The 144,179-nt window shown below is 43.8% G+C and overlaps 2 protein-coding genes and 1 pseudogene across 9 annotated transcripts; 2 read left to right on the top strand and 1 right to left on the bottom strand.

The window, feature by feature from the left end:
• The first annotated feature begins 7,956 nt into the window (after window positions 1–7,956).
• Window positions 7,957–68,114, top strand: PHF19 (PHD finger protein 19). Of its 3 annotated transcripts, none has more exons than XM_073599554.1 (15): window positions 7,957–8,051; window positions 13,211–13,418; window positions 14,051–14,132; window positions 16,587–16,682; window positions 23,745–23,845; window positions 34,926–35,074; window positions 35,975–36,070; window positions 39,499–39,567; window positions 44,821–44,941; window positions 48,315–48,382; window positions 51,262–51,435; window positions 51,762–51,849; window positions 58,996–59,081; window positions 59,510–59,605; window positions 63,394–68,114. In XM_073599554.1, the coding sequence occupies exons 1-15, from the start codon at window positions 8,035–8,037 to the stop codon at window positions 63,740–63,742; spliced, it is 1,800 nt and encodes a 599-aa protein (XP_073455655.1). In that variant the 5' UTR covers window positions 7,957–8,034; the 3' UTR covers window positions 63,743–68,114. The 3 variants fall into 3 exon arrangements, with proteins under 3 accessions (XP_073455655.1, XP_073455656.1, XP_073455654.1); XM_073599553.1 differs by lacking the exon at window positions 7,957–8,051 and adding an exon at window positions 10,506–10,969; XM_073599555.1 differs by lacking the exons at window positions 7,957–8,051; window positions 63,394–68,114 and adding an exon at window positions 10,496–10,969 and having other exon boundaries at window positions 59,510–59,609.
• LOC141109170 (5S ribosomal RNA) lies at window positions 56,215–56,333 on the top strand (annotated as a pseudogene).
• An 8,810-nt stretch (window positions 68,115–76,924) lies between the features above and the next one.
• LOC141108202 (protein CutA homolog) lies at window positions 76,925–129,028 on the bottom strand. 6 transcript variants are annotated; one of them, XM_073599559.1, is made up of 7 exons: window positions 128,424–129,028; window positions 115,785–115,933; window positions 106,482–106,541; window positions 91,841–91,877; window positions 85,814–85,863; window positions 80,700–80,736; window positions 76,925–77,263 (listed from the first exon to the last, which is right to left on the bottom strand). In XM_073599559.1, exons 1-7 carry the CDS (start codon window positions 128,484–128,486, stop codon window positions 77,246–77,248), a joined length of 414 nt encoding a protein of 137 aa, XP_073455660.1. In that variant the 5' UTR covers window positions 128,487–129,028; the 3' UTR covers window positions 76,925–77,245. The 6 variants fall into 6 exon arrangements, with proteins under 6 accessions (XP_073455660.1, XP_073455659.1, XP_073455658.1 ...); XM_073599558.1 differs by having other exon boundaries at window positions 91,832–91,877; window positions 128,424–129,013; XM_073599557.1 differs by lacking the exon at window positions 80,700–80,736 and having other exon boundaries at window positions 128,424–129,010.
• Window positions 129,029–144,179: the final 15,151 nt, after the last annotated feature.

Consider the following 144,179-nt stretch of genomic DNA (forward strand, 5'->3'; position numbering starts at 1 on the left):
TGATCTTGGCCTTTCTGACATGCCTTAAATCTTCTCCTCTGGGATCGTGACGTTTCTAGCTCCGGGCTTTCCTCCTCCTCGTTGCTGTAATTATCACGCACCTGCTCTGTCTCTGCCATGTGCTCTTCCCCCACTTCGCCGAACGAGAAGGGGCGGGGAATAGACTAGAAAGAACGTCAGGGGCGGGCGGAGTTTTACGCATGCGCAGTGTATATAAAGCGTAACACGCATGCATCGTACGTACGATCTGTGAGCGGAGGAAGGAGTAGAGAAAGTGCAATGGGCCGATAGTTTCAGCGTGGTAATCTCGTTGTGGAACGCATGCCGATGTGTTTGCGTTCTAGGCAGGAGGAAGGGGGCGGAATCCACATCACTTCCTCCGCATTCTACCTAGCTCGTTGATGACGTGAGCGGCGAGGGACAGCCTGGCGCCATATTGCTGGGGGCGGGATTAAAACGTCAGAGGCCAGCCGCTCATTAGCGCTATCCTGACGTCAGTCTGAGATTACAGCTGCCTTACAGGCAGCGGCCTACACGGACTGGAGGACCACAGGGCCCCTAGAAGGAGACCAGAATGCCCCTGCAAAATAATGAATGATACCAAAGGCTCTGCAAACGTGAGGCCTATTGGATCTTCACCCTCAGTAGCATGACCCCCGGGGGGTTGAATGAGGATCCTGAGGTTCACAAAATTGTTTGACTGTTTAGAGCCCGTCAGTGGCTCTCCTGCCTTTCCCTCCCCCTATTTTCCTCCTCTCTCCCGTCCATTTCTGCTCCTCTCTCCACGTGGGTAGACTGTGTCTTTATGTGCATTTTAAAGAAGAAGAGAGTGCGCTGCATTAAACAATTTAAAACATTGCAGCATGACGAAAGTGCTATATCCATTCCAAACGCTAATTTTACCAGACCGAGCAGTTCCGTCTCTGAATTTATTCTGAGCATGTGTGGCACTTTGTACGTCGGAATTGTCTACACATGGTCGGAATTGACGCGATCGGATTTTGTTGTCGGAAAATTTTATAGCCTGCTCTCAAACTTTGTGTGTCAGAAAATCCGATGGAAAAAGTCCGATGGAGCCCACACACGGTCGGAATTTCTGACAACAAGCTCCGATTGCACATTTTCCGTCGAAAAATCCGACCGTGTGTACAGGGCATTACAGTAAAGAACCCTCTACACAGTTTAAGTTTAAACCACTTCTCTTCTATTTTTTGTGTGTGTTTTTAAATTCCCTTTCGTGGAAAAGTTTTATCCCTATTGTGGGGTCATCAGTATGGTATTTGTACATTGAATTTATATCCCTCTCAAGCGTCTCTTCTTCAGAGAGAATAAGTTCAGTGCTCGCAACCTTTCCTCATAACTTATATCCTCCATACCCTTTATTAGTTTTGTTGCCCTTCTCTGGACTCTCTCCGGTTCCAGTACATCCTTCCTGAGGACTGGTGCCCAGAACTGGACAGCATACTCTAGGTGCAGCCAGACCAGAGTCTTGTAGAGTGGGAGAATTATCGTTTAATCTTTGGAGTTGATCCCCTTTTTAATGCATGCCAATATTCTGTTTGCTTTGCTTGCAGCAGCTTGGCATTGCATGCCATTGCTGAGCCTGTCATCTACTAGAACCCCCAGGTCCTTTTCCATCCTAGATTCCCCCAGAGGTTCTCCAGCTAGTGAGTAGCATGCATTATTTTTCTACATTAAGCACTGGTTCACATTGGTACGATTTGAAATGTCAAATCGGTGGCAATTGTCGGCAATGGCACTATCCTAATAGGTGCGATACTGCATTTTTGCGGCACCTCACCGATTTCAAAAAGTAGTTCCTGTACTACTTTTTGCGATTTCGTGCTGCGATTTACATTGACATTTGCACAGATATCTCTGAAATCACGGCCGGAAAATCGGGACTGGCATGCAGGACTGAAATTGCACGACTTCATTTCCACAGCTCAGTGTGAACCTGGGCTCAACCTCATTTGCCATATAGTTGCCCACCACATTAATTTGTTCAGATCTTCTTGCAAGGTTTCCACATCCTGCGGAGAAGTTATTGCCCTGCTTAGCTTAGTATCATTCGCAAATACTGAGATTGAGCTGTTTACCCCATCCTCCAGGTCGTTTATGAATAAATTAAATAGGATTGGTCCCAGGACAGAACCCTGGGGAACCCCACTACCCACCCCTGACCATTCCGAGTACTCCCCATTTATCACCACCCTCTGAACTCGCCCTTGTAGCCAGTTTTCAATCCACATACTCACCCCATGGTCCATGCAGACAGACCTTAGTTTGTACAGTAAAGGTTTATGGGAAACTGTGTTAAATGCTTTTGCAAAATCCAGATACACCACGTCTACGGGTCTTCCTTTATCTAGATGGCAGCTCCCCTCCTCATAGAAGGTTAATAGATTGGTTTGGCAAGAACGATTCTTCATGAATCCATGCTGATTACTGCTAATGATACAGTTTTCGTTACTAAAATCTTGTATATAGTCCCTTATCATCCTCTCTAAGAGCTTGCATACTATTGATGTTAGGCTAACTGGTCTGTAATTCCCAGGGATTTATCTTGGCCCTTTTTTAACCGCTTCAGCCCTGGAAGATTTTAACCCTTCCTGACCAGAGCACTTTTTGCGATTCGGCACTGCGTCGCTTTAACTGACAATTGCGTGGTCGTGCGACGTTGCACTCAAACAAAATTGATGTCTTTTTTTCCCCACAAATAGAGCTTTCTTTTGATGGTATTTGATCACCTCTGCGGTTTTTATTTTTTGCGCTATAAAAAAAAAAGTGCGACAATTTTGAAAAAAACTCATTTATCCCCCAAAAATATATAAAAAAAACATTTTTTTTTTCTCAGTTTAGGCCGATATGTATTCTTCTACATATTTACATATCTACATACAATAAGTTTTTCAAGTCTATTTCTAATTCTGTCCTCTGTTAGCCATGAGGGTGCTTCCTCTGACGTGTCATGAGGATAAACATTGCAGTTTTTGTTACAAAAGCCCTCCGATTCCCTCGTGAAGACTGAGGAGAAGAATAAATTCAATACCTTCGCCATCTCTCCATCCTTTGTAACCAGATTCCCTTCATCATTCTTTATGGGTCCAATATGATCTGACCTCCCTTTCTTACTATTTATATACTTAACCACTTCAATTCCAGGCACTTTCCACCGTTCCCGCCCAGGCCAATTTTTGGCTTTGATTGCGTGATCATGCTACACTGTACCCAAACAAAATTTTTATCATTTTGTTCCCACAAATAGAGATTTCTTATGGTGGTATTTGATCACCTCTGCATTTTTTGTTTTTTTGCTAAACAAATAAAGACCTAAAATTTAGAAAAAATTGTTTTTCTTTGTTTCTGTTATAAAATGTTGTAAATAAATACGTTTTCTCCTTCACTAACAGGCACTGATGAGGCTGCACTGACAGGCACTGATGATGCTGCACTGACGGGCGCTGATGAGGCTACTCTGATGGGAACTGATAGATGGCACTGATGGGCATTGATAGGCGTCACTGTTGGGCACTCATAGATGGCACTGATAGGTGACACTGATGGGCACTAAAAGGCTGCACTGATGGGTACTTATGGGTGGCACTGATGGGCGGCACTGATAGACGGCACTGATGGACACTGATAGATGGCACTGATAGGCATCACTGATGGCACTGGCAGGCATGATTGGCATCATGTCTGGGCACTGATTGGCTCCATATCTGGGCACTGACTGGCATCTCTGGTGGTCCAGGGTGGCATACCTGGTGGCCATCTATGATCAGCATCCCTGGTGGTCCTGGCAGCATCCCTGGTGGTCCTGGGCGGGCATCCACGGGGGCTGCGCTGATAATCAATCATCGCAGACCCCCCCGTCAGGAGAGCAGCCGATCGGCTCTCCTCTGCTCGCCTCTGTCAGACATGAGTGAGGAAAAGCCGATAAACGGCTTTTCGTGTTTACACTGTGATCAGTCGTGATTGGATATGGCTGATCACGTGGTAAAGAGCCTCCGTCAGAGGCTATTTACCGAGATCGTTTCTGGCGGTGTGTCAGACTGACATGCCGCACCACCTGTTATCCTGAAAGACGTCATATGACGCCCAGTCAGGATAACTGAACCACGGCCGTCATTTTGCTATAGGCCCGGGCGGGAAGTGGTTAAAGAATTTCTTGGCATTTTTTTACTCCTCCACTATGTGCCTTTCCTAATCTATTTTAGCCGCCCTGATTGCACCCTTACATTTCTTGTTGCATTCTTTGTAAAGTTGGAATGCTGATGATGAACCCTCAGCCTTGTATTTTTTGAAGGCCTTCTCCTTTCCTTTTATATGCATTTTTATGTTGGAGTTAAGCCACCCAGTACTTTTATTAGCTCTTTTAAATTTATTTCCCATTGGGATGCACTGGCTAATGGCCTTATTTAATATGCTCTTAAAGCATACCCATTTTTCCTCCGTGTTTATTGTTCCTAAGATTTTATCCCATTTAGTATCTTCTGGCAAGGATGGTAGTTTAGGGAAAATGGCTCTTTTGAAATTCAGTGTCTTTGTATTCCCCTTATGTTTCCTAATTGTGTGATTTATACTGAAACAAATTCACATGAGATCGCTGTTTCCTAAATTGCCCCGTATTTCCATATCCGTGATCAGGTCTGTATTGTTGGTAATCAATAGGTCTAATAACGCTTTGTTTCTTGTTGGTGCATTTACCATCTGACCCATGAAATTGTCCTGCAAGACATTTAGGAAATGGCGAGCTTTAGATGAATTTGTAGTTCCTTCTGCCCAGTCTATGTCTGGATAATTAAAATCCCCAATTATAATGACACTTCCCATCCTTGCCGCTAATCCAAACTGTGATAGGAGGTCCGCCTCCCCCTTCTCCCTATGGTTAGGGGGCCTGTAGCATAACTCCCAGTATTACTTTCCCCTTAGTTTCCTCCCTTTGGAGCTCTACCAATAAGGATTCCATCTCCTCCCATGCTCCATTAGTGATGTCGTCCCTCACATTCACTTGTAATTCATTTTTGATATACAGGCATACCTCTCCCCCTTTTTTACCCTCCCCATCCCTGCAATATAGGGAATACCCTTGAATGGTTGCCAGCCAATCATGAGAGCTGTTGAACCAAGTCTCTGAAATTCCCACAAAATCGAAATCCTCCTTGTACAACAGTAGCACTAGTTCTCCCATCTTGTCCGCCAAACTCCTGGCATTGGTGAACATGCCACATAGTTTAGTCTGGACACATACTATATCCTTATTGGATGTTCTGAGGTTGCAAATAGGATTTGTTACTGTACTTACCTCGGGTTTAGGTGCTTTAGTCAACCTACCACTAATGTCCCAATACAACCCTCTGGAATTTGTTCTGCACTGACTATCTCTACCTCTGGACCCTCCCCCCCGTCGCCTAGTTTAAAATCCCCTATAACTTCTTGGCAATCGTCTCTAGCAGCCGATCTGCACTTCTACCTATTTAGGTGCAGTCCATCCCTTCTATAGAGCTGGTAACCGACTTAGAAGTCGGCCCTCCTTTCTACACCAGCTCCTCAGCCACTTGTTTACTTCCCTAATCTCCAGCTGCCTTTCTGGTGTGTAGGGGGCAAGTCTTTTTAACTGTGTTGTCACATCTCACAAACATGCAAAATGCACAAGACGAAGGGGAGACAGCGGAATGCACAGCGATAAATGCTCATAGCATGAAAGTTACTACCGCCTGACAAGTGTATGCGCAATCACCTGTACAGGAAGAAACACACCACTGCTGACCTTTGCTACTTGTCTGGTTGTCATGCTGATCCACTGACTTCAATACTTTGAGTATAAAGAAGTAATGAGCAGGGCCCTCTGATTCATACTGAATTTAATTGTATTGTAACTGTACTGTGTGCCCTCATCTTGTAAAGAGCCATGCAAACTGTTGGTCCTATATAAATCCTGTATTATAATAATAATAATAATTAGTATTCACTATTTCTAGTGAAATCAGGACTTTCTTATTTGCATTCTTATCGTGGGATGATGACTCAGGGCTTATTCACACAGAGCTTAAAAATGCCACTTTTACTGCCTGTAAAAGCACCCCTATTGAAGCCTATATGTCCATGCACACATAGGCGATCACAGGCATATTAGAAGAGGAGAGTTTACAGGCTGAAAACAAAAAAAAAAAAAAAAAAAGCAAAAATGCTTCTAACCTTGCACAATTGTGCCTAAATGCTGGACATGTCTAGCATTTGAGAGTTAATGCATTCCAATAGCCAGAATAAACGAATATTCTAGCCAGTAGAATGCATTAATACTCAGACACTAGAAGTGCCTAAGGCTCCATTTACACCTGAGCGTAGCGCAGTGACAGCTGCTGCAGCGTGTTTTTTTTTAATAGCCTTTTTTGTTTTTATGGGCCCATTCACACCAGAAACTGCACATCACTGTGCGTTTTTTATTGCATGTTTACATGAATTTGAAACCCATTTGAGGCGCACTTGATATGCGCTTGGTGCGCTCTTAAATGAAATTTGCATGCATTTTGCACTGTGTTTGCATGCATTTTTCTATACATTTTATAGGCTTGGCTTAAGGGCCCTTTCACACAGAACGCAGTTGGCTGCAGTTTGATGCATTTTGAAGTGCACTCCAACCGCATAGACAGCCCAAATTCAAAGTAATCCTATGGGCATAGTTCAAATCATTGCGGTGCAGTTCAGCTCAGTTAAAAAAAAGTAGAACATGCTGCATTTTTCTGCACCACAAATGCAGGGAATGTGCTACAAACGCAGTTCAAATGTACTGCACTGTGCCCCTTTAAGCCAAAAAAGCCAAGCCCAAAAACATATAGAAAAATGCACTACAAACTGCGTTCAGATCACACTTCAGAGGCGGTGAGGAAGCAATACAATGCCCCTTCTCTGCCTGTTTTAGCCCAATTTTGCTGATGGAGAATTTATAGATGTAGTGGAGATGACAGGAGTGATAGAGAAGAGTATGAAGGAAGGCGTTCTGTCTAGTAGTAGTATAGGATGGGGATGACTGGACAGGGTTAGCAAAGGATAAGGATGATGGCTGGAGAATATATAGATGTAGTGGAGATGACAGGAGTGATAGAACTCCTTCCTTCATACTCTTCTCTATGCTCTTCTCAATCACTCCTGTCATCTTCGCTACATCTAGATATTCTTCATCCATCATCCTTATCCTCTGCTAACCCTGTCCAGTCCCAACGTTTGGGATCTTTTTTTTTATAACCTAACTCTGCTTTAAACTTCTCCACAACTTTATCCCTGACCTGTCTGGTGTGTTCCTTGGCCTTCTTGATGCTGTTTGTTCACTAAGGTTCTCTAACAAACCTCTGAGGGCTTTACAGAACAGCTGTATTTATAGTGAGATTAAATTACACACAGGTGTACCTAATTAGGTGACTTCCGAAGGCAATTGGTTCCACTAGATTTTAGTTAGGGGTATCAGAGTAAAGGGGGCTGAATACAAATGCACGCCACACTTTTCAGATATTTATTTGTAAAAAAATGTTGAAAACCATTTATGATTTTCCTTCAATGTCACAATTATGTGCCACTTTGTGTTGGTCTATCACATAAAATCCCAATAAAATACATTTACGTTTTTGGTTGTAACATGACAAAGTGTGGAACATTTCAAGGGGTGTGAATACTTTTTCAAGGCACTGTAGATGTAGTGGAGATGACAGGAGTGATAGAGAAGAATATGAAGGAAGGCGTTCTGTCTGGTGATAGTATAGGATGGGGATGTCACAGTAGCGGTCCCCACCGCTGGGCGCTGATTGGAGAAGTTCTGGAATCGCTCACATTCAGCGTACGGGGAAGAAGCTGATAGCAGGGGGCGGGGCCGAATGACAGGAGGGGCGGAGTACGATGACAGCAGAGGCGGGAAACCGGTGGGCGGGCGGCCAATAGCGGTTCGGGGCGGGTGTGGTGGGCGGAGCGATGACAGAAGTGAAACGTCTGTAATTCGCGGGAAACTCTGGAGAAGATGGCGAGACAGACCGAGGGATGACCGCACGGCGCAGGTACTGACCCTCCTTCGCCACCCAATATTACCTTCCCGGCCTGATACCCTCATACAGACCTCACCTGCCCACACACCGTCTTTTAGGAGTTAATAGTGAAATCAAAGGGAACCTGTCATGGAAGACTCATGGGGCTGTCATCGCTGACCTGTCTGGCTGCCAGGCTGATCTGTGGCTTGGATACTTTTAGTGACTGGAAAGGGAGTGCAGATCCGGAGTTCTGGCTCTGCTAGATGCATGCTCTGCACCACGTACCTAGAAAGTGTCAAAGCCAGAGGATCAGCATGACAGCCAGGCACATAGCATTACCGTAAGGTAGTCTAGGCACTACCATTCAAAGCCTTATTCCAGTCCATCGTCAGGTGCACTCTTGCCCTACTCACTAAGGGGTTAATCACGAGGCTGGGCAGCACTCTGACATCTGAGAGTTAATAATACCAGATGCTTACTCTGGTCATCCATGGGTTCGCTGGCTGGTCTATTCTTTTGGCCATGCAGGAGTTAATGGTGTGGCTGGGCTCAGACTTTGGTCATGCAGAGGTTAATGGTAAGCTAGGGGTTAATGGTGGGGCTAGGTTCTGCCTTCAGTCATGCATGAGTTAATAGTGGGGCTGGGCTCTGACTCCATTATACAGGGGTTAATGAGGGGTCTCATCCCTGACTCTAGTCAGCTAGGGGTTAATGGCAAGGCTGTGCCTTTGGCCATGCATAGGGTTAATGGCAGGGCTAGACACTGAATCCAGTCATGCAAGAGTTAATGGCAGGGTTGGGCTCTGACTCTAATCATGCAGGGGATACTGGCATGGCTGGGATCAGTCTATTCATCCTGGGGTTGATGGCGGGGCTAGGCTCTGCCTCTGGTTACCTAGGGGTTAATAGCAAGGTTGGGCTCTACCTGTGGGCACTTAATGGTAATGGGCAAGGATCTAACTCTGGTCACACATGGGTTAATGATGAGGCTGGGATCTGACGCTGGTCACCCAAGGGTTAATGGCAAAGCTGAGGTCTCTCTGGTCACTTAATTGTTAATGGATGGGGCTAGGATCTGACTGGTCACTGCAGGTGATAATAGTAGGGATGGGCTCTGACTCTGGTCATTCAGGGGTTAATGGTGAGGCTGGGATTTGACTCTGGTCACCTTGGGGTTTATGGTGAGACTGAGCTTTAACTCCAGTCATGTAGGTTAATTGTGGGCTGGGGTCATCTGACTCTGGTCATTTTTTGAGGTTAATGGTGAAGCTGGGAACTGAATCTGGTCACCTTGGGGTTAACTCATGGTGAACCTGGGAACTGACTGACTTGGGGTTAATGGTGAGGCTGGGCTTTGACTCTGTTCATGCAGGGGTTAATGACAGAGTTGAACTTTTTACCTCTAGCTAAGCAAGGGTTAATGGCAAGGCTGGGCTTTGCCTTCAGTCATCTGGGGGTTAATGACAAGGCAAGACTCTGCCCTGGTCATGCAGAGGTTAATGGTAAGGTTGGGCTCCTGTGGGGTTACTGGGTCTTCTTGCCCATTGGTATAATGCATTGGGGGGTGGGGGGCATACAGTAGGTTAGGGGCCAATACATGCACCCAGTATTTAGTGGGTAATATATTGGGGTGCAATCACTTGCAGCCTTGTGCACTGCCATGGGGTGTCCTCTCTCGCAGTTGTAGCACAGTGTCCAGGTGACATCAGAGGGTGGTTGCACGCCAAAATAAAATGTAATTGAAAAATATGAGGGAGCTTCTGATGCCCCCTGTATGCATTCCCTGGGATAAGGAGAGGGATCATTCTGATTGCATCTTCAGATTTACTAGCGTGTGATTGGATATGAATGGGATTTTCCAGGCAGGTCCTCGGGCTACATATCTGTATACTCATAGGGACTTTACAGTCAGATTGTAACATATGTAACCAGCCTGGGCTTTCATTTCACATATCCTCAGTTCAGATGATCTCCCTGAATGTCGTGTACATTATCTGGGTGTGCTGGCTCTTTAATTCCCTGTGTGTCTACACAGTAGGATGACTCAGGTGTCACATTTGGGGTGTCAGGCTGAGTTTGACGGTTTAATGTTCTCTCCTGTCAAATGATGCACAAGGATTTTTTTTTTTTTTTTGTGCATTTTGAAGCAGCCAATCGCCTTCAAGCCGGCTTGTGTGTATTTTTGGCTGACCTGCTGGACGTTTCCTGTAACGGACGAGAGAAGGCGCCGGGGCACTCCAGGCAGGAGAGAGAGGGGGGTGGGGGGGTGTATCAGCGGATCTGCAGCCCAATGACTTGAGATCAGGATGTCAGTGAAGCACTGACAGGCGGGTGAACTCCAGATGCCTTCTATGACTGCAACTTAGGAGAATTTGGGAAAGTTTCCTTACATACTCATTTTCACTCCAGCTTTCTCTCCCCCCTCCCCCCCTCCCAAGTGATATATTTTTTTTTTTTTTTCCTGTGCTACCCTTTCATCAGTAAAACTTTCTGATGATTGGCCAGAGAGTAGTGACTGAGGAATGATGAGATGCTGCATGCTTCGCTCCTTGACGCTGTCACTAGTTCTGGCTCTTTGACAGATGGGAGGTTTTGCACAGCAGCCGTTGTGGTTGGTGAGTAATGCTGACTCGTCAATATAATGGTTGTGCATGGAGGGCTCATTAGAATCATCTGCCTGCAGAGTTCCTCTGTGGGTCACCTGGGGGGCCACTGTGCACCTGCCAGTGTATGCTGAGACAGCAGGGTGTCAGGGAGAATTTTATTAGAAAACAGGAAACGCAGAGCACAGAGAGCTTCCCGTGGCCATCACCTATGCTCTGGTTTGTGGAGAGAAGCAGAATCAATATACGAGCAACGAGCAAACGCATCTGCTGCAGAGCCAATATACACACAGTCGTATCTACTGCAGGTGGATTGAATGACATCTGGAAGGGCTGTCCATTCAGGTGAGTGCTGTGATGCCCTGCAGTTTCCACAAGGGGGGGACACTGACTAGTAAAGGCCAGTAGGGGTCCAGCTCCTGTCATACTGGCTGGACTACAGTGGATTATAGCACTGTATATAGTTGGGCACCATTTTATGCAAATCTGCCCTTTTGCAGTATATTTTTTTTTTTTTTTTATGGATACTTGTAAAGGAAATTTGTAAGTTCTGTATATAATTGTATTCTATTTTATATGTGTTGCACACTGCCCCCACTGTGCACACGGCGCTAATAATGTTTTTTCAGTACATGTTTACATTCTTTCGAGTCCTGATTAGAATTGGCCTGCCTATGTTGCGCCCCTTGTTACCATAAAAGTACAATTTTAATATTAATGTGATACCTACGTAATCATGTGTATAAAAACCTTAACTTGCGACATAATAAAGCAGAACAGTTATTTGGAAAGATTTGGAGTGTATCTTTTGTGTCTGTTTCCTGCTGCAGTAGTTATTCATTTGGAACCACTAATCAATATGAGGATGTGAGTTGCCCATCTATAAATAACCATGCATTCCTATTCCTGTGAACTACAGATTGTGTCATCCCTGCACAACCCCCAGATTCCGGCACCCCAGTTCTGTGTGGTCTGCTCATTTTCAACATAGGAGAAGCTTTGTATTTATGGTTTTGTGCATCTCCACATTTCCCAGCATGCCTCAGTCATATGGTTTTGACACAGGAAGACTTTGCTGGCTACTGACTCATATCCAGAACGGCAGCACCGCATCTCACATCTAGCAGCCAACAGACATTTTACCCTTTACATGTAAAACTTTATAGATTGCCTGTAAACCATTTTCTCTGTTCATTACAGCAATATCCTGAAAAAACTGACCTTACTTGGACTCCCAATAGATGTATGAAATGGGATTAGTAGTGTTCAGCAACAAGAACAAACATTTACAGATTTCAGATAGTTACACCCCTGCTGTCCTATCAGACCAGGAACCTTCTATAGTCAACATATTGGTGGCTTTTTACATCTTTTTGCTGTTTCCTACGCAGTTACTTTTTATTGCATTTTCAGTTCGTTGTTTGTTTTGCCATTTATTTAAAAGACTTGATGCATTTAAGGATAGTCTACTTTTTGGCCAAATGACTACAAATTCATACTGACTCAAAGTATTGAAGCCAATGAGTCAGTGAAACAGGGCAACTAACTTTTTTTTTAGAAGGTGCTCAGCAATATAGACCCTAGTATATCCAGATTCTGCACTGTATTCTGGACCTATACTAGGATCTTAGGCGTGCGCAAGGATTGTGTCAGGTGTGCCTGGGCACACCCCCTAATCACTCTGTGCCGATTGCCCCTACTTGGCCGTGTTGCACCCTCCGCAGTGCAGCTCTTTTCCATCCTCTCCTCTTCCCCCTGGCTGCGGGGGAAGTTTCAGGAAGGAGGACAGGGGAAGAGGGTTGTCAATATGTCATTTTCCTTTTCTAAATGTGTTAATTCATAGCTAAAGGATAGTAAAGTGTTGTGTTTACTATGCTTCAGTTTGTGAATGAACAGGAAGCCGCTTGGCGCAGAGCACTATTCATTCACTGTGCAGTGCAGCTGAGGCTGCAGATAAAAGCATGTGTGTTTTGGGGTGCACACCCTAATGCAATAGTCTGCTCACACCTATGAATGGGATGCAATATGAGGAGCCCGTGTCCAGACTCTGTACTTGAGCCTGTAATGGGACATGCTGTGAGGGGCCCGTGTCCAGACTCTGTACTTGAGCCTGTAATGGGACATGCTATGAGGGACCCATGTCCTGGTTCTGCACTTGAACCTGCAGTGGGATGTGACATGAGGGGCCCTTGTCCAGATTCGTACTTGAGCCTTTAAGTGGGATGTGCTGTAAGGGGCCAGTGTCCAGATTCTACACTGGTATTTGATAGGTTATGCGAGAGATCCGTGTCCAGAAACTGTAACTGGATCTGTAGTGGAATGTTATATGAGGGGCCCACATCTGTATTCTGCATTGGGATCTGTATGGGGCCTGGCTTGTAGCACTGTTACAGTATACTTTGCTTGATGGGTTTAGAATTATATTATATTATATTATATTATATTATATTATATTATATTATATTATATTATATTATATTATATTATATTATATTATATTATATTATATTATATTATATTATATTATATTATATTATATTATATTATATTATAATATAATATAATTTTTTTTTTTTTATTTTGCAGGGACCTATCTCTGGCGATGGAGAATCGCAGCTTGGAGCTGGCACTGAGGGATGTCTACCCTACCTGTAGCAGGTTGCGCCGTTCTGCCATGGAAAACTCTGTGAAAAGCGGGCAGGACTGCCCAGAATTGTTGGTCAGTCAAGCAGAAGGCCAGTATGTACTTTGCAGGTGGACGGACGGACTCTATTATCTGGGGAAGATAAAAAGGGTGAGCTGCTGGGAAGTCTTCAGCCATCAATTCATAGAGATATTGGATATTTTGGAACTTTTTTTTTTTTTTTTTTTTTTCTAACTTCTAGGCACTTAACATAAATAACCAGTTCCAAGATAATGATTCGCTATATCGCAAACAAATGTTTCATGTCTGAAATGTCAGCATCATTGTATATAAGCCTTTCTGCTTCAGAAAGGCTCATTCTACTTCCTGTAGTGGAACTGGTCGCTGTAAGCACTAATTATTGATCACCTATCTGCCCCCTTGTGGTTTCCAACAATGGGCATTGAAGTCATCATGAGACAGCTGCTGTGGGCATTTCCTATAGTGTAGGAATCCAGTGCCTGGCCAAACTATGGCCTCCTATTATGACTGATGGCCTCAGTGTTGCAGCTCCGAATTGCCCTTAGAGCTACCCTGCGTAAAGCGAGAACAAAAAAAGCAATAAGGAAACTGTAGTCCACTGGATGCCTATGTCACCTGGATGTGAAAAAGGTGCTGCATTCCCTGCTCTGCTCCCATTGAATTCTCTTCTCCATTAGTGTGGCATTGTGCAGTTACATGATTTGTTCTACATACTGATATCTGAATGTACTTTTTTTTTTTTTTCTTTTTCTTCCTTGCAGGTCAGCAGTTCAAAGCAAAGTTGTCTTGTGACATTTGAAGATAACTCTAAGTACTGGGTCCTTTGGAAAGACATTCAACATGGTATGTATGCCAGGGCGCTCTGCACTGGACTATGAGAATCTGCCATACACTTTACTTCATTCTACAGCCAGCCAGAGTTTTATGCTACTAACAAGATTCAGTTTCTTCTCTTTGCAATGAAGACAGTTACTTATTCATGTTTGAAAAAAGACACAAGTCCACATCTAGTTCAACCAACAGATAAAACAAAGTACATAGAGAACCTCCTTACAAAAAAATCTTAACTCCACAGTTGATCCAAAGGAAGGCAAAAACCCTATAAATCATAATCCAATTCACCCTGGGGTGGGGGTTGATCATTTTCTTCCTGATCCTCCTATTTCCCTCGCCCCCCCCCCCCCCAGAAGCCAATTGGATATTCCCTGGGATAATCAATCGCTGGTGGTATTACCTATAAATATTGTAAATTTGGATTTAAAATGTGAAGTAAACATCCAGTTGTATTTTGAGCATGTAAATAATGCATCAACTCTCCCCTCCTTCCTATTATTATTATTATTATTATTATTATTTACAAATCATTTCAGTTTTAACTAATATTTCTTCATAGCTGAGCTTGCACAGTTTGGGGTCATCTGCAAATACTTGACTGGTACAATTTAATCCCAAATTTTATATCATTTATACCTGTGTTAAAAAGTAAGAGTCCCAACACAGAACCTTGGGGTACACCACTGTTAACATTGGAACATTCTGAGTGTGAATCATTCATCACTATTCTCTAAATACAGGGGGTCCCCTACTTACAAACATCCGATTTACAAACGACTCCTACTTACAAACGGAAGGAGACAACAGGAAGTGAGAGGAAATCTACCCCTAGGAAGGGAAATTCTCTCCTGTAAGAGTTAATATGGGAAAAAGGTGTCTCCACTGATGCTTTATCACCTATCCTTATTTTCCTAATAACCCCAAATTTTCAAAATCCAATTGTCATTGGGACAGAAAGTGAGGTGAAATCTTCTGAACAGGGGCACAGACAGCAAAACAAATGTTACAGGGGTGATAACCCTTCCCTATGCTATCTACAAAACTTAAAAATCGATTTTTTTTTTTTTGGCTGGAGCTACACTTAAAAAATTTACCTGTTCCGACTTACAAACAGATTCAACTTAAGAACAAACCTAAAGTTCCTATCTTGTTTGTAACCCGGGGACCCCCTGTATGCCCCTTTTTAGCCATTTAGCCAGTTTTCTATCTATTTACAAACTAGATTCTCTAAGCCTATGTACTATACCTTACACATAAGCCATGTCAGGCAACTGTCAAATGCTTTTGCAAAGTCAAGTATACTAAATCCACAGCGACTCTTTTTTTTTTTTTTTTTTTTTTTTTTTTTAAATCTAAGTTTGCTTCTCATAAAAAAGCATATTTGTTTGACAACTTAAGTATTTAGTAAATCCATGCTGTCTATTGTCTAAAATATTGTTTTCTAGCAACAACTCTTTGTGTTTTGTGATCTTTTAGCAAACTCTCAAGTATATTCCTAACTATAGAAGTTAAACAGGACAGTACTAAGGCTGTCCATATGGATGGGAAGATGACCAAATATGAGGGGAATTAAGCGAATGTTCCTTATTACATTGAGGGGATGAAAGACATTGTTCCTTATTACACTGATTTAGGACTGAAGCCCAAAAAAATTAGAGTAAAAGTGATAATGATAGCAGATTCTTCATATCCGTTTCTCAGGAAAAAAAAAACAAAAACAGATTGATTGGGAATATCTCAACTATCATTCTAAAAATAGAATTAGGGCAGAACAAAAACTGACAGTATCATGAGCATAGTGCCCTCATGGCATGGTACAGAGTATAAAGTCAGAGCATATACACAGTAGAAATGCTGTCATCATGCATTCACCACAAAATATACGAGATTAAGACCGCAGCCATATCATGGCCCCACCGAGAGTAGAGGAATAGAAAGTAGTACCCTCTCACTGGGCCGTTCATAGCTGCCATACCCCATCTAATTTTCCAGGACAATTCCTACATATTGAAGTCAATTTATACATAGGAAGGACTTCGTTTAATAGCTTTCACCCAGGAAGCCACAGAGGGAGGGGAGGAAGCGTTCCACTTAAGTATAATTTTTCTCTTGGCCTAGTAGAGCAAGTAAGAAATTAGCAGTTTAATACACTGGGGCCTCTGTGCGTCATCTGGAATGCCCAACAACACCAGCTCAGAGGAAACTTGAAGGGTCAGCTGAAGACTGAGGTTGATAAACTCAAACACATCCGCCAAAAACTGTGCTACTCCTGGACAGCTCCAAAACATCTGAAAATATGTTCACTGCAGCCCCACAACAAGGGCAGCCCGGTGACCTTTGGGGGTAAATCCTGTGTAAGCTGAGGAGTATAGTACACTTTTTGTAAGAATTTCATTTGAATTAATTTGCCACATTTGTTTTTAGTGTCCATTAGTAACCATTAACCTGATGTATCTCCTTCAGCTGGCGTACCCGGAGAGGAACCCAAGTGTAATGTTTGTAGCGGGAAGAGTTCTGCGACCCACAATCAGATCCTCATCTGTGGAAAGTGTGGACTTGGTAGGTAGACTTCTCCTTTTAAATTGTCTGAAAGAATTAGAGATTTGCAGCTACTCTGAATAAACATGAAAAGCAAAAATCTTCTAAATATTGTTTGCTTGTAAACTGACCACATAAAGTAACTCAAATGTAATTTCAGAAAGACCCCAACCCTTTTTGTGCATTGAGTCTGGTTATGGGGCAAAACTTCAATATGGCATGCCTCCCATTGATTGCCAATAATCCTAATGTAGGGAGGATATAGATGGAATATGGCTCCCGTTGATCGTCAGTAATTCTAACCTAGGGCAGGTATAGAAATACAGTAACTATGTGAAATCCCTGAAATGTGTGTGTGTGTGTGTGTGTGTGTGTGTGTGTGTGTGTGGTTAAAGCATATCTAAACTTAAAACAAAACCTTATTGCAGCTTATCGGTCCTTAGATGTGGTGGCGGCATGAGTTTTGTTTTCAGGCTTTGTGTCAGGGCAACAGAACCAAGATATAACTGTAGAACTGTATCCTTCTCTTTTTGTCCATAATATAGAGACATGGTTCTGTAAAGCTAAGAATAGTGTCGTTGATAACAGTCAGCAGGAGCAAAGACAACAACATAATCTATTGTTTCACTAGATATCTGGCATGAATAACATGTATTATTTTGCACTTCTTGGTACAGATATTTAACGTACCAAAAGGGACCAAATAAGAGACATTCATTGTTGGCATTTACATACCCTATGTCCTGCTATGTAGGATAAAGAAATGTATCTTGATCTCCATTACAATAGGGTTATGCTGTCACGTTCATGTGATTGGACACTGGCAAAAAAGTCCCCTTCCCAGGCATAACCCCTCCCCGTTAGGAAAGGCTTCAGTTCTTTTTGCTAGTATCTTGCTGGTGATCATATCTGTGTAGTTTCTGCACGAAAACCTAGCTTCTAAATGGTTGCATCTGGAATTGGAAGACTGTCTTTTTGCAGATCAATTTCCTGCAGCTTTTCTATGCTTAGAAGAATGGTACCCAAACCACTTTCTGAACATGCAGGGATGGCCTGTAATGTTGCTGGTTGGCACTGTACCCTGCATAATTGTACACCATATTATCAGAAGTATTGGGACGCCTGCCTTTACACGCACATGAACTTTAATGGCATCCCAGTCTTGGTCCGTAGTGTTCAATATCAAGTTGGCCCACCCTTCAACTCTTCTGAGAAGGATGTCCACAAGGTTTAGGAGTGTGTCTATGGGAATGTTTGACTATTCTCGCAGAAGCGCTTTTGTGAGGTCAGGTACTGATGTTGACAAGAAGGCCTGAATCATCCCAAAGGTTTTCTATCAGGTTGAGGTCAGGACACTGTGCATGCCAGTCAAGTTCCTCCACCCCAAACTCTCTTATCCATGTCTTTATGGACCTTGCTTTGCACACTGGTGCACAGTCATGTTGGAACAGGAAGGGGCAATCCCCTAACCATTCTCACAAAGTTGGGAGTATGAAATTGTCCAATATGTCTTGGTATGCTGACACCTTAGGCATTCCCTTCACTAGAATTAAGGGGCCAAGTCCAACACCTGAAAAAAAACCCCATGCCATACCCCCCCCCCCCCCCCCCCCACCACCACCACCACCAAATGATTTGGACCAGTGCACAAAGCAAGGTCCATAAAGACAGATGACGAGTTTGGGGTGAAGGAATTTGACTGGCCTGCAACCCGATAGAACACCTTTTGGGATAAATTAGAGCAGAGACTGCGAGCCAGGCCTTCTCGTCCACATCAGTGCCTGACCTCACAAATGCGCTAAAGTTGGCAAAGCCAGTGTAAATCCGTGCTAGACAAGAACTAATAAATATATATATATCTGCTGGCACAGGTCAACAGATACAACACAATCAATATAATACAAACAGTGCAATACAAAACGGTTGAAAAATAGTGATAAAAACAGTCCATATAAAAATAATTAGGTGTTTTATGTAAGTAAAAATTAAGTCCAAAAGTGTGCAACAAAGAAGGTGATGCTTCCCAAAATTATTCTGATAGAGAAGACCTGCAGACCCAAAGGCTCCCAAAATGTCCTGTGAAGTGGCTGCTTACCAGAAATTGTTGGCTTTCAAATGAATGATAAGCCAAACATTCTGTAGGGGATAAACCCCAAACAAATCCACACTCGGAGCAGCTCCTGATATCCTCAGCTCCTCGACGCCACACTCATTGTAGGGGATTATATATGACAAAAACTCTGTGTAATACTGTATAACGGCAAGTTTATTTTGTGATCAAACTATATTGCACTCACATTACTGTAGTTAAAAACACGCATTTAATGTTGTATTAGCTGCAGCTTGGCAAACTCTGGGCAACACAGTCCTTCAAGCTGGCGGCTGCTGTATGTGGTGATGGCACGCTAGGTACCTTCCAACGCGTTTCCTCATACTGTTGCCACCAGGGGCGTGGCTGACCTCAGCCATATGTCGAAACGCGTTATACAGTACATAACGTGACATCACCACATACAGAGGCGTCGTCTGGAAGGACTGTTGCCAAGAATTTGCTGATCTGCAGCTTATACAACATTGAATGCATGGTTTTTAACTACAGAAATGTGCAATATATGGTTTGATTTTAAAATAAACTCTTACCAATTTAAAGTTGCCACTTCCCAAGTCCTCTGCTCCAAAGGTTACATAATTGGGATCATGGCAACCTACCAGAACATCCCCAGTCCTTTCCTGTACACCCTGGACTCACCCTTACAAGGTGTGTACAGCCAAAAAAAGGTTTGCTTAGCAATACCCCATGGAGAGGGAGTTCACTAAAAAAATGGAGAATGGCTTCAGTGAAGCCATCAGTTCTGATCTCGGTAAGACCCTAACATGTCCAGTGAATGAGGTCCCAGTATTTAAAGATCCCTTGGACAAAAAGCCTAATTGGTTCTGGTGGGGGTTTACAGCCAGCAATTTCTACTGTAGGCATGGGCCGAATCCTTGTAGTCTGGTCTTGCTTGAAGGACCAGGATCCTACTAGTGGTGATACTGAAATGAGCAGATACCTGTAGAATTTCCTATGCACCTCTTAGGTTCTATGTGGATGCCTTAAAGGACTCCATATAGCAACTTCCTTGGCTGGTTGTCTTGTCTGAACACTTGCAGTTATGGGAGAAGTGTTGGGCAGCATATAATGTTTTACCTTTTCTTTGGGAACGTTTGTTTGGTCCTGCTTGGGATGATTCCATCCAAAAGGTGACTGGGTAAGAGTACTCTTACCACTTAAAAAGAAGGTTAAAGAGTAACTTCACTCTTGTGAGAAAAAGCATTCCCCCTCAGGGTGAGCTGTGTAAATTGCAAGGATTTTAAAGATTTCCAACCTCTTTCTGCGCTGAAGAAAAAGCTGTATGTGCAACTATGTCCTTGGCATACTGATTCCTGAATGGGAGTGTCTATAGAGATTCTAATCAGCTGGTGCACTTATAGAACATGGGGGGAGGGGGGAACATGCAAGTATACCACTAGTACATTAGATGATCAGTGTTAGATCCTTCACCCGTTAAGGTATTGTTGCTGTAACCATTAGCATATAAACAAAAGGAGGGAAGGGGGAGGAGGATTTGGCCCAATAGAGGTGGGCCAAGGAGGAAAAGGGGTTACTATTAGCAACGAATGTCAATCATGAAGGATAGGTGCCAAAATAATAGCTTTATTTAAATAGTAATTTATCAAATTGGATAGTATAATGTGCAGTCGATTAAAAATGATTGAGTACAAAATTTGTACTCAATCATTTTTAATCGACTGCACTTTATACTATCCAATTTGATCAATTACTATTTAAATACAGCTGGTGCACTTGCACCGTTCTAACAAGGAAAATTTGCAGTATCTGCATCCCTTTAGAGGTAATTAATCCTTTTGGGAGTATGTCACCAAAAGTGAAATTTTTGTTTCAGAGGATGCCTAAGATCTGACTTGTATCTTAGTGCAGACTTCTGGGAAAATCAGTGAGCCAATCGAGTAAGTTCTGTACACTGTGTACAGAAGCCTCCTGGTTGCCATATTGCATTGAATTTTACAGAAAATTACAGTGCTGCAGATTGAAAAGGAAGGTTCATTTTTAATACCCTTAAATTACAATATGGTTTGCGTAGGTATTGTATATGTTGTTTGTTGTTATTAGCTTGCCGACCAGTGCACGACTATATACGTCGGCACAATGGCACAGCTGTGCAAATGGGCGTACTTGTACGTCCACTTTAAGACGCGGCATTGTGGGCACGCGCCCGCCGCGTACTCTGTGCCTGCGGGTCTGCGGTCTCTGTCCGCCGGTGTCGAGGAGCAGCAGAACGGGGAGATTCCTATGTAAACAAGGCATTTCCCTGTTCTGCCTAGTGACATGACTGGGATCTACTGCTCCCTGTCATCGGCAGCAGTGATAGCTGTCCTGTCAGTGCTAGCCCCCCTCCCCCACACAGTTAGAATCACTTCCTAGGATGTACTTATCCCCTTGATCGCCCCTAGTGTGTAACCCCTTCCCTGCCAGTGTCATTTATACAGTAATCAGTGCATTTTTATAGCACTGATCGCTGTATCAATGACAATGGTCCCAAAATAGTGTCAAGTGTCCGCCATAATGTCGCAGTCACGATAAAAATTGCAGATCGCCGCCATTACACTGTTCACGAAGGTCCTGGCTCTGATCCTGGGACTCCTGATTTCTCTGGGTGTTCTATTATAGGTTACTGGGCCACCTGCTTCACTTCTTGACACCAATGTGCCCCAATTGTTGCACACTTTGGAAATGTTTGGATGGGTTCTGTATTTAAAGAAGTCAGCATTAATCTCAGCTCTAAGGTTGAGCTGTTTGAGTCTGACCCGAGATAACGATCCTCTCTTTAAGTGTCTTGTTCTGGGAGCTTAGGTGGACTTGCCGAAGATGCTGATAAATCCCTTTGATTTGTGGGATGGTAAGATGGCGGTTTCCTTCCAGGCCCCTCCAATGGCATGTCTTGATGGCTTGGGAAAGGAGGACACAGTCCTTGGATTCCCGGTGCTGTTACTCCAGAGATTTTCTCTGCTCTGGTGGATATCCTCACACATGCTGGAAATATGAAAATGGTTTCTTCCTTTTTACCCTGGAGGGTCTTGACAATGGAAGTCAGCCTGCTGGGCTGGGGTGGTGTTTTGGATAACCTCAGGCCAGAGGATTTGGTCACCGGAGGGGTTGATGCCCATCAACATGCTGGAATTGAGGGTGATTCGCCTTGCCCCACGTCATTGGTCAGTGTAGCTGCAGGGCGTTCATATAAGACTTGTAGGAGTTCAGTCAGACAATGCCATGGCGGTGGCATACATAAATCAAGGAGGCACCAGAAGTAGCCAGGAGGGAGTGGACTTCATGCTGTTTCTTCAGCGGAAATCTATGTTCTCTCACTGTCCGCAGTCCACATTCCAGGCTTGGAAAATTTGGAAGGTGGATTTTCTCAGCAGTCAGCAGGTTTCTCCAAGGAAGTGGGCTCTTTTCTCCCAGAGGTGTATGAGGAGCTTTGGTCACGACGAGGTACCCCGGATGTGGCTCTTCTGACATCCAGATTCAGTGTGACTTCCAAGGATTCACCACGGGACTTTGAAATCTTATTTTGCTTGATGTAAAGCTAGGAGATTTCAGATCTATATTTCCCCAGATAAATTTTAGCATGGTATTTGTGCCAGTCTTGCAATGCAGGAAGTAAAATTTCAGTATCGCCTGGTATAATGACATGTACTCACAGTTGTAGATTTAATTGTTGATGGGGAAGGTCAATAGCTCTTCTAAAACACAGGCAACTGCTAATATGGTTGAGGAATTGTAGATGTTCCATTTTGTGCATAGCCACACGTGGCAGATTTCACTTTCCCCTTCTCTTTTTTTTTTTTTTTTTTTGACCTGCACTGCTGTATCTATGGAGACTGTCATTGCTGACTTCTTCTAAAGTTGCTAGTTGGCTAATTGTCTCCAGCTTTAACATACTATGAGCCACTGACCTAGAACAAGCATAACAGTCAGGAAAATTGGAAGGATGTCAGTACTCCTGATCTGCATATGTATTCTGGGCCAGAGAGTCAGTCCTGAAGCCAAAGGGTTATTGTGACAGCCTGCCAGCTAGCATTTTCAGAAGGGAAGGTCAGCAATGCCAGGCTTCTGTTAATCCCGCTTCACCCCTGTGGGAGGTACGCTGGGAGTTGAGATTCCTTATTGTCTGTGCTCAGCAGCTAAGCAGTGTAGAACATTGTTAGGAATGTATTGGGAACATGGGCAAGTCTGTAGGAACATCTCACCTTTTCCCATTCCATCTCTTTCCTAAAATATCTGAACATAGGCCACACAGGAAAGCAGGGGGTTAATAGAAAAAACTCTCCTAAACACCAGCTTTGGTATCTCCAGCTGCCAGAGACATGCACATATTTAATATTTTGGTGTGTGTGTGTGTGTCCATAACTCTTCCTTCCTGGTATGTTGGTTTCTGCTAATAAGGACATGGATGAGGATCAAAATTTGACATAACCCTTTTTTCTAAATAAACCCCTATAGAACTGTTTTTTAGAACATAAGACTCCTACGCTTGCTTATCTCGGCACTAAAAACTAATGATCAGTCGTGCTAAGCATGTTTACATTTGAACATGTTGGAACCTAGGAAAAAGGCTGTTCCGATGCAGTGCAGGCTTATAATGCCCTGCGCCAACTATGCTGTCAGCCAATATATTGTGAGATTCTGCATATACACCTAATTCTGAAGCTGTTGGTATAGTTTGCGCATTAGCTGCTTTGCATTTTAGGAGAAATGAAAGGAGAGCTGTTGTAATTCGGGGAAAAAAATGGCTACAATTGCATGTCTTGTTTTTAGCAGCTCCTCTAACTATAGTGCTTTTACAGTTTTTAGAAGCACTCCAGTATAACTAACAAAAAGGTTGAAAAAATTGTGAAACTGCTAAAATCATTGAAGAGGCAGAATCTAATCGCATAGGTTTTTCTATGTGGAGGGGTTCCTTGGAGGCTTGGTAGTTATAGTAGCGTTTTGTGAGTTGATGTAAAATATTTTATGTATTTCAGGGTACCATCAAAAGTGCCACATACCTGCTGTGGAGAATGGGGAGCAAACCATTCTAGAGCCTTGGTTCTGCAGGCGCTGCATCTTCGTGCTGGCTGTCCGGGTAAGAAACAAATTCCCCCATTATCCTGCTATTACCAGCTTAATGAAAGATCTGTTTAAGCAGACCTTCAGGATGGTGAGGCACGAGATGTTCTGGTGTGAAGTCTCTGTCCTCTGGTGTTCTGTTGACAGAAAAAATGTTCAGAAGACAACCAGTCTTCTTTTTTAGTGTATGGCCTTACCAATATTAACACCTAAAGATATCTGCCACTGGGACAAGGAGCTAAAAGTAATTCACATTACACCTACTCACCTCCGTCTGAAACTCTGCATCCTAGAGTTCTTTAAGTCTAAGTTCACACCTATGCACCTATTTTAAATTGGCGTGTGTGTGGGGGGGCGCAGGGAAGCCGGCCGCTGTGTCCCTAACAACCTGCTTAGCAACCAGCTATATACGGTGGTAAAATAAGAACCACAAAACCCATCAAATTGCATCACAAATGCACCACTTGCGTTTTTGGTGCAGCTCCATTGAAACCTATTAGCCGCAAATCGTGGGGGGGGGGGGGGGGGGAGTCCCTAATCCTTTCCAAAAATGCACAAAATGGTCACAAAATGCATAGATGTGAACTAGTACCATAGGAAACCATTTTAAGTGGACTGTAGTGCGTTTCTGCAAACTGCAAAACGCACTAAAAAATGCATATGTGTGAACGTAGGGTAAAGCAGAGCTGAAGGCAAAACTTTGTATCCATTTTGTAGTAGTGGAGGGTCATAATTCCTGTCATGTGGTGTGTATTTGTTATTAGCCGTCTGTGTCCTTCCTTTTGCTGTCCCATAGCCACAGCAGGAATTGAGGAAAATCCATGGTAGTCACCAGAACTAGTGTCCCCATTGGAAGATTTCCCTTTTTTTTTTTTTTTTTTTTTTTTTTTTTATTCTGGTAATCACTCAAAATGTACATGGGCCGTAGACAGCGGCGCGCAGGCGCACTGAGCATGCCGCTGCTAACGGCGATATGCCATTAGTGGCGGGTCCCATGCGCATGTGCGGGAGTGACGTCATCGCGGTTCTGACCAATCACAGCGCCGGAGCCACGATACCCAGAAAGAAGATGGACGCTCCGTAGCAGAGGGGACAGCGGTGACTTCGCAGGCTCCTGTGTCATGTAAGTGACACATAATGGGCTACTATGCGATGCATAGTAGCCCATTATGCTTTACCTTTGCAGGAAAACAAAGAGGAAGTAAACCCATTAGGGTTTACTTCCTCTTTAAGGAGTCTGGTGCTCACCTATTTAAAGCCACTATGTATACTGTATGTAGAGTAAAGCCACTGGTGTACGCAGCTCTGTATGTGGCCAGAGGTTGGTGCTCATCTATTTAAAGCCTCTCTGTATACAGCACTGTATGTTCAGTAAAGCTGCTGGTGTACAGTACAATGCTGTATGTGGCCACAGGGTTCAGCTCACAGCGCTTCCTAGAGTACTCGGGAACTGTTGACATCACTTCCAGGTGTGTGAGTGTCTCCAGGAAGCGCTGAGAGCCACCATCACCTACAAATCTCTGGCCACATACAAAGCTGTACTGTATGCTGTACACCAGCGAATTCACAGTACATACCTGTATATACAGTGGCTTTACATGGATGAGCAGCAGACTCCTTTACATTGTGAGTGTAATTCTTTCTTCTGCACAAATCCCTGTTCTGTTCTGAGAGACGTGACAGATCGTGACTTCCTATTAGTTAGGAACCACGATCCGTCACTTCCTCTAGGTCAGTCCCCTCCCCCTTCAGTTAGAAACACAAACAGGGAACACAGTTAACCCCTTGATCGCCCTCTAGTGTTAACCCCTTCCCCACCAGTGACATTTTTATAGTAATCGGTGCATTTTTATAACACTGATCGCTGTATAAATGCCAATGGTCCCAAAAATGTGTCAAAAGTGTCCGATGTGTCCGCCATAATGTCGCAGTACTGATTAAAAATCGCAGTTTGCTGCCATTACTAGTAAAAATTAATAATAAAAAAGCCATAAAACTATCCCCTATTTTGTAGACGCTATAACTTTTGCGCAAACCAATCAATATACGCTTACTGCGTTTTTTACCAAAAATATGTAGAATACATATCGGCCTAAACTGAGGAAAAAAAAAAAAATTTTGTTTTTTATATATTTTTGGGGGATATTTTATTATAGTAAAAAAAAATTGTGGGTGTGTTTTTTGTTTTTTTTTTTTTTTTCAAAATTGTCACTTTTTTTTTTTTTTTGTTTTTATAGTGCAAAAAATAAACCGCAGAGGCGATCAAATACCACCTATTTGTGGGAAAAAAAAGATGACATTTTTTGTTTGGATACAAGGTCGCACAATCGCGCAATTGTCAGTTAAAGCGAAGCAGTGCTGATTCGCAAAAAATGGCTGGTTATTCAGTAGCCAAATCTTCCGGGGCTGAAGTGGTTAAGACAGCGCTCGCAGATCAAGGCAAATTTTTTTTTTTTTTTTTGTAGAAAAAAGTTGCTTGTCTTTCAAAACGCTCATAAACCAAGGTTTCACTGTAGTTACATCTACTTGGTTACATAGTTTGAACTGAATCGCCTTTGCTAAGATCGGCCCACTCTCCATGGAAGCAATTTTCTTCACCAGCCAGTTATGGCAGGTTTGTAGTTACACACACACACACACACACACACACACACACACACACACACACACACACACACACACACACACACACACACAAAGTCTAATGGTCTCTTCTTTAGCTGGATATTCCTTATAATAAAGTGCACCAGGTTTAGTTAGCAGAATGGTTGGAGAACAAGCTTGGTGTGAGCAAGTTCACAAAACGGTGTGCTTGCGGATGCTGTCATCCAGGCTGGGCTTTGGCAGGAGCTGTGTAGTATCGTAGTAAATTAATTGTCATTACGTGGTTGTGCACAACGCTTGTATGTTGTGACCCCACAGTCAGTATTAAGTCGTGTCTGGAAATATTAAACTTATGCAGCCCTTTTAAAAGCTCCAGACACAATTGGCTTACTAGAAGCAGATTCACTAATGCTGGCCAGAGACCCGAGGTTTGTAAGTTATGCAGCAGTCCCTAGGCCCATGTGGTCAGAAGGCCCACATATTCTATGACAGCAGTGTGCTTGTTGTATGCGTTGTACAGTATAAAGCAGAATTTATAACCTTGTTTCTTTCCCTTCTCTGCTGGCCCTCATCTTTCCTCCTCTGTACTTCATTTATATAAACAAGGCAAGGTGAGCATGTTTATGCGACAGCCGGCAGACATAAGATCATTCTCATGTTTTTATGAAAAATATATATATATATATATATATATATATATATATATATATATATATATATATATATATATATATATATATATATTACAGGTCCTAATTTATTTTAGGCCATGCACTTTCCCAGTGCGGTTGAGCCACATTTTTACTTTTTGGTTCATTTTGCAGAAGCAGCTAACTGGGTGTATGCATGCCATGATGCTTTGCAGTGTGGCAAAAATCCCCCCTCCCCCTTTTCATGTTTGTCAGGCAGTACTGCCCACCAAATGCCACACATTCAACTGAATGGTGTTGCACCACATGTACCCCCAAACCATGTGAAATGCCCTCAGAGGGCTAACTCAAATGTACACTAGATCTAAGGTTATCTTACTTTTCCCAGAATGGGCTTCCTGATGGTGACAACAGTGGGCCGTGCCTGCATAATGTGTGGTGTGTTTTTTTGTTTTTTTATAGTAGTCCCCTTCAAAAGCTTGTGTGACAGGTTGACAAAGCAGCAGTACAACTGAGAAAAAGGGACAGGATGTTTTCACCCCACTAATGATTTTTGGAAGTGAAAAGTTAACGCGTATATGAGCTTTTTGTGGTTGACATTACATCTACGTAAGAGGGACTTTTGGTTTGCCCATGTAGGGCAAAGCAAGAGGTTTAATGGCAGACCTGCCAGTTTCTTATTCTAGGCTTTCATTCCACTGCTGAAAGGCAAGTAGCATACATATTTTTTGGGTATGGGCAAGCCTTTAATGCGCTCTTCTACCTTCCATGTGTAGGATACCCAGTTCTGTCACCTGGGAGCATGCAGAGAGTCCTCAGCCCTTTGTAAGCTCCAAGTTGTAACCGTTCTATGGCTGTTTCTCCTTACATTGGTGAGAGAGGGAGAAGCAGGAAGGTAAGTATTAACAGCTGCTGAGGCTGACGTTAAAGCAAACCTGTTACTTTGCCCTGCATAGGAAAAGTACAGGTTCACCTTGGAGAGTAACTCCACTTTTGTTGAGAAGAAAACCATACCCTTTGGGTAATTGCATTGCAGGGGTTTTAACAAATTTTGAAGAAGCTTTTTCTTACTCCTGAAGAAATGTCTGTTTCTTATGTCCTGTGCAGAGTGTATCTGAATGAAAGGGTCCAGTTAATTATCACGTTTTTGCACTCTGAGAAGTTGCAGTGTCTGCATCCCTTTTTAGAAGTGTTTTAACCCTTGGGGGAGTATCTGACTGACACTAAAATTTGATTTGTATCTTGGTGGTATGTATTCTAAGAAAATCAGTGAGCCAATCACACAAGCAGGGAATTATATTTCTGGGGGCATTCTATACACCAAGGCTGTACAGAATGCCTCAAGGTTGCAGTATTGTATTGAATTTTAAAGAAAATAACAGTAGCTCAGATTTGAAAAGGAATGGAAATTTTAAGCATTTAATTACAACATGGCTTGTATATGCTATATACACTGCTAAAAAGAATGAAGGGAACACTTTTTTTAAGCAGAGTATAGCCAATGATTGAGCTGCTTAAACTATAGCAAGTCAATTAAACTCCTGGGATATTGATCTGGTCAGTTAAGTAGCAAAGGGGGTTGTTAATCAGGTTTCAGCTGCTTTTGGTGTTAATGAAAATAACAGGTGCACTAGATGGGCTACAAAGAGAACAACCTCCAAAACAGAAGTTGTTTTATAGGTGGAGGCCACTGACATTGTTTTCCCTACTCATCTTTTCTGAATGTTTTTCACTAGTTTTGCATTTGGCTAGGCTCGGTGTCACTACTGGTAGCACAAGGCGATACTTGGACCCTATAGAGGTTGCACAGGCAGTCCAACTCCTCAAGGATGGCACATCAATACGTACCATTGCCAGGTTTGCTGTGTCTCCCAGTACAGTCTCAAGAACATGGAGGAGATTCCAGGAGACAAGCAGTTACTCTAGGAGAGCTGGACAGGGCTGTACAAGGTCTTTAACACATCAGCAGGACCAGTATCTGCTCCATTGTGCAAGGAGGAACCAGATGAGCAATGCCAGAGCTCTACAAAATGATCTCCAGTGGGCCACTGGTGTGAATGTCTCTGATCAAACTTCATGAGGGTGGCCTGAGGGCCCGGCATCCTCTAGTGGACCCTGTGCTCACTGCCCGGCACCGTGAAGCTCGATTGGCATTTTGCCATTAACCACCAGAATTGGCAGGTCCTCCACTGGCGCCTATGCTTTTCACAAATGAGAGCAGGTTCGCCCTGAGGACATGTAAAATTGTCTGGAGGAAGCCGTGGAGAATGGTATGCTGCCTGTTACATCATTCAGTATGATTGGTTTGGTGGTGGGTCAGTGATGGTCTGGGGAGGCATATCCATGGAGGGATATACAGACCTCTACAGGCTAGACAATGGCACCCTGACTGCCATTAGGTATCGGGATGAAATCCTTGGACTCAGTGTCAAACTCTACGCTGGTGCAGTGGGTCCTGGTGCACAACAATGCCCAGGCCTCATGTGGCAACAGTACGCAGTCAGTTCCTGGAGGATGGAGGAATTGATACCATTGGCCCGCACGCTCCTCTGACCTAAATCCAATAGAACACCTGTGGGAATTTATGTTTCGGTCTATTTGGCACCACCGGGTTGCACCTCAATTTGTGCAGGAGCTCAGTGATGCCCTGGTCCAGATCTGGGAGGAAATACCCCAGGACACCATTTCCTCTCATTAGGAGCATGCCCCGAGGTTGTCGGGCATGCATACAAGCATGTGGGGCCATACAAACTATGGTGTACCCTTTGAAGTTGCTGCAATGAAATTTCAGCAAAATGGACTAGCCTGCTGCGTCATTTTTTCACTTTGATTTTTGGGGTGTCTTTGAATTCAGCCCTCTGTAGGTTGATGAATTTAATTTCCATCAAAAGACGTGGCATCCTTTCGTTCCTAACACATTACCCAGTCCATATCAGCATAGCTATCCAGCATGACATTTTCCCCTTTAAGATATGATGTTTTTTCAAAGTGTTCCTTTTAATTTTTTGGAGCATAGTATTATTATTATATCATATTTTTATTTTTTTTTTATTTTTTTTTTAACATTAAATTGTAAACTTTCTCTTTTATCGGTATTGTATGTCCAGTCCTTGGAGTTAACTGCATTTCTGCAGTAATTTGACATAAAATGTGATTTTTATCCTCCTAGGTCACAAAAACAGACAAACACAATGAAAAGAATTCAATAATGCTGCTGTGCCAATTTTTTGGCATTAATTGCTTTTGTTAATGTGTAACTCCTGATTCAAAAAACATCTGCAAAAGTTTTGGTTCTGACTAGAGGTTGACCGATATGGGTTTTTCTCTGGCCGATGCCGATATTTAGAAATCGGGCCGGCCGATATATGATGCCGTTGTTGTGTGGTTGTTTTTTTTTTTTTTTTTTTTTTTTTTTTTGGGTAGGTGACACTGGTTGCCACTGATTGGCACTGGTAGGTTTCACACTGAGCCAATTTGTCAGTCTCAGTTACACTATATGTAACTGAATGAGAGACCAGCTGTCAGAATTCAGTGTGATGGGGGTGGGCGGGGCACTGCAGCTATCAAACACCAGCCAATGATTGAGCTGCTTAAGGAAGTGGACGGGGCAACATACACTTAGCGGCCCGCCCAGATCTCATCCCATTGGCTAGTCTTTGATATCTGGGTCCCCCCCACCCCGGACATCACGCTGAATGCTGACAGCTCCTCTCTCTGCATTCAGTTGCAAATCAGTTTCACACAGAGGCGCTCAGTGTGTGAAACTGTCAGTGGAGTGTGGGGAAGGGAGGTAATCGATGACGATGACGATTTTCTTAAAGGCCAAATATCTGCCGATTTCATATCGTTCAACCTCTAGTTCTGACAGGAACTTGTGCACCAAATTCAGGTAGTTCTAATTTGCTCCTCTTCTACATTGTGGCGCAACATCTGCACCAAATATAAAATACAGACCGTTTGTATTTTACAAAAGTGCAGCTAATTAAGACCAACTTCATTTTTTGTCGTGCATTGACAGATTTAACGACTTATTGAACACGCCCATTAAACATTCACAGCACCGTCGGAAAAATGTAAGTAAACCCATAGACTAAATACTTCAACGAAAGCCATTAGGAATCAGTAGTTTGCACACCTGGAATCCAATTAATAAAATGGGTTTAGAGCTACTTTGATAAGGCAATCAAACATTTTAGATGGTTGTTCATAAGAAGACTAGCTAATGTTAATCATGCATCGCAAAAAGGAGCTCCCTGAAGACATGCGATCAAGAGTTGTTAATCCTGTATAAGGCTGGAAAGGGAAACAAGGCAATCTCAAAGTGTCCAGGCATCCATCGGTTGACCGTTAGACAAATTGTCTATAAATGGAGACAGTTTAATACTGTGGCTACTCTTCCCAGAAGTGGGCGCCCCAGCCAGGATGACTTCCAAGGCACAATGCAGAATCCTCAGTGAGGTAAAGAAGAACCCACCAGTAAGACTTGAAGACATCAGTGGAACTGCCAGATATCTCTGTTCATTAGTCCACCATACGCAAGTCTTTGAACAGGAGAACACACCAGAGCAAGCCACTGCACTGCAAAAAAAAAAATTTGATGCGCGCCTGGCGTTTGGCAAACACGGATGCTACTGGGAAAATGTTTTGTAGACTGATAAAGCAAATGTTAAATTGTTCAGGAAGAATGCGTTGCACTATGTATGGCGCAAAAAGGCCACAGCTTACCAACGTCAAAACGTCATCCCAGCGGTGAATTACGGTGGAGGGAACAACATGATTTAGGCTTGCTTTGCTACTTTAGGGCCTGGACTGCTTACAATCATCAAATGGAGAATGAACTCCAAAGGTAACCCAAGTATCCTACAGGATAATGTCGGGGTAGCTGTCCGTCTTCGGAAGCTTAGTAGAAGTTGGATGATGCAGCAGGACAATGATTCTAAGCACCGACGTAAATCCACTACAGACTGGCTTCAAAAGAAAAAAATGCACCTTTTAACTCTAGGCTGTGACTGAGCCACTCCAAAACTCCATAGAGCTGCTATGGAATGAGCTCCACAGAGAGGTTCACACCAGACCTCCTACAAATGTGTCTGAGCTGAAGCAGTTTTTTAAAAAGAAATGGTAAAAAAAAAACTGCCTCCTGAATGTTGTTCAGGTCTGATCCAGAGCTACCGAAAGCATTTGCCTAAGTCATTGCTGCCAAAGGAGGTTCGACCAGCTATTAAATCAAGGGGTTAACTTGCTTTTTCCTCCAGCACTGTGAATGTTTAATGGGTGTGTTCAATAAAGACACAAGAAGTTAGAATTGTATTTGTGTGTTATCAACTTAAGCACACATTGAGGTTGATCTACTAAAACTGGAGAGTACAAATTTTGGTACAGCTGTGCATGGTAGCCAGTTGGCTTCTAACTTCAGCTTGTTCAGTTAGGCTCCGTTCACAACAAGACAAATCCCATTCATTTCAATGACCCATGTTCATATCTGAGCGTTCTGTCACTTGAAGCAAAATGCCTGTTGCTCAAAGTACAGGAGCTTCTTTTTTGGCAGATTACAGGCGTTTTACTGCTTTTACATTGACCTTTTAACCTTAAACGCCTATACAAAAAAGCTGCAAAAACGCCCGAAAAATGGCAACGCCTAGTTGTGAACAGATAGGTTTAACAAAAAATGTCAGCTGATATTATTTTTTTAGCCATTTTCCCTTCCCGGTGTCAAGTTATTTGTTAGTGTTACAAGGTCTCAGGTGTTAAATTTGGTGTTATCGCTCTCGTACTGGTCACTGTAGGTTCAACATGGCACTTCATGACAAAGAACTGAGGATCTGAAAAAAAGAATTGTTGCTCTGCATAAAGATGGCCTAGGTCAGTGATGGCAAACCTTGGCACCCCAGATGTTTTGAAACTACCTTTCCCATGATGCTCATGCACTCTGCAGTGTAGTTGAGCGTTGTGGGAAATGTAATTCCAAAACATCTTGGGTGCCAAGGCTTGCCATCGCTGGCCTAGGCTATAAGAAGATTGCCAAGACCCTGAAACTGAGCTGCACCACGGTGGCCAAGACCATATAGTGGTTTAACAGGACAGGTTCCTCTCAGAACAGGCCTCACCTTGGTCGACCAGAGAAGTTGAGTGCACGTGCTCGGCGTCATATCCAGAGGTTGTCTTTGGGAAATGGACATATGAATGTTGCCAGCATTGCTGCAGAGATTGAAGGGGTGGGGGATCGGCCTGTCAGTGCTTGGACCATACGCTGCACACTGCATCAAATTGGTCTGCATGGCTGTCGCCCCAGAAGGTGATACCCAAGAAAGCCCTCATACATCGATTTCCCACAGACCACCTCTGAATATGACGCTGAGCATATGCACCCAACTTCTTTGGTTGACCAAGGCGAGGCCTGTTCTGAGTGGAATCTGACCTGTCAAACCTCCTATATGGTCTTGGCCACCGTGCTGCAGCTCAGTTTCATGGTCTTGACAATCTTCTTATAGCCTAGGCCATCTTTATGTAGAGAAACAATTATTTTTTTCCAGATCCTCAGATCTTTGCCATGAGGTGCCATGTTGAACTTCCAGTGACCAGTATGAGAGAGAGAGAGAGCGATAACACCAAATTTAACACACCTGCTCCCCATTCACACCTGAGACCTTGTAACACTAACGAGTCACATGACATCGGGGAGGGAAAATGGCTAGTTGGGCCCAATTTAGACATTTTCACTTGGAGGTGTACTCACTTTTGTTGCCAACGTTTTAGACATTAATGGCTGTGTTGAGTTATTTTGAGGGGACAGCAAATTTACACTGTTATACAAGCTGTACACTCACTATTTTACATTGTAGCAAAGTGTAATTTCTTCAGTGTTGTCACATGAAAAGATATAATAGAGTATTTACAAAAATGTGAGGGGTGTACTCACTTTTGTGAGATGCTGTACGTACGTGTGTGTGTGTGTGTGTGTGTGTGTGTGTGTGTATGTCTATATGTTAGTGAGATTCTGCACTTACGCCTAGGGGGCACACACCGCTTCTGTTCTTCACAGCAGATGACAGGGATGTCCACTGGCACCTGCCAATCGTCGGGCGGAGACACAGGTAATGTAAACAAAGCAGAGCTCCTTTCTGATTGGGGGGGGTGTCATGGTATAAAATCGCATCACTTTCCTTAGTAAAAGTGGCACATACAGAACACACAAACACTGGCTAGTCAGTTAACCTTTTGATTGCCCTAGGTATTTAACTTCTTTCCAGCCAGTGTCAGTACAGTGAGTGCATAATTTTTAACACTGATTTTAGTGTGAAAGTGCCACTTAGTGTCCGATTGTCTGCCTCAATATCGCAGTCCTGCTAAGTCGCTGATCACTACCATTACTGGTATAAAAAAACCAAGAGAAATTCCAGTGTATATATCCCATAGTTTGTAGATCCATGTCCTTTGCGAAAACAAATCTCTATACACTTATTGTTTTTTTTTTTTTTTTTTTTTTTTTACCAAAAATATGTAACCAATTATATTGGCCTAAATTTGATGAAAACGGCTTTATTTTTTTTTCTTTGGATATTTCTCTCTATTTGTGAGTTAAAATTCCATGCATTTTATTTGGGTACAGCATAGGAAGTGTGTGTGTGTGTGTAATATTTATATACTGGTGTGCCACATTCTCTGTTGAAAGGTTCTTGTTTATCCATCCTGGAACTAACAGAACCATCCTGACCGTGTATCTGCAATGGCATGGTTACAGAGGCTAACGTTGACTGTGGCTTAATGGCAGAAATTCTCCATCGAGCTGACAATATAGACAATGTATTGTGGATAGCACTAATGCGGTTCTCTTCTCTGCAGAAAGGGGGCGCTCTGAAGAAAGGCCCCATTGCCAAAGCATTGCAGACAGTGAAGATGTTGCTCACATACAATCCGGAGGAGCTGGACTGGGATTCTCCACATAGAACCAATCAGCAGCAGTGTTACTGTTACTGCGGAGGGCCTGGAGAGTAAGACAAACATGATGTGTGTGTGTGTGTGGGGGGGAGATATTCCAAATACTGTTACTTCTTTAATTTTACCAGACCACAAGATTAGGAGCCAGTCTCCTTTTTAGAGGTAGGTAGTAACACGTAGAGGTAGAATACGTTCACACTAGTGTGTGCAAAACACATCACATGCGATGCATTGTGGTGTGATTTGAGCCATACATTTTGTATGGCTCAAGTCGCATCTTATCTGCACCAAAATGTGCAGGACCCTTTTTTTTTTTTTTTTTTTTTTTTTTTCTTCTCTTTTTTTTTTTTCCTTCCCCCGCACCTGAATCGCATTGCATGGGTGTTCATACTCATGATCTGATTTTGGCAATCACACTGCGTTTTTTAGATCTGTTCCGTGGTGTTAATCTAATATTGGAACCCGCAGCAGATCGCATGGACGCCGTGTGATTGCCAAGCGATGCGGGGAAACCAATCTTATGCCTTTCCTGCATTGCATCAGTGTGAACCAGGGCTTAAAAGTACATGACGCTAATTCGGCCTCCTCTCCCCACCAGAGGTATGCGTCTTCAGAGCTCGTTTTCCCATAGATGTCTCTAGAGGTCTTGCCAACAACCAAGTATTGAGTAAAAGTGTAATTCCTTCTTATGAAAAGTTGATTACTACACAAAACCCAGGACCTCTTCGTTATTGCACAGAAAAGCAAAAACTGGGATTATTGCTGTAACAAATGTAATCTAACTCTTCTCTGTATGCAGAATCTGCAGCAGCTGGAAGATGTATTAAGCTTTGTGAATAGAGGAGGGGAGATGTAAATGGCCTCTAAATAAAACACAGGTCATTGTAGAGGGTAAAGGTGCAACTATAATTTTCTGTAAAACAATTAGAATTTTTTTCTGGTCTCTTCAATAGGTGGTACCTGAAGATGATCCAGTGTTACCGATGTCGGCAGTGGTTCCATGAAGCATGTATCCAGTGTCTGAATGAGCCCATGCTGTTTGGTGACAGGTAGAGCCTCAGTTCTGAGTTATTTTATGAAGCCCCCCCACATGGTGTGGGGAAATCTGTGGGTATTTATATGGTCTCCTGACTGTTGACACTTTGCGCAGAGCTGTTAACAGGCATTAAATGCTTCACTGCTGACAGCTTATTACCTTTTTTAAATTGTACTGAAGGGGGCTGTTACAACAGCTTGTTTTCATTCTGCGTGTCATACAGACACAACGTTAGGAATGTGAGCTGTGTAGTAAAACAGAGGGCCTTTCTTTACCAAATAGCCAGAAAACCTTAACATGTTGGCGCAGGAATTTCTGTTGGGAGATCCTTATCAAAGCTGTACACGTTCAAATGAAGCTATACCTAAAATGTTTGCTAGAATATATAGACTAACAATACTCGTCTCTCCTGAAGTAAGGGCTCATACGTGCATGAAAAATGATGGGAAAACAACGCAGATTTCACTTGCAGAGACATCAGTTTTCGTGTGCGTTTCAGTGAGTTTCTATGTTCACTGACATCAGTTTTCATGCACATAGCTTATGTACCCTGTAACACCAATGTTGATTTTGTCAGTATTTTTTCCTGTGCAGAAAACTGCAAATACTCGTTGCAGATTCCTGCGCAGAAAAAAAGCTGCACATTGTGGTGTGAACAGGGCAGCACATAGAGAACCATTGTTTTCTTTGAGCTCTTGCAGAACGTGTGCAGAAAAGCTGACGTCTGTACCAAAGTGTGAATGGAGGCCTTAAAGCAGAGCTCCACCCAAAGGGTGAAGCTCCGCTTGTTTGCCTCCTCCCCTCCACTGCCACATTTTGGCACCTTTTCGGGGGCGGGTACCTGGTTTTGAAAGGTACTCACTCCCACTTCTGGCTGATCTCACCACGGCAAAGTCAGCTGGAAGTTCAGCCCCCCCCCTCCTTCCCCTGCCACCGGGCCATTAACAAAGCACATCGCGCTATGTGCAGTGGGGGACCGGCTGTGAATATGGGTAGATCTCAGCAGGAGGTGAGTCCTCAGTTTATCATTGGGTATTTTACTGAACCTCTGGGACACGCCTCAGTATTAGAAGTGAATTGATGCACACAGTTAGTGTTCTTTTATTGGGCAGATCCTGCACAACCTGATCTTTGCCTGATTGCTGTGAGTACTAACTGATTGTGGTGTTTCATCAGCAAATAGCACCCATCACATGCCTCCTCCCAGTTATTGGCACTAATGATGTGACATACACTATATTACCAAAAGTATTGGGATGCCTGCCTTTACACGTACATGAACTTTAACCACTTTTAATACCAGGCACTTTCACTCCTCCTTGCCCAGGACAATTTTGAGCTTTCAGTGCTGTCGCACTTTGAATTACAATTGCACGGTCATACAACACTGCGCCCAAACTACATTTTTATCCTTTTCTTCCCACAACTAGAGCTTTCTTTTGGTGGTATTTGATCACCGCTGCGGTTTTTATTTTTTGCTAAACAAACTAAAAAAAAACAACATTTTTGAAAGAAAAAAGTTTTTTTTTTTTCGTTTGTTATAAAAATTTTGTTTTCTCCTCCTTCACTGATGAGGTGGCACTGTTGGGCGCTGACATGTGGCACTGATTGGGCAGGTACTGACAGGTATTAATGCTGGGCACTGATTAGCACTGTGGTGGACACTGGCAAACTTTATTATTGGGGCACTGATTGGCCCATCTGATGGGGCTTTGCTGATAATCAATGTGCAGATTATCAGCACAGACCCCCCCCCCGTCTGACAGGGAGAGCCGCCGATCTGCTCTCCCTGTCAGCGCAAACCGAGGAATGCCATTTTCCGGCACTTCCTGGTTCTCGCGATGATCAGCTGTGATTGGTCTTAGCTCATCACGTGGTAAGAAGCCTCTGTCAGCAGTTATAGCTGCAAATGGTGGGCCAGCTCAATATTGAACCTTACGGACTAAGACTGGGATGCCATTAGTTAACGTACATGAAAAGGAGGGTGTCCCAATACTTTTGGTAATAGTGTAGCTTCCAATCAAAAATCCTATTTTCACTGACCTGCCTACAGAAAAAATAGACAGCTGATTGGTTGCTATGAATTGGGACATGGGTGTTTTAAAAAAATTAAAATGTAATAAAAACAAACTAAATATGAAAACTGCATTTTAATGAGTGAAATAAGTACTTGACCCCTTCGCAAAGCATGACTTGGTGGCAAAACCCTTGTTGGCAATCAGAGGTCACACATTTTCTTGTAGTTGGCCACCAGGTTTGCACACATCTCAGGGATTTTGACTTTTCCCTCACAGTATATTCACTTTGGGCAGTAACTGTGCAGAGATTGCTGGGGTCTTTGGTTCCATAACATCTGCCTGATCTCCTAGGAAACGTCCATCTGTTACCTTTTTGGTTTTTATATTCCTAGCTAGATTCTTTCAGGCTGCATTGAGTACATTTTAGTTTTTTGTTGGATTTTACTTTTGAGCATCCAGGCCACTGCCCAGTGATTGTTGGCGGTCTTTGGCAGAGGGTGGCCAGGCTCTGCGCTCAGTCACTTTGAAGCAATGTTTCTCAGAGTGAGTTCAGTGTGGTTTCCTCATCTCAATGGCATTCTGTACATTCTTCCACATTCCTAAGAGACCCGGCAGAGGGCCTTTCATAGCAGATGAGACTTTTCCGCCTTTCCAGGGAGCTGGATATTCTCCACGTTAACCCGTTCCGTTCAGAACATGATGGCCGCCCTCTGGCTTAGTGTGCTGTGGATGCCTGCTGGCTGGTAACAGATCTGAACTGACCCTGTGAGGGGCCACTTGGATCCCCATAAAACACAGAAATGTAAAAACCTGTCCTGCTTCTGACAGCCTCTGTTCAGACAGTATATCTCTTTAATCCCTTCTACTTCCATCTGTGTGTGGGTGACAGTAGAGAGAAGCAGAGTTGTGCTATGACTTGCCTACCTCAAACAATTGCATGCATGTCTGTCTACAAACCTACATGAACTGTGTCCCATCACACTGTGTTCTCTGGCTATGGACGGGCATGGTGATAATGCTGCATTAGGGTAACATAATCGAAAAAAAAAATGTTTACATTTTAATAGTAGAAATTGTTTACACAGCCTGCAGTTGGTCTCTTCTCAATCTACTCTTACAGCTTGTGGTGAAACGTTTCTCAGTAAGTATAGCATATCCCCTAAATGCCTTTCTCTCACTTATAACTATTTATTTATAGTGCAGTGAAGCTGCATTAAGTTAGTTGTTTGCACCCCCAGACATGGAAATAAGTGCCAACAAAGACTGAATGCAGGCAGGTCAAATTAATATGTTTTTTTGTAAAGCTGAGTTGTGATTCTACATATCGCCCAGATGTTACTTTTGCAACATTAGCCCCACTGTAATCATGTTCTTAGCATCTACATAGCTTTTACTGTTTTTTTTTTTTTTTTTTTCCTGCCAGATTTTTTATGTTTTTCTGTTCCGTTTGCAATCAAGGTACGGAGTTTATAAAGCGGCTTCCTCTGAGATGGTGAGTCCTGATATATAATTATTATTATTATTTATTTATTTTTTCAACTGAAAGTTTGTGTCCTTTTTCTGAGTACTAATCTACAGCATCTAAATCTGTGCAGTTTGAAATTTCAATCTCAAAACTGGCGATTTTTACTCTTTGTTCAGCAGTGCTAAATGTATGCAATGTTTTTGATAATGATCTACTACACTGTGATCTGGTTTCACGTGAAACTGGATAGATTTTATTTAATCTAGTGGCGGAGAGGAGAGTCAAGAAATGAGATGTTCAATAAGCAGAAGTTTTGTACTCCTGTGCTGTAGTTAACCATAGCAGTAGGTGTGAAGTGGGTTGTTTCCACCTGCAAACATGCACCAGTAATTTGTCTTGGAGCAGAAGTGGTGTAAGCACAGATTGTTCTGCCTCGGGGGTCCGCAGAGTACTTGCTGCCAAATCAGTTTGTGTAAAGTGTTATTATTTGACATGTGACAGGGTGGCGGGTCTATTTAGTTCTGGGATGAAAGTGATTATTGTTAACACGCCAAATTCTCCACTTGGTGCTGTGGTTACTTACTGTTTTCAAAAAAGCAGGTCTTTATTCGGAATGACTGCTGTTCTGCACACATTTCTGCTTTCCTATTATATGGAACTTCTAGATCTGGCATTCTAAGTCCCAACATACCTACTTCCCTCTGCTAAAACTGAATAAGGTACCAACAAAGCTTGGGGAATGCCCAGGAAAAAAATCCAAGCCTACTTGCCACCAGCTCGCAGACAACCAAATTAACCTGTCTAACATTATGCGTTAAAAACAGGGGTTTAGTCTGCACGCATTTGCAAACGCATGCCTAAGCCACAGAGCCTCGTCACGGCACCCTGATATCTGTGGTCCTAACACTAAAAAATGAGTGTCCCCACAGTGGAGGCACATGCATTCTGATGGATAAATGTGGGCAGGTGGACTGAAGGAGAGCCCACCCCTTCTTAAAGGTACAGGAGCACACCAAACACCCAGCAGATAGCACTATGGCTGCAAAGGCGCTAGTGCGTTGCTGGACCAATACACACACCAACGTGAACACAAAAAAACTTGCCACCACCCTCATTTATAGCTGGCTATCGCAGTAAGCGGCATTGGAGGGCTACAAACGGATACCAACAAAGCCTGGGGAATGCCCAGGAAAAAATCCAAGCCTACTTGCCACAGCTCGCAGACAGCCAAATTTAACCTGTCTAACAGTATGCGTTAAAAACGGGTTTAGTCTGCACACATTTGCAGACGCATGTGTAAGCCACAGAGCCTCGTCACGGCACCCTGATATCTGTGGTCCTAACAACTGAATAAGGGTCTATGTCCATGGGTTATGCATTCACATACAAGGCTCTGCAAATGCAACCCTCTAGAAGGAGGTTAACTGCAGGTCCAATGCACCCATCAATGAATTTTGAGTGATCCAAGAAGAGTCTCAAACTGATGCTATTGACACAAGCCCTAATAATGACAATGGGATTTTTGCACTCCCCGTAAAATAATTTTCTTGGAGTTCAATGAGTAACAAAGGAAGTATTAAACCGTAGGGGTTATACTGTCCACAGGAGGATTGGACATTGCCAAGCAAAGATTGTAGGCCAGCTTAATATAGGTGTTTTCCTACTACAAACATGCCTTAGTTTGTAAGAAAGCGGCACCAAAGGCATGATCATAAACAGAAGTGGGACCTGTGCCCCTCAATGAACCCTAAAATGTTTTCCTAGGAGCAGGATTTTACGAATGAGCACAAAAATCCTATTTTCTTTCTTGTCCATTGAGGGACACAGGATGTCTTAAACTTTATGGAAGTCCAAATGCAGAACTACAGCAGGGTGGGTCACACAGCAAACAATCGCTAACAGGCCCAAGAAAACAAAAACAAAAGCTAAGAGCTCAAAAAAGCTCAAAGTGACACGTGGAGGATCTGACACTTGAAGCTGGCATCGGATACAGCAGCAACGTCCACCTGGTTGAAAAGATTAGGTGGCAACCTTTCAAATCCAGGAAACCGACACTTGATTCTGAAAAGACCAAGAAGTACTCACTGATGTAGTGGAGTGTGACTTGACAGGAAAGTGTGGATTCCAATGCTTGAATGATGATATGTCTAAGCCACCTAGAGATGGTGGAACAAGAATCTGGAGCATCCTTTCAAGGGTCTATTCAGGATAGCAAAAAAGAAATTGGTTCTTCTGAAATAAGCAGTGGTTGAGAGACTTTTGGTTATAGCCGAACAATGGAGAGAAATTTCCCTTTGAACTGGATCTGTACAGAGGGACTGAAGAACAATGCCCTAGCTGAGATGAAAGGCAGGAAGAAAGTCCTGGGATTCAACACAGCATTGCAAAACCAAAGAGAGTTGCTTGGAGGATAAGGCTTTCAGTTCAGATACTCTGTGCCAAGGTGATGGCTACAAGAAACAACCCTGTGGGTGAAATTTCTCTGATGGGCTTAAACAGTAGTTTGGAATCTGAATACGATTCTCTCTGCGATTCAGAGTATCAGGGAAACGGACAGGGGGAGCTACATGGGAGACCCCCTTAAAAACAGTATTATTCACAGCGTGAGAGTCCAGTGGTCTCTAACATAGAAGGCGAAGAAACTTGAGCCAGTCGCTGATCAAAACTTGGCTGTAAGAAGACGAAAATGAATACTCTAAGGAAATTCCAGGTTTGAAAGCCCTGAGACTCAACACCAAGTGATGTATGCCTTCTATGTCTCATAAAAGACCTTGCGAGAAGTTGACCTGCTTTTAGCATTACAGAAATTGTAGACTCTGAGGTGCCCTTGTCCCTCAGAGCCTGGGCTTCATCTGCCATGCCAGTAAAACTAGTGTCTATGAAGCAGGATAGAAAATTAGTCCTTGAGACAGAAGATGCTGCTGATTTGATACAGAGCATCTGCAAGGAGTCTTGGCAGGTCCGTGTACAACATCCACTTGGGCCAGTCTGGAGCAATGAGGGTCACTAGTATGCCCTCTATATTGATATTGGGAGAAGGCGAGGAAGAAGTTTTCACAGGAGTGCTCGATTGGAGATCTGAGGAACTGTGCAGTGACATAGGTAGATTGGAGATGGGAAACTGAAGGGGGGTGCAGGGAGCGAAACCTGTTTGTAGCCCAGCGACACAACCTCCTACACCCAAGCGTCTGAGATGCAAGCTGTACAAGTGCATGAAGGTTAAAAAAAAATGTCCACCTACTCTGAGAATAGAGATGTATCTTCATGCAGTGGAAGGTCCTTCTGAGGATTTGGCAGACATATAAAATAACAGGACTTGCAGGTGGACAGGGAGCCAGGCTTGGGGTAGTCACAACATGGGGGTTGAGGGAGTGAAGTAATGGGACATTTGTTAACATACAGGCAGCAGATTTTGCAGTCTGTCCTGTAGACTTCTTCCACTGGAGAAGATGGGAAGCTCTTGCCACCAGTAGCATTTTTACACTGGTTCTGTAGTCCCCTTATGCATATGCACTGACATGAAACCCATGTAAGAAAGAAGATGGGAGTCTTCCAGGAACTAGACGCAGCTAAAATTCAACACTGCAGTCATCAGCTCTGCACACAAGCAAAAAATCAACCTCAGCAGCAGTTAGATTTTGAGCTGTCAGACAGACATGGTCTGGCAAAGTAAGACCACAGCTCAGATCAAATGAGGAGTCTGGCCCAGCAGTGAGAATGGAGCCTTTTAAAAGGACTTCTAACTGCTAACTAATTGGGTCCTCCTAAAGACAGGTGCATCTTCTACCAGAATAGTAAGCGCCTTGTTAAGGTAAAACACTGGATCCACAGTGGAAATGGGACCACCTTGGCACAAAATGGATACAAGGCTAATAAATGTTAAGGGGATCAAAGAGCTTGTCAGGATGTTTCCAATCTATATGGAAAAAGAATTGGGGAAAAATGGGTGCAAAGCGGAAAACCTCCTAAGCTGCAAAGATTTTAACAACCTGAGGCTGGAAATGGCACTAGTAAAAAACGGGCTGTTCTGCTAGTTTTCAGAGTATTGCACCTTGCATCAATAAGAGCCAACAGTTTACTTTTTTAAATTCGGGAGTAATAACAGTAGATTGCTCTTGCAACAAAAGGGAAAGGCTCATCCGTCAAGGACTGGAACGACTCTGAAACAGACAGTTAGGCAAAGGCTCAGAAACCACGAAGGCCATGGGAAAATCAGATACAGAAACTGCTGAAGAGAGAGCAGGAGTGTAACCAGTGGTGGTAAGGCAACATAGCCCCAGGGTAAGAGACAAGGCCTCAGGTACTCACAAATCCTGGACAGCTGAAGTAACCAAGTCAATATAGTAGGACAGAAGGAATGGAACGAAGTTCCACACTCCCCTCTTTCAAACAGCTATATGGCAAGAAACTGAGTGTGGAGCATGACACTAGACCCCACCACCGCATGTCTGTGCTCCCTACCCCAGCTTTAACTCCTTCTTCTGCATTAAAACCTACAGGAACTTGAGAAAAAAAAAAGGTGCCCAGTGACCCTAGTAATTGAGCTGATCCTTGTGCTTGGCCTGACCACCCTCCTCACTAAGTGGGTTTCAGGGGCAGGGCAAATGTTGAGGCACTGGCTCTGGACCTGGAAAGTGCTCTGCAGCTAAATGGAGTCTGAAAAGCACTCTACATTAGACTCTGTGCCCAAAGGTCACTTCCAAGTCTATCATTACATGATGTGGAACTCCAAAGTCAGGCAAAAGATGGCTGCCCCAAAGAAGCTGCTTTAGAAGAGCTGAAACTCCAGCTGCGATGTAGAGTCTTCATTAAAGGTGGTAGCAAAAACTCATTGAACTTTAACACGGCAGAACTGTAGAAAAATCTATCCTCCTAGAACACCAACAAAAAACAGAGGCATGCTGGTAGCAAGATGGTTATTCTGCATTAGCCCTATGTTTGCGTTTGTTTTGCCAGTATCCAATTCTCCCATAGGTGGCACTATAACCAGAAGGTTTAAGACTTCCCGCCTTCCTGTATTACAGAGAACTTGTGATTGGGTTGCATGTTATTTCATTCCAACTATTTTTGACACATGTCTATGGGAGAAGAGAAATATATTCCTTGTCTCTGGAGGATTAGAGACAGGTCCTTGATGATTTTTTTTTTTTTTTTTTTTTTTTTTTTTTTTAGAATGGTTGCAAAAGTCCTCCAATTTGTCAGTATAGTCATAGGGAGAGGTGGGATGTGCTCTCTGATGCCTCCTGATGGTGATGCCATGAATTTGTGCCTTTTTTACAGGGTGGACATTGTGCATCTCACCCTTTATAATCTGGGGGTACTGAGTAAGAAGAAATACTTTGATTTTGAGGAGATTGTGAACTTTGTGAACGAAAAGTGGGACCATCTGCAGCTTGGAAAGGTATGTTCGTGGCACAAAATGTATGGGTAGTGGTAAACAGGTAAAGCAGTAAGAATACTCACTCAAGACATGCTAGTAAGGTAAATTTGGCCCTAGTATGTATTCATGTGAGGTGGGGACCATAGATTGTAAGCTCCTTGAGGGCATGGACTGATGTGAGTGCTTAAATTGAAGGCTCATATGCAGTATCTCACAAGTGAGTACACTCCTCATTTTTTGTAAATATTTTATTATCTTTTTCATGTGACAACACTGAAGAAATTACACTTTGCTACAATGTAAAGTATTGAGTGTACAGCTTGTATAACAGTGTAAATTTGCTGTCCCTTCAAAATAACTCGACACACAGCCATTAATGTCTAAATCGCTGGCAACAACAGTGAGTACACCCCTAAGTGAAAATGTTCAAATTGGGCCCAAAGTGTCAATATTTTGTGTGGCCACCATTTATCTTCCAGCACTGCTTTAACTCTCTTGTTCATGGAGTTCACCAGAGCTTCACAGGTTGCCACTGGAGTCCTCTTCCACTCCTCAATAATGACATCACAGAGCTGGTGGATGTTGGAGACCTTGCGTGACTCTGCCTTTTGAGGATGCCCCACAGATGCGCAATAGGGTTCAGGTCTGGAGAAATGCTTGGCCAGTCCATCACCTTTTACCCTCTGCTTCTTTAGCAAGGCAGTGGTTATCTTGGAGGTGTGTTTTGGGTTTGTTATGTTGGAATACTGCCCTGCGGCCCAATCCCCAAAGGGAGGGGGATCATGCTCTGATTCAGTATGTCGCAGTACATGTTGGCATTCGTGGTACCCTTAATGAACTGTAGCTCCCCAGTGCCAGCAGCACTCATGCAGCCCCAGACCATGACACTCCTACCACCATGCCTGATTGTAGGCAAGACGCACTTGTCTTTTTGTACTCCTTACCTGGTTGCCGCCAAACACGCTTGACACCATCTGAACCAAATATGTTTATCTTGGTCTCATCAGACCACAGGACATGGTTCCAGTAATCCATGTCCTTAGTCTGCTTGTCTTCAGCAAACTGTTTGCGGGCTTTCTTGTGCATTGTCTTTAGAAGAGGCTTTCTTCTGGGACCACAGCCATGCAGACCAATTTGATGCAGTGTGCGGCGTATGGTCTAAGCACTGACAGGCTGACACCCCCCCCCAACCCCTGCAGCAATGCTGGCAGCACTCATACATAGATTTCCCACAGACCACCTCTGGATATGACGCTGAGCATATGCACCCAACTTCTTTGGTTGACCAAGGCGAGGCCTGTTCTGAGTGGAATCTGACCTGTTAAACCTCCTATATGGTCTTGGCCACCGTGCTGCAGATAAGTTTCATAGTCTTGACAATCTTCTTATAGCCTAGGCCATCTTTATGTAGAGCAACAATTTATTTTTTTCCAGATCCTCAGATCTTTGCCATGAGGTGCCATGTTGAACTTCCAGTGACCAGTATGAGGGAGAGAGAGCGATAACACCAAATTTAACACACCTGCTCCCCATTCACACCTGAGACCTTGTAACACTAACGAGTCACATGACATCGGGGAGGGAAAATGGCTAATTGGGCCCAATTTAGACATTTTCACTTAGGGGTGTACTCACTTTTGTTGCCAGCGGTTTAGACCTTAATGGATGTGTGTTGAGTTATTTTGAGGGGACAGCAAATTTACACTGTTATACAAGCTGTACATCACTACTTTACATTGTAGTAAAGTGTCATTTCTTCAGTGTTGTCACATGAAAAGATATATATTTCCAAAAATGTGAGGGGTGTACGCACTTTTGTGAGATACTGTAAATACCTGTAATTAATAAGGGAGGGCCCAAAAACTGGATGTCTGTTTAGGCACCTCCTTGTTTTGGCTTTTGAAAAAAGTATTGAGATATTTTGGTCTCTGTTATACTGTAGAGGGAATTTAGGATTTTTTTTTTTTTTCTCCTCTCAGACAAAAAGCAAGATGCCGGTAAATCTGGTTTTGTGAGCTTGCTTTGTGGCCATAGTCATTATAAATTTGGAAGTCAGGAGTTCTCAAACGGTAACTCCACTTTAGTGGGAAAAAAGCAACAAAAATAAAACAAAGGTGCTGTACAAAACGCCCCCCAGAAATGTAATTTCCTGCTTGTGTGATTGGCTTACTGATTTGCCCAGAAGTCTGTACTAAAGTCATATTTTGGGCATCCCCTGCAATAAAAAGGTAATTTTGGTGAGATACACCCAAAGGAAAATGTCTAAAGGGATGCTGACCTTGTCACTTGGAACCTAGCAAGTGCAGCAACTGATTGATTATAAAATCCCTCACCCTCACATTCGTTTTGCACATGCACAAACTGGCTATTTCTTCAGAATAACAAAAGGTAGAAGTCTAAAGGGATTTTAACAAACTTTGTTGCAATGTACATAGATCACCCAGAGGGAATGTTGTGGGGGTTTTTGTTTCTCAACAAAAGTTACTCTTTAGACTAGAGCATCTCTTCCAGGCTGTGACTTACAAGTATTCCTGTCAGACAACTCCAGACTGCCACCTTGTGTTTTAAATCCATACAACGCCTCTTACAAATGCCTCCAACTAAAGCACTTTCATGAAAGAAACCTAGAACTATCATTGTTGACTACCTTCTAAAAATGCTAGTTTCTTGACTGTCACATTAACCCCCATGGCTTCAGTACTTTGAATCGGTGACCCAGAACATTTCTGCAGATCAGAGAAACTATGATGGAATTCTTTTTCAGGGTTCATGACGGCCAGGCAACTGGCATTTTTTAGATGTCACAGGTCAGCAGTGGTTTATATATCTTTTGACAAGTTCCCTTATTAGATGGATATACAGTATGCTCCTAGGTGGGTGGTTTTAATCTGTCATAAAAATGGGGACTATGCTGACAAAGATCTGGCTTTTTAATTTTCTCATGCGGTTTCCAGTCATTCAGCATTGGAGTCTCAGTTGCTCTTTCACTTTCAGTTCTTTTAGTTCTTGTCCCACTGCTCAAAGAATATACACAGGAGGGAGGTGGTTATGTGAATTTTCATCTGTGTCTATTTACTACAATGTGGAAAAACGCACAGCAGGAAAAGAACCTGCTAGTTTATACTTATGAGCAATAAATGGCATAGGAAGGAGAAGGTAATCCCAGCATTCCAATGTGGAGGATGGGACAGTAAAGGGACTATTCTGGTTTTCCTCCCACTAAGTTTACAAAGAAAAATGTTAATGGGTGCCCATGTCCCAGTGACCTGTGACGCCCAAAAACAATCTGCTTCATCATCCTCATTTCTCAAAGGGGGAAAAAAAGGAAAAAAAAGCATAACGCTGTTTTGGCTGACCACACCTGAGTTGACTCATCATACATCTGTATTTCTAGCTCTCTGTCACTCCACCTGAAGACCGAGGACAACACCTACTGGAGGCATTAAACAGCTATAAAAGCCGGTGAGCCGTCTGTATAATCTTCCTTACCAAGAGCTAAGCTACATGGGCTATGTTAATTTCTTGTCACTTATGCCCGGTACACACGATCCGATTATCGGACGAATGATCGTCCATTTTTTTTTTTTTTGCATGCTAATCTCGCGTTGAATCTGAGTTTACTAAAGTCACAAAAATTCCCTTACGACAGATTAAAAATTCAGAAGTGATGCCATGTGTTGTAATGCATTTTTATTGCATTTTCGAACGATAGCTGTGCTGATTAAACGAAAATCGTAGGATCTGGCATCGTACGAAAAAATTTTCTGTGCATGTCCAATAGAATAATATCGGATGAACTGTCCTGATCGGTTCTCTAAAGCTCGGTACTAACGATCCGATTATCGTACGACCGATTCGAATGCAGCATTTTCCGCACTATTTTCGGATCGTATGTACGGGGCTTGGGATTAAACTGCTGATTTGCAGTCTCCTGTATGAGTTATGCCGGCCATACACTGTTCGAATTTCGAAAGAATTTTCTTTCGAAAATCGTATCTAAGAATTTTCGTACGAATTTCACACCATTAGTGGGCCGCAGCAATGGCCGATTTTTCGTGCAGCAATCAAATTTGAGGAATCGGACATGTTTGAAATTTTTAGACAAACGATTTTCTAATCAATGATGGGAGAATTGTGCGAGAAATGTAATAAGAAAGGAAAATTTACGGAGAGAAAAGATTCCCGGGCCACAAATTCTTTTCTGTAGCAACATGAGGTGAAATTGAAGGTTTGGTTGGCCGAATTTTGAAAATCAATGGTGGCACCATCGGATCACAAACGAACTTTCTGATTTTGAGAAGAAAATTCATTCTAAATTTGACCATGTATGGCCTGCTTAAGATCTACACAGATGATATTTGGTAGCTCAGTCCTAAAGCTGCTAGTGATTAATCTTTACGTGTAGCAAATGATCGCTGATGGCTCCCGTGGAATTAGCTGCATGTACAACGTAGTATGTGGTAGCGATCAATCTCGCATGATTACATAATGCCCCATTCAGGTGTAATTGAGCTGTACAGACTGCTACTTGTGTTAATTTCTAGAGACACTAGTAGCAGGATTGAGCTGCTAAAATATCTTGTACTTTTCTCACCAATGCAGGTTACTGCCAGTAAGTGGTTCAATCCTTCTTTTTTTTTCTTTTTTTTTTTTTTTTTTTTTTTTCTTGCTATTTAGAGTCAGTTTGCTATTGTGTTTTAGAAATCTTCACTAAATTTAAGTTAATATTTATTTGTAGGCTAGGCTGGAGAGGTTTCAGAATTTGGAGCACATATGAGGTGCACATGTAAAGGGATGCAGTGGAGTGTGTATGCCAGAAGTTGCTGGGTTATACCCCCAAATCTTTGGACTGCGAGTTCAGCTGCTGTTATCCCTCCTTGGAGACAGTCAAATTTTTAAAAATTCTTGCAGTGGGGCCAATACTTTTCTTGTAGGTCACAGGACTGCACTTTGTTCTGTGCTCCTGCTACCTGTATTTAGCCAGCAGCGGCCCAAAGCCCTCTGTTAACTGACGTCACCCAGCCCTTCTTGACTCTGAAGAGATGCCAAATTTAATGTCAGGATTCACCCAGATGCTTGGACTGCCAGCTGGCACAGCCTCTCAGAGCACAGATGATAGCCTGAGCCAGCCACTCCCTCCACAGTCCAGCCCTCCAGTAAGCGTGGGGCAGAGCAGAGAGCGGTAATTTACAGTCATCGGCGCTCTGCTCACTGATGATCAAGAACCAAGTGACCAGTGGTCTTTTATCGCTTAGTTCTCGGTCTTGGAGGCGATGGGGGACAGATGCAGTATTAGAGCGATGCTGCATCCACCTAGGTAAATGTACAAGTTTTTTTTTTTTTTTAATTCCATACTTCTCTCTTTCATTTCCAATCATTTTTATTCTTTTACGAAGGTATGTGATGCAAATTTGAACTTTCATTCAAATGAGAAAGTGGATATCACCATTATGCCGTGTACACACGATTAGACTTCTCGTCGGAAAAAGATATGATGGCTTTTCCAACGGGATTCCACTCAAGCTTGCCTTGCATACACACGGTCACACAAAACTTCGCTGAACTTTTGACCGTCACGAACGCGGTGACGTACAACACTACGTCGAGCCGAGAAAATTAAGTTCATTGTTTCTGAGCATGCGTAGGAATTTTGCGCGTTGGAATTGCTACAGACGATCAATCCCATTTTCGGATAGGAACTTTTTCCGACTGAAAATTTGAGAACATGCTCTCTTTTGCTGGCTGGATTTCGGCCAGCAAAAGTCCGATGGAGCATACACACGGTCGTATTTTCCGACCCAAAAGCTCTCATCAGTCTTTTGCTGGCCAAATTTGCGATCGTGTGTACGCTGCATAACAGTACAAAGGAATTGTTGCCAGTATAAAAATGTGCAATATTACAGGATACACATGAGGTACATCCACAAAACGGGGAACAGATTAGATAGGTGGATCCCAGAATATGGCATCTTGTGCGGACCACTGGCTAAAAGGCCCTATAGAAAGCTTCATACTTCTAATGTAAAAAGTCCAAAAGTGGGCAAGACAGAAAAATGTGTGAAGACCATAACGGTGGCAATGCTCTTCCTTGTGCAGTCCTGTGAGGAGCATTGCTACATATATAGGTGATATGTTCTAAAGTCTGTCTGGGCACTCTTCCCTTCTTCTTCTATTCTATCGAGATATAGATATTCAAATTCATTCTCTAGGTTTAACCTTTTGAAATGTGGAAGGTTGTGAAGGATAGATGCTTTAGCTGGTCTGGAGGTGTGGGGCTCCTTATTTTTTATTGTGAAGTGATTAACGGCCTTTGTGACCTTCATATCAAACCTATATTTCAGGTTTCTCTGTGGCAAAGAGATCAAGAGGAAAAAGTGCATCTTCAGATTGAGGATAAGAGTGCCACCCAGCCCGCCTGGAAAACTCCTACCAGACAAACTTTTGGGCCAGGCAGACCGCAGACCTGGAGGTGAAGTTAAAAAGAAGGGAAGGAGCAAGTATACCCTCAAAGACAGGTATTCTTTCTGTTCTAGTAGTGTTCTCCTCTCGAATAAAATAATCCTGCCAAAGCCCTCCTATTAAAGAACACTGGTCTAAGTAAAAAAGATGATTTTTTTTTTTTTTTGTGTAAAAACAATTGATAAAAACCATAGAGCACAGCTAGAACAGGTTTTCTGGTATTTGGGTGAAAGGAGGACATAAAATAAAATAAAAGTAATTGTTTTACAAGTGAGTTATGGAATTTCTGTACTAATGTTGTCATGTGATCCATAAGCATGCAAATGGCAATTATCAGAGTGTTTTGTACACAATCACTGAGTGAGTCTTGTTCTTATTACAGCTTGCTGCCTCATGACTGCCAGCAACAGAAGAGGAGAGGCGTTCAGCGGAAGCAGTCGGGGTTCCTCCTTGAGGACGCCATCCCCAGTGTCAGTACTTTTTCACATAAACCTAATGTAGAGCTAGCTGCATCTGGGATCTTTCTCAGAGAATGATGCTAAATGATTCTGAACATGGAGGCCAGTTTATAAAAACCTAGAAAAAAAAGTTTGTTTGTGCTGCATCCCACAATGCAATGGGTTGCTAAGACATTTGTATTGCCTGGTGGCATGCAGGAGATGGAGCATGCATTAAAGTGTTACTAAACCCAGGACCCTGCATTCACTATATCGAGTCGTACACAGAACATGGAAATGCAATTGTTTTAGTAAATCTAAATTGCCAAATACCTTTTTTCACCAGCAGTTAAAGCAGTCTTGTGACCTCTATCAGTGTCTGGCAGAGCACTGGTTAAAGTTTGTAGGAGGCGTTTTAATTTTCTTATGACTGTCCTATGAGGCTTCATGACTCCTGACCCTCTGTCTGGACAGTTCTGATTGGATCTGTGCTGATCACATGTACCCTCCCAAAAAACAAAAACAAAAAACTCTGCACATGCACAGTTTGGTGTGTATTGCTAGAGTGCCTTCTATCAGCAGATGGATTGGGGACAGTAAAAGAAGGTGAGGATCAGAGAAGACAGAGTCAAACAGCCTTTTTACACCATGTGTATTAATACCTTAGGTTCCACAGTGAGTATAACCAGAATGCTTTACTGCATATACAGACTGATTTGATTGTTGTGGGTTTAGTAACACTAACTTTATAGATGGGTCAAAAATCAACTGATTCAGCAAGGACTGGATACGTTTCAATCCATCTATGCTCAAGATACACAAGATTTACAATTTTTCTTTAGGTTTACCAAAACCATATAATATGAGGTCAAACTAAAACACTTTCAATTTGTATACAATAAGGCAGACCCTTACACTATATGTAGTTGAAGGTAAATCTAAAGGAAATTGAACAAGAAAGTTGTACAAAATATCGCCAGTTTTAGTTGATGAGTCTCCGTTGTCAGAATACAATAGCACAGCGGGGAAGATTCCTTTATCCACCTCACTTGTGTGGCTGGGGGAATCCATTTTGTGTGTGGTGTGGTGTGGTTTCTTTTTCTTTAATCGTACATCACGGGACACAGAGCCATAGTAATTACTATGTGGGTTATAGTCCACCTTCAGGTGCTGGACACTGGCACACCTTAAACAGGAAGTTGCCTACCTACATAACCCCTCCCACTACTGGGAGTATCTAATTTTTTTTTCTCCAGTGTCTAAGGTGTTGGTCACGAGTAAAGATGTGCTGTGCTGAGCTCCACTGGAGCATTCCTTGCTGGGGCTAGCCATGCAGCCGGATTCATTCAAAGTGTCTTTTTGGCCCAATTGAATGCTACCTGGGCCTCGTCCAAATAAACAAGGTTTTGCCTGTAAACGCTTCTTCTCTTGTTAGAGCTGGACCCCCAGGATCCAGTACTTTTGGTATTAAGGCCATAATGTTTTACTGGCGGTGGTGCTATTACAGGTCCAGGTTTGTGGGTTTCCCTGAGGGTCCCCAGCTCCTGAAGGTTTGTTAATGGAACCCACCGTGAAGGGTCAAAATTGGGTCTGTTTGGTTTTAACACAGAAAACCCTGCGGCAGGAAAGATAAGTGGAGTTTTCTAAGAAAATTTTGAATTTTCTTATGAATGTCTCCTTTAATTTAGTGAATGTTGTCATGTCTATGTCACCACTGGGGGCTGTATAGAGCACATACCTTCTCACGCTTCGTCAGAGCTCACGTTGTGTCCGGAACAGCTTCCTTTCCTCCAGCCAGCAGCAGACCTCCGGTAAGTCTGGGGGGGTTTCACTCCCTACCAGACGCCCCCACCTGTGCTGTTTTCTCCCCCTCTTCAAGAGAAAGAAGTGCCAGGAGAAAAACAATTTAAAAAAATGAACGGCACGCCGCCCTACTCTGCGGCTTCCAGGCTTCTTCCTCGCCATTTCCCCCCCTCACTGTACGATCCCTTAGGATCAGAGGCCCGGAGAGAGGAGGGGGGGCCTTAGGCGATGGAGGGGGGGGGTGGGGCACAGCGCATCGTTGGCGTCCTCCAACATCCAGCGCAAGAGTTTTTTTTAAAAGCCCCATGGTTACTGCTGCAAGCTGCGGAGGGGCATGAAAGGGGTTTGGTGACACAGGCATTCCTTTTGACACATTTACTATCAGGCTGAGCATTAATAGCGGCGGCAGTGGCTGACTATTGCTCAAGCAATGGATGCGATTTCTTCTGGTTGTACCTCTGCTTTGTGCATCGGGCTATGTTCAGAAGGGGGGTTGAAACATTCCCCAAAAAAGGAGCTAAAAGCGTCTCCCTCAAGCTCTGGAGAGAAGACTACTCTACAAATGGCATCTTCCCCTGAGAGGGGGTGGCTGATCAGAATGAGCATCGGGGCCATGAAATATTTTCAACACTGCAGCCCCTGTTCATTTTACTCTTTTTCCTCAGCCATGGTAGGTTTTTAAAAAAAAAAAAAAAAAAAGTTTAGCGACTTTAATCACCTTCCCAGTGTGGTCAAGATGCGACAGGTTCTCTGCCGTTTTCCTAGGACCCTCAGACTGAGGAACTAGGGTCAGGAGAAGACCAATTCCCTCAGGGGACCGTGATGAAGCTGATGACTCCTCTTCTGAGGTGTCAAATGCGGGAGAGTCAGCTTTCACAATCTATAAGATCGATGGTACAATTTCTTGCTGAATGATCCGCTCCACATTTATGTACCCTTAACTGAGTGTTTGGGTTCGCTAAAGCCTTCTCAAAGCTGTGCATGCTTTTTCCTGTCCATTCTTTGTTGGAAAAGTTTTTTTGTATCTGGAGGATCACCCAGATGAGCATTATTTTCCTTCTTAAAAGTTTTCACACTTTATCCTATGGTAGAGAAATTTCACTAAGTAGGGTATACCAGCAATTAATGCTACTATATCCTTTGTGAGTAAGTTTGACTTGTCCGGTAGACAATACTCAAGTACTTAGGGATCCAATGGATAAAAGGTTGGAATTCCTTTTTAAAAAAACAAAAACACTTTTTTATTCTCTGGCAGGTTGAGTGTCTCAGCCTGTGCTGACAGTAATTGGTTAATCATTGAAAGACCAGTTTAAACAGGTGTTCAAGGTTATCCTGCTCAGCAGGTCCAGGAGGCAGCTTTATGTTTGCAATAGTTGCTATGACAAATTCTATCCTTTAGGCCTTGCACCCTTCGCTAAGCGTCATGCAAGAAGCTCCTGGCTAGTCTTCCTTTTTGCAGTGAAACAGCTAACAGCTATGGGGATAGTTTGGATAATATGTCCAAAGAATTTCTAGTAAAAGAAAGATACCCCTTTTGCCAATTAAGTGAAGGAGTAAATGTATTTTTATTTCAAAGCTCCTTCTTCTGTGCCAGGGGCATCAGCCTCCAGGCAGTCACGATGGCTTCTGCCGCCAGGTTCAAAGGGTAATCCTCAGGGTTAACCCCAGGGACAAAAGAGGTCTTGGGGGAGGAAGCCTACAAGATACTGTAGCCTCCTTATGAGGAGGTGCCCCCACTTGCTCAATAGGGAGAATTCTTCTGCAGTTCTCAAGGATCTGGCAGAAGGAGTGTCAAGACGAATGGGGGACTTCCTCAATAGCTCCAAGGTACAAACTGGAGTTCCAAATAGTTTTCGTCTCCTTGTTTTCTCAGATCATACGTGCATAAGGATCCAGAGAAAAAAATCCTTCGCCCCCAAGCAGAGGCTGAGGTTTGGTTAAATCCAAATGGACATTCTGGATCTCAAAAATCTAAAATTCAATTCCTAAATATAGGAGGAGAATTTCTGGCGTCAATCGATGTCAGAGATGCATATCTCCATATTTCCTCGCTCACTAGTAATATTCAAAGTGGGAAATCTTAATTTTCAGTGTCTAGCTCTGCTTTCCAATCTAGCTGCTGCACCTCGAGTACAAAGATTCTGGCTCCTCCGCTTCTAGCCAGATTGAGGGCCCAAGGTATAACTATTATGGTTTACCTAGTCGAACTGTTCTTGATAGACCAGTCGGTAGCCCACTTAGACAAAAGTATGGTCACCACATTCGACTACCTGGAATATCTAGGTCGGATTCTCAACCTAGGAGGAATCTTCTTTAAAACCATGAAGAAAATACTTGGGTCTGATCATAGGTACACCCAGAAAAGGGTATTCGTACCCCAGGCAAAGATCAGCGCCATAAAGGAACTGATTTAGGTAGTTGAAGAAAGATGAATTTCTCTTCTTCAACTTTTGCATGAGGTTGTTGGGAAAGATGGTGGCTTCATTCAAGGCTGTTCCTTATGCTCAGTTTCATTCTAGACTGCTGCAAAACCGTATCCTATCAGTTTGAAACAAAGGGTTCAAGCTCTACATTCCCAATGAGTATGACTCCAAAGCCTACGGCCACATCACTCTGATAACGCCCGATCTCGTCTGATCTTGGTGGCTAAGCAGGGTCGGGCCTGGTTAGTAGCAGGATGAAAGACCACCTAGAAATACCAGGTGCTGTAGGCAGGGTGTGCCGGAGCCTCAGTTTATGGTTAAACATCCCAAATTCTGCAAAGGGGAAAATCCTTCCTTCAGTTAACTGGGAAATAGTAACCACATATGCCAACCTTTTTTTGTTTATGTTGGGGGACAGTCCTGAAAGAGGCAGCTGTCCAAGAGACGTGGCCCAGATCAGAAATGGCCTTGCCCATTAACATTTTAGAAATTCAGGCAGAGCACTTGGTCCCGAGGGCCTGAACGTTCAGTTTAAGGTATTGTCCTGCCAGGATTCAATCAGTCTATGCCACAGCAATGGCCTGTATTAATCACCAAGGGGGCACAAGAATTTGTGCAGCCCAGAGAAAGGTGAATCATATCTTATCTTGGGCAGAAAACAATGTACTTTGCCTATCGGCAGTCTTCATTCTAGGAATAGAAAATTGGCGGGCGGACTACTTGAGTCGCCAGCAGTTGTTCCCAGGAGAATGGTTCCTTCACCCCGATATCTTCCTGTCAATATGTCAAGGATGGGGGATCCCAGACAGATCTGTTTGCATCCAGGTTCAACAAGGAAATCAACAACTTTGTGTCAAGAACAAAGGATCTGCTAGCATGCGGAACAGATGCCTTGCTATTCCTGTGGAATCGGTTCTCACTGATTTGTGCATTCCCTTCTATTCTGCCTGCGTCCACGACTTCTTCACAGGATCAAGCAAGAAGGGAAGCTGTTGATTCTTGTGACCCCCCCCCCCTCCCCCCAGCGGGGTCCAGGAAATCTTGGTATGCAGAGATTGTAGAGATGGCAGTAGGGGACCCATGGACCCTACCTTCACGGCCAGACCTTCTTTAGCAAGGTCCGGAGTTTCATCCTACTTTACAAATGCTAAATTTAATGGTTTGGCTATTGAGACCCACACTCTGAAGAAGCGTGGGCTGTCAGGTGCGGTAGTTTTCTACCTTTGGTTAATGCAAGGGAGCCGGCCTCCATGGTTATATATTATATTATGGAGTCTGGGAAACATATGTCTCCTGGTGTGTACTGAGCTTCCTGAGTTTCCTGAGCTGCACCTCAGGAAATAAGTCAAGGTAGAGTCCTTGACTTTTCTGCAGATGGGGTGAGAAATTAAGCTGGCCTTGAGTGCTTTCTAAGGACAGGTCTCGGCCTTATCGGTATTATTTCAACTACCACTTGCTTCACATTCTTTGGTTCATAACTTTATTCAGGGGGTAACACAGCTTAATCTCCGGTTAGGTAAACTCTGAACCCTTGGGACTTGAATTTAGTTTTGTCGGCATTACAAAACAGCCTTTTTTTGGGCCGATGCGACATATTCCCTTGGTCGTTTTTTGACAACTTTTTTCTGGTAACCATATCTGCTGCAAGAAGGGTATCAGTATTGGCTGCTCTTTCTTGTAAAGAGCCATATTTTTATTGTTCAAGGATAAGGTAGTATTGCGTCCTCATCCTAATCAGGTTTTTATCTAAACCAGGATATTATTCTACCTTCATTTTTCCAGAACTCTGTTCTTTGGAAGAAAAATCACTACATTCTCTTGATGTGGTGAGAGCAGTCAATGTCTATTTAAAGGCGATTGCTCAGATTTGGAAAACTGATGTTTTATTTGTATTGCCTGAAGGTCCTAAAAGAGGACAGGCAGCATCGAAATCTACTATTTCTAAATGGATTTGACAAGTAATCGTTCAAGCCTGTGGTTTAAAGAGGTAGTTCTACCCTCTCAAATCAACACGCACTGCTCTAGGGCTGTTAGTGCCTCATGGGCAGTGCATCACCAAGCCTGCATGGCTCAATTCTGCAAGGCCGCAACTTGGTCTTCAATCCATACATTTACCAGATTCTATCTGGTGGATGTAAAAAGACATAAGGATGTCGCCTTAGGGCGCAGTGTACTGCAGGCAGCAGTATAAATCCTCTGATCTCATGGTGCCCTACTTGGTTGTGTCTCCCTCCCCTCAGTTGGCATTGCTCTGGGACATCCCACGTAGTAATTACCATGGCTCTGTGTCCCATGATGTACGATTAAAGAAAATAGGATTTTTATAACAGCTTATCTGTAAAATCCTTCTTTTCTTTTGAAGTACATCACGGGACACAGGTCCTGCCCCTCTTTCTAGTATACACGTGTATTGCTTTGCTACAAAACTGAGATACTCCCAGTAGTGGGAGGGGTTATATAGGGAGGCAACTTCCTGTTTAGGGTGTGCCGGTGTCCAGCACCTGAAGGTGGACTATAACCCACATAGTAATTACTATGGCTCTGTGTCCCGTGTTGTACTTCAAAAGAAAAGTATTTTACAGGTAAACTGTTTATAAGAATCCCTATGGTGGTGTGTGTTTTTTTTTTTTTTTTTTTTTTTTTTTTTTTTTAAATGTATGGCCATCCTTGCTTTCAGGGGATGGGGACTGACAGATGCTGTACATGTACCGCCACATTATGGTCTCTGCTCTGAGATATTACTTTGTGCTCCCTTTTCAAACTGATAGGTTTAATTTAAACATACCATTTCAAAATACAGTAAAATCTTTGTAGTAGAACCAGGCTCTCTCTACTTCCCTCTGCATTTCTTCTCCTTGTTACTAATCTATTGTTACTGCTGCTACCTAATAGTACAAAGTGAATGCTGCTCTCATGTATGGTGTACTCACCCCTTACCCTCTCTATATTGCAGAGTGATTTCACCTCAGCATGGAGCACCAACCACCACCTGGCCAGCATCTTTGATTTCACGTTGGATGAGATTCAAAGCCTGAAAAGGTGAGTTAAACTAGACCAGTCAAATTATTATTGTTATAAGAGATTTATATAGCGCCAACAGTTTACGCAGCGCTTTACAATCTATTGTGCCCTCCCAGTGCAGGGAGCCGTTCGCTATAATGGCATGTAAAATGTAACAGGCTGGTAGTACCCCAGTTGATCGCTCAACTAGGGTACATTCAGCCTGCCCACACATGGTTTGACTCTTGGCTGGTCCCTGCTGTACCGTCTGAGATTCAAACAGCCTGAACAGTCTGTGGGCGGCTTTAGATAACAAAGTAACTGACCTGTGCCCTGCATTGAATGTTTGGGTGATGTTTGTAAAGTTTTTTTTAATTTATAAATATGTATAACATTTTTATTTTTCTCTACATCCTAAATATTTTATAGTACTCTCTCCTATTCATTTTTTTTTTTTTTCCCCCCAGTGCGAGTTCTGGGCAAAATTTCACCTCTGATTTGGACTCAAATGATGGGGCCAGCACGTCTGGCTCTGCCTCCACCTGCCTATCATACGAGTCACGGTAAGTGATGTGGATGTCTGTAGAAACCCCTACCAGCTAAGGAAAAGCAGATTGTGTTACTAACCAAGTTGTAGAAGTCGTCTACATATTAGTAAAAGGACAATTTGTTTCCTTCGTCAATGGCTTCACTATCTGTTTTTATTGCATTTTGTCTATGGATTCCAGATTTCCTTGTCTTTACTAATGCACTTTGCCTGCCATGCACACAAGACCTTGTGTAATATATTTTGGCCAGCTCCTATTTTAATCTGTTCCTTGATAACTGAATAGAAGTAGCTGGTGACTTCCCAAGGCCTGTAGGACCTATGATTTGCTGTAAATACATGAATCATTATGATATAGAAATAAATCTTGGCGCAGGTAAATGTAGAAAAGTAAAGTGCAGAGACTCCAAGTGGAGGAGTGGGTGGGAACACTCTCTAGTGGAGAAGGCAGGAACTTTGACAAAGATCTAGCCGCTACTATCCCCAGGAGAGATGGGGAATCCCCATGTAACTAAAAAATGACTTGGGTAGACTGATGGCTTTAAAGAGCACATGGGTAGCACAACTTTTTATTTATATTTTGTATGCTAGAAAAATGGCAAAACAATTTTGGCTAAGGAAAAGTAATGTTTGAACTAAATAAAAAAACTTGTCAGTGCAGAAACATGACTCGCTAAGACCCCATACACCCGATTTAGATTTTCTGCAGATTTTGTCTTAAGATTTACCAAACCATGTAGTGCAGGGGCCTGTCTGATTGCATACAAATTGAAACTCTTAAAGGGGTTGTAAACCCTCATGGTATTTCACCTTAATGCATTCTATGCATTAAGGTGAAAAACCTTCTGTGGTGCTGCAGCCCCCCCGAGCCCCCATTTTACTTACCTGACCCCGACCCTTCTCCGGCTGGGAATGAACACACCAGCTCTACCTGGTGTCTCATGTCCTGATTGGATAGATTGATAGCAGCGCAGCCATTGGCTCCGGCTGCTGTCAATCAAATCCAATGACGCGGCACGGAGTCCTGCATTCTGTGTGAGTGGACATAGATGGTTGTTCACCATGGAGAGCACTTCTCCAACATGGCCAGTCGATGCGGGGAGGAGCAACCAGCGCCGCTGAGGGACCCCGGAAGAGGATGATCGGGGTCACTTTGTGCAAATCTAACTGCACAGTGGAGGTAAGTATGGCATGTTTGTTTACAAAAAAAAAAATGAAAAAAAAAAATGAGGGTTTACAACCCCTTTAAGGTTTGACTTCATATTTTATGGTTTTGGTAATCTGAAGACACAAATCTACAGAATATCTAATAGTGTGTATGTGGTCTAAAGCCTTGTACACACGATCCGATTGTTGGCAGGGGATTGTCTGACAGACTGTTGTCCTAAAATCTGACCGTTTTGTATGCTCCATCTGAATTGTTGTCCAACTTTCGGCCAACAAATGGGTGGCAGGCTAGTAAATTTTCGGCGGACATCGGTCTGTTGTCTGATTTTTGTATCGTCAGTACACAAGTCCGTCACACAAAATTTGAAAGTACAAACCTGCATGCTCGGAATCCATGCTCACCAAACATGAAATTATCAAAAGGGGCCCAAAGGGTGGTGCTCAAGAGCTGAAATTCCTCAGTACGTCACTATGTTCGTGTTTGTTGGCCAACAATTGTGTGCCATTAGTATGCAAGAAAAGATCCTGGCACACGCCCTGAAGACAAATCAGACCCTCGGTTGGCCAGCAATCGCATCGTGTGTACGAGGCTTTAGAGTAGCCAAGTAAGGATGAGCAGGACAGCCCCAGAGTCTGCATCTTTAAAGGCAAGGTACAGCTTGTTTTGCTTGCGTCTCTCTAGCAAGGTTACTTTGTAGTATAAGCAAGGAAGCTGAGACCTCTGCAGTGTGTAAATGTGCTTTTACTATACAAAAATGCTGTACATACAAAACTATTACAATATTAGGAATACAAGACTGACAGATATCCATAACAAGCAAAATGCCTAGCAAATAAACAGCCTATGGTCTGTAACAGTAGAAATACACTTAAAAGTTACTTGACTCTGGTTACTGTGTAATCGTGATCTCTGTTGCTCCTGGAGACCAGGCACCTTCTTAGCTTATTACAGATTCTTCCTCCTGCTCTGGTGTTAATCCATGATGGGTGGCCTCCAGCTTATGCCTGGCAACCTTTTAAATAGCTCAGGCTGTTTGCTATAACAACCGACTAACAGTCATTCTTTCAGTTTGAGATGCCCTCTTACCTGTTTTACTGTAGCTTTAGAGACAATAGCCTATTCAAACTGTCAATTGGCTACAACAATGGTATCTACGTTCCCATTGTATCCAACAGCATTTGTTTGAGAAATTCTGTGTCTGAATGCTGTTCCAGTGTTATAATAAAAATAATCGTATTTTAACAAACTCAACACACAGCTGTGTAGGCTCCAGATTTCTGTCCTGATTGGTCACTGTAGGGTTCAAAGCAGCAGATGAATTTTTTTGGAGAATCGATTATTCCTGAACTCCCATAAACATTTTCCAGTTTTTTACTTGCAGAGCTACGGTTGGATTGTGCAGCTTACCATTCAAAAGCGTGCAGAATATAGCAGATAGTTGCAGGTTTATGAGATGCAAAATCTTGTGACTCCTGCAGCTCTCACCTTCAGCTCTTTGGCAGGAAAACATATACCAATGTCCAGACAAATAAGGGTAAATTAAAGGCAACACTTCCCTGGGGGAACACTTCTGGGGGATCAGATGAACATGGACCGTCTGTCCGTGTTCATCTGATCTGCTCTGCAGACGGATAGAAAAGTAGGATTTTCCTCAGTCTGCAGAATCGGACAATAGCGGGGCCGGATGATATCGGGTGTCAGTGGATGTTAATCCGCTGACACCCGCTATCCCATAGGGATGCATGTATGTCCGTATTTCATCTGAAAACGGAGGGATGAAATACGGACATACGGTCCGCACGTGTGAAAGGGGCCTTACTGTTTCCGCTATAGGACATTAAGGCCTCATCTACACTGCTGCTGGTAAATGGACGTTTAGGAGCAGTTGGGCATTTTTTTTCAGCTGCTCCTGAACTCTCCTCTGTTATCTTATCAGTACATGTACACAGGTTCGTTTATAGTCCTTTCTAGGTGTTTAGAGGCTTTTTTTGGAACCCAAAAAATGCGTTCAGAAGCTGTGTTTAGAAGCGTTTTTAAACGCGGTAACTCGTGTTTAGCCACGTTTCGTTTTACAGGCGTTTTTAATTTTTGGCTATTTTGGGGGGGGGTTAAATTTTTTTTTTTTTTTCAAACGCTTCTAAACGCTAAACAAGGCAAAACGGATGTTTTAAACGTGGGTTACTATCTGTCAAGTTAAATCGTTCAGGAGAGGTTGTAAAATCATCCCGTGTACATTAAGCCTAAGTGAGAGGAAATTCCTCTAATGTGAGGCAATCCAACTGTCACCAGAATTGCTGTCCCCACTGGAAGATTTAATCTCTGTTAGTGTTCTGATGTCAACCAAAATTTGGTACTTTCTTCTAATTTTACTTTTGATGATAACCGTAAACAGGACAAAGGATGAATCTCCTCCTCCCTAACTGGGCAAAGACGGCAATAAATACTGACAAAGGTGTTCTAATCCCTCTCCACTCTATCCAAAACCTAAGTTTTATCTTTAGTTGGACTTTAAAAGAATACATTGTAAACTCTGCTTCAGTGCCTTCCTCTCTCTCGCTTTGCTGCATACAATTTCATTTTGGTAAATGCTACCCTGCCTCTATTTCACATTTTGATTTATGTTTCTTTGGTAACAGTGGAAATGTTGGAAGCCGCAAGCGGAAGCTGGCCTCTAAGTCATACACTGCTTTTGAATCGAAGAGGAGGACCTTGTACCACTCAGACAGACAGAACAGCTGTGCTGCAGAATCCGTGGAGTACACCCCGTTGTCTGACTTCCAAGATAATGCTGCTGATAGCCACACTTTCGAGAGCCTCAGCGAGGATGACTCCTCAATGCCGCACCTCAAACACTCCATCACAACTTATTTCGGTGCTGCAGGAAGGTTGGCTTGTGGGGAGAAATACCAAGTATTGGCACGGAGGATAACCCCCGAAGGAAAAGTCCAGTACTTGGTAGAGTGGGATGGAACCACCCCGTACTGACCTGGAGATAAAAATATATACATATATTTTGTAACCAAAGTAAGGAAGTGCACGCCGAAGCAAACCTTTTCAGCCATATTGCCAGTCATGGTGTGCCTACTGAAGGTAATAAGGCGGACTTTTGACTCTGTTAGTAACATTTTGATGCAAATATAATTATAGCACTTATGCAGGGTACAAATATCGAACAGCCATTGGGGCAACAGTATGGACTTTCCCCTGATATACTGGGACTGTGAGCAGGAAAGTAGAAATACTTTGCTTCTAGATCTAGAGGTAGCTTTCAAGATTGTAGACCCAAAGATGTCACTTTGCTAATTTCAACTCCATGCTGGAGGCTAAATCAATAAGAAAGCTGTGGGCAGGACCACAGGTTAAAAAAAAAAAAAAAAAAAAAAAAAAAAAAAAAGGAATTACATAATGGATGTAACTTCAGCTGTAATTTTTATTTCTCACAATCTCATTTTATTTGCTTTCTTTGCCTTGGCAGAAATCTTACAATCTAACTTTAAGCCACATAACCTATTCACCGACTGTTGGGTGTGCATCCCATGTCAGACTAAACGTGCAATACTAAAGGAAGGGCTGGAGGTACAGGAAAAGTGTAGTCACGTTCTTTATATGCACAGTTGATGGAAGATTTGTCTACAGTTAATCCATAAACTGAAGACAGCCCTAATGGACAATTATCATCATTTTTTGCTTTAAAGATGTTTCGGTGGCTTGTTTGGTTGACTAAGGTCTGCTTAGCTGGGTAATGATTTACCTATGTAATGATAGCACTTACAAAATGTGGATGAAAGGGATATGTACACAGTTCAAACTTCAACTTTTTTTGTTCCTGAAGCAACAGCAAAATCTGGGAAATGGAATGATGAAATTTTGTCCAGTGTCAAATTACTATTTTTAGCCATAGTATGTGACTTTGTTGATTTCAGCATCACAGATTTCAGAGACAGGATTGTCTTTTAAACATCACTTTTTGAGAGAGGGGAGCCAAGGAGATTTTTTTTTTTTTTTTTTTTTTTTTTTTTGGGACCACATCAAACTGAGTTCAGAAAGCGCTCTGCCTGTAGGTGGCGTTTTTCTCTCTGGACGCTTATTACAGTATATGGAAAGAATATGTTCTATATAGAGAACTCTTTTTAAAGCACTTATTTGTTATCATGACTGCAATGAGGGGCAAATTTATATTGTTTTATATGAGCTGCTTTTTAGAACTGCAAGGAAAAAAAAGTAAAATTCTGAAATATTTTTATGTAAGAATGTAATGAGAACTGACATACGAGATTTTAAAACTATTTTGATAGCTAGGAATACCTTTTTATAACTTCAACCAGTGCCTTCCACAGAATGGGGTGGTGTCCAACACACCCAGATTCCAGTAAAATGGTCAGTGTGCTTCTACGTAATTGTCACACCTGTACCATCACCTGGAGGTCTAGAAATCTTTTGAATGATTGACTGGAAGACTCCCCAATCCGTTATTATAAGCACAAGATACAATGCAGTTAAAAGTGATTGGATTGTAACGTGTGTGTGTGTGTGTGTGTGTGTGTATGTATGTGCCTGGTTTTGTGTGCCTTGAGGAAAAGTTTGAGAGATGCTGACATTGGTGATTAGGTACATATGGGGGGCGTTTTTACAACTTGCACAGACTGAAAACCACCCAGTTTTTTACCCATTGTGTATCTTTTTAACATTATGTTTCATAATGAGTAATTGTGCGCTTTAAGTTTATGTGATTGTGTATTATTTTTTTTTTTTTTTTGCATGTGCACCTGGGCATATCAAAATAAGGCAACCACTATGCAGGATCTTGCTGCTGGCAAGATCCTGCATAAAAAGTGCTCTGTACCCATGTAATATTTTGCTTGCAGCGTTGCAGCATAAATGGCTTTTTTGTTTCTAGATTGAAAATATCTAGCTAGGATACAGACAGCTTCTGTTGCCTAGGGTCCTTTTTGTTGCTAGGATGCAGGTGGCGCCAAAAAAGTGCATTTGTGTTGTATGCATGTAAACCTTATCACAGACGTTTACATGCATGCGGTGCAAAATATGGTCTGTATACAGGACCTCAGATGGCAATTTTTTTTTTTTTTTACTCTTATACAGCCCTGGCCAAAAGTTTTGAGAAAAATATGAAATATTTTCACAAAGTCTGCTGCTTCAGTGATTTTTTTTTTTTTTTTTTTTTTTTTGGTCAGATGTTACTATGGTAAACTGAAATATAATTACAAGCATTTCATAAGTGTCAAAGGCTTTTATTGACCATTACAGTAAGTTTATGCAAAGAGTCAATATTTGCAGCATTAATCCTTCCTTTTCAAGATCTCTGCAATTCACCCTGGCATGCTGTCAATCAACTTCTGGGCCATATTCTGACTGATGGCAACCCATTCTTGTATAATCAATGCTTGGAGTTTGTCAGAATTTGTGGGGGTTTTTTGTTCACCCGCTGCCTGAGAATTGACCACAAGTTCTCAATGAGTTTAAGGTCTGGGGAGCTTCCTGTCCATATTCCCCAAGCCACTTGGTTATCACTTTTGCCTTATGGCAAGGTGCTCCATCATGCTGGAGAAGGCATTGTTCATCACCAAACTGTTCTTGGATGGTTGGGAGAAGTTGCTCTCGGAGGATGTTTTTGTACAACTCTTTATTCGTGGCTGTGTTCTTAGGCAAATTTGTGAGCGAGCTCACACATAATGGTCTCAGGATGCTTTACTGTTAGCATGACACAGGACTGATTGTAGCGCTCACTTTTTCTTCTCCAGACAAGTTTTTTTCCGAATGCTCCAAACAATTGGAAAGGGGATTCATTCGAGAAAATGACTTTACCCCAGTTCTCAGCAGTCCAATCCCTGTGCCTTTTGCAGCAAATCAGTCTAACTGATGTTTTTCCTGGAGATAAGTGGCTTCTTCTACCCTTCTTGATACCCAAGCCATCCTCCAAAAGTCTTCGCCTCACTGTGCATGCAGATGCACTCATAACCTGCCTGCTGCCATTCCTGAGCAAGCTCTGCACTGGTGGTGCCCAGATCCTGCAGCTAAATCCAACTGTAGGAGACTGTCCTAGCGCTTGCTGGACTTTCTTTGGTATTCTGAAGCCTTCTTCACAACAATTGAACCCTCTCTCCTTAAAGTTCTAGATAATCCGATAAATGGTTAATTTAGGTGCAATCTTAGTAGCAGCAATATCCTTGCATTTGAATCCCTTTTTCTGCAAAGCAATGATGACTGCATGTGTTTCCTTGCAGGTAACCATGGTTAACAGAGGAAGAACAATGATTTCAAGCACCACCCTCCTTTTTTAAAGGGGATGTAAAGGTTCAATTTTTTTTTTTTTGTAATAACAATAAACATGCTATACTTACCTGCTCTGTGCAAGGGTTTTGCACAGAGCAGCCCGGATCCTCCTCTTCTGGGATGCCCTCCTGGTGCTCCTGGCTCCTCCCCTTCATCGTGTGCCCCCATGGAGAGCCACTTTCCATGGGGGCACCCGTGCAGGCACGTTCTCGAGTCCCGCTGTTGCATCCATTGGCACAAAGCGTTACTCTGCCTCGCCCCCTGCTCCCATGTCACAGGATTTGATTGGCTGCCGCTGCTATCAGTCTGTCCAGTAAGGACAGACAGTAGCTGGAGCCGCTGGGTTCGTGCACATCACTGGAAAGGATGTGCTGGGGTAAGAAAAAAAAAAGGAGGGGGCGGCTCTGGGGGCAGCTGCAGCAAAGAAGGTTTTTCACCTTAATGAAAGCTTCCAATCTGTTATTCTAACTCATTCGGCATTACGGAATGATTTCCAACCTCGTCAACACTGACACCTGTGTTAATGAGGGAATCCCTGACATAATGTCAGCTGGTCCTTTTGTGGCAGGGCTGAAATGCAGTGGAATTTTTTTTTTTCTTCATTTCATTTTTGTTCATTTTCATGGCAAAGAAGGACTTTGCAATTCATCTGATCACTCTTCATAACATTCTGGAGTATATGTGGGGCGGCACAGTGGTGCAGTGGGTAGCACTTTCGCCTAGCAGTAAGAAGGGTCGCTGGTTTGAATCCCAACCACGACACTACCTGCCTGGAGTTTGCATGTTCTCCCTGTGCCTGCGTGGGTTTCCTCCGGGTACTCCGGTTTCCTCCCACACTCTAAAGACATGCTGGTAGGTTAATTGGATCCTGTCTAAATTGTCCCTAGTATGTATGAATGTGAGTTAGGGACCTTAGATTGTAAGCTCCTTGAGGGTAGGGACTGATGTGAATGTACAATGTATATGTAAAGCGCTGCGTAAATTGACGGCGCTATATAAGTACCTGAAATAAATAAAATAAAAAAATAAAATATGTAAATTGCCATCTTAAACGACTTTGTGAAAATGTAATATTGGTGTCATTCTCAAAACTTTTTGCCACGGCTTTTTTTTTTTTTTTTTTATCTCCATTTTAAAACCTGTCAAATGCCTAGTATATGACTGAATGGCACCATCTTGTGGTGACCCATTATCTGGCACATGATTTGCATGTACTGAGAAAAGCCAGTTGAAAGAAGGCTGAGCCTTCCCCCACCAATGATTTGTGCCTATGTATGTATTAATGCATGTAGCCCAGAGAATCTAGTTTGGACAGAGGAAAATGTATGGGGGTTTAGGAATTGTGCTTACAAGCAGGTACTACATTTATTATAGTGGGGTGGGGGATTCTTTTTGGACAACAGTACAACTTGCCTGTGGTCTGAGACTTTTATAGCTGACCCTGCAGCACAGAAAATTCACTGACCTGAAGATGAAAGAAAGAAGCCAGTCTGTGCAGCAGTAAGTTGTGCATTTGGATACATAATGTAATGTGCCATTCAGTAGCAGAATCTAATGCTGCACAATGTTTTGTACCTATAGCACATTTTTCATATAAAGTATATGTAAACCCAATCGATAAAAGCCTTTTATATTGATGTTTCAAACAAATCATTTTTTCAAATTTTCAATACTTTTTTAATACAGGCTGCAGATTTAAAAAGAAAACCTGGCAGTTCTACTGTGAAGCTCATTGTTGGGGCACTTCCTGTTCTAGAGGGACAACACTCCCCATTCCCCCCTTTGTCACATGGACACTACATGTCTCTGTTCCAACAAATTTGTGCAGGCATGGTCCACTGTTGTCACCATCAGGAATCCTGCCCTAAGAAATACCACATAGCCACTGCTGGAGTACGTGCATGTAGATTGGTAGTACAGAGACGCAACTAAGTATAAAAAAGATGGCAATTGTTTACCGTATGCTGTGCTTTAGTAAACAAAATGTTTAGTTGGAGTTTACGGCTACTTTAACTGCCTTCTCCAGTATGTTTTGTTGGTCCTGTAGATTGTGTGCATTAATTTGTTTATTTTCTGGTTACATCTTTAATTACCTTGCAGGCTGAACTGGATTCATATCCAAACTATTTAGCTGTGCATCCAACCATCAATCGCCAGCTATTGATGGCACATCTCTGCTATCAGTTGCAAAAAATTGAGGCACAGATGTTTTGTGATTGGTAGAGCTGACTATATAAGGCTGCTGTTCTTTGCATAATAATGACGTAACTGATCACTATAATAGTGGTCACATGATCGCCAATCCTTCCCGCCCTCTGAACTGTTTAAAAAATAAGTTCACCTTTTTGTACAAAAAAATAATAAAAGCACATCTTTTTGCAGGTAAAAAATGTGCATTTTTTTATTTTTTGTATTAGGAGCCTGTAAAGCGTTGCACCAGCGATCAGGAGATCGCTGATGCTATGCAGGTCTCCTGCAGACTGTCAGTGTATACCTGTACACCCCATACGGGTACACACTGAGCATTTTCAGGATTGGTCAGCAATGGCAGCCTCTGTATTTGGTTCAGTACAGGTTTCCTTTTTTAAAGCATTTATTTACCTCCAAAGTACCGGTATATCTAAAGCCCACTTTTTTTTGTTTTGAATAGAGTAGGGAATGGTTAAATCCCTTTATCGGGTTTTTCTTTTTTTGTCCCTTTTTGGGAAGAACTATCTTTACTTCCTGTCCCATAGACACAACAGAAAGCAGGAGCTGATCTCCAAAAAAAAATTAAAAAATATTACAGATGTCACCAGAACAAGTATCCCCATGGGAAGATGTTTTTTATCTTGCCATAAATGTAGGCCTATTTCTAAGCCAGGATATGCAGCTACCATGTACAGCCATCCAAAGTAATGAATAGCTATAGGTGGCTACACAGGTTTACACAAGTAGCGGCATATAGACTCTCCTACAGCCATTCAGTACGATAAATGGTTGTATGTGGCAGATATGTATCCCAGGCATAGAAATACTCCTGCAATTTACATGATATGGCCTTCATACCTGTTTTGGTGCTTCAGCTAAAGATACACTTTAAAGAAGGGTCAAATATTTGTAGGCATGTTCAATTCTAAATCCTTCTAACATGGTCATTGAACGATCGAACTATAGAATGTAATATAATATATATATATTTTTATATAATATTTACTAAAAAATTTTATCCAGGGGCATGTGTGGGTTATAAGTATAGCTGTGTATGAGAAAATGCACGTGCGTCACCCAAATAATCAGCAGCTGTTCTGGCTGCATTTCCGAATGTAGAAGTGCTCCGTAATATGTGACGGTGGCAGAGATGCTAGTAATTGGCTGCTTTGGAATATATTCCCTTAGCAGCGTAACTGTATATCACATTATTTTTTTTCAGAATTGCTATACTGATTTGGGTAGGAGGGGGGGGGGAGTGGTCCTCTATACTGATGCAAGGAAATAACCAGACAGGTGTGTACACTGTTATATAATTATTTTGCTGTTTTACATTTGCAAAGTAGTAGAAATTAAACGTATGCTTTTTTTGAATGTTTTCACAAATTTAAAGTGGATGTAAACCCAATGTCATCCTTTCTAAACTACTGCCATAGGGGTTATCTATAAGGATATACATGCCTCCTGCATGTATCTTTACCTGTCAAATGTCTCCCCTCTGTCTGTTATGAGAGCTGAAAAACTGCATATTCTGTGGGCGGGTCTGTTGTCTGGAGCTCGGTGGGTGGAGTTGTGATGTCAGTAGACTCCCCGCCCACCTCTACACTCCCCTTGTCAATATGCATTTCTCCTGTGTATTTCTTACACTGAACTTCTGCTATGATCTCTAACATCCAGTGAAAAGACAGGAAAGTAACCACATGACTTCAGCATGCCAAATCGTGCTGAGGTGTGGAACAGCCAATCCCTACAGAGCTGCTGAAGAAAGGAGTGGGGGAAGGAATTAAAAAAATAATGCATGTCTTAGGCTAGTGCACGAGATATGTAAATCACCTGTCACTCACAGCAAGGGGGAGGATTTGACAAAGTTTTTCTCTGTCAAGTTTTATCTCACTGAACAATAAAAGAGGATTGCTCAGAGCTGGATTAACTCTTTGTGGCAAGACTGGGCTCAAATGATAGGAAATCTTATACTCTACATTATGACATAAAAAAAAAAAATTCGGGTTTACATCCACTTTAAGGAAAAACATTTTTTTTTTTTTGTTTGCATAAATATTCTGAATGTCAGCAAAAGTTTATTGTAAGTGTTGTGTATATACACAGTCCATGAAAAACTGATATTTGATATGACTGATATGATTCTTTGGGGCACTACCTCCTCTCAAACGCGAATTTGGGAGGGGGGGGGGTTGTTTTCTGCCTGTAGGAGCATATGCCTGAAAAAGCCATAGTGTGCATTGACACATTGGCTAATATGGAGGGGAGTTTCTAGGCAGAAAAAATAGGAGCTCAAATCCGCTCAAAAGCCTGTAGGAGCCACTTTTTTTAGCTCATCTGAGCTGCGCCCTTAGACTCCTTTTCTAAGGGCCATGGTGGATGGGTGGAGTTGGGAACTCGGGCACCTGAACAGCGCTTGCATCCAATTAAATGCAGGGACTGTTTGTGTATTCTGACAGCTGCAGGTGCTGGATGACTGGCACTGCAGATTCATCCATTTATGCCATTTAGGCTGGATGGGGGAATTGCGTGATTTCTCTTGTTTAGTTTGCAAGGCTGAATGAGAGACCTCCTGCATGGTCAGCTTTAGGCTGCTAATATCCACCCAAACCTGGAATATAGTTTTGTTGGCTCTATTGACACTTCAAGATTTAAAATTGCTGCTAAATTTAATTTTAGGACTGTAAGGCTTGTACACACAGGTGATTTTTACTTCCTTTTTTGTTTTTTTTTGTTTTTTTTTTGTTGTTATTTTGATCCTTTGAAAACAGTAAGAAATGTTGCTTTTTTTTCCTGTTAACGTGATTGTTTGCATTACACTTTCATTCTTTTGTCAGTTTTTCAGATCAGATCCTATAGGGTAGCGGATGTTGGCGGTGACATGCCCACTGCTATCTGATCTGATCCTGTCTGTGAAATCAAGGCAGATGGTGACCCTATTATATGATCTCCCCATAGAGGACAGTGGGGCTCTGACAGTTCCGTCTCAGCACAGTGAGCTGAGACGGACCTGTCATCCTCGGGGATCAGCAGAGTGATCCCCCGCTGAGCAAGGCAGAGTCCGCCGGGCGGACCGCCCGTGTGAAAGGTTTCTTGCATAGTAGGGAAGAGATTCAAAATACTATGCCTGGTGTCATTCAATTTTTTTGTTTAATGTTCAATCCTTCAGTGAAAAACAAGTAAATGGAAGGATGTAATGCAGACTTAACTGAGCATCAGGTTGAACAAAAGGGTGAAACCTGCAGCAAAATCTGCATTTTTCTTTTAAGCCGCGTACACACGAGTTGAATGCAGATTGTCCGACGGAAGCTTTTCATCGTATATTCCGATCATGTGTATGCCTCATCGGACTTTTTTTTTCGAAAAGTCTGACGGACCTAGAAATAGAACACGTTCTAAATATTTCCTGACGGAACCGATTCCTATCGGGAAAACCGCTCGTCTGTATGCTGTTCCGACGGACCAAAAACGGCGCTTGCTCTGAAGCAAGTATGAGACGGAAGCTACTGGCTATTGAACTTCCTTTTTCTAGTCCCGTTGTACGTCACTGTGTTCTGGACGGTCAGACTTTGGGTTGGCCGTGTGTGGGCAAGACCGCTTGAATGGAATTCCGTTGGAGTAACCTTTGGAGTTTATTCCGACGGCAAAACCGGTTGTGTGTACGCGGCATTAGACTTTTAGTGGTGTGTGTGTGTGTGTGTGTGTGTGTGTGTGCGTTTCCTCCTGTACATTTATCATGGTGGATTTTTTTGTAGCCCACTGCAGATGAGAAGGTGAAACTGACTGTAGCAACTCACATTAATGAATGTTTTTATAATATATTTTTTTTTTTTTTTTTTACCATATGGCTTGGGAATGCGCGTGAATGACAATCTGCATTGGTTCTAGATGTCAGTGTGCCCTGAAGGGCCCAGGAAGACCATCTGGATTCTTGTACAATTAGCTGATACAGCACAGATCCCTGTTTCATATCAAGAGTATCAATCAGATTTAACCTTTTTTTTTATTGCGCTAAGCTGATTACAGAAGAATGCTGATTATATGCAGTGGGTTACGCCACATTGAATTTTGTCCTTTCATTTGAATACAAATGACAAATGTGTCAGACTTACAGAAAGTCATGTTGGACATTTTTGCACTGTTCCTATGCTTTATTCTTCTTTTTAGTGTGAAATTCACATTTTACATCTGTGTGTGTGTGTATAATGTTCAACAGCAACTGTATAGTTATTGTAACTCTTCTGCTCTGTGAAACAAATTGCATGTTGTAAGGGGAATACAGTGGAACCACGCATTACGAGCATAATCTGTTCCAGGAGTATGCTCGTAATCCAATGTACTCGCATATCAAAGCGAGTTTTTTCCCATTTGAAGTCAATGGAAACGAAAATAATTAGTTCCGCATTAACTTCAATGGGATGCAATACTGCATGCGGCCAGAAGCGGGGGGGGCGCCGGAGAGCCTCAGAAACGGCTGAAAAGGCCCAAGGGACGCTTCGGGTGACCTCGGAAAGACTCCGTTCACGAGCCTTTCTGAGGTTTGCTGAGGTCAGCCGAACTGTCCTCTGGCCTTTCCGTGCATTTCCGAATGGCGACTTTTGGCTCGGCTCGGGCTCCGGCACCCCCCACTTCAGGTCAAAAGCGGTACTGCACGCCGCTTTTGGCCTGAATCTTGCTCGTTTTGCAAGACAACATTCGCAAACTGAGTTAGGATTTTTAGAAATACAGTGCTCGGTTTGCGAAACGCTCGTTAACCGCGTTACTCGCAAACCGAGGTTCATTTTCAAAGCTTAACTGAGCAAGCTGAAGGTAGAAGCTGATTGGTTTCCATGCGCAGCTGCTCCAGTTTTCATAAATGTTCCTCACTGTTTTACCAGCGGTCCCTACGTGGCTTTTTTTTTTTTTTTTTAAGCCCCCCCCCTTTTCCAACACTCAAAACAGGGCCGCAGCACCAATTTTTAAATTATATATTTTAAAGCTGTCTGTTTTTATGCTGGAGGAAATAGCATTTTGTTTCATGAAGGGGACAGTTTATGACAATACAGCTTTGTAAGAAACTCCAGAGTTCATTAATAAAAAATATGATATATTTTACAAAGCAAAGAAGGATTCCGATTGTCTTATTTTCCATTAAATATTTCAAGTATACCCAATGATATACAATGTAAAAATAAAATGATTAATTATGACTTTGGGCGCATAGCCTATCTGCTGAGTGATTCCAATTTTCACTCTGAATGTCATGTGCTGCACCTTCATGTCCTATCTTAATTAATACACAGCTGCTGATATCCTCATCTTCTGTAGAGCCCTGAATCTGAGCCTGGGAGACTGCAGCAAGCATGTGGATGCACACCAATCACATATCAAGACACTGCTGCGCTGAACATATGAACAGTAATATGCCTGCTTAAAGTGGTTGTAAAAGGCAAAAGGGTTTTGTTTTTTTGGTTTTTTTTTTTGTTTTTTTTTTATATATAGCATTCTCTGTATTAGGCTTCATGTACACTACAGCTCCTAAACTTGAGTTTAGTAGCTTTTGACATTTTTTTTTTGCCAAAGCTCCTAAACGCAACTGTGTCAATGTACATATAGGCCTTTACCAGAGTTTAGGATCTGCTGCGGTTAGGGGAGCTTTAACTCCAGCTCTGTGCCTGAGAGCAGCAGCTTTGCTCCCACTTTCTCCTCGCAGGAGATGTGGTGGCAGCAATGGGAGCCATTGGCTCCTGCTGCTGTCAATCAAATCCTGTAAGGAGGGAGTGGGGTGGGGTGGGGTGGGGTGTGGTGCTGCGCTGTGTCAATAGATGCATGCAGCCAGGCTCTGTATTGAGCCTGCATGTGTGCACACATAGCAAGCAACCTGCTATGGGGGCACTTGGTATGGAGGAAAAGCGGAGTGTCAGCAGTAGACCCCAAAAGTTTGTCGATGTGAAAAAATCACCCCAAAAGTCATGTTGAAGTGTGACTATTTTAGTGGGGCTCACAAGAGTCAGCAGTCTTTCAGCTAGCCTATGGCTCTCTACTCCTGAGTGTCCCAGAACAACTGCATACCAAAACTTGAGGTCTGGTATTTACAAGTGTCCTAAAACTATGCTTAAGGATGGACAAATTAACATAGATTAATCAAGACACGCAAGAGGCTGGCAGGCTGGTAATGGCTGAGAGATATGTGCCTCTATTGATATAATTGAAAAAGGCTGAAAAAAAAAAAGTTCCGGCTGCAATTTATAGTCTTTTACCACTTCCCTACCCGGCCATAGTAATATGACGTCCACAGATGGGATCTCCCATCCTGGGTGGACGTCATATGACAGCCTGGGCTTCCCGGCCCTTTAGGGGGTGTGCGCGCCCGCCGCGTTGCTCAGGGCCCGGTGCGCGTGCCAGGTGGCCGCGACGTCCGAGCACCCGCGATTGCCCGTTAACCGGGCCGGACCGTGGATCTGTGTGTGTAAACACACAGATCCACGTCCTGTCAGTTGAGAGACCGATCTGTGTTCCCAGTACAGAGGAACACAGATCGGTCTCCTCCCCTTGTGCGTCCCCTCCCCCTATAGTTGGAAACGCTCCCCTAGGAAACATTTAACCCCTCGTCTCCCCCTAGTTGTTAACCCCTTCCCTGCCTGTTACATTTATACAGTAATCAATGCAATTTTATAGCATTGATCGCTGTATAAATGTAAACGGTCCCAAAAACTGTGTCAAAAGTGTCCAATGTGTCTGCCATAATGTCAGTCACGAAAAAAAATTGCGATCGCCGCCATTACTAGTAAAAAAAAAATAATTTTTTTAAAAATGCCATAAATCTATCCTGTATTTTGTAGACGCTATAACTTTTGTGCAAACCAATCAATATATGCTTATTGCAATATTATTATTTTTTTTTTTTTTTAATTGGGATATTTATTATAGCAACAAGTAAAAAATATTGTGTGGTGTTTTTTGTTTTTTTTTTTTTTTTTCCAAAATTGTCGCTCTTCTTTTGTTTATAGTGCAAAAAATAAAAACCACAGAGGTGATCAAATACCACCAAAAGAAAGCTCTATTTGTGGGGAAAAAAGGACGTCAATTTTGTTTGGGTACAACGTCGCAGGACCGCGCAATTGTCGTTTAAAGTACGACAGCGTTGAAAACTAAAAATTGGTCTGGGAAGGAAGGGGGTGAAAATGCCCTGTATTGAACCGGTTAAAGCTGACCTATTACAAACCACTTTATAGGCCTTATTGCTAACCACTTGGCCATGGATATTTTAGGTACTCTGGCTCCCAGAACTAGCATGTTTAAAATTTATAACAGACCGGCAAGATTTATAAGAAATTCTTCTCTGTTGCAGCAATGCATGTTAGAGGTGTTGCTTTGCCATTCATTTTGTATGCCACTCAAAAGCACTAACAGACCACAAAAATGCACACAGTCCCTTTTTTATAATATATTTTTTTTATATATATTTTATTTCCACATGGTATAAGGCATACCTTTACCAACCATGTTTAGGGCTCCCTGCTGTCGTCATCCTGGTTACGCGCTTTGTTTTATTCTGCTTGTTCTTTGTCTTTTCAGACTTCTATTGTAAGCTTTTGTATCCAAGTTGTTTTCTTGTTTTTCTTACATCCTTTCCATTTTGTCCTGCTTGTTTAGACCTTGAATTTTCTGTGTACTCAAACTGCATCTCTGCGATTTACTGGATCATTTTCTCTTCTTCTCCACTTTGATCCACTTGACCTAGTCCCAGCTGTATAGGTTGTCCTGTTTTCTGAATATTTGGATTATCTTTTTGGTCTTAACTATTCATAGAGTTGACTATCTGAAGACATCCAGAGCTGACATTTGAATATAGCTAACAATACTAACATTTACGCAGAAACTGAAAAGTCATAATGCTTCTTGAGGAGACCATTATGAATGTCCAGACACACAATCCTTGATCATTTCTCTGACATGACGTCTTCAAGCCATCTGAAATAATCTGGGTTTCCATCACCAATTGGCACTGTCAGGATATCTGGTGTTTCAAAGGGATGAACATATCTAAAAACAAAACATAACATGCCTCAATTTTGTTTTGTTTATCTTTTTATGAATGGTAAACTGCAAGCAGAGAAACTTGCCCAGATCTTCATCTTTGGAATGACTGATCTGATCCTATCGAATATAATATGCTGATAAGGATCCTTTCACACTAGTCAACTGCATCGCAGTGTGGTACTGAACCCATTTTAATGTAGGCTGCAGCCCCTTTCATTTTATATAAGTTGTCAATACACCACCACGAAAGTTTAACAGACCAGCAGCATTCTATAACATGCAGATGGTTTGTTGCAGTGAGCTACAACATAAGTGTGCTGCAGTGAACAGCCACAGCATTTACACCATTTAAGGGGTGTTATGGGAACACACAATAAAACGCATATTAACACTAAGCTTATGTGTGACTGGGCCTTAAAACTTGTCCAAAAAGGTAATTGGCTACACATATTTTAAAGCTGAATTCCAGAGAAAGGAAAAACTCTCCCTTGCAGTTGGGCTACTGCTGCACCGCAGGGCTTCAGTCCATGTTTAGGTCTAGATGGCAACAAAAAGAGGACTTGCCTGTAAATTTTTTCTTAGAGTACAAGATGCAAGAATTGATTTATAGGCTACTACACTGCATCTGGAAAGTATTCACAGCGCTTCACTTTTTCCACAATTTATGTTACAGCCTTATTCCAAAATGGATTAAATACATTCGTTTCCTCAAAATTCTACAAACAATACCCCATAATGACAACGTGAAAGAAGTTTGAAATCTTTGCAAATTTATTAAAAAGAAAAAATGAAAAAAATTACATCTACAGCCTTTGCTCGATACTTTGTTGAAGCACCTTTTGGAACCAATTACAGCCGCAAGTCTTTTTGAGTATGATGCTACAAGCTTGGCACACCTACTTTTGGGCAGTGTCTCCCATTCTTCCTTGCGGGACCTCTCGAGCTCCATTAGGTTGGATGGGGAGAGTCGGTACACAACCATTTTCAGATCTCTCCAGAGATGTTCAATCGGATTCAAGTCTGGGCTCTGGCTGGGCCACTCAAGGACATTTACAGAGTGGGCCCGTAGCCACTCCTTTTGTTATCTTGGCTGTGTGCTTAGTGGTGTTGTCCTGTTGAAAGATGAACTTTCGCCCCAGAGGTCCAGAGCGCTCTGGAGCAGGTTTTCATCAAGGATGTCTCTGTACATTGCTGCATTAATCTTTCCCTCGATCCTGACTAGTCTCCCAGTTCCTGCCGCTGAAGAAACATCTCTACAGCATGATGCTGCCGCCACCATGCTTCACTGTAGGGATGGTATTGGCCAGATGATGAGTGGTGCTGGTTTTCTCCAGACATGACGCACGCCACTCAGGCCAAAGAGTTCATTCCTTGTTTCATCAGACCAGAGAATTGTTTCTCATGGTCTGAGAGTATTTCAGTGGCTGTCATGTGCTTTTTACTGAGGAGTTGCTTTTGTCTGGCCACTCTATCATACAGGCCTGATTGGTGGAGTGCTGCAGAGATGGTGGTTCTTCTGAAAGATTCTCATTTCTCCACAGAGAATAGCTTGAGCTCTGTCAGAGGGACCATCCAGTTCTTGGTCACCTCCCTGGCTAATAGAGCTGCACAATTAATCGTTAAAAAATCGTGATCTCGATTTGCCCCCTCTGATGATCTGTCCTGCTGAGTTTGCCGATTCTTTCATATAAATGAGTGGAGAGATTATCTGCTCACTCAGCTGTCAAAAGAAAGCATCAGGGCAGTCTGCCAAGTTTAGATCTTGAAACATTGTAACTAACTTCCTTCTTAGATCAAAGGGATAAACTTCTCTGTGTAAACTAATAACCCAGGCAATCTGCCAAGCTTTAAACAAAACAACTGTAAATGCAGAAAGTTTAACCACCTAAAGTCTAAATCTTTTTCTGACACTTCTTTCCTAAGTTAAAATCAATATTTTTTGCTAAAAAAAATTACTTGGGACCCCCCAAATTATAAATAAATATATATAATTTTAGCACTGACCCTAGGGAATAAAATGGCAATTGGTGCAATATTTTATGTCACACTGTATTTGCCCAGCGGTCTTTCAAATGCAATTTTTTTGGGAAAAAATACACTTCAATAAAAAAAAAAAAAAAAAAAAAAAAAAAAAGGAAACCGTAAAGTTAGCACAATTTTTTTTGTTTTAATGTGAAAGATGGAAAGATGTTACGCTGCAAGAATCGTGATCTATCCTCTAAGCAAAAAAAATCATGATTCTCATTTTAGCCAGAATCGTGCAGCTCTACTGGCTAAGGCCCTTCTCCCCGGATCGCTCAGTTTGGTTGGGCGGCCAGCTCTAGGAAGAGTCCTGGTGGTTCCAAACTTTTTTTCCATTTATGCTGCAGACATTTTTCTATACCCTTCCCCAGAGTTGTGCCTCGATACAATCCTGTCTAAGAGGTCTACAGACAATTCCTTGGACTTCATGGCTTTGTTTGCTCTCTGACATGCACTGTTAACTGTGGGACCTTTTATATAGACAGGTGTGTGCCTTTCCAAATCCTGTACAATCAACTGAATTTACCACAGATGGACTCCAATCAAGTTGTAGAAACATCTCAAGGATGATCAGTGGAAACCAGATGCACCTGAGCTCAATTTTGAGTGTGATAGCAAAGGCTGTTAATACTTATTTACATGTGATATATATATTAAATAAATTTGCAGATTTTACAAACTAACTTTTCACATTGTCATTATGGTGTATTGTTTGTTGTGAGGCTCCGATTTTGCTAGCAAGCCATGGAGACATCCCATAGAAGGGGGAGGGGCTGTGTTCTGTACAGTACTCCAAAATATAGAATTTACAGGTAGGCCAAAATTCCTCTTGTCTTCATTATGCAGTACAGGACACAGCAATCGACTGACCTACCATGAGAGGCCCCCAGGCAATAATCAAGGTGAGGACAGCTAAATAACCGCAACAGGCCCACAGGAAGAAGACAAGACTTTCAATGTGCTTTTAAGCAGTATTAAACCCAAAACTGTAATACATTGCAGCTTACCAATCATTAGATGTGGTGGCTGCACCTGTTTTCTTTTCTTATGTTTTTTTCCCCCCCCTCTGTTTTCAACTGGTGATCTGGCCAGTAACACACCTCTTGTAGTACAGGGCCCCCATTCTGGATGAATGAGCGCAAGCGCCATCTTTGGACATCAGCATTTTCAGACTGGAGGGAGGGGCGTGTTATATGTACTAGCAAACATAAATACAGTAACAAATTCAAGCCCAACTCCAAATAATACCTTGTAAGCAGTTACAGTAAATAGTTTTTTTTTCCCTCTGGGTTAAAGTTTTTACATAAATAAAACTGATCATTGTAAGCACCCCTGCTAGTGTTGAATGGTTTGTCCCATCTCTGTGACTAATACATTTGGCTGAAGAGCTAGTTCTTTTGAAAAACAACACACTTACTGGCTGGATCACCAGGTGAAAATAGAAGAAAGAAAGCCTAAAAAAGAAAATGAATGCAGCCATCACATTAAAAAATTGGTAAGCTACAATATAATAAACATTTACTTTTAGGTTTATTACCACTTTAAACCAGACTGTTAACTGTTAGTAGGTGACTCCACTTACCTTTAGATTAAAGCGGAGTTCTAGGCAAAAATACAATTAGGTCTTGCACAATAGACCACCCCACCCTCGTTTTTGGATATAGTTTTTTTTCTATTTGTTTTGTACCTTTTCTAGTGTTTTGAAGGTGTACTTCTGTCCTAACCTTACCGCGAGGTACGTCATTTCTGCATCAGCCCCCCCCCCCCCCGCTACTTTCTGGGACCTGTGTATGCCCCAGAAGATGATGGGGGGCCATTCAAAAAGTGCAGCACGACTCGTTCATGCGCAGTAGGAAGCCAGCTGTAAAGCCTGAAGGCTTTACTGCCGGCTTCCCTTAGTTGCAACGCCGGCGCCTGCACCCGAACCCATGGACGAATTTGTTTTGGGGGGGCCAACATTGCAGGATTCCTGGACAGGTAAGTGTCCTTATATTAAAAGTTAGCAGTTACATTATTTGTAGCTGCTGACTTTAAAAAAAAAAAAAAAAATGTAAAAGGCTGGAACTCCTCTTTTTTAGTAGGGAGTGAGAGACAGAAATCCTATGAAAGATAGAAAGTGGGGTAATTGACCATGCAGGTGTGAGAATGGGAGGAGGATCCATAAGACCCCTTTCACACTGGGGTGCTTTGCAGGTGCTACAGCGCTAAAAATAGCGCCCTGAAACAGCCGCTGCTGTGTCTCCAGTGTGAAAGGCCCGTGGGCTTTCACATTGGAGCGGTACGCTTGCAGGATGTTAAACTCCAGCAAGTAGCATCTTTGGAGCGGTGTATACACCGCTCCTGCCCATTGAAATCAATGGGGCAGCGCGGCTATACTGCCGGCAAAGCGCCGCTGCAGTGGCACTTTGCTGGCAGTTTTAACCCTTTTTCTGCTGCTAGCGGGGGGGTTAAAACCGCCCCACTAGTGGCCGAATAGCGCCGCTAAAAATAGGGATGATTGGAACTTAACCACTTGACAACTGGGCACTTAAACCCCCCTCCTGCCCAGACCAATTGTGCAGCTCGTTTTGCACAGTGTGGCCCCGAACCTAGTCTTCTGGGGTCCCTCGGCTGTCTCAGCTCCTTCCCGCAAGAACTAACAACCTTCATGCAAGCTCTCTCGCATGGTGGTTAGTTCTTTCGGGCACGCTCCCGTGATACAGCTGGCGGCTATAGCTGCTCACTGTATCACTCGGCCCCGCCCCCCGGTACGCCACGTCATTGGATGTGATTGACAGCAGCGCAAGCTAATGGCTGCGCTGCTTTCAATCCATCCACTCTAGCCAATAAATGGCCAGGCTGAGCGGCGAAGAGGACATCAGGGGCGAGCGCAGCAGGTGAACGGCCTCAGGTAAGTAAAACAGGGCTGGGGGGGGTGGTATTGTCGGATGATTTTTCACCTTAATGCATAGGGTGCATTAAGGTGAAAAAATGCGGACCTTTACAACCCCTTTAAAAAGGTTCCCTCAGGATGTAATCGCTCTATTTACAAGGAAAGCTAGGGATGGCTCTGAGGTCATGTAGGAGTCCCATCAGGTGATAAGGAAGAACCCTATTTAGTAGAAAGTTGTATAAGAAGTGCAAGGTGGCAAAAGAAAGGAAAAGCATGGATGTAGTCTACCAGGATCTATAGGATTCTAAAAGAATCACCAGAAGTGTGGACAGATCAAGTATATATAGAATGAGGGAGGGGCAAGGAACTGAAGCTGAGCTTTTTTTTTTTTTTTTTTTTTATTAGCCAATGAGGCAGAACTGTATTTTCAAAGATTACTAAGCAGAAAAAAAACATTTTGTGCCCAAATGGGGATGTAAAAGGCGGCATATAATGTAAAGATGGAATGTGGTTACATCCTGTCCAGGCTGGCACACAACCATAGGCTAGAGAGGATGGCTGAGAATAGTAGACAAGTGCCAAGCTCAGGCAACCCAGGCTGCACTGAGCATATCTATATAGGGAATCAGACTGGGAGGTGGGCCAGGAAGTAATAGAAGGGAAATAAATCCACAGTAGAGCAGGTGATGCCCATAAGTGAGCACAGAAGCCAGCAGTACATGTGAATGGAATCACAGATATAGCAGAGCCACTGCAGCAAGGAGGAAATAATTTCATAAACCGAAAATTGCAGACTAGACGTAGGGTTGCCACCTCATCCCTTTAAACCCGAACACATATGAATTACACAGGTTCTGAGGCTAATTTAATGCAGATAAGGCACCAATTGAGTTTAATTACCACCTTAATCAGCCACAGAACCTGTGTAATTAATATGTGTTCGGGTTTAAAGGGATGAGGTGGCAACCCTAACTAGACCTAGATAATGGGTTTGTATACCACATTCCACAGGATGCACTGGTTTGATTATTTGGTAGTGAGGTTTCCACAAAGTGCCCCCTAAGCCTGGGTTCACACATGTGCGGTGCGAACTGAAGCTCAGGTTTCACTGGGAAGATAAAAATCAGTTGTTCAAAGGTTTCACTGCGTTGTAGCTGCGGATCAGTTAACAGGGAGAGGGGGAGGGAGGGGGAGGTGTAGTGAGGAGAAGGAGAAAATCCTTGTTCAGAACGCAATGCATCTGCGAATCAGATGCGTTCCCATAGGAGATAATAGGCTTGTAGTTCGCACCGCAATGCCTAAAAAACGCACATGTTTTTTGGGCAATGCGCAGTGCGAATGCAACGCACATATGTGAACCAGATACATTCAAATGAATGTATTTTAAAATGTCCTGCGAATTGGATGCGGTGTAAGGTGTGAACGGGGGCTTACACAGCCATGTGTCTAATCTCTAGACTTCCAAAGACTCTTGTACATCTGTGCTGCCAGAGAAATTCTTCCCCTAATTTTGCCAGTTAATTTGTTTACTGTCCGCCTTTCTTTGTAAACCCTTTTTTACTGACATGATCCCAGGGTTTCTTTGGTGGTTCTCATTCCTCTTTAGCTACATCAGCAAACTCATCTTGAGATATCTCCCAAATTGTTCACCCTGCTCCTCCCAAGACATCTTGCTCTCTAGCTCTCTCGTCACCTCCTCCCATGCTCGCCTTCAGGACTTCTCCAGAACCCCGCTTGTCCTCTGGAATGCCCTACCCCTTCATGTTTGGTTAGCTCATACTCTGTCCTCCTTTAGACGATCCTTGAAAATTAATTTATTCAGGGAAGTCTACCCCACCTCCACCTAAAAACTGTACTTCAGCCACCTCCATCAGATCATCCCCTGCAGCTATTATCTTTTGTAACACCTCTCTCTCCCTTTAGATCAGGGATATGCAATTAGTGGACCTCCAGCTGTTGCAGAACTACAAGTCCCATGAGGCATAGCAAGACTCTGACAGCCACAAGCATGATACCCAGAGGCAGAAGCATGATGGGACTTGTAGTTTTGCAACAGCTGGAGGTCCGCTAATTGCATATCTCCGCTTTAGATTGTAGCTCCATGAGCAGGGCCCTCCTATTTCTTTTGTATTGAACTATATTGTAATTGTACTGTCTCCCTTTATATTGTAAAATGCTGTGCAAATTGTTGGTGCTATATAAATCCTGTATAATAATAATATTACCCTTTAGGCCCAACAGTGAAATATTAAAGTTGAAGAAAAACATTAGGAAAAACATTAGGAGTGCAAGTCCCCTTACACTTTTGCCTATTAACCACTTGTTTACATTGCACTGGGGTATGTTTTCTAGAATAAGTATGTAGTGTATATTACAGATCTATAAAGATGTGCAGCAGACAGAACTAGACCTGTATAACAGTCTGCGGCTATTCACACTTGTTGCACCATGTAACAAGGTGAGTGCCGAACACAGAATCAAGTGTGCGAAGCAAGCATTACAGGCTGGGCCTGTGACGGTTCCCAAGATGTGCTCAAAAGTCACCAATCTGGAAATGGCTAGAGAGGCCTGAGGCCAGTAAGCAGCCAGACCCTGATAGAAGTGTCAATCGAGAAAGTAGTTAAACCTGTTATAGGTAAAACAGCTCTAAGGGGAAAAGGCACCATTAAGCTAAGGACACTAGCAAACAAAATGGAGCCTCACATAGTTGCTGGGATTATATGGCAACCCCAATCACCTGATGTAGTGACGTAACTCATGGTCTATGAACTGGTTCTGGTGTCCTGTACTGTACAATAAAGATAAACCATTTTACTTTCCCAATTTCCACTCCCACACACCCCTCCAGGCTGCTAAATGGTCCCATAGCCTCTTCTCCCCTATGCTCTGGCTGTTGCATGCCCACTGACGTCATCAAGTCTAATGAAAAACCAATACTCTTGAATTGGATGTGAGGACGCTGAGAGAAAGCTGTTTTTTCCTAGTTCCCTAGACCTGAATGAGCCTTTGATCCTTGCAGTGTGGGGTCAGTCTCACTACAAGAGAGCATTTTTCCTTTTACCGGAGATGGGCTTTAAAGGCAACCTGTGTTCAAAAACCATCTTCCAGTACTGCCCACAGGACCAAAAGCCTAAGTATTTGGTCTCATGTCCTCTACTGAATGGGAGGAGCAGACAGGAAACATGGCGAAATGCCCCATATCCAGTACCTATTGATTTTGACAAAATGGATATTATTTCTGAACTCAAATAAATACAAACTTCTAACGAAGACCAGATGAGAACTCTTTAAACTATCAATCAGACCAATTTTTACACTTCAACCACACATTGTCTCTGAAGATTAGATCTATTTTTACTTTCATATAAATGAGTATGGAGTCTTATCAGATGAGGAGGAATGTGGGGTGCGGGAGGGGGATATTTGAGGTGGAATGTAGATATAGTGACTTAGGAGTGAGTGGTGCATGGCACAGAGGTAGTAAAATTAAATAGATAGGGGAGATGAGTAGGAGGGAAGTTATGGAGGGGGGTAAAAATGGGTAGATTTGGAGGTATGAAGGTGGTATGAGGAGGAGGGGTTTGAGTTCAGAGCTATTGTGATCTGGGAGGTAAGGCCTTTTCAGACCAGGAGCAGAGTAATATTTAGTGCATTCATACCTGACATATCCTGATAATTCGTTTATCTTTGCTGTCCTGGTTTTCACTATCTGCACAAAAGAAAAATAGAACTTATTGGGATATTAACAAAGAAGTCTAAGTTTTAATGTTTTAAAGGTGATGACAGTTTGATGTCCAATCAGAAAGTTCTGTTCAGTGCACTCTACATACATTGCTCTCTAACGAAGAATATGCAACCGGCTGGCTGCTGCTGCCCATTTGCCAAATGTGCAACAAGTGGTACTCCAGCAGTTTTGAATAGAGAGGGAAATGGTTAGAACTTCATTCAGATTTGTATTGTTGTCTGTTTGTCTGCTGGGCAAAATTATACTCACTTTCTGTCCAGGTGTCATTTGTTGTTGGTAAAATATAGGAAAAATCCAACTTTTTACAGTTGTCATTGGAACAGGAGGTGATGGGAAATCTTCCAATGAGGACACCTATTCCAGTGACAACTGACAAAGGTGAGATTTCCTCTAATTTTCCTCAGATAGTGGCAAATTCTCCCCAATGGGGACAGAAACAGCAATAAAAATCTGACAAGGAATTTAAACCCTTCCCCATGTCAAACATAAAAAAGAAAAAAGTTTTGGTTGCTATTACACTTTTAGGGGGTTTTAAGGAAGCCGTGTTCACCCTATTCACCTGGATATTTGTCAGCTGATTAGCCTGACCTTATTCCACATTCTCATTATTGTTTTGAGAACTGGAAATTCTGCATTGTATAATTCATGGCCTTTTAATGATGTAGCACCCTCCTAGGCAGGGCCGCTGTTAGAAATCATGGGGCCACCCAACCTCGATTACACCCCACCCACCAAGTCCCTCCTCTGCTCCCACCTCCTGGGCCCCTCTGTTGACCTGATGGGACCCAGGGAAATGTAATTTAAGCCCTGGTAAGCAAGTAGGAGTGGGGGCATGGTCTAGTAAAAATATTTAGGCAGAAATGAACAATTAAGCTGATGGTGCCTGGGCCCAGTACAACAGGACTGGTTGTACTGTCTTATCAGCAGCCCTGCTCCTAGGTAGGTGCTAGGATTAGATAAGTTAGAATTTGTTGTGTTTTTGATAGGTAAATTTAGTTGCTGCACTGTAGTCAGTGTGGCTGCATTTATTTGGCAGGCAAAAGTATTCAGTGAAGCTGTAATCTGCTAGTACTGTAAGGTCTTCTCAGTGTGTTCAGTTGCTGACAGTCTGACCTATAACTTGAGAAGTCTCTGGATAATAGGTGTTAAGCTATGCAGATGGCAGCATGAATATCCCAGAGAGGCAGGCTCTGATGGCATGCTGGGTAACTGTATATATTCTGTGAGCACACTGAGCTCAGGGTCTTTTCCCAGGAGGGGATTAGTCCAGTCTGGGGGGCACGCTGCCCTCCCAGGCGGAAGCTGCTGTTGGAGATACCTTAGGTAGAGTATCCCACCACTACCCTCAACCCTATCCAAAAATAAAAACCACAAAGCAACATCCCCCTAGGCTGGTTATTGAAGAATTGTGCAAATGAGCGGGGCAAAGCCTGTGGGAAAGACCTGGACAGTAATCCTGTGGCTCCTAGTAGATTTTCAGGAAAGACAAAATCATCGGTAATGTTGGGTTTATAAGTATCAATACAATTGTTCCATATAATAACCACTTCAGTGACACTGATTGTATCTTTAGTTACTGATTCTACTGATTTTTGGGGGGATCAACTAACAAAAAGGAATAATCTATGTTCATAGATAATCCAATCCAAATCTGTGTTTTGTTGTATCACATGGTCGGTTTAAAGCAAAAAAATATTCACAACTGTTAAATGTTGGGCTGGCCCATTTACTGCAATAAAATACTGTAGGAAGTGATTATTTCAGAAAAACAAGGGTACACTACACAAGAACATGATTGCTTGCTCCTATTAGATTTAAAGTGTATGTACAGCTAAAACTATTTTTTCCTACTTTGTAGATAGAGTGGGGAAGGATTAGAATCCCCAAGTTTTTACTGCTATTCAGTGTTCCATTAAAGGGATTAACTTCCTGTCCCACTGACATCCCGCCAAGAAGTAGTGGAGGGATAGAACCTTACCTTTTGTCAGACTTTTATTTCTGTTTGTATCTATATTGCAGGTTTTTCCTCCCTTCCTGTCTGATGAAACTGATGTCCACAGGACACATCACTTTAACGGAACCTCTGATAGCAGTAAAAACCAAATTGAAATCCTTCCCCACTCTATCCAAGGATAAGAAAAAAACGTTTTCACCAATCTGCCAGGAAACTGTCACCTGCCATCTATCCTTGGCTAACTATAAGCATCTGAGGCATTCCCTGCCTGTCAGCCACATATACAGTGGGGACTGAAAGTATTCAGACCCGCTTACATTTTTCACTCTTTGTTACAGTATATTGCAGCCATTTGCTAAAATCATTTTCAATCATTTCCTCATTAATGTACACACAGCACCCCATATTGACAGAAAAACAGAATTGTTGAAATTTTTGCAGATTTATTAGAAAAGAAAAACTGAAATATCACATGGTCCTAAGTATTCAGACCCTTTGCTCAGTATTAGTAGAAGCACCCTTTTGATCTAATACAGCCATGAGTCTTTTTGGGAAAGATGCAACAAGTTTTTCACAGCTGGATTTGGGGATCCTCTGCCATTCCTCCTTGCAGATCCTCTCCAGTTCTGTCAAGTTGGATGGTAAACGTTGGTGGACAGCCATTTTTAGGTCTCTCCAGAGATGCTCAATTGGGTTTAAGTCAGGGCTCTGGCTGGGCCAATCAGGAACAGTCACGGAGTTGTTGTGAAGCCACTCCTTCGTTATTTTAGCTGTGTGCTTAGGGTCATTGTCTTGTTCGAAGGTAATCCTTCGGCCCAGTCTGAGGTCCTGAGCACTCTGGAGAAGGTTTTCGTCCAGGATATCCCTGTACTTGGCTGCATTCATCTTTCCCTCCATTGCAACCAGTCGTCCTGTCCCTGCAGCTGAAAAACACCCCCACAACATGATGCTGCCACCACCATGCTTCATTGTTGGGACTGTATTGGACAGGTGATGAGCAGTGCCTGGTTTTCTCCACACATACTGCTTAGAATTAAGGCCAAAAAGTTTTATCTTGGTCTCATCAGACCAGAGAATCTTATTTCTCACCATCTTGGAGTCCTTCAGGTGTTTTTTTTTTTTTTTTTAGCAAACTCCATGCGGGCTTTCATGTGTCTTGCACTGAGGAGAGGCTTCCGTCGGGCCACTCTGCCATAAAGCCCCGACTGGTGGAGGGCTGCAGTGATGGTTGACTTTCTACAACTTTCTCCCATCTCCCAACTGCATCTCTGGAGCTCAGCCACAGTGATCTTTTGGTTCTTCTTTACCTCTCTCACCAAGGCTCTTCTCCCCCGATAGCTCAGTTTGGCCATGCGGCCAGCTCTAGGAAGGGTTCTGGTCGTCCCAAACATCTTCCATTTAAGGATTATGGAGGCCACTATGCTCTTAGGAACCTTAAGTGCAGCAGAAATTTTTTTGTAACCTGGGCCAGATCTGTGCCTTGCCACAATTCTGTCTCTGAGCTCTTCAGACAGTTCCTTTGACCTAATGATTCTCATTTGATCTGACATGCACTGTGAGCTGTAAGGTCTTATATAGACAGGTGTGTGGCTTTGAAAATCTAGTCCAATCAGTATAATCAAACACAGCTGGACTCAAATGAAGGCGTAGAACCATCTCAAGGATGATCAGAAGAAATGGACAGCACCTGAGTTAAATATGAGTGTCACAGCAAAGGGTCTGAATACTTAGGACCATGTGATATTTCAGTTTTTCTTTTTTTAATTAATCTGCAAAAATGTCAACAATTCTGTCTTTTTCTGTTTTTCTGTTTTTCTGTGTACATTAATGAGGAAAAAAATGAACTTAAATGATTTTAGCAAATGGCTGCAATATAACAAAGAGTGAAAAATTTAAGGGGGTCTGAATACTTTCCGTCCCCACTGTATGCAAGGTGGGGAATGCCTCAGATGGTTATGACTGGCCAACTACAGTGATTAACCACTTCAGCACCGGAAGAATTTGCCCCCTTAATGACCAGGCCATTTTTTTGCGATACGACACTTCGTTGCTTTAACTGATATTTGCGCGGTCGTGCAATGTTGTACCCAAACAACATTGATGTCCTTTTTTTCCCCACAAATAGAGCTTTCTTTTGGTGGTATTTGCTCATCTCTGTGGTTTTTATTTTTTGCACTATAAACAAAAAAAGAGCGACAATTTTGAAAAAAAAAACAATATTTTTTAATTTTTGCTATAATAAATATCCAAAAAACGAATTTCTTCATCACTTTAGGCCAATATGTATTCTTCTACATATTTTTTGTATAGCGTCTATCAAAATAGATTTATGGCATTTTTATTATTATTTTTTTTTTTTACTAGTAATGGCGGCGATCTGCGATTTTTAGCGGCACTGCGACATTGCGGCTGACAGATTGGACACTTTTGACATTATTTTGTGACCACTGACAGTTCTACAGCGATCAGTGCTATAAAAATGCACTGCTTACTGTATAAATGTCACTGGTAGGGAAGGGGTTAACACTAGGGGGCGATCAAAGGGTTAAGTGTGTTCCCTAGGTGTGTTTCTAACTGTGAGGGGATGGGACTGACTAGAGGAGGAGCCAGATTGCTGTTCCTACTTAGTAGGAACACACAATCTGTCTCTTCTCCCCTGTCAGAACAGGGATTTGTGTGTTTACACACACAAATCCCCGTTCTGGCTCTCGTGACGGTGATCGTGGGTGGTCGGCGGCGATCACGCCCCCCGGCCACACGCATCGGGCGCACTATGGCTCTTAAAGGAGCCGCCGTACAGGTACGGCGATTCGCGCAGCGGTGCCACTCTGCCGCCGTATATCGGTGGTTAAAGTATAAGTTAAACTTTTGTAAAATAATAATAATAAATGCACATGATTTTGCAGGTAAAAAAATTAGCATTTATTATTTTTTTACAGTGCAGCCTGTAAAGTATTGCACCTGCAATCCACTGAAAATGGCAGGCTCCTGCAGACACTCAGTACAGCTGTATGCCCATACCTCCTGTATAGGTAGACAGTTACTGAAGTGAAGGAAAAATCAATGAACTGTGAGGACACACAGTGATGTCACCACTGTGCAGCTCACTAATCTTCTTTATGCAAGCTCTGGCATGAGGAAGCAAAACCATACTTTTAGACCCCTTTCACACTGGGGCGCTTTGCAGGCGCTACAGCACTAAAAATAGCGCCAGCAAAGCGCCCTGAAAGAGCCGCTGCTGTCTCTCCAGTGTGAAAGCCCCGAGGGCTTTCACACTGGAGCGGTGCGCTGGCTGGACAGTAAAAAAAGTCCTGCTAGCAGCATCTTTGGAGCAGTGAAGGAGCAGTGTGTATACCGCTCCTCCACCACTCCTGCCCATTGAAATCAATGGGCCAGTGCGGCTATACCACTGGCAAAGCGCTGCCGTAGCAGCGCTTTGCGGGTGGTTTTAACCCTTTTTTGGCCGCTAGCGGGGGTTAAAATCGCCCCACTAGTGGCTGAATACTTCCGCAAATACGATGGTAAAGCACCGCTAAAAATAGTGGCGCTTTACTGCTGACGCTGCCCCAGTGTGAAAGGGGCCTTACCTATGTCTACACAGAAACATAGTACAAAACAAGGCATGGTAAGTCAAAATTGTGGAAGAAATCAATTGCAGGAAAATGCAGCTAATACTGGTGACTAGCCCTTTCCTTTCCCTCTGCCTGCCTTTTTGGGCACAATTTCTTTTTCACTTTAAGGGGCTGATTTACTAAGTGTGAATTTTCAGTTTTGATGGAGTCAGCTTTGGTTCTCTTTAAATGTCCAATCATGCGCAGATGTTATTCATCTTTTAGGTACATTTTTGTGCACCTGAATGGGCTTTTGAAGAGAACACAGACTTAACCCACTAAAGAGAAAAAAAAAAAAAAGAGCGAAACACAAACTATGTCAGAGATCATTATCACTAATATCTGTAAATGACTGAGAAACACTTACTAAAAGTACCTCAGTAGACTCCTCTATTTCTCCTTTCCAGATGTACCTGTGAAATATCAATGAAATATATAGTATATATAACAGTATATATGTTTAAAACCACCAGGCTGTATGGAACACAGTAACTGTTTAATAGAGGCGCCTGGTCTGTTATGATTCTTATTCATTTATTTTCTATCTTTGGGTGGATTGCGAAGGGTTAGACCATGGGTGTCCAACATGCGGCCCTCCAGTTGTTGTGGAACTACAAGTCCTATCATGCCTCTGCCTTTGAGAGTCATGCCTGCAAGTGTTAGCCTTGCCATGCCTCATGGGACTTTCCTTGCAATGCCTCATGGGTCCACAACCCTCTGTCAGATTGCTATAGCTGTCCATGTCTGAGCTCTGCACTTCCTTTCCCAATGATCATACAAAAAAGAAAGGGGAATTCCTCCTATAAAAAATAAAATATAAAAATAAAAAAAGCAATAAAATCCTTAAAACAGAACTCCTGGCTAAAGCTACTATCTTTAGGGCACTTTCACACTGAGCAGCGCTGGGCGTTGGTGTTAAAGCGGCGATTTACCGTCGTTTTTGCGGCGCTTTTTGGACACTAGTGGGGCGCTTTTAACCCCCGCTAACGGATGATAAAAGGGTTAAAAGCGCCGCTGCAGTGCCGCTTTGCTGGCGCTGCCCATTAATTTCAATGGGCAGGGGCGCTGTAGGAGCGGTGTATACACCGCTCCTACAGCGCCTCAAAGATGCTGCTTGCAGGACTTTTTTGAGCGTCTTGTCAGCACACCACTCCAGTGTGAAACCCTCTGGGCTTTCACACTGGAGTGACAGGAGAGGCGCTATTTTTAGCGCTATATCGCTTGTAGAGCGCCTCAGTGTGAAAGGGGTCCTAATGTTCCTTTTTTCCCATTTTACCTGTTGATCCTGCCTGTCCTTTTGTTGTGTCCTCATATTTACTCTTTGGCTAGCAATGCTACAGCCCTATTGCTGAATTTGCAGCACTGTCAGACCATCACATTTGTGTCTCCCTATGTGATTCAGCAGTGATATCATCACATCGCCGTATACCCCATTACACATGTGTTGTTGGTCAAGATTCTGTGTATTGCTAACAATGACCACAGGGGAGGTATTGTGGGATGTCACTGCCTTCTCCAACTGATCGGAAAGGAAGTATAGGATGTTAGGAATCTGAGGTCATGTGACTGGAAATGATAAAATAAATATATTTATGAGAAATTTTAATCATGGGGTGATGGATTGATGAATAGAGCTAACAATTAAGGACCTATGAATATGCTTATTGTTAGAGGTTGGGCTTTAACAAGGTTTCCCCACATCCAATTCGCATAACAGGAGACTGTGACTGGCTCTCAATGGAGCCGGTTTACACAGCTCCGGGGCGACCGTGGTCTGTACCGGAAAAGGGTCCTGTGCGTCTTTGGCCCCGTTTCAGGTCTGAATTCAGGCAGAAATTCGGACTTGATTCGCCCCTGAAACTGAGAACAGGCACACACCGGACCCCCTGCTGCGAGCCACGGCCGCAGCTCGTTTGAACCCGGCCTTATAGACTACTGTGCCCTCCCAATAAAAAAAAAAAAAAGTTCTGCAGCCCTTACGTGTACAGCTTCTCTATCTCTGAAAAGGCCCATAAATACCTGTTGAACCTGCCAGTGAAGTCAACCTAATGCAGCTTCCTGTGATGGTGCCCTGCTCCTGAATTCACTTCAGAGATGCCACTCTTTAGTCTGTGCCTGCCTAAACTGAAGCTGGATGAAAAAAATATTGCTGGGACATAGCTATCAGTGTTCCCGCTATACATTGTCAATTAGCACCACACCAAGTCTGAATTGACAACACTGCCTCTGTTGCTGAAACCTCCCCCACATTGAGCTGCAGTGTCTGTGAAGAGGAGCATGTGAGGCACAAATAAGGGAGAATTTGCCTTTTTTGTTTACTTTATGGGGCTTGTGCATTACATAGTAACTGGATTAAGGGCCAGTTCACACCACATACAGTCCAGTGCGTTTTTGTTCTGCATCAAAAATGAATGGAAAGTAGGTTATATGGTTTCAAATAACATAGTTCACACCAGTGCAGTTAGTTCCAGGGCTTTTCAGTTCAGGAAAAAAAAAGTAGAACTGGAATGCAGTAAATCACATCAAAAACGCACTGGAACGCATCAAATTGCATCAAAAACGCACTGGACCCTAGTATAGTGAAAAAAAAACAGGAAAAAATAAGAAAAAAAGCACCTGGAATGCATCCGTAAACGCATAAAAAACGCACCGAACGCGTTACAAACACACATGCAAGGCCTGCTTATCCTTGAATCTTCCCTTCATTAAAAAAAGAGTACATTTGAAAAAATTAGATGGAGTCGCAGGCCTTCCAGCGTGATCCCAGTAAAGCGGTGCATCCCTGCCGGGGTGGGGGATTGGGGGTTTACTTATATTTTCTTTGTTACATGCCTATATATGTCAGTATGTTTTCTGTATTACATGTCCGCTGTTCTGTCTTGGGGTTGCTAAATGTTATGATTGTGTGGTATTGGGGTGGGTAACCAGCCCTGGACCTCCGCTGCGAGGGCTAATGAGGCTGCTCTTTAATTAGGCAAATTAGGCAGTCGCTTTAGGCCTCTCTTCACAAGGGCCTCGTAGCCGCCTAATTTGCCTGACAGGACAGCGTGGGACTCGGGAGTGGACGGAAATATCCCCCGGTCACGGTCATTGTGTGCCCAAACAAGCTGGCGGGGTGAGCAGGCAGGCGCTGCACACAGACTGATGCTGCCAGTCTGAGCTGAGCTTTACACCACGGTCTGCGGATGAGGGCGAGCTAATCTCGGCGAGCCGTCTGCATCCAATAGTAGGCTCCACCGTGCGGCGCTGTCCTCCTAGCCTTTCCCCCAAAGTTGGCGGCCCCAGTGCATGGCGGGAGTTGTAGTTCTCCACAGCACAGACACACTAGACTTGGCCCTCTTGTGCCTGTGCTCTGCAGAGACTACAACTCCCAGATTGCACTGCAGGGCACTGAAAGAGAACATCACGTGTGGGCTTCTCCTGCTGCCTTTAGTAGGAGATCAAGGAACAGAGTCATCTTACTGCATGCTGTCTGTACCCACTCTGTCTATGGTCTCATGGTCTGTACTCTGTCTGTCTATGGTCTGTACCCTGTTCAGTGCTGTCTTTTGGCCTAGGCCAACAAGGCCCAAGCCTAGGGCGGCACTTTGCGTGGGGTGGCAAAAAAGCTGCACCCGCACAAAAAAGCCCCCCCGACCCATCCTCCCAAGTCCCAGCTCCCGCGGCCGCCTCCTGCACAAATACAGGCCCGGGCGGGCGGACGGCTTGCTGTATGCAGCGTCGCATTTATAAATATTATGGGCGTGCTTGGCTGGGGGACTGGCGCCACCATAAGCGGCCGGTGACTGGCCAGACCGGCTGCGTGTAATTTGACTCCGCCTACCCTCCTCCACACGGCTTTCTTACACTGCATCATCTCCCTGGCTCAGGGCGGGGTCTGGCTGTGATGATAGGAGGAGGGAGAGGAGCATGAGGGAAACCCCCAGGCGATAGCCAGGACATCAGGTAAAATGAATTAAAGTAATGTGCTTGTGCCAAGCTCACTGACTTTTGCAGGTGTTGTTGGTATACAGTTTTAAGGCAGAAAGGATAGTTACTGGCTGCATGCACCTGCAGGCCATGGCTATTGCATTACAGCTGATGACATGTACATGATGACAGAACCCAAAGCTAAGCGCTATGCAGATACAAAAAGACAACATTCATGAATTTCTGTATGTTTTAAAACATCATTCATGTAGATTTTTGAAAAAGGTGAACTCGGAGTGCAAAGCATTGCGCTCAGAGTCCACTCAGGTGTGTTAGAAAAGCAAATTAATATTCGCTTTTCTAACACTGAACCGCCTCTCCACCAATCAGGTAGCATGGGTCTGATACCCATCAGATTGGCTGTAAGGACAAGCGCTGCAATTGGACACCTATCGGGAGGAGGGGAGAAGACGCATGGAGGACACAGCTCGCTGCTCTCTGACCTGCTGCAAGGTCCCACAGCTTACCGCCGTCACCCGCTGCCTGACCCGCCACTGAGATAGAGTAAGTGCCTGGGCAGACGGCGAGCGGGCATCTTTCGATGGGCACAGTGGCAGCATTTGATGGGCACAGTGACTGGGTTTGATGGGCACAGTGGCTACATTTGATGGCATAGTGGCTGCATTCGATGGGCACAGTAAGGCTGCAATTGATGTTTTTTTTTTCCAAACTTTTCAGTTTGTTTGCGCCCCCCCAAAAAAATTTTGAGCACCAGCCACTACTGGATGGGATCATCATTGTGCCGCTTCTCCTTACTTGTTGAATGACAAGGCTGACAGGCATAATTGTATGATTATGGGCATGAATGGAGCCTCATGACTAAGTTTTGCCTAAGGCCTCACAAAGTCTAGAGCCGCTTCTGCTAAACATGACTATTCCTGTTGTAGATTTGATGTTAGGACCTTATGTCCATATGTAAAATAGTATCCTGAAACACTAGGGTTCTGAACTACAAGGTTAAGAGATCATTGATGTTTCAATTTTTGCAGCATCACACGCCTCACATCTGTGTTCTCCAGAAGACTCATTAAACTGGTGGTAAACTCCTGAGCCTTAGGAGGCCCTGGGTTGGTCATTTATACCATTCCACTTATTCTAATCTCTCATGTGGCGTTAGTGTACTGAAATGCAAATCTCTGCCCTTCCGCCTTCTGGCATTAGACGTTGACCCAGGGGGTAGGTATGTTACTGTATATTGCATGCAATTATAACTACCTTGGAAGTTGTCATAGTGGGATTGTATCTGCCCCCTCCAGCCTCTATGCATTTACTTTACCAATTGGCATCTAAACTGTTGGTTTATGCTACTGATAACATTATGATATTTGGGGACTTTAATATGGTGCCGGATCCTGGGATGGACAAATTATCACAGACATCTGGCTCGGCCACGGACCTGGCATATTGGGCGGAAGCCTCCAATTTTACAGATGTCTGGAGGTGAAGACACCCTAACTTGCAGGCGTATACCTGTCATTCTGCCTCTTACAGAACCTTCTCCAGAATTTACCTGGTGTATGCTGGGGGGTCTGTCCTTTCCAGGGTTCGGGATGTCACCATTCTACCCAGGGGTATATCTGATCACACTTCTATTTCCCTGTGGCTCAGTTTCGGCAGAAGGCTTGTGGCGTTTGTCCAGGTTCTGGCTATCTGACTCGAGGGTTGCCATCCCTTGCAAAACTGATATGATACATTTTTGGAACTCCCAGCATCACACTGTTTCTATCCCTATTACTTGGGGTGCATTTAAGGCCTGCACAAGGTGTAGCTTTCAGGACTATATTGGAAGGGTTGCGTAGGGGTGCCCGTAAGGAATTGCAGGAGGCGGAAAATAAAGCTATGGCCCTGGAGACTATTTATGCTAGGGATAGGGACCCTCTGGTGTATTCCTCTCTACAGGCAGCTCTGCGGGATGTCTCCCTTATCCGTATATCTGCTACGAAAATTCACCTGCTCCATCAGAGCCAAAGGATCTTTAAACAAGGGGAGAGGAGTGGTCGACTGCTGGCCTGGTTGTCACAGCAACACTCCACCCCAGTGTCCATATCCCATATTCAGTCCCCTACTGGGGAAGTTATGGTAGATCCCTCGCAGATTAATGCATGGTTTGCCTCACATTATCAGGAGCTCTATAGCTCCCGAGTGACGTACACTGAAGGGGAACTGCATACATACCTGGCTTTAGCTGACCTACCATGTCTTACAGACTCGACCAGGGAAAGGCTAGATTCAACTAGCGGTCAAATTTATGCAAGCTGGGAAGACGCCAGGCCCAAATGGGTCCTGGCGAAATTATGCTGACGACCTGTTCCCTAAATACCGTGAGATGTATTACTTCGACCTAAACCTACTCCCCCTGCTGACCTAGTTTTCGCGGTGGTGTGTGAGTTGGAAGTTACTCTCTCTTACCCCAATAGGCAGGGTGAATTTAATAAAAATGATCTTCCTCCCCAAGTTTCTTTATTTCTTCAGACACTGCCCAGTTTTGCTTCCGGCGTTCTTTTATAAATTAAAATCTATTGTTATTTCCTTTATCTGGTTAGGGAAGGTGCCCAGACTGAAGATATCCACACTACAGCTACCAATAAACCAGGGTGGACTAGCTCTCCCGAACTTCCAACGGTATTATTGGGTGGCGGTTCTGGTGACGGTTCGTTGGTGGTTCTCCCAGCCTAGGGACAACCCTGTGGTCACTTTAGAGGTGGCAATTATAGGGTCGTACTCAACGCTGAATAATCTAGTATACCGTAGGGTACAGGCCCACTCTGTGATAACTACCCTGATGCGTATGACAATCACGGTGTGGAACCGGGTCAAGGTGCAGCGTCGCCTCCGGAGATATTCTCCCCTCAAAATGCCTTTGTGTGTGACATGGACATTCACTGTACTGTTCATTTAAGCACAAGAGACTCCATTTTGTTCTCACTGTTGAAATGTGTTCTGTAACCTTCACTTAACACACAGACACTTCTCCTACTAAACGCTCTCTACTCCCCCCTCCCTTCTACTTTTGCAATTGTTCTATTCGCTAGTTTTTAATAATATATTTCTATTTGTTAGCTTTTAATAACATATTTCTATTTGTTAGTTTTTAACAACATCTCACACCACCCCTTTCTTATCTATGTATAAAATAACATGTAATAATACATTTTCACTGAACGGACATTTTAAACACAGTGGTTGAGTCCTGTGAATCTGTTCCTGCAGCTGCAGTATTAACTTTGTTTTAGAGTCCCAATCAGAAATCAGTCATTTCAGCTTGGCGAGTCATAACAGGAGTTTGGCAGAGTCTCCAGAAGGAACCGCTCTTCGATGGGGATCATCGGGAAACACAGACCTCAAATGCCGGCTAGGTAAGCTGCCCTTAAGCTTGCTATATTTCTGCCTTTTCCTATGTATCCTATCTGTCGGTTCTCAAGGAAACCAGACCACTCTCTGACCTTTCTGGTTGTGTAACGTGTGTGTGTGAATGTGTATGTGTCCCCCTTCACGGGTTGGACTGTGTGTGGATAGGGAAAATCCTCTGCAGTTCCCTGCGTTGACTCCTTGTGGGCGACCTGGGTCAGAGGCGCATGGTAGGGTCAGATAAAACTCACAGAGAAGAGAAGAGACGAGGAGGGTCTCTTAATGAGTGTTTTGTCTATTGTCATAAACCCCTTCTATCCACGGAGATAAGTGGATTCTTGTAAATCTGCAGATTTGCTGTACTATTTGTTTTAGAGGCAAGAGGGTATAGGCACAAGTAGAGAACACTGGCCAGTCATTATGGGCATTAAATTAATTAAGGGAATGAAGGGAGAGAGGCCTTCAGAAAATGCCTAGCGCAAGATGAGCGCTAGAGAATATATGAACCGAAGGTACGGTTCCGCCTATACTGAGCCCCTAGATAAATGGGTAGAATGGACAAAGGGAACAGCTAAACCTTTAAAATCTGAAGGGACTTTTGATTTACAAGTATGGCAAACTTTTCTGCACGATTATGGCCCACTACTGTGCAGTGAAGGAATGTGGAGAATAGCTTGCACATGGGAGATAGAAGCTAAAGTAGCAAATCAAACTGGCTTGACTGAGATATTTAATAAAAGTACTGCTCAAATTTACTACGTTTGGCCAGAAGACTCTGTAGAGGAGGACCCCCACCTTATGTGGCTGCCAGTTTGGCTTTAAGGGGTCCACGCACAAAAGCAAAAGAATTAGATTACATGGAACACACAAAAGATGAGCTATGCAATATAGTAGAGAGCAGAGGTTTAACAGCCCCATATCAACCTACAAAGAGGATTTTGGCTCGTATCCTAGAAACAGATGATTGGCATAAATCAAAAGGCACATATGCAAAACTAGATCTCTCTGAACTTAAGGCTTTGGCCTAGAGAAAGAGAGATAGAGTCTGAACTTCCGGAGCAAACCATAATTTCCAAATTGTGGCAGCAAGATGAAGAGAGAAGGAAGGGAGATGCCAGCCTTTCTGCCCCTGGCATAGAGCAATCTGTTGCAGTTTATCCTGTCAGAACCCAATTAGTTTTTGAAGGTGATGCTGTTGACAGTAAGTCTCAAATTAAATGGTATGTACCTTTTAGTCCCCAAGATATGAGCGCCATATTAGAGGGATTGGGAGATCCTAGGAAGAATCCAAACAAACTTAGCGCTGCACAGGAAGCATATGAGGCTTCTGCTACTGACATTCATCAGCTTCTTATTAAAGCAGTGGGAAGCAACATGTCTGGCTATATACTTAAAGAATGTGGTGTAGACGTCAAAAATCTAGGTAAGATGGTTAATGGACGGGAGGTTTGTGAGAAATTGAGGGAAAAATTGCCCCAAATATATGGACAAACTAGACATGCTGAATTTATGAATGCTAAGCAAGGGAAAGAGGAAGCCGCAGGAGCTTATTGGAGGCGGTTAAGCGATATGGCTGAGGAAGCAGGCATTAAAATAGAGGAAGAGAAGGCGGGAGAAACTGCAAGTCCATCTACACAACTGGTGAAACAAAAGTTTCTTGATGGTTTAATACCCCAGTTGAAAGAAAAGTTGTTCACAGCAAGGCCTGCCTATCCTGTTATCCACAGAAAACAGGATTAACCAAAAAGACAGCAAACCCAAGGTTATGTACATGGGGAAGCAGAGAGGAAGAGGAAGAGGCAAAGGCAATTTCAGAAATCATGGCAATCGAGGACCAATTATATGCTACAATTGTCATGGGAAAGGACACGTAGCCAAATTCTGCCATCTTCCTGACTGTAGACTAGAAAAGAGCTTAGAGGCACCTCATGCTGATCCCAGTTCTCTGCCAAAAGCAGTGGATCAGGCATAGGAAAATGGCATGCCAGTATCAATCATGTTAAATAGGGGAGAGAATGGTCCAGAGGCCAGAGTAAAAGTATTTTTACAAGAACTCCCCTATCCTGGAGGAGAAACAGAATTAACCTGTTTAATTGATACTGGTGCAAGCCGAAGTGTTTTTAATATAGAGGACTTACTCCCAGGATTATTATCTACAAATGTTATTGTGTTGGCCTAACCGGGACCTCTACTGATTTGGTTGAGTCCAAGTCACTTAAACTCAGGCTAGGACAGCAAACAGAAATTGTCGCTAAAGTGATAGTTTCAGACACAGTTCCTACCAACCTTTTGGGAGCTGACATTTTGAACCAAATTTTGGCAAACATAGACTACACTCCTACAGGAGTCCAAGTGGTCAGTAGTCTGTCAGGAGAAGTTTTAAATTCTGCCTGTGGAGTATTTTTAATCCAGGACTCCACTCTGCCATTTCCACCAGAATTTAAAGTGATTCCAGCTGAATTATGGGCCACCAGCAAATATGATGTAGGTCTGCTGGATTGCACCCCAGTCATGGTAAAAATTAAACCAGGAGCCCATCTCCCACAGATTAAACAGTACCCACTGAGTATTGCTCAGACTGAGGGGATAAAAGATCAAATCACTCAAGTGAAAGCAGCACGGGTTGTTGTACCAATTAAGTCCCAGGTCAATACACCCCTGTTCCCAATTGCAAAGAAGCCAGACAAGAAGGGTGGGCAGGTGACATACCGCATGGTGCATGATTTGAGCGCCATTAACAATATAATAGAGGCAGATACCCCAAGGCCTTGAGAAAGTCACGTGTCAGTGATGTAACGCGTGGGAGGAGCCTAGGACACAGTCTGCTGAATACATTGTATCAAGCAGCAGCAGCTTGCGTAGCAAACCTTGTCCTTACAAGCCAGCTGAGATCTGCTTATCTGCATGCCTAAAACAAGTCAGGCACATGTGAGTGTTTCACTGTGCTGTTTTGCCTGTGAACTTTTATTGTAACAATATTGCGCAATGTTTTATCTCTTTGTTTATTTTACATAAAACCACTTGATACTGAGAAAATTACCATTCATTGTGGCTGTGGAAGAAATAGCTCAGAGGGTGAACAAATAAGTACTGCAGAAATCCAGATATCCCAGATTACTGAGGATTGAACTGTCGCCTGTTACTTATCCTATCTCATGAATTTAATCATCTATATTTAATCAGATTCTATTGGCACTATTTATCTATTTATACTCATCAGTTGTATATATATTGCACCTTTTATAAGTTTATCATTTATTTATTTTTTATTACGGAGAATTCAACACTTATCACAGGGAATATATCTAATTTATTTATTTATTGGCACTAATTTGGATTGATTACTATTTGTAAACGCATTTTTAGTATATTTATACAAAATTGTTGCTTAGTTTACTTTGGAGATATCACACCACTTCCAGTGGATTTGTGTAACTGGAGGAACACAGTTTTTAAATATTTGCGATGTTTTTCATATATTTGCGATTTTATATATATGCGATTTTTTAGCGATTTGGTAGCAATTTTTTTTTTCACATTGTTTTTTTAGCACAAAAAATTATTTTCTCACATTGATTGAACTTTGTATCAGAGCGCATCAATCTATGTTATATGGCACATGGTGTCAGTCATCTTGCTAAGGGCGCGATGGTGGCACTTACTGACTGGTATTGGATAGCACCTGGATTTAGTGCATTTGCAGCCAGGTTTTGTGCTTCATGTCTCACTTGTGCTCTGTACAATGCAGGGAGGCCTGTCCATGTTCCCCAAAAGCATTTTCCTAAGCCAGATTTCCCTTTACAAAGAATTCAAATAGACTACATTCAGATGCCCAGAATAGGCATCTATGAGTTCGCTTTAGTGTGTGTTGACATGTTCTCAGGTTGGCCCGAGAGCTGGCCAGTAGCTAAAGCAAGTGCAAAAACAACAGCAAAGAAAATTTTGAATGAAATAGTTTGTAGATATGGAGTTCCTGAAACTATTGAGAGTGACAGAGGAACCCATTTTACTGGGGAAGTAATGAAAGAGGTAATGGAAGCCCTTCACATACAGCAAGCTTTCCATACACCTTATCATCCACAAAGTAGTGGTAAAGTTGAGAGACTTAATGGAATTCTGACAAAACAGATGTGCAAAAATTAAAGCAGATACAGGAAAAGGATGGGTGGTAGCTTTGCCATTAGCCCTATCTTCTGTATGAACTACCCCTAAACAACCACATGGGCTGTCCCCCTATGAGATTTTATTTGGAGGGCCACCCAAAACAGGGCTATATTTTCCCTAACAGTTGCAGGCTTCTCACTCTAATCTGTTAGAATATGTTCAGATTTTGCAAAAAACATTGAATAAAATACATGAAGGTGTTTATAAATCTATCCCTGACCCAGATTCTGTTTCAGGTATTCACAGAATCCAACCAGGTGACTGGGTGGTGGTCAAGTGACACGTCAGAAAGCCACTAGAACCAAAATTTGACGGACCACATTTGGTGCTTTTGACAACCGGTTCTGCTGTCAAGTTGGAAGGAAAACCCGCCTGGACTCACGCCAGTCACTGCAAGAAAATCCTGAAGTGATGATATCCTTTGAAAAAATGATGATAATGTTTCTTTTCTTTTTGTTGTTTGTGAGAACTGAGACATGGAAAAATAACCCTTTCATCCAAATGTTAAAATTGTATGCAACCCATAGCAACGCTAGTAACTGCTGGGTGTGTTCTCACTTACATCCCCAAACAGGAACAACAGGAACTCTACAGCTAATGAGCACAGATCAGTAACTTTGATAGTTTCAAAACAGATAAACACTCCACAGATTTGTTTAAACAAATACATGCCCGTTTAACACTAAATGTACACGGTTGGGCAATTCAGATTGCACCGGAGCAAAAATTACAGTTTATGGAGGAAACTATGGTCAATATTATTATATCCCAGATCCAGAACTAAATAGAACCCTTTATAGTACAAATTGCTCACAGTTCCCAATATGTGAAAATATCGGTTACCTGAGATTCCATGTTATTGCTCTCAGTTTTTTAGGAGCAGGCATACCATCCATACGTAGAGGGTTATATTACATATGTGGAAATAAAGCTTACGCCTGGCTTCCTACTAATGTTACAGGTACATGTTATATTGGGAAGTTAGTACCTGCTTTGGCTGTTCGCAAAGATACAGTGCGACCAGATCAAAGTCCAGAATACCCTTTAGTGTTCAAAAGAGAGCTGTTCACTGAAGGTGACATGGCATGATCATGGTTCCCTTCCTGGACAGGATGGGGAATTGAAGCAATGAAAAGACTAAATAATTACACTAGAATTGTAGATGATATTATTAACCTTACTACCACTGATATAGGTTTATTAAGTGAAGAAATGGCTTAGCTTAAAAAAGTAGTATTAGAGCACAGATTAACGCTAAATTATCTCACTGCAGTTCAAGGTGGGATGTGTAAGGTATTTCGCACTGACTGTTGTATATACATTTCTGATAATGAGGACATTATTAAAGGGCATCTTGCTAAGATAAGAGAACTACAGAATAAGGCCAGAGATATTGCTAAAGATGGATGGAACCCCTTTCAGGGTTTAGGAGGTTTTGGTGATTTTTTTATATGGCATAGCAACATGGTTACAGAAACTAGGCGCTTACATTGTGATTTTCCTATTTCTCATATTTGTTATTTACTTCCTCATTAGGCTATGCCTCTGTGTGACAACCCGCTGTACCAACAAATGTACCACCAGCCCTGATGAACCCATTATTGTGAGAAAGCTAGGAGAGAGCTGAACTGGACGCCGTCTCTCTGCGCCAATGTAACAGGAGTTACCAGTAAACGGCTGAATGTAATGTGGAGAAGAATGGTGTCAAATAAACAAAAGGGGGGAAATGACATGGACATTCACTGTACTGTTCATTTAAGCACAAGAGACTCCATTTTGTCCTCACTGTTGAAATGTGTTCTGTAACCTTTACCTAACACACAGAAACTTCTCCTACTAAACGCTCTCTACTCCCCCCTCCCTTCTCAACGTTTTACTTTTGCAATTGTTCTATTCGCTAGTTTTTAATAACATCTCACACCACCCCTTTCTTATCTATGTATAAAATAACATGTAATAATAAATTTTCACTGAACGGACATTTTAAACACAGTGATTGAGTCCTGTGAATCTGTTCCTGCAGCAGCAGTATTAACTTTGTTTTATAGTCCCAATCAGAAATCAGTCATTTCAGTGGGGCAACCCCAACCTCCCTCACCTGCACAGCATACCTGACCCTCAAGTATGGGCCTCTAGAGGTGTGGTGGGGCTGAAACACCTGTTGACAGAGGGTAGGCTAAGTACTTTTCCAGAGCTGAAGATAGCTTATAACCTTCCCAACTGGATGTTCTTCAGGTACCTGCAGGTGAGGCACACCTTTCAGCACCAGAATGTCATTGCAGACCCAGTTGTGTGGAAATATACCAAACTATTCATAATATACGCTGCATACTATGCTCGTAGAGAGATTTCGCTGAAATGGAAGGCTGCATTGCCGCCCACCGTTGTCATAGAAATACCCTGAATAATGTCATACCTTTGTATAAAATAACGTACATTAACAGGAACTGTCGAAGTAAATTTGACAAGATCTGGTCTTCCTGGATAGACTCTTGGGGCTCCTTGCAAATGGAGATTTCTCTAACTAGCCCAGAGGTAGACCCATAGAATTGAGCACGCTACTTGACTGGGTCTCCCCCGGAATGGTTGCGGTTCTTCTCCCTCTCCTCTCCAGCTTACTACCCCCCTCCCTTTTAGTAGTTTCCTCCTTTAATCTACCACCCTCCCTTTTCCTTTGAGCCCCCCCCTTCATACATGACCCTCTACTGTCTGTTCAGGACCCACTGGTTCGGGTGATGATTCGATCTTGGCCTTTGTCAGATGCTCCAAATAAGTAGTTTATTCTGTTAGATGTATATAAACGGTCTCCCCTTACACAGTTTTCTTTGTGTTGTGCACATGTATATACCTGTACATTTATGTATGCCTTGCAACCATAGGTGTGCACAGCCTATTGCATTAGGGTGTGCACCCTAAAGCTCAAAAACACGTGTGTGTCTACATATTTATGGCCCTAGCACATCGATCTCCCTGCCAGCACAGTGAAAGAGAAGTGCATAAGCACTTATGGCAGAGCCGTTCAGAAGGAGATCTTTCCTATCTTCTCGCTGGCACACAGAGTGATAATGCTAATGCACATGGGGTATTTAGGGTGTGCCCAGGCACATCCAGAACACCCTGTGCGCACACCTATGCTTGCAACTATTTTCTGTTACTGACATGTGGATTACCTTAATAAAGTTTTTCAATTGTAAAAAAAAAAAGCTGTGTGTCCCAGGAGGACATTCTTACACTGTTCTGGGGTCTCTTGTCATGAGCTTTATCAGAATCCTGAGAGAAGGCCCAGTGATGTCATCCTTGCCTCTGCACTGCGAGCAAACAGTGGAGGAGGGTTCTGTGCAAGGTCCACTAATAATTTCACTTTTTAGATTTTCCTCTCTTACAACATGTTTATGTTTGCTTTGTAGTAGAGTTTTGCCATAAACTATCCACTTAGTTAGCACCCACAACTGCAATCTTGATGATTGTTTTCAATGGACTTGCTGGTTGTGACATGAGAATTGGTGTGTGAATTATTGATGTTCGAATGCACTTACAACGATGAGCTTTTTGGCATAATATTCACACTGGCTGCCAGTTTCTTCTCCAGAATGCCCCTAAGGAAATTAGACAAATTAAACAATTTTACCGCCATAGTCATACATCATGTATTTTCCTGATCTGCACTGCAATGGTCCAGTTCTATAACATTGATTTCCATTGTAATGACCATTCCCCAACAGATGTTGTGCATAAAGCAACTGTCCATCCTTATATCCCTCTGTGTGTCATTTTATCTATAGGTAAATACATCACCAGCACACCCTCATCATGAACCAGCAAGCATCACAGCAGTTACTAATTGCTTTAAGCAAACACATACCCTTTGATGAAGGACCCAGCTTGTTTCTACAATATCACATTTTTTACTGAGTTTGTAGGCAGGTGCTTCCAAGAGGGTTCCAGAGAGTTAAACGTTTTTTTTTCTACTGGGTTCATGCTCTGGGGTTAACTATGCGAACCAAGATGCAAATTGTTACAATGTATAAATGTTGCACTGTGTCCTCAGGTTGACTTGCTGAGCTGGTGGTGTTTAAGTAGAAAGATTTAATACTGCCAGTCAGGTTTTCAGCTTATTTCAGAAAAGTACCGCCCCCTGCAGGTCTGAGAGAGAGGTCTGGAGAAAGACTGCCAAAATTTAGCTGTTACTCTGCTGGAATGGACAACCCCCTTGGGGGGGTACCCTAGCAGGGGTTCCCAATGGGGTCTGGAACCTATGGATCTTTATGGACTTATATCTGCCAGTCACGGATTTACTGCCTTTTGTGGATTATTACCAAATCATTGACTTTAAGGGATTGATTGGTACCTTTTGTGGATTTACTGCCTACTATGGACTCTTGCCTTAAGAAAGACTCTTTATGGATATAGCCATCTGCCTACGGTACGGTTACTTCTTAGGACATTAGAGAGCTTTTGTATATCAAAGTGTGTGGAAGACATCTTTGAGAACTGTTACTTCTTACCTGCAACTACTTCAGTAAAAGATCTTTATTTGTTCATCCAAACTGCCTGATCTCTAAAGGGGTGCATAAATTGAGTATCACAAAAAAGGGCTTGCAACTAGGGGAATGAAGTTTGAGAAGATACAGTACAGAGATCTAACGAGCAGAATGCTGTCCAGAGAAAGCTAGATTACTGTTGCTGATGAATACCGTATCTGTGTAATTTGCTAATGCAACCAACCAGACAGGAAATGGGTAACATAGCAGGGGTGATGAATACTCTGGTTGTGAAGGGGTGTTATGTTTGGCCCCTTCACTAGTGACCGGTTCCCCACATATGGAACTGATCTCACGGCACAGAGTACTTAGGTACCTGGCCTGGGAGTCACTGGAGTGAGAGATGAAGTAGCAAGGCCTCCTGAGGAGAAAAAAGCATACATTTATGGAAAAATGTGTTTCCTGTCTCCAATAGCAACATAGAGAATATTGTCACTGGCAGTGGGGTGACAGTACTGCCTAGTTGGTGGAGACCAGTACAAGCTCCATGGTACCGGCATAGAAATTCTGCACATCTGGAGGGAGAGGTGTTCTCAAGGCCATCTTTAAGGCAGAGCAAAAGGGGCAGCTGACCTGGGCCCCATCATTGTTTTGGGGCCCAAAGCAGCTGTCTCATTCTTGCCAACTATCCCTGTTTAAACTGCTTTATCCCTTGAAGTTTTTGTCCTGTGCTGTGTCCCGATACCTCAGTGTGAAGTTCTGTTACTAATACTGCCCTATTCCTATGTACAGGTGACTCATCTGCAGACCCTGTGTTTACATGTAAATAACCTGCATTGATATGTAAATAGTGGCAGCATTAATATGTAAATAGCCGCGGACAGGCGGCATTGATATGTAAATAGAGGCAACATTCATATGCACCATGAATTTTGGTGCATGTGTATATGCACATCTCAGCAGATGCATGAGGGTGTCATTAACGATGAATGGCACTGCTGTGTATCTGCTAAAGGGCAGCACGTTTCTGTGGTGTCAGGAAAGCGATTTTTCTCAACACACACAAAAGAGAATGCAGGCTAAATGTCTGTTACCTTGGTGGTCAATGTAAATCTTCTCATTACATTGGGGCTTGGTGTACCATCTTTTCATTCACACTAGTGGCCAGTGTGAAGGTCCTCCTTACATTGGTGGTCAGTGTAAATTCCTCCTTACATTGGTGGTTACTGTGAATGCTCCTATTACATTAGTGGTAGGTGTAAATTCCCATTACATTGGTGGACAGTGTAAATCTCCATTACTTTGGTGGGCAGTGTAGAAACTTCTCTTTATATTGGTAATCTGTAAAAAATCAAACTTGCATTTGTGGTCAGTTTCAAATCCTCCCTTATATTGGTGGTCCGTGTAGAAGTCCCCATTAAATTGGTGGTGAGTGTAAATACCCCCTTACATTGGTGGTGAGTATTTCAGAAAGAGAGAACAATCTCTATTGTAAATCAGAGAAGGGCAAATTCCATTGTGAAAAGATTAAATTCCTGGGTTATGTCATTTCCACTGCTGGTTTTTCGATGGACCCAGAGAAACTTTCAGCAGTCCTACAGTGGCCCCGACCCGTGGGTTTACGTTCCTCTGCAGCGTTTTCTTGGCTTTGCCAACTATTATCGGAAGTTTATTCGTAACTTCTCGTCTCTGGTCAAGCCCCTGACTGATATGACCAGAAAGGACGGTAACCCACAGTGTTGGTCTCCGGAATCCATTAAGGCCTTTGAGAGCCTCAAGGCTGCCTTTGTTTCTGTTCCTGTGTTGGCACATCCAGATCCTATGTTACCTTTTATCCTTAAGGTTGATACTTCTGAGACTGGAGTTGGCGCCCTTCTGTCTCAACGTCCTACCTCTGTGGGCGTTCTGCATCCTTGTGGCTACTTTTCTAAGAGATTGTCACCTGCGGAGTGCAATTAAGAGATTGGTGACAGAGAGCTGTTAGCGATCATTTTAGCCCTGAAAGAATGGAGACATCTCCGTGAAGGTACCACTGTGCCGATTTTCATTCTTACTGACAATAAGAATATCACAATCTTGTCTGAGGCTAAACGCCTCTCTCCCAGAAGGATGCAATGGGCTCTTTTCTTGTCTAGTTTTAATTACATTGTCTCATCCTTACCCGGTACTAAGAATGTAAGGGCTGACGTTTTGTCGCCTCAATTTTCCTCCACTTCCAAGATGGAGTCAGTTCCGGTACCTGTGATTCCTCCTGATCGTATTCTGGCTACGGTTCACACCAGTCTCACTTCTCCTTTGGGTGACAAAATTCTTGCTGCTCAGGTTTACGCTCCTCCTGAAAAACTTTGTGATCACTACTTTATCCCAGAGAGTGTCCGTACTGCCGTGCTTCAGACTTACCATTCTCCCAAGGCTGGAAGGAAATGCCACTCACCAAGCCTCCGGACTTCATGCAGTTGCTCCCACCCGCAGTTGCTCCCACCCTATGCGACTGAATTCAGGTGCAGGCTCTGCGCAAGTCTATGGAAATGAAAAAATCCTGGACTGCTGCACTCCGAAGAAAGGCATCTTTATTGTAAATCGTTAAAATCCAATATAAGTCACCTCACAGGGACAATATAGAGCACAGTAGCTAACACGTTTCACATCAGTGGATGCTTACTCATAGCTGTGAGCTATGTGTGCTCTGCTTACTCATAGCTGTGAGCTATGAGTAAGCATCCATTGATGTGAAATGCGTTAGTTACTCTGCTCTATATTGTCCCTGTGAGGTGACTTATGTTGGAGTTTAACGATTAAATTAAAGATGCCTTTCTTCGGAGTGTGGCAGTCCAGGATTTTTTAATTTCCATTCTCCCAAGGCTGCTGGCCACCCTGGGAAGAATCAACTCTTTTGGGCCATTTCCCAACAATTCTGGTGGCCTAGTCTACGTGCTGATGTAACTCCCTTCGTAGCTGCCTGTTCCGTGTGTGCTCAGAATAGAACTCCAAGACACCTTCCAGTGGGCCTCCTACAACCTATACCCAATCGAGAGAGGCCCTGGACCCACCTGTCTATGGATTTCATTGTGGAGTTAGCCAACTCCCAGGGCAACATAAATGCAGAAATCGGAAACTAAAGAAGTGGGACTTTGAGGGCACATGGGTACTCAGACTATGAAACAGTAAAAAAATAATTTTTGAATTTTATTTTGTTTTTCAAAAAGACATATTGATTTAAAAACAATACAGCATACTTGTGACAACCCTATTACATATATCAGGTGGATCCTATCCTGCATTTAACATACGAAACCCTTACTTATAGTACATATAGTCCAACATTCAGTTAAAAAAAGGAAAAAACCTTCCCTAGAGGGTGGTAATTATGAATGTGGAAGTAGAGTTAGGTTAGGTTGCAGGTATGGTGGTCCACTTTGAGTGCTCTCTATATGCTCAACATGTTTCACTTTGTAGAATGCTTCTTCAGGAGCTAGAGGTGATTCTGTTGAATATGTATGGAGAAGAGTATCACAATAAAGGCATGTACAAAAATCAAAACATCAACACAGAGTAGACATTAATGAAATAAACCGAAATTAATAAAATTTCAGCCCTTTGTACTGGTACATGGACAAAAACCCCCATAAAGGAAAGTGGTCTCCCGGAGACAGATGGTACAACCCGGTGGCTGGGGAAACCATTGAAGCAACACATGTGATGCCTATATATGTGTAGGGAAAGAAAAGGTTTCCTATATAGAAAGTAGGTTGCATATTGAAAAATAAGTAGCCATTGTTATTCCCATGGAGGGCATGAAATTTAATTTTAACTAATCTCTCGTCATATTGCTATGCTTGGCAAAAGCTACACGTGGCACAACTATAAAAAGAAATATGAGAAAAATACTCAAAAATATAAACAAATGAAAAATGTATATATACAGGTTTTGTGGTCACCACAGGTAACCCCTGCTTTGAAATATCCCCACCAATATCATTATTACCTAGATAATCCATAAGGATATTAGAGTCAGTATAGAGTATCATATAGTATAGGGGACACACAAGGGAAGGGGGGGGGGGAGGAAAGGGGGGAGGGAAAGTGGGAATGGGAGGAAAATTTGGGAAAAATAGGGGGGACCAAAGTAAAAAGGTAGCTTGGTAGTGGCTTATATATATTAGATTGAATGCATTAATGTAGAGAGATTGTAAAACTGGCTTACCATCTATAGCTTATAATGCGGTTCGACTCTCTGGCCGGATGCGCGGCGATTGACGGGGGCACGGGGACCCTTCGGGTTCCCTGCCTAGTCCCCGCCTCTGCTGCTGAGCAATTGGCCGGGCACCACCGTATGGCTGCGCTCGGCCTGGCGCACGCGCGGTGAGTCTATCGCCGTCCCTGCATCGGGTCTTCGTTGCGTGGCTGCGGCGGAGTCCAGGCGCATGCGCAGCAGCCAGTGGTGGGGCCGGGAGGCGCTGAACTTCACGGGATCGGCGTCTTCCGGTCGGGGATCCTATTTAAGGACACACCAGGTCCTTTTTCTTAGCTGACGGACGCCACCCCAGTCAGAGGCACCACTGTACCCCGCATTGTCTCCTAATCTACCCTAGGTAAGTCTGCATATAGCCCAGCACCCAAGCTACCATTCAGAATATTCTTAAACTAATGCAGATATGCAAATTGTGCATAATGCTATACTTTAAACTTATATTATATCTCTCTTTTTTACACCAGAATTATAGTTCGTTGTAGCTATTGTTTACTTTTAAGGCCACCTTTGGTTAACTACCTTGGGAGCTCGGGGCCATCCGGGTGCTTCTGACATGTCCCAGATATACAGCTAACTCCCGTTTGCAATTGTCTGATTACCTATCTCACTATCCGCATTACTGCAACAATAAATGTTCATTATAAGCTATAGATGGTAAGCCAGTTTTACAATCTCTCTACATTAATGCATTCAATCTAATATATATAAGCCACTACCAAGCTACCTTTTTACTTTGGTCCCCCCTATTTTTCCCAAATTTTCCTCCCTTTCCCTCGCCCCCCCCCCCCCCCCACCCCACCATACTCTATACTGACTCTAATATCCTTATGGAATATCCAGGTTAATAATAATATTGGTGGGGATATTTCAAAGCAGGGGTTACCTGTGGTGACCACAAAACCTGTATATATACATTTTTCATTTGTTTATATTTTTGAGTATTTTTCTCATATTTCTTTTTACAGTTGTGCCACGTGTAGCTTTTGAAAAGCATAGCAATATGACGAGAGATTAGTTAAAATTAAATTTCATGCCCTCCATGGGAATAACAATGGCTACTTATCTTTCAATATGCAACCTACTTTCTATATAGGAAACCTTTTCTTTCCCTACACATATATATAGGCATCACATGTGTTGCTTCAATGGTTTCCCCAGCCACCGGGTTGTACCATCTGTCCCCAGGAGACCACTTTCCTTTATGGGGGTTTTTGTCCATGTACCACTACAAAGGGCTGAAATTTTATTAATTTCTGTTTATTTCATCTATGTCTACTCTGTGTTGATGTTTTGATTTTTGTACATGCCTTTATTGTGATACTCTTCTCCATACATATTCAACAGAAGCACCTCTAGCTCCTGAAGAAGCATTCTACAACGTGAAACATGTTGAGCATATAGAGAGCACTCAAAGTGGACCACCATACCTGCAACCTAACCTAACTCTACTTCCACATTCATAATTACCACCCTCTAGGGAAGGTTTTTTCCTTTTTTTAACTGAATGTTGGACTATATGTACTATAAGTAAGGGTTTCGTATGTTAAATGCAGGATAGGATCCACCTGATATATGTAATAGGGTTGTCACACGTATGCTGTATTGTTTTTAAATCAATATGTCTTTTTGAAAAACTAAATAAAATTCAAAAATTATTTTTTTACTGTTTCATAGTCTGAGTACCCATGTGCCCTCAAAGTCCCACTTCTTTAGTTTCCAATTTCTGCATTTAAATTATAGGGACATTGGCACATTTTTTATAAGTACCTACAGCATCACCCTGGTTTAAGGTACTATATTAACTAGGACCCTTTTTTCAATCCCAGGGCAACATAGTTATCCTTATGGTGGTTGACTGGTTCTCGAAAATGTCTCATTGTATTCCACTTAAGAAGTTGCCCACTTCTATGTAATTGGCTTCCATTTTTGCTCGGGAGATCTTTCGCTTACATGGGCTACCCAAGGTGATTTTCTCGGACAGGAGTAGTCAGTTTGTCTCCCGGTTCTGGCGAGCCTTTTGTGCACAGTTGGGAATTCAGCTTGATTTCTCCTCTGCATATCACCCACAGTCTAATGGGGCCACAGAAGGAGCCAATCAGTCCTTGGAGCAATTCCTACGTTGCTATATTTCTGACCATCATAACAACTGGTCAGACCTCTTAACGTGGGCGGAGTTTGCTCACAATATTGCCTTGAATTCTGCTTCCTGATTGTCCCCGTTTATGGCGAACTATGGTTTCCAACATCCCATGTTGCCTGACTCATTTGTTCCACAGAGTATTCCTGCGTTAGAGGAGCATCTCCATGGTCTTCGTTCCACTTGGGCACAAGTCCAGGAGGCTTTGCAAAATGCTAATGATAGGTACAAACTCCATGCTTCGTGTTCCCTCTCTGAAGTTCGCACCTCGGTTTATTGGGCCTTTCCGTATTCTTCGCAAGATTAACCCAGTGGCTTACGCATTAGACCTTCCTTCAAATATGCGTAACTCAAATATATTTCATGCCTCCTTACCTTTGGTCTGCAACCGCTTTACCACCTCAGTGCCTTGTCCTCACCCTGTACAGGTTGAGAACGATGAGGAGTATGAAATACAGTCCATTGTTGACTCCCGTAGGCGCATACAGAGCCTGGTGCATTGGAAAGGGTACGGTCCAGAGGAACACTCTTGGGTCTCATCCTCTGACATACATGCCCCTGTCCTCCTTCGTGATTTCCATAGACATTTTCACCTCAAGCCTGGTGGTCCTCCGAGGGGGAGGGGTCATTGAGGAGGGGGTACTGTCAGGGCTGGGCTCAGCCCTTCCTTCTCTGAGCTGGCCGTTCAGCTGTCGGCTAAATGCCAGCTCCTATCTCTCCACAGTGACTCACCTGTTGATGATATCCTGCTCGTCAGTCCTGCCTACTTAAGCTGTCCAGCCCAGATGATCTCTGCCTTCGCCTTGGTCACATCTCTAGAGACGCTCTCCTGTGTTCCTGTTAAAGACTTGCTTGGCTGACATTCCTTCTGGCTCCAGATCCTGCTTGCTGTTCTACTACGCTCATCTCTGGCTCCCTGACGTTTTGGCTTGTCTGACTATCCGTTCCGGTTCCTGAACTCTGGCTATGTTTTGACTATGTTTACTCTGTTTACATTTTTTATTAATATTAAACAAGTGAGATTTAACTGTACTTCTATATCAGTCTGATTCATGGTTTCTGACAGTCTCAGAGCAGGTGGAGAACGCACTGCCATGGAAGGGTGGGGCACAAGAAAAATGTTTGCCCAGGGTCCAATCAATATTGAAGACGGCCCTGGGTGTTCTCTAACAGAAGTTGTGTCTGAAGTGCTTAGTGTTTACAGTGTATGGTCACGGATTACAAGGTGTTAACTGTGCAAGTGTGTCGCTCACTTCTAAAGTTGGAGTCCTGCCTTAATGTTGATTTCATGTGACCGCAGCTCCTGCCAATGGTTTATGAATTAGCAAGTGCAGTTACACAGCGTCCCCTCTGGGTCACTTTAAGCACTGTCCAAAAGTTAAAGTGGAGGGCCACCCTAAACTAAAAAATAGCATGAAATATCTTTAAAAAATTAAAAAAAAAACATTTAAAAAAAAAAAAATTTTTAAAGTTAACTGAACCCCTGTTGCTAGGCAGTCTTCCTAATCTGCCTCTTCCTATTTTGCAGCGTGTCCTGCTCCTCGGTGAGCGGCCCTGTTGCCTTCTGCGAACTGTGTGTGTTCCCAGAAAACCACGGGGCCATTCACAGAGCGCCGCTCGCACGTGCTCAGTAGGAAACTGGCAGTGAAGCCGCAAGGCTCCACTGCCTGTTTCCCTTAGTTAGGATGGCGGTGCCAGGACCCAAGAGCCGAGGGGGCACCCAGGACAGGTAAGTGTACTTATTTAAAGTCAGCAGCTACAGTGTTTGTAGCTGCTGACTTTAAAAAAAATTTCGCTGGCCGGAATCCCGCTTTAATAAAGTGTGTAAATAACTTTCATGGTATTCTAATATCATTATGTATCTTCTTATGTAACTGAAGACAGATCAATCTACCTAGTGGCCCATTACAAGCTCAGTCCAGACATCCAAACAGGATGTAGTCTGGTAGTAATTCTTGCGTTATTTTACCTGGCAATATCTTTAGCGACCTGGTCATTTGGACAATTGATGAAAGCCAGGGAGTGAGACCCAGAGATGTATCCTCCTGTGACCGCAGCATGAATGTGGCACAAAATGCTTTTAAATACAGGGAACAGTAAACATGAAGTAGTCATTAGCTGTAAAGCGAACACAAAGATTACCAAATTAGTGAAGATAGTACAATGTAATGTAAAAGTTTTACACACTCAGCTGAATTATTGTTCAGTAACCCTACAAAAGAACTGTGAACCTTGTGTAATGTAACATGGCAGCTAACATACTGTAGATCACACAACAGTGCTTACATTTCAGACAATTCTTATACAAGTTTTATGAGTGTAGCCCCCTTGTCCTAAACAGGGGCTATTATTGCAATTTAGTTTTTGACTGGGCTGTAGCTCGGACTGCATAGGTGTGCGCACAGGGTGTGCCGGGTGTGCCTGGGCACACCCTAGTCACCTTATGTGCATTTGCATTATCCAGGAGCAGCACCAGGTGGGTGGTTGGGGGTGCCAGTGGCCAGTGTAAATGCCCCATTATATTAAAGTCTAGGTTCAACTTTAGGAACATGTTACACTCGTATTTAGGGTGTACTGTAATATGCTCTCAATCAACTGTCTCCCAACCTCAGAGCCCCCTTCCTGTGACAGCAGGTGGCGTTCATGTGTGTTTGAACTTTGGGGTGCACACCCTAATGCAATAGGCTGCGCACACCTATGTCGGACTGATTGTATAGTTTTTCACCTGGTTTTTCCCTAAGCTTAAAGTGTTACTAAACTCAGGAGCCTGCATTCACTATATCTGGTCTCCCACAGTACACTGAACATGGAAATGCAAAAGTTTTAGTAAATATAAACTACTAATATAAACTTGTAAGAGGAGTTTTCATTCTCCCCTGATGGTCCTGTGAGGCTGCAGGACCCCTGACCCTCTAGCTGGACAGTGCTGATTGGCCCTGTGCTGATCATATGCACTCTCCCAAGGAAAAAAAACTCTCTAGCAATACACACCAAACTGAGCATGTGCAGCTTGCCCCCAAGGCTCTGTTCTATCAGGAGATGGTGTGAGGACTGTGGAAGAAGGGGAAGATCAGAGGAGATGGGATCAAACAGCCTTTTTACACAATGCAGAGGATTAACCCATTAGGTTCCATAGTGAGTATAACAAGCATGCTTTACTGCATTTAGAGACTGATTTTGCTGTGGGTTTAGTAACGCTTTAACTTGGCTTGTGAGTTCTCACTGTCTCCAGTAGATGTCACCATGTCACTGGTCATAGTATGAGATTTCGCAAACCTAAGTTATAAATAATGATATTTTCTTCAGCCACTCCAGTAGGAGGTTTATGCCACTGGTGTATGCTGGGGGCGGATATAAATATTTGAGACATGCGGTCTCTCTTTTTGACTGGGCTGAGGCCTAGGGTTTGTGCTGTTGGATGGAGCTCTGCTGTTATGCCAAATAGCCTTGTTTGGTGCCTAAGATGTGCTGAAGTGGCCCTGAAGCTATTCTGCCTGGTCTGGACGAAGCTGGGCCAAGGAGGAGACCCAGGAGAGGCCCCCTGCTGAAGAGAGCCAGGAAGAAGACTGGTCTCTCAAAAGTGCCTGGTGACTTACTTGGAGGATGCACTGAAATTTGAGATTATGCCTACAGTGTTGCCAGGTTGAATTAAAGGTTCTGACACTGTGAAGCTGTAAATTGATCTGGATTTGGAGAGTGTAAGTGATCTGCTATGGTATCTGGAACCCCTAACCCTCACCTCCTTAACTGTTCTGCATTAAAACTTTAAAAAGACAAAAGTGACTAGCGCTCAACATCCTTTCTCTGTCCCCCTTTTAGGCATGGACTCAGCCCTAGGGTGAACTGCTAGCCTGCCCCTGCCACTGGAGGTGCTATCCTGCCTTTGGGGTGTTTCCTGAAGATCTGTCAGTGTATTGGCTTGCTCATACCTCATACGAGAAAGTAGATACAGTCTGACAGGAAGAATCAATGGACTACCACAGTGCTCACAGCACTGTGGTAGTTCATTGAAAACTACAAGCCGACAGCCACAAAGGCTGCCGAACCTTGTCGTTTTCCATTCGCAGAGCAATTGTGGCAGCAGACACGGGGAGAAGATTCTCGGTCTGCTGTCACATCGGGGCGGGTGGGCTGGTCCATTCATAACATGTAACATGTTACACCCTGAATATGGGTGCAACATGTTATGAAAGGTGAATTTATCTTTTAAATAGAAAAATCCAAAGGCAAATTGTCATTTTTCTAAGATATTTTTGGTGTGAAGAAATAAACATCTTTCTTTCCTATGTTAGAAAATTGCCATAGGAAATAAAATCTGTTGTATTATGAGACTTGAACGTTCATTCTCACACAAGTCACATGCAGAGGGTGTCCAGCTCACTAAATTATTCACTGTAATCTATTGTGTTTCCATGTGAATAATGCAGAGTATAATGAAGAGGGGACTCCGTTACTGGCATCCAGTGTAATAATGAGATACTGCCGTGTTTGAGGCAAAATGGAAGCTGTTTTTGTGTTGGTGACTTTTGTGTAAAGTACTGAGAGTTCTGGAGTAAACAATTAGGCCTGATGGAATTCACTCCATCTTGCATTAAAAGTTAAAGCGGAGCTCTACCCAAAAGGGGAAGTTCTGCTTTAAGGCCTCCTTCCCCCCTCCTCCAAATGGCATTTTTTTTTTTTGAGGGGGAGCGGGTTAATGGTTTTGACAGCCACTCTCACTTCTGTTCGGATTGCCTGGGCGATCCGACCGGAAGTTCTGCTCTCCCCCTCCCTCCCTGCAATCATCTGGGACATGTCACAAGTCCCAGAAGACTGTGGGACCAGTCACAATGCGCAGCGCGGCTCACGCATGTACAGTGGGCACCCGGCTGTAAAGCTGCAAGCTATCACAGCCGGGTGCCCACAGTTGAAATGCCGGCCCGAGGAGAGAGGACCTAGGAATAAAAAAATTAAAATAAACACAAATTGACTGGAGCTTCTCTTTAACACAGTACCGACAGCGCAGAGCTCTTGCTGACTTCCTCCTGATAATGCCCATTGTCTTGCTGTCTCTTGCTTTCAAACATTCTGAGTCACTGGCCTAGAACACATGAGCCAATGAATAAGTCAGAAATTCTGATGTGCATACGCCAGGTCAGGAATTCAGGAAGCACTAAAATAGGAGGATGAGCACATAACTATGCAACTAACATTTTGAGCAGACATTGCCATTGTCATACTTCTTTGGGCTCGGGTGTACTTTATATAGAGCCGGATTTTAATTGATTTGCAGAATGCATATGATAGTGAGGTATTCAAGCAGTCATCATGCCAACTTTTAACTGAGATAGGGAGGACCCATTTACAATGGTCAGATGCAGCTACAGGCCCATTTAACTCAATTTCCCGTAACAGTGGCTTAGTGGTTAGTACTTCTGCCTTGCAGAGCTAGGGTTATCAGTTTGAATCCCAACAATGACACTACCTGTAGTCTGTTGTGGCGTTGAGAGAGAGATAGACAGAGAGACAGTGTCATTTGATTTAAGTTAGATAGAGTAGGCAGGCGAGTCAGTTAGCTGCACTTACAGTGTATTGTGTATATATATATATATATATATATACATCCTAGGTGTTGTATATGTGTGTATATATATATATATATATATATATATATATACACACTGTATTCAGTTTAGCTAGATCCGTTCCTGTTATTCTCTTCCTACTGACAGACAGACAGGTGTTTTTACAGTATTTACAGCTACCTGAAGAAAATTGCTGGTGTTCTTCTGATCCTATTAGTCCTATTATCTACAGTATTTACAGTTAGTCTAGTGCGTCCTCTGCACAGTGTGCACCTAAAGCTACCTGAAGAAAATTTGTGGTGTTCTTCTGATCCTATTAGTACAGTACCGCAGGCAGCTGCAGTATTTACAAGTTAGTATAGTGTGTCCTCTGCACAGTGTGCACCTAAAGCTACCTGAAGAAAATTGGTGGTGTTCTTCTGATACTATTAGTACCGCAGGCAGCTGTAGTATTTACAAGTTAGTGTAGTGCGTCCTCTGCACAGTGTGCACCTAAAGCTACCTGAAGAAAATTGGTGGTGTTCTTCTGATCCTATTAGTATCGCAGGCAGCTGCAGTATTTACAAATTAGTGTAGTGCGTCCTCTGCACAGTGTGCACCTAAAGCTACCTGAATAAAATTAGTGGTGTTCTTCTGATCCTATTAATACCACAGGCAGGCAGCTACAGTATTTACAGTTAGTGTAGTGTGTCCTCTGCACAGTGTGCACCTAAAGCTACCTGAATTAAATTGGTGGTGTTCTTCTGATCCTATATTAATACCACAGGCAGGCAGCTACAGTATTTACAGTTAGTGTAGTGCGTCCTCTGCACAGTGTGCACCTAAAGCTACCTGAAGAAAATTGCTGTTGTTCTGCTCCTATTAATACCGCAGGCAGCTACAGTATTTACAGTTAGTGTACTGTGTCCTCAGCACAGTGTGCACCTAAAGCTACCTGAAGAAAATTTGTGGTGTTCTTCTGATTCTATTAATACCACAGGCAGGCAGCTACAGTATTTACAGTTAGTGTAGTGCGTCCTCTGCACAGTGTGCACCTAAAGCTACCGAGAGACAATTGCTGTTGTTCTGCTCCTATTAATACCACAGGCATGCAGCTACAGTATTTACGGTTAGTGTACTGTGTCCTCTGCACAGTGTGCACCTAAAGCTACCTGAATTAAATTGGTGGTGTTCTTCTGATCCTATATTAATACCACAGGCAGGCAGCTACAGTATTTACAGTTAGTGTACTGTGTCCTCTGCACAGTGTGCACCTAAAGCTACCTGAATAAAATTGGTGGTGTTCTTCTGATCCTATATTAATACCACAGGCAGGCAGCTACAGTATTTACAGTTAGTGTACGGTGTCCTCTGCACAGTGTGCACCTAAAGCTACCTGAATTAAATTGGTGGTGTTCTTCTGATCCTATATTAATACCACAGGCAGGCAGCTACAGTATTTACAGTTAGTGTACTGCGTCCTCTGCACAGTGTGCACCTAAAGCTACCTGAAGAAAATTTGTGGTGTTCTTCTGATTCTATTAATACCACAGGTAGGCAGCTACAGTATTTACAGTTAGTGTAGTGCGTCCTCTGCACAGTGTGCACCTAAAGCTACTGGGAGACAATTGCTGTTGTTCTGCTCCTATTAATACCACAGGCAGGCAGCTACAGTATTTACTGTTAGTGTACTGTGTCCTCTGCACAGTGTGCACCTAAAGCTACCTGAATTAAATTGGTGGTGTTCTTCTGATCCTATTAATACCACAGGCAGGCAGCTACAGTATTTACAGTTAGTGTACTGTGTCCTCTGCACAGTGTGCACCTAAAGCTACCTGAATAAAATTGGTGGTGTTCTTCTGATCCTATTAATACCACAGGCAGGCAGTTACAGTATTTACAGTTAGTGTACTGCGTCCTCTGCACAGTGTGCACCTAAAGCTACCTGAAGACAATTGCTGGTGTTGTCATACTAATAATACTACAGGCAGGCAGTTGATTCTGCTAGCTGCAGTATCAGTATATATATATATATATATATATATATATATATATATATATATATATATATATATATACATACATCCCAGCTTTGTGCAGCTACATCTCACTGCAGGCCATTAGTATGTCTGGAAGGCCAACAAGGAGAGGCAGACAGTCACAAGCCAATAAAAGAGGGCAAGCAAGCTCTGTGTCTAGAGGCAACAGTGCTGGTCGTGGAGACGGCGCATCCTCATCAGCATGTGGCTATGGGACACGCTTGTCCTTTATTTCAGCAGCTGGCCGTGTTGAGCTGCAACATGCGGAAGACTTGGTAGCGTGGATGACCAAGCCGTCCTTATCCTCCTCATCCTTTCTCACCCAGGCTCAGGGTACTTTCTCTGGCAAAGCAGCTGCCAACGAGGCCTCTTCCCTCGGCTCAATGGCATCAGTCACTCCTTCCCTAGTCCCACCATGTCCTCCTGAGGAGTCCCCCGAACTGTTTGACCACAGTGTTGGGTACATGCTCCAGGAGGATGCCCAGCGTTTTGAAGGCTCTGATGATGGTACCCAGCTAGAGGAAGGCAGTAACGTGAGCCCAGAGAGAGGGGGTGCCCAAGAAGGACAGCAATCTGGCAGTCATGTTCCCCCAGCTGCAGCATACTGCCAGCTTTGCTCAAGTGATGAGGAGGGAGGGGATGATGAGGTCACTGACTCCACGTGGGTGCCTGATAGGAGAGAGGAGGAGAAGGAGGCACATCACCAACGAGGCAGGATGCCCTCCAGGGGCCAGCTTCAGGGCAGCACACTGACTGCATCACACCGCAGAGCTCCGCATGTGCAGGGCGCTGTTGTCTCTGCGCGTTATTCCAAAAGTTCTTTGGTGTGGGCCTTTTTTGAGACGAGCGCATCAGATCCCACCGCTGCTATTTGCAACATATGTCTCAAGTGTATTTCGCGTGGCCAAAACATCTCCCGCTTGGGCACCACATGCTTGACAGACATATGTTGACCTGCCATGCAGTTCGTTGGCAAACGCACCTAAAAGACCCACACCAAAGAACAAAGAGGACCTCTCCTTGCTCCTCATCAGCTGGGATCTCAAACCCCACTATACCTTCAGTCCTCTCTGAGATCTGCACTGAGAGGAATGAAGGTGTAGAATTAGGTGTGTCACAGCCAAGTACTTGGGGGCAATCTGCTATCGGTACACTGACATCAGATTGTACCAGGCAAATTTCCCTGCCCCAGCTGCTGCACCACCGAAAGAAGTTTGCTCCCAGCCATCCACATGCCCAGCGGTTGAATGCTAGCTTGGCTAAATTGCTAGCACTTCAACTGCTGCCTTTTCAGTTGGTAGACTCTGCCCCCTTCTGTGAGTTTGTGGAATGTGTGGTTCCTCAGTGGCAGGTTCCCAAACGCCACTTTCTCTCAGGAAGGCGATTCCGGCTCTCTACCGGTATGTGAAAGGCAATGTCTTGGCCTCGCTGGACAGGGCGGTCAGCAGTAAGGTGCATATTACCGCTGACTCATAGTCCAGCAGGCATGGACAGGGACGTTACCTATCTTTCACCGCGCACTGGGTGACTCTTCTGGCAGCTGGGAAGGATGCAGTACAGGGTGCAGTAGTGCTGGAGGTTGTTCCGCCACCACGCCTCCAAAATACTACTAGTGGTGATTCTGCCACACCTCTCTCCTCCACCCCCTCCTCTTCTTCTTCCTCCATGGCCTCTTCCTGTGCTGATTTGTCTTCGGAACCAGCGGTGCTCCGTAGGCGTTCAAGGGGCTACGCAAGCACACAGGCCAAAAGATGCCATGCGGTGCTTGAGCTGGTGTGCTTGGGGGACAGGAGCCAAACTGGGGCAGAGATTCTGTCAGCTCTGCAGGGGCAGGTTCAGAGGTGGTTGACGCCACGCCAGCTTAAGGCAGGTATGGTGGTTTGCAACAATAGCACCAACCTCCTCTCTGCCCTCCGACAGGGACAACTGACTCATGTGCCCTGTTTGGCTCACGTCCTTAACTTGGTGGTGCAGCGGTTCTTGGGCAGGTACCCGGGCTTACAGGATGTCCTGAGGCAGGCCAGGAAAGTCTGTGTGCATTTCCGCAGGCCATATAATGCCAGTGCTCGGCTGGCTGACCTCCAAAAGGAATTTAACCTGCCCAAGAACCGCCTAATCTGTGACATGCCCACCAGGTGGAACTCAACGTTGGCCATGCTGCAGCGGCTGCACATGCAGCAGAGGGCCATCAATGAGTACCTGTGAGACTATGGCACTAGTACAGAGTCAGGGGAGCTTATTGTTTTTCCCCACGCCAGTGGGCCATGATCAGGGATGCATGCACTGTCCTGTCACCATTTGAGGAGGCCACTAGGATGGTGAGCAGTGACAGTGCATGCATCAGTGACACTGTCCCCCTTGTCCACCTGATGGAGCACACGCTGCGTGGAATAATGGACAGGGCACTTGAGGCAGAACAGAGGCAGGAAGAGGATGACTTCCTTAGCTCTCAAGGCCCCCTTTATCCAGACAGTGTTCCTGCATGCCCGCCGATCACACAGGAAGAGGACGAGGAGGAGGAAGAGGAGGATTGTGTCAGCATGGAGGTGGAGCCTGGCACTCAGCATCAGCAACAGTCTTTAAGGGATCATTTACAGTCCCAAGAAACCCATAGACTTGTACGTGGCTGGGAGGAGTTTGCTGCGGATCATGTCGTCCTTAGTGACCCAGAGGACTCCGGACCGAATGCCTCAGCAAACATACGCTGCATGGCCTCCCTGATCCTGCAAAGCCTGTGGAAGGATCCTTGTATTTGTGGTATCAAGGAGAGGGATCAATACTGGCTGGCAACCCTCCTTGATCCACGTTACAAGGGTAAGGTTGCGGATCTTATCTTGCCATCGCAGAGGGAGCAGAGGATGAAACATCTTCGGGAGGCCTTGCAGAAAGGTCTGTGCAACGCATTCCCAGAGACTGCGAGATTACAATCTCCTGTTCCTGGACAACGTGTTGCTGAGGCTTCGGTCAGTCAAAGAAGGGGCGGTGGAGAAGGTGGCCGTCTCACCGATGCGTTCAGGCAATTTTTTAGTTTGCAGCCCCAAGGTATGATTGGTTCCAGCAACCATCGCCAGCGTCTGTTTTACGTGGTGCAGGAATACCTAGGGGCAAGATCTGACTTGGACATCTTTGCCACCGAAAATCCTCTGGGTTACTGGGTCTTGAGGATGGATCACTGGCCAGAGCTTGCACAGTATGCAATTGAGCTACTGGCCTGTCCTGCATTCTTTTGGAACGCACATTCAGTGCTGCTGGAGGCTTTGTAACCGATCACAGTGTGTGCCTGTCCACCGACTCGGTCGATCGACTGACCTTCATAAAAATCAATCAGTCTTGGATCACCACCAGCTACCAAGCACCTGATGTTGATGTAACCGAATAATTTTTTTTGAAATGTCAGATCCCTTCAAGACTATCCTGTTATGCTGAGTGACTATCCTCCTCAATGATCATGCTGATAGCTTGAAAGAATATTTTTGGTTCAAGGCGCCGCCACCAGTGGCTAACAGGGGCGTGTAATTACAATTTTTGATGCAATACTTTGCAGCAGGGCTCATCCCTGCGCTCCAACTAGAGTATCTGTGAGGGGTTGCAGTGTTGTTGCACCAGCACCTGTGCCTAAGGCCCAATTTTTCAGCCCCTGTTTAACAGGGGCGTGTAATTACAATTTTTGATGCAATACTTTGCAGCAGGGCTCGTTCCTGCGCTCCAACTAGAGTATCTGTGAGGGGTTGCAGTGTTGTGGCACCAGCACCAGTGCCTAAGGCCCAATTTTTCAGCCCCGGTTTAACAGGGGGGTGTAATTAAAATTTTTGATGGAATATTTTGCAGGAGGGCTTATTCCTGCGCTCCAACTAGAGTATCTGTGAGGGGTTGCAGTGTTGTGGCACCAGTGCCTAAGGCCCAATTTTTCTGCCCCTGTTCAACAAGGACATGAAATTACAATTCTTGATCTAATATTTCACAGCAGGGCCCGTTTCTGCGCCCACCAAGAGTAACTGTGAGGACTTAGTGTTGTGGCACCAGCACCACCACCACCAAAGGCCCAATTTTTCTGCCCCTGTTCAACAGGTGCATGTAATTACAATTCTTGATCTAATGTTTCACAGCAGGGCCTGTTCCAGCTCCCACCAAGAGTAACTGTGAGGACTTACAGTGTTGTGGCAACACCACCACCACCAAAGGCCCAATTTTTCTGACCCTGTTCAACAGGGGCATGTAATTACAATTCTTGATCTAATATTTCACAGCAGAGCCCGTTCCTGCGCCCACCAAGAGTAACTGTGAGGGTTTACAGTGTTGTGGCAACACCAACACCTAAGGCCGAAATTTCTGCAGAGTATATAGGGCAGGCCCCTACTTTCAAACATCCAATTTACAAACGACTCCTACTTGCAAACGGAAGGAGACAACAGGAAGTGAGATGAAATGTACTCCTAGGAAGGGAAATTCTCTCCTGTAAGAGTTAATATGGGAAAAACGTGTCTCCTCTCCACTGATGCTTTATCACCAATCCTTGTTTCACTAAAAACCCCAAATTGTCAAAAAACATTTGTCATTGGGACAGAAATGAGGTGAAATCTTCTGAAGAGGTGCACAGACAGCAAAACAAATGTCACAGGGGTGATAACCCTTCCCTATGTTTTCCAAAAAGCTTAAAAATAGATTTTTTTGCTGGAGCTACACTTTAAAAATGTACCAGTTCAAAATTACAAACAGATTCTACTTAACAACAAACCTACAGTCCCTGTCTTGTTTGCACCGCCTGTAATGCTGTTCAGAGTATATAGGGCCTGGGGGCCCCACACCTTTCCTTTTTTTAATTTGGGTGCGGGGTTCCCCTTAATATCCATACAAGACCCAGAGGGCCTGGTAATGGACTGGGGGGTGGGGAGTACCCATGCTGTTTGTCTCACTGATTTTCATCCATATTGCCGACAATATGGACCCGACATTAAAGCCGCAAACAGTTTTAAATGACTTTTTGTGCAGGGACTGTTCTAAGCACGGGAAACACGCGCCACTTTACAGGCATACTATAGACACCCCCAAGTACGATATTTAAAGGAATATTTCACTTTTTTTTTTTCACTTTAATCATCATTAAAATCACTGCTCCCGAAAAAACAGGCGTTTTTAAAACTTTTTTTTGCATTGATAAATGTCCCCTGGGGCAGGACGCGGGTCCCCAAACCCTTTTTAGGACAATACCATGCAAATTAGCCTTTAAATTTAGCACTTTTGATTTTAAACATTCGAGTCCCATAGACTTCAATGGGGTTCTAAAGTTTTGCGCAAATTTTCGGTCCGTTCACAGGTTCTGGTGCGAACCGAAACGGGGGGTGTTCGGCTCATCCCTACTGGTGAGGTATGACACTGCTCAGTGTCTCCTAGTCACCAGCTGGGATTCTCTGTACCCCCCCACCCGGGGATGTCTACTTACCCTACTTCCCTGACAACTGGGAAAAAGACACACACCTCCGGGAGGTGTCCTTCCCAACACTGACAGAGAAACCTTCAGAAATTGCTAAAGCAAATCCCTTAACACCTCCTCCTGAAGGGCTGCAGGCTCCAGATTTTGTGTCACATGGCTTTGCCCTCCCAGATCTAAGATCTAAGTTGCCCCCCCCCAAAGCCCCCTGACTACCCCCTCCACCCTGCATGCTATGCCCGGCTGCTAAGCTCCTTTCCCATTACAGCACTCTATACTGTTCCTCCTCCTTAGGGCTGAAATCACATTCCTTTACAACACAGCCAGTTAGCCATGATCTGCACAGGGTGCATCTGCCTACTGCAACTACACTGCCGTTCCGACCAGAGAATTTTACAGATCAGAAGAGCAACATAAAAGCCAGATACACCCTGTGAAGACTGACAGACTGTGTGTAAAGGAATGTGATTTCAGCCCTGTGTAGTGTGTGGGGGGGGGAGCTGTATACAGTGCTGGGATGGGAAAGGAGCTCTGCCAAGTGACCTACCAGGGGTCCCTGTCCTCTGCTTCTCCAGCGGTAATCCCTGTCCTCTGCTTCTCCAGCGGTAAGCCCTATCCTCTGCTTCTCCAGCGGCAATCCCTGTCCTCTGCTTCTCCAGTAGTAATCCCTGTCCTCTGATGTATAGAGGAACTCTGGTAACTCAAAACTCTTAAGCCACTTTGAGTATCTTGGCGTATGGTGGATGTATCTGCACGCACGTTGGAAGTAGTGGGGGGGGGGGGGGGCAGGTCAACTTTTGCATCAGGGCCCACAAGCTTCAAGCTATGCCTCTGAGGATAACACTATTTGCTTCTAGGGGGAAAAAAAACGCTCAGGCTAGGAGCTTAAAGATAAGCTAGTGTGTTCCTCTTAAAAAAAAAAAAAAAAAAAAAAAAAGATAAGCTAGTGTGCATGGAGCCTTATTACAAATGCAAGGTGCAGAATCACCTATGAACCTGCCACCTTTTGCATGGTAAAACTATGTTTCTACAGGAAGCATGTCTTTCACTGCCTTCCAATCCTGTGGCATCATCCTTTCTGAATAGTAACAGCTGAATCAGCAGAAGCCCCAAATATCCCGCTTCCAAAAATGTTATCGAAACTTTCCATCCTACTTCGTAACTCTGTATGAACTCATGAAAATAACTCATGAAAATATGCGGAGAATGTACTAACCCAGTGTGTAATAATTGTAGTCTGTACTGAAGGTTAATATCCTGTAACACGCTGCGCCATAATTGGGTGAAGGTAACCCATTGGATTCTGTGTCCCTGCCACTATCCAACTAAGAGCCCACTGCAGGGTTGCATTAGGACACTAGATGCCCCCAGCCACCTGTCAAATGGAATTTCTTCATCATCATCTCCACATTAATGATTTATATAATACAGACAGCGTGGAGGTACCGTGCCTGGAAAAGGAACTGGATAAGTCTGAAAAGTTGGCATTTTAAATCTGTTCAATCAACTATATCACTTTAATGCCACATTTTCAGTTTCAATCTTGTCCATACATGTACAGCAATCTACACTTAAGAGACATGAATAAAATCACTCACCAGTAGTACAATCATCCAGCCTGGGCGATGCCAGTTCTGGGGAGGTGACCAGCACCCCATCATTCTTTACCGTCTCCTGCCACGAGTTCCTTCATGACCTAGGATGGTGGTGGGAAAGGGGAGGAGGGAGGTGAGTCCTGTGTGCCAGCCTGAGCATAAGCTGGGTCTGTGCCTGTGAAATATGTGAGTCCTCCCCTCTCTCTCTCTCTCTCCGTTTCTCTTCTCTATCTCTAGATCTGTCTCTCTCTTATTCCATCCCCCATTTCTTTTTTCCCTTTCCTTCTCTCAGCTACTTAAAGTGGAACACCAGCCAAAACGTGCTTTTAGTTTTGGATGGAATGGGGAAGGATTAGAAACTCTGACAGATGTTTCCTGCTTTCAGTTATCTTTTTGTTTTTTCCCCTCATTTCCTATGTGGTCACTAGGACAGGAAGTGAACATAATCTCTCCAACAGAGATACATCGATGGAAACCTGACCATGTTCACCATGATTACCAAATGTATTCACATTTAAATACAAAATAGCTGGAGTTCCTCTTCAAGGTTCTTACTTCACCAGTCACTTCTTCTAAATGCATAGCCACTATCCTTTGACACCTATTAATTCACATTGTGGCCTTTGGATCTGTTTGTGAAAGGGTTAAACAGAAGCTCGCTGAAATCTTGGAGTCTTGGATGATGGTGCTCAGTTTCTAGATTAAAAGAATCAGCTGGATAGGAAAAAAATATATATAGAGAGAGAGGGCATGGGCTGGATTCTTTCACATCTATGTGTGTATCTAATCTCTTTGTATGTTGAACTCTATAGGGTTCCTTTTTGTAATTCTCTTCTACTCAACAAATTGTATGTGTGGAAATAGAGTAAAGTTCAGTTCATGCTGCCTTCCTGCTTTTTCTGCTAGTTGGAGAGCGTGATCCTATGACTGGTAATTCTTATAACTGGTAATCTCCTTGGAACGTGTGGCTGGTGTATAAAGAAGCCATTCAGGATGGCAGAGCAGTTGGAGCCTGGCACAGTGTGTGTATTTTATGCCTCATACAGACTGCCTTTCCATTGACCTATATGCTACAAAAACAAAAATCCTCTGTATGCCTGACCACCACCACAGGGATGTCCATCCTGTGTCCTGAGGGGCACTCTCTGAGTGACTATCCATCACAGAATGAAATAAAAAAAAAACTGTATGAATACTGGAAGAAAGAAAAATGCATGTTGGACCATCTTCCAAGGCAAGAAACACTTTTCTTCTCCAATGATTTTAGGTGTAGCTGCTGGCCGTGCTCCCAATCACTTTGGCCAAGGAAGGATGGTCAATGTTTGCTGTGGAGAAAGGAGAGATTTGTAATTTGTACACCACCTGGGTTTTTGTCACAACTTCTACTGAAGCCAAGATATAACTGGTGGCAGTGTAAGGTTGTATATACCCTTTGGGATTAATTTGCTTATTGGCAAACTACAGGTTTACCCAATGTGGGGGTGTGGTAGCAGGTGGGTGTGGCTGTTTGTCACGTCCTCCATGTTTTCCAATTAACTTGTTGGGCTCCAAGGGTCACATGGAGAGACCTAACCCGCCTGGGTTCTTCTGGACTCTGTTCCCTGTGACAATGCACACCTTCTAACCTAGTAACTTGAATTTTGGAGGGATACGCTAAGTCAATGTCCACAACCACCAGTCCAGCATCTTCCACTACTACTCCTAAGTAGCAGAGTGGACCATGCACCTCTGTACAGGATTGCCATGGGAGACAGACCGCTGGCAGGAGAAGTGATGGCTACATCTCCCTCACTGCTAGAGGCCGTGCCACCAATAACAGGTATACGCTACTGACAGGCTGCTTGTTAAACATCCATTACCCTAGGTAACCACTTATGTCTTCACACCACATCACTCCATGCTGGGCCCAACATAAAGACCCGCCAAAAAACAAAAGAACCGGAAAAGGTCTTAACTCCTACCCTCTCGGCCTGGAAAGCACCAAACTAATTGGCTAAAATCCCAACCTGCTTACATGCTGCACAATATTTCATGCCATTTTTTACCTTTCTTGGGTGTAGTTCCTAAAATTGCTTGAATCCATAATATGGAAATTAATAGGGTAATTATGTATGGCGAAAATAAGAACATTTCACATATTTATAATCTAACTTTTCTATGATCACCATGCATCCAACAGTCAAACAAGTGAAACATTTAAAAGAGAAGTATGGGTTTTTCTTTTTAATCTAACCATTTAAGCCCTGAACCATTTGGCTGGCCAAAGACCAGAGCACTTTTTGCGATGGGGCACTGCGACGCTTTAACTGACAATTGCGCGGTCGTGCAACGTGGCTCCCAAACAAAATTGACGTCCTTTTTTCCCCACAAATAAAACTTTGTTTTGGTAGTATTTGATCACCTCTGTGGTTTTTATTTTTTTTTGTGCTATAAACAAAAAAATAGCATCAATTTTGAAAAAAAACTCATTATTTTTTACTTTTTGTTATAATAAATATCCCCAAAAAATATATAAAAAAACATTTTTTTTCCTCAGTTTAGGACGATATGTATTCTTCTACATATTTTTGGTAAACAAAATTCGCAATAAGCGCTTATTGATTGGTTTGCGCAAAAGTTATAGTGTCTACAAAATAGGGGATAGTATTATGGCATTTTTATTAATAATTTTTTTTTTTTTTACTAGTAATGGCGGCGATCAGCGATTTTTATCGTGACCGCAACATTATGGCGTGCAGATCGGACACTTTTGGCGCTATTTTGGGACCATTCACATTTATACAGCGATCAGTGTGATTAAAAATGCATTGATTACTGTGTAAATGTGACTGGCAGTGAAGGGGTTAACCACTAGCTGGCGCTGTAGGGGTTAAGTGTGTCCTAGGGAGTGAGTCTAAAGCCCCATACACACGATAGGACTTTGTACAAACTTTCCCTTGGATTTTTGTACAAAAAGTTTGTCTTGCATACAGACGACAGGACTTTTCCAGCCAATTTTCACCATATCACGTGGTTTTTCAGCTCTTTACCACCACCCTTTGGTCAACTTGTGTATTATTGTCTGATATTGTGTCAATCTCGCCACTTTTTTTTTTTGGCGAGATTGACACCTTGCGAGCTGGGTCGACACTGGTGCGGGGATCCGACTTGGATCCCCGCCAATGCCAGGCACTTTGTTTGGTATGAATCTTGAGGGGGAACTCCACGCCAAATTTTAAATAAAAAACCGGCATGGGTTCCCCTCCAGGGGCATACCAGGCCCTTAGGTCTGGTATGGATATTAAGAGGAACCCCCCTACGCCGAAAAAACGGCGTGGGGGTCCCCCCAAGTCCATACCAGACCCTTATCCGAGCACGCAGCCAGGCCGGTCAGGAAAGGGGGTGGGGACGAGCGAGCGCCCCCCCCCCTCCTGAGCCGTACCAGGCCGCATGCCCTCAACATGGGGGGTGGGTGCTTTGGGGGAGAGGGGGTGCCCTGTGGGCCCCCCACCCCAAAGCACCTTGTCCCCATGTTGATGAGGACAAGGGCCTCTTCCCGACAACCCTGGACGTTGGTTGTCGGGGTCTGCGGGCGGGGCGCTTATTGGAATCCGGGAGCCCCCTTTAATAAGGGGGCCCCCAGATCCCGGCCCCCCACCCTATGTGAATGAGTATGGGGTACATCGTACCCCTACCCATTCACCTAGGGAAAAAAGTGTCAATAAAAAACACAGTACACAGGTTTTTAAAGTAATTTATTAGGCAGCTCCGGGGTCTTCTTCCGACTTCGGGGGTCTCTCCGGCGTCTTCTCCCGGTGTCCGCATCTTCTGCCGGCTCCACCGCTATCTTCTGGCGCTCTTTTGCCGGCGGTGGTCCGGGCTTCTGGATCGTCTTCTCCCCTCTTCTCTTCCAGAGATGTTGACACGACGCTCTCTCCAGCCGGAATGGTCTCTGTGCGCTCCACAACGGACTTATATAGGCGGTGACCCCGCCCCCTATGACATCACAGTCCCGGGGCATGCTGGGAGTGTGAGGTCATAAGGGGGCGTGGTCATGTCATCATATGACCACGCCCCCTCATGACCTCACAGTCCCAGCATGCCCCGGGACTGTGATGTCATAGGGGGGCGGGGTCACCGCCTATATAAGTCCGTTGTGGAGCGCACAGAGACCATTCCGGCTGGAGAGAGCGTCGTGTCAACATCTCTGAAAGAGAAGAGGGGAGAAGACGATCCAGAAGTCCGGACCACCGCCGGCAAAAGAGCGCCAGAAGATAGCGGTGGAGCCGGCAGAAGATGCGGACACCGGGAGAAGACGCCGGAGAGACCCCCGAAGTCGGAAGAAGACCCCCGAAGTCGGAAGAAGACTGCTTAATAAATTACTTTAAAAACCTGTGTACTGTGTTTTTTATTGACACTTTTTTCCCTAGGTGAATGGGTAGGGGTACGATGTACCCCATACTCATTCACATAGGGTGGGGGGCCAGAATCTGTGGGCCCCCTTATTAAAGGGGGCTCCCGCATTCCGATAAGCGCCCCGACAACCAACGGCCAGGGTTGTCGGGAAGAGGCCCTTGTCCTCATCAACATGGGGACAAGGTGCTTTGGGGTGGGGGGCCCACAGGGCGCCCCCTTCCACCAAAGCACCCACCCCCCATGTTGAGGGCATACGGCTCAGGAGGGGGGGGGCGCTCGCTCGTTCCCACTCCCTTTCCTGACCGGCCAGGCTGCGTGCTCGGATAAGGGTCTGGTATGGATTGTGGGGGAACCCCCACGCCGTTTTTTCGGCGTAGGGGGTTCCCCTTAAAACCATACCAGACCTAAGGGCTTGGTATTCCCCAAAGGAGAATTCCCTCTCGCGCCCGCCGCAGTACGAAAATGTGTTTTTCCTATTGCAGCTAGCGCGAGATGTACAGTACCCTGCCACCGGGAAACATTCTCGCAGCTGCGTACTGTAGTTTGTACAAAAGTCCGATGGCTTTGTACACGATCGGACTTTGCTCCATCGGACTTTTGTTGCCGGAAAGTTTGTCCGTTCGCACAGCCAACAAAAGTCCGATGGAAACTGAAAAAGTTTGTCCGATGGAGCGTAAACACGGTCGGATGTTGCTCCAAAACAGCTAATTTGCATGTTTGTTGTCAAAAAGTCTGATCGTGTGTACAAGCCCTTAACTGTGGGGGGGAGGGGCTATGTGTGACACGACACTGATCACCGCTCCCAATTACAGGGAGTGGTGATCAGTGTCAGTGTCACTAGGCATTGTCACTGATGTAAACAAGCATTTCCTTGTTTTTCCACTCCGTGAGACGATCGCGGGTATTCCCGCGGATGTCGAGTCCGCGGGACCCGCGATCACACTCACGGAGCTCGCGGTGGGCACGCATGCCGCCGGCGACATGCACGCGATGACACGGCGGCAAATTTAAAGGGACGTACCTGTACACCCATTTGCCTGTCCTTGCCATTGTGTCGACGTATATGTACATGCGGCAGTCAGCAAGCGGTTAATAATCATACTTACCTGGGTGAATGCATCGGTCTGATGCTGCATCTGTCCCCCGGCGCCTCTAAGACTGAGACCCAGTCTTAGAGGAGAACGGTGGATGTATCTGCACGCACGTTGGAAGTAGTGGGGGGGCCCAGGTCAACTTTTGCATCAGGGCCCACAAGCTTCAAGCTATGCCTCTGAGGATAACACTATTGTGTCGACGTATATGTACATGCGGCGGTCAGCAAGCGGTTAATAATCATACTTACCTGGGTGAATGCATCAGTCTGATGCTGCATCTGTCCCCCGGCGCCTCTAAGACTGAGAACCAAGGGCAGTCTGGGGGGGCGAAGGAGCACTTGCCTTGGGCACTGTATGGTCTTGTGAAGAATGGGGCACTGGGAGCTTGTCAGTGCTCTGTTCTCCATCTGTCAGAATGAGAGTAGTAATCATGCTGCTGTCTTAGGCAGCTGGAGAATGGAGCACAGGGCGGGAGCTGCTCCAGCTGCTGGAGAGAAGATTTTACTCTCTCCTCCCTCCAACAGCGGTCTGACAAGGTGAGAGAAAGCGGACAGAATGAGTGCTCGCTGAGCAACACACTTAACTCCCAGAGAAGGGAAGAAGAGGAAGTGAGGGTTGGCGGAACCCACTGGTGACATCATATGTGAGCTTGGGTGCCACCCATGCTGTGGCTGGTGTGACTATGGAGGCGGGAGATTTAGGAGAGAGCGCTGTTCTGCCTCGGAGGACAGGAGGAGAATGAGGGCTCCCTCAGAAAGCATGGAGGGACAAACAGTGGAGAAGCAATATTTAGGTAAGGAAAGTGACTGGGGTCGTTGACTTCATATTTACAACTGGACAGTGACACTAATTCATTCATTATTGAAAAGATAGTAGTACTCTCTTACGGAATAAGGTTATTTAAAGGGGAACTTCACCCCCCAACATCTTTGGCCATTTTTTTTGGGGTGGGGGGGGGGGGGGTACCTACTTTTGTTATAGATGTAATGCATCTGTGTTCTTAATAATTATATATCTGCATATATATTTGTGGTGAAATGTTTTTTTAGCGACCATCGACTTTCACCTGCTGGGAAAAAATTATTAGGTTCCTCTCAATGAGCCTTATGTCACTATTTCCCTATAATGGCAGGTGTCTAATTATGGATGTAATATGATGCTTTGGATTTCATAAATGGATAAGAATGGCTGAATAGGGCTCCAGCCACAATCACCGCAGCCAAAGTACGTTCAGTCAGGATCAGCGCAATCAAACTATGTTCAGTCAGGGTCACGCACGCGATGACATGGCGGCAAATTTAAAGGGATGTACCTGTACACCCATTTGCCTGTCCATGCCATTGTGTCTACGTATATGTACATGCGGCGGTCAGCAAGCGGTTAATAATCATACTTACCTGGGTGAATGCATCGGTCTGATGCTGCATCTGTCCCCCGGCGCCTCTAAGACTGAGAACCAGTCTTAGAGGAGAACGGTGGATGTATCTGCACGCACGTTGGAAGTAGTGGGGGGGCCTAGGTCAACTTTTGCATCAGGGCCCACAAGCTTCAAGCTATGCCTCTGAGGATAACACTATTGTATCGACGTATATGTACATGCGGCGGTCAGCAAGCGGTTAATAATCATACTTACCTGGGTGAATGCATCGGTCTGATGCTGCATTTGTCCCCCGGCGCCTCTAAGACTAATCATACTTAACAATAGTTAATAATCATACTTACCTGGGTGAATGCATTGGTCTGATGCTACACCTGTCCCCCGGCGCCTCTACGACTGACAACCAAGTGCAGTACGGGGGGTGGGGGGTGGGCGAAAGGAGCACTTGCCTTGGGGCGCTGTATGGTCTTGTGAAGAACGGGCACTGGGAGCTTGTCAGTGCTCTGTTCTCCATCTGTCGGAATGAGAGTAGTAATCATGCTGCTGTCTTAGGCAGCTGGAGAATGGAGTACAGGGCGGGAGCTGCACCAGCTCCTGGAGAGAAGATTTTACTCTCTCCTCCCTCCAATAGCGGTCTCACAAGGTGAGAGAAAGCGGACAGAATGGGTGCTCGCTGAGCAACACACTTAACTCCCAGAGAAGGGAAGAAAAGGAAGTGAAGGTTGGCGGAACCCACTGGTGACATCATATGTGAGCTTGGGTGCCGCCCATGCTGTGGCTGGTGTGACTATGGAGGCGGGAGATTTAGGAGAGAGCGCTGCTCTGCCTCGGAGGACAGGAGGAGAATGAGGGCTCCCTCAGAAAGCATGGAGGGACAAACAGTGGAGAGGCAATATTGGGGTCTTTGACTTCATATTTACAACTGGACAGTGACACTAATTAATTCATTATTGAAAAGATAGTAGTACTCTCTTAAGGAATAAGGTTATTTAAAGGGGAACTTCACCCCCCAACATCTTTGCCCATTTTTTGGGGGGGTGGGGGGGTACCTACTTTTGTTATAGATGTAATGCATCTGTGTTCTTAATAATTATATATCAGCATATATATTTGTGGTGAAATGTTTTTTTAGGGACCATCAATTATCACCTGCTGGGAAAAAATTATTAGGTTCCTCTCAATGAGCCTTATGTCACTATTTCCCTATAATGGCAGGTGTCTAATTATGGATGTAATATGATGCTTTGGATTTCAGAAATGGATAAGAATGGCTGAATAGGGCTCCAGCCACAATCACCGCAGCCAAAGTACGTTCAGTCAGGATCAGCACAATCAAACTATGTTCAGTCAGGATCAGCGCAGCCAAAGTACGTTCAGTTGGGATCAGCGCAGCCAAAGTATATTCAGTCAGGGTCAGCGCAGCCAAAGTACGTTCAGTCACGATCACCACTGGTAATCTGTGCAAATAGCCACAACCACTGAAAGCCTGCCATTGCAGTGTATGGGCTTGGGGGCAGCAGATATTCACCCACAGCTGCCAAACCCAGCAGCAGGAATCAGTAGATTCTTGCCCCTTGGATTCACACCATGGCTGTGAGAATGGAGCCTAATATTACAACTGCATCAGCCAGTGGCGTAACTAGAACCTTCAGGGCCCCGGTGCAAGAAATCATGAAGGGCCCCCCTGACCCCCAGCTGGGGCCCTTCCCTCCAAGCCGATGGCATAAATGCCAAGGCCCGGTCGCAAGTGTGATGTTTGTGACCCTGGTAGTTCTGCCACTGGCGTCTGTTTTTTTTTATTTTTATTGTATTTTTCTACCATTTATTTATTGTTTTACAATATTATTTTATAAAAAATATTTTAATTTTTTTTTTAAGAGTTGGGGGGCTTTGGTGAGATATCAGGGGTCTAAGCAGACCTCTGATGTTTCATCTTTGAGAACGAGAAAGAAGATTGAGAGCACAGCCTCAGCTGCACAGAATGAATGGACAGGAATAGCTCTGTATAGAGCTGCCCCTTTATTCGCAAACTGAAGCATAGTAAATACAGTTTACTATGTTTCAGTTATGAATGGATTGAGTCCGTGATCGGTATGGATCACTGACTCTCCATGCAGATACCCTACAGCAGCTGCCAGGAGAGGGGAGGGGGGGACTCTGCTGAGCTGTGGGGACAAGGGGAGGGGCCAGGAGAGAGCGGGGGGGGCAGGAAAAAGTACAGGGGGGCTGGAGAGCACACTGGGGGCAGCAGAAAGAAGCTGCATAGGAGGCGTGGTGGGTGCGGCTGCATATAGATGAACTGATCTTTCCATTTCCCCCACTTCTCATCTCCTTTCAGCAGCTGCAGGAGGAGAATGGAGAGATCCGTTTCTCTGTATCAGTGTTTCTCAACATTTCTTCAACATTTTAGTCAAGGTGCAACATATTGGCTCTTCACTGCCTGTCAAATGCCTCTGAAAAGCGATCTGCATCGCTTTTCAGAGGAATGGTATTTTCTTGTTGGTATTATGAACCCCCCCTAAAAAATCTGTTCTGATCGTAAAGAAAAAGGGGGTCAGAATTACAAGTAATCTGTATACATACACACATGTAAACACACGTACGCAAATACACACATATACATATAAATACATGCACACACATAGACGCACACACATGAGCAAACACACAAACATGCACATATAACTCTATACACATGCACACACACATATAACTCTATACACATGCACACACACATATAACTCTATACACATGCGCACACACATATAACTCTATACACATGCACACACATGCGCACACACATATAACTCTATACACATGCACACACATATAACTCTATACACATGCACACACATGCGCACACACATATAACTCTATACACATGCACACACATATAACTCTATACACATGAAAACACATGCGCACACACATATAACTCTATACACATGAAAACACATGCGCACACACATATAACTCTATACACATGCATACACACACACATGCGCACACACATAAAACTCTATACACATACACACACATGCGCACACACATATAACTCTATACACATGCACACACATGTAAACATACACATGCACACAAATAAACGCACACACACATATAAAACACACACACACATGCAGACACACACATATAAGCACACACACATGCAGACACACACATATAAGCACACACACATAACTCTATACACATGCACACACATGTAAACATACACATGCACACAAATAAACGCACACACACATATAAAACACACACACACATGCAGACACACACATAAGCACACACACATGCAGACACACACATATAAGCATCGCCTTTTTAAAAATCTGCAGCTGCAGCTCTGTACCTTAAACTCTCCATGCTGGGTACTGCACTGTAGGGGGAGGCAGAGAGCACAGCACACAGTGTGCTAGACACGTCTCACCTACTTTCATTTTGTGACCGAGCTCCTGCACTGCCGAATGATTTACGCATCGGCTGAGGATGAGGGAGCTCGGTCCCATATGCAGCCACCGCTCAGGGAGAGGGGGGGCACACGGGCCCCCTGCAGCATGGGGCCCAGTCGCAATGGCGACTTTTGCGACCCCTATACTTCCGCCCCTGGCATCAGCTTATAGGGATATCAGACTGAGCCTGTTGGATTGATTATCTGACCCCCCCCCCGGAGACTGTTGCAATATCACATTCTCTACCATGCACTATAGCTATCCAGGAAGGTAGTGTGGGCCAGGATAGGTAATGAGAAATGTTATGTAACTATTAACGTACAGATCTACTATGTCATCACATGGTGAGGAAAGTGGCTCACAGCCTTTTAGCTGCCTGAATGAGGGCCTCTTAGTCAAATGAACCCACAAAGCCCTACCCTCCCAGCCCCATGTTACCCTATATATCACCAGTCCTTTTCAGAATGACACCATCAAAACAGGAGCATTCTTTCCTCCCAGTGACAACAGTGACACAAGTGTATTTGTCCGTCCAGTGACATCACTGATGTGCAGACATTTTCTTTCTTCTTTGACATTACAGATGCAGGGGCATCTTTTCCTTTTAGTAGCACCACAATGCCAGAACATTTTTAGCTTACAGTGACACCACCAGCACAGGAGCATTTTTTCCCCTCACGTTGATGCCACAGCATGATTTTCTACATCATTGTTACCCCATAATTTACTACGTGATAAAATGTTTTATATATTTCAGTGCACTTGGGGGAGGGGTGCAGTTAGGCATGTTCGCCATGGGCACCAAATGACCTTGTCCTGGCACTGTTCGAGCGTTCCAACACTACCGATCGCTCGGTTCTCAGAGCTCTCTGCTCTGCCCCTCCCAGTGCTCACTGGAGTACTGGGCTGTGGAGGGGTGGAAGCGGATCCCAACTCCATTGCCGCGATCTTGCCTGAGACTGGACCAGCTCTGTGAGGTCAGCAGACAGTGGATTTCAGCTTGCTGTCTGCTGAAAATGAGTCACAGGAGGAGTACAGCCAAACAAGCTCTGGCTGTACTTCTCCTTTAAAGCTAAAACTTTTTTTTGGGGGGTGTATAGCACAATACACATTGGTGTTTATTCCATTACCTTCAGATAGCTGCTTCTGTCTGCTAAGAATCTTGCTATGCCTCCTTTATATCCATTAGATATTGCACTAAGTAGCTGCCCAACAGCATGAGAGTTAACTGCAGACAATTTTACAGAAAAGTTGCATAGTTCACCTGCTCTCTCTGCCATTCACAGAAAAATAGTCTACATTAGGGGTCCTTGTTGATATCAAAAGGAGGGATAGTGCCCCATCCTTGGTGCCAGTGGAAGGAACTGTGCCCTGTAATTGGTGTCTGTGGAAGCAATACTGCTCAATCGATAAGTCAGTAGGGGGGATAGTGCCTATCGTTGGTAAAAGTGGATGTAATAGTGCTCCATGGTTGGTGTCAGTGTGCGGAATAGTGCCCTGTTGTTGGTATAAGTGAAAGTAATAGTGTCCCATTGTCGGTGTCAGTGAGAGGAATAGTGCCTCCTCATTGGTGTCAATGGGAAAAATAGTGCCCTGGGCCCATCTTTGGTATCAGTGGGAGGAATAGTGCCTCCTTATTGGTGTTAGTGGAAAGAATAGTACCCAATCATTGGAATTTGTGGGATGAATAGTGCTCCATTATTGGTGTCAGCAGGGGCTGGGGAATAATGCCCTATCACTGGTATTGAAAGGAATTGCACCCCATTGTTTATTGTAAGTGGGTTGACAAGTTTTCCATCCAAAAATCCACACCTTTAATTAAAATGGGACTTTAAAGATACCACATACGAGTCTGAGATATTAAAACCATACAATTATACCTTATTAAATATTAAATATACCAAAAAATATATATTTTTGCCAATTTCTTGCAATTTACACTTCAACTTAAAATTGTCAATGAATACCGCCAAGTCACCTGAGTCCAGGTGATAGATGGACCCCATTGGGGTCTGGAGTGCACTGCAAGGTAGTGGACCCTACGGCTGACTGCTGGAGCTCTAGGTGATACAGGAGAGCAGGTACTCAGTAGTACCAACAGGGATGACACTGGGAGCTAGAGCATAATATTTCCCAGGGAGCGGAATCTAAGAGCCAGCATGTGTTCACCAGAGGCCCCTAGTGGTGGGGATGGATTTAGCTGCAGTCTGGCTCCAGGTCGCGACCCCCGGGGCCTTCCAGGTTACACTCACAGTAGACTACAGGAAGGTAGAGAGGAAGCAGCAGACTGCGACAACAAAGGATAGTCAGGGGATAGCCAAAGGTCAGGGCAACAAGCAGGTAAGGATAGTCAAGAACAAGCCGAGACTGGTAACTGGAATCTGACGTAGAACACACAGCAAGTTGCACACGGAAGCCAAACACACAATATTGATCAGTAGGGCTGGCTTGCAGTGCACAGGTTAATATAGAGTTCCCTGATAAGGGCTGGGGTTGAGCCATGCTTTGAGGAGAGATTACTTAAGCAGCCAGGTGAGAGTGGCTGGCCTCTTAAGCTGAACACATGGAGAGGTAAGCTGACAGACAAACATTACTGCATATCCATGACAGTACCCCTCTCTTATGAGGCCTCCCCCTCCCCCGCCTGGGCCCAGGCTTAGAGGGAAACTTCAGATAAAAACCTCTTCAACAGACGAGGTGCAAAGACCTGTGATCCAAGACCTCTCCTCAGGACCAAACCCTTTCCAATGCACAAGGTACTGAAAAACGCTTCTACAGAGCCGGGAATCCAGAATTTGACTAACCTCGTACTCCTGATTATCCTCAGAGACCGGAGCTGCAGTAGGGAGAGGATGAGAGAACTTATTGAGGACTAAAGGCTTCAGAAGGGCAACATGAAAGGAGTTATAGATTGAGGTTTTTAGGAATCTGGAGTTGGAAACAAACCGGATTTAGTTTAGAGGTATAGTGTATGGACCAATGAATCTTGGAGCAAACTTTAGAGTAGGAACTCAGAGCTTGATGTTACTGGTGGAGAGCCAGACCTGGCTGTAGAGAAGGCGGTTTATGCCTGCGACGGTCGGCAAAGCCTTTGATTTTGTCAGCAGCTGCCTGGAGGGAATCATGAACGTCACCCCAAATGGAATTGAAAGACTCCTGGGCCGTAGCCAAAGCTGGAATATCTGGAGAACAGGTCATGGGAAGAGGGAGTTGAGGGTGTCTTCCATAAAACTGTGAAAAAGGGTGTCTTCTGAGAACTGGTATTTATATGATTGTTGCGAGAGAATTATGCCCACGGGAGTAGAGAGGACCAATCGTTATGATGAGCAGAGACTAAGGTGCGAAGAAAGAACTCTAACTCCTGATTAACCCTCTCAGTCTGTCCATTGGATTGAGGGTGGTAAGAAGAGGACAAATCCAAGACAATATTGAAGGATTTGCAAAAGGCTCTCCAAAAACAAGATGTAAATTGAACGCCCCTGTTGGAAACAATATGAGAAGGAGCCCCAGGAAGACAGAACATTTTTGAACAAAAATGGGAACCAAGGCAAATGACCGTATTATTCTCCGACAGTGGGAGATCGGTGATAAAATCCATGGCTATGTGAGACCAGGGCTCCTTGTCCAAAGTGTTAAATGACCTAGAGAGTGCATCAGCCCGACCGTTGCAGGGACCAGGTTTGTAAGTAATCGTGAAATTAAAACAGGAAAAGAAAAGACTCCACCTGGACTGTCTGGGATTCAGATGTTTAGCATTCTGTAGGTACTGTAGATTCTTGTGATCAGTAAAAATCGTTATGGAGTGAGGAGAACCCTCCAAGAGATGATGCCACTCCTCTAACGCTAATTTAATTGCAAGAAGTTCCCGATCACCAGTAGCATAATTTCTCTCTGCCTGAGAATATTTTTTGGAGAAGAATGCACATGGTTGACGTCTCTTCTCAAAGGATTGAATAAGCACAGCTCCCACCCCCATTGAAGAAGCGTCCACTTAAATAAAAAATTGATCCCCAGGAGAGGTCCAGAAACAAAGGCCTGTTTCAGGTTGTGAAATGCAGAAACAGCTTCAGGAAGCCAGTCCTGGGCATTCGCACCCTTCTTGGTCAAAGCGATAATAGGCGCAGCAATGGAAGAGTAATTCCTTATGCACTGCCTATAATAATTTGTGAACCTAAGAAGCACTGTGTGGCCTTGAGGCTAGCAGGAAGAGGCAAGTTGGTAATGGCCAAAACCTTTCCAGGATCCATACGAAGACCCAAACTCGAGACAAAGCATCACAGAAATAGGACCTCAGAACATTCAAAAGAACATTTCTCCAGCTTGGCATACAGATTTTTCTCTCTAAGGCGCGCTGAAGTATAGTGCGGACATGGTTTCTGTGGACAAGCAGATTTTCCGAAAAGATGAGAATGTCATCCAGATAGATGACAACAAACTGGTACAGCAGATCCCTGAAGATTTCATTGACAAAGTTTTGGAACACAGCTGGGGCATTACACAAACCAAAAGGCATAACCAGGTGTTCGTAATGCCCGACTCTAGTGTTAAACGCAGTTTTCCATTCGTCACCTTCCCATATCCGAATCAGATTGTATGCACCTCTGAGATCCAACTTAATGACACTTCCACCCCAGGCCAACAGAAAGAGCAGCAGCTCCGAGCACGTAGCCTGCCTATCCAACCCTTCTCACTCTGTGGAGTCCTCCCCCGGAAGTGTCCCCGGAAGTGATCCCGTGACCCGTGACCTCAACCCCAGCTTCTTCCTGATGGCCACTGATGCGGATCTGAGGCTTCCCTACGGACCACTGACACACAGATGAGCCTTTGTATCTCCTGTTTCCTGTAAGTGTGATTTTATCTGTGCCATAGAAAGCGGTCTCTAATACTACACTCAGGTGGCGCTTCCTTTTCTACCTTATTCTTGCCTAAACACAGAGCCAGCTCTCTGAGGACAGCAGCCGCCATTGATCTGCCACGATTAACCCTTGAACTATTTATGGACTTATTGCTTATTTAGCGGAACATTTCAGCCAGTGTGTGCACTTAAGTACTCGCGCTTACAGTTACTACCTCCTTGTTCTTTTCAATACTGACCCAGAAATGCCTCTGTCCTTTAAGATCCTGGTTTCAACAGCCAAACCGTTAAACTTAGAGACTGTAAAGCAGATCGGAATATAGGACCCTGTGAGAGCAGATCCGGACAGAGTGGACTAACCCAGGGGTTTCCCACCGCCAGTCTTACAATCTGTGCGTACCAAGTCTTTCTGGGCCAGGCCGGAGCTACAAAGATTACCGGCTTCCTCTCTTCCCGGATCCTGCGCTGTAGCCTTGGCAACAGCCGTATTGGGGGGAAGGCATATATCAGGGAAAACTGATCCCACAGAATTATCAGGGCATCTGGTTCTGGACACAAAGTTGTCGAGTTTTC

Source organism: Aquarana catesbeiana, linkage group LG09 (genome assembly GCF_042186555.1).
Source record: "Aquarana catesbeiana isolate 2022-GZ linkage group LG09, ASM4218655v1, whole genome shotgun sequence".
NCBI lineage: Eukaryota > Metazoa > Chordata > Amphibia > Anura > Ranidae > Aquarana > Aquarana catesbeiana.

What these genes read in the sequence shown, in the direction of transcription:
- PHF19 (XM_073599553.1), top strand. Translation starts at nt 10,752, where the DNA reads ATGCTGAGACAGCAGGGTGTCAGGGAGAATTTTATTAGAAAACAGGAA. An exon ending in TTAAACAGCTATAAAAGCCG is followed by an intron (nt 48,383 to 51,261) that starts GTGAGCCGTCTG and finishes CCTATATTTCAG; the next exon opens with GTTTCTCTGTGGCAAAGAGA. An exon ending in TGCCTATCATACGAGTCACG is followed by an intron (nt 59,606 to 63,393) that starts GTAAGTGATGTG and finishes CTTTGGTAACAG; the next exon opens with TGGAAATGTTGGAAGCCGCA.
- LOC141108202 (XM_073599556.1), bottom strand. Translation starts at nt 128,486, where the DNA reads ATGATGGGGTGCTGGTCACCTCCCCAGAACTGGCATCGCCCAGGCTGG. An exon ending in ATGCCAAAAAGCTCATCGTT is followed by an intron (nt 91,878 to 106,481) that starts GTAAGTGCATTC and finishes GATATTTCACAG; the next exon opens with GTACATCTGGAAAGGAGAAA. An exon ending in GAATTATCAGGATATGTCAG is followed by an intron (nt 77,264 to 85,813) that starts GTATGAATGCAC and finishes TTTTGTTTTTAG; the next exon opens with ATATGTTCATCCCTTTGAAA.